The sequence below is a fragment of the Ambystoma mexicanum genome, chromosome 1p, assembly GCF_040938575.1.
Source record: "Ambystoma mexicanum isolate Mex_15411 chromosome 1p, UKY_AmexF1_1, whole genome shotgun sequence".
Lineage (NCBI taxonomy): Eukaryota > Metazoa > Chordata > Amphibia > Caudata > Ambystomatidae > Ambystoma > Ambystoma mexicanum.
In genome coordinates, this window is record NC_090921.1 from 1,316,263,321 (window position 1) to 1,316,407,499 (window position 144,179).

A 144,179-nucleotide genomic window follows, 5' to 3' on the forward strand; every position below is an offset into this window, starting at 1 on the left:
TTTCAGGTGTGCGCGGGAAGTATCACACGCAAAAGCAGCAGGGTACGTGTATCTCAGGGGTGCGCGGGAAGTATCACATGCAATTCCATCAGGGTACGTGTATTCCAGGGGTGCGCGGGAAGTATCACATGCAAAAACAGCAGGGTACGTGTATTCCAGGGGTGCACGGAAAGTATCACACGCAAAAGCAGAAGGGTACGTGTATTTCAGCGGTGCGCGGGAAGTATCACACGCAAAATCAGCAGGGTACGTGTATTTCAGGGGTGCGCGGGAAGTATCACACGCGATTCCATCAGGGTACGTGTATTCCAGGGGTGCGCGGGAAGTATCACACGCAAAAACAGCAGGGTACATGTATTCCAGGGGTGCACGGGAAGTATCACACGCAAAAGTAGCAGGGTACGTGTATTTCAGGGGTGCGCAGGAAGTATCACACGCAAAATCATCAGGGTACGTGTATTTCAGGAGTGCGCGGGAAGTATCACACGCGATTCCATCAGGGTACGTGTATTACAGGGGTGCGCGGGAAGTATCACATGCAAAAACAGCAGGGGACGTGTATTTCAGGGGTGTGCGATAAGTATCACACGCAAAATCATCAGGGTACGTGTATCTCAGGGGTGCGCGGGAAGTATCACACGCGATTCCATCAGGGTACGTGTATTCCAGGGGTGTGCGGGAAGTATCACACGCAAAAACAGCAGGGTACGTGTATTTCAGGTGTGCGCGGGAAGTATCACACGCAAAAGCAGCAGGGTACGTGTATCTCAGGGGTGCGCGGGAAGTATCACATGCAATTCCATCAGGGTACGTGTATTCCAGGGGTGCGCGGGAAGTATCACATGCAAAAACAGCAGGGTACGTGTATTCCAGGGGTGCACGGAAAGTATCACACGCAAAAGCAGCAGGGTACGTGTATTTCAGGGGTGCGCGGGAAGTATCACACGCAAAATAAGCAGGGTACGTGTATTTCAGGGGTGCGCGGGAAGTATCACACGCGATTCCATCAGGGTACGTGTATTACAGGGGTGCGCGGGGAGCACCACACGTGAATTGCACGTGTGGGTCCTCCCAGGTGTTCCCTCTACACCCTCCACGGCCCCTGCAGGTGGCCCACACCACAGGGGCCTACCCTGCACATGTCCAGCAGGCACCCCATCCACCATGGCCATGCCCCCCAGCCAACCCACATGTCACCTTGCACTACTGCCCACCAACGCATGTCCCCCTGCACCCCCAGCCACCAGAGGCAGCCTCCACCAGGCCCCCACCCATGTCTCCTTGCACCCCCACCCCCCAGCAGTGCAGGGGCAGCCTCCACCAGGCCCCCACTCATGTCTCCCACCACCCCCACCCCCCAGCAGTGCAGGGGCAGCCTCCACCAGGCCCCCACTCATGTCTCCCTGCACCCCCACCCCCCAGCCACCAGGGGCAGCCTCCACCAGGCCCCCACCCATGTCTCTCACCACCCCCACCCCCCAGCAGTGCAGGGGCAGCCTCCACCAGGCCCCCACCCATGTCTACCACCACCCCCACCCCCCAGCCACCAGGGGCAGCCTCCACCAGGCTCCCACCCATGTCTACCACCACCCCCACCCCCCAGCCACCAGGGGCAGCCTCCACCAGGCCCCCACCCATGTCTCCCACCACCCCCACCCCCAGCAGTGCAGGGGCAGCCTCCACCAGGCCCCCACTCATGTCTCCCACCACCCCCACCCCCCAGCAGTGCAGGGGCAGCCTCCACCAGGCCCCCACTCATGTCTCCCACCACCCCGACCCCCCAGCCACCAGGGGCAGCCTCCACCAGGCCCCCACTCATGTCCCCTATCACCCCCACCCCCCAGCAATGCAGGGGCAGCCTCCACCAGGCCCCCACTCATGTCCCCTATCACCCCCACCCCCCAGCAGTGCAGGGGCAGCCTCCACCAGGCCCCCACTCATGTCCCCCAGCCAACATGTCACCACAATGTAGATCCCTGGCCCTTATGGTCAGCCTCCAAATGCCAAACACCCACCCGAGTATTGCATCCACCCACTTAGAAATGGCAAAAACATGATAGAAGCCCAATTGCAAGTTTGGAAATGAACACATGTCCCTCACATACACCCAATGGGTGTCAGTGAATGTCAAAACCCATATCATGAAATGCATGAAACCAATGAGATGATACTACACATTGAACTTTGAATAAAGAATATGTATTAAAAGCAACACAAATTGAATCAAAAATAAACAAACAATAATAGAAATTTAAAAAAAACAAAAACCAGCAGGTCCATGAAATAATGCAAAACCACAAATCATAATGCAAAGGAAAGTTGTCCAAAGTCACAGACCACAAAAGTAAATCCAATGGAAAATTAAAATCGAAAACCATTGCTCCATGGCGAAATCGTAATAAAAATTGAAAATCCAAAAGTCAACTATGTACAGCTAAACAATCCAGGGTCCATGATCCCAACCGAAGAAATGACACCTATCTAATAACACTACCTAAAAAAAAATAACTATATACAAAAATGTGGCCCATTGTCCAAAAGGTCCAAAAAAAATGCTAAACCAAAGGAAACCTAACACTAACTATAGAACTATTTACAAGGGCAGCGGGCTAGTCCGACGGCTCACTTCGGGATGTTCCGGGCCAGGGCATCATCGAACTCCTGCTCAATGTCCCGGAGGCGCTCCTCCTCCATGGCCCCGAGGGTCCGCAGGGCCGTCCACATGTTCCCCCCAGACTCCCTGCTGATTGCCTTGAGGCACTCGGCACGCCTCAGGGCCCTCCGCATGGAGTTCTCCGCCCTGACCATCATGAGCCGTGCCTCTTCCGCCCGCTGCCGCTCCGCATCTATGGCGTGGCCCAACCGCTGCCAAGCGGAAGACACTTCCCTTCCTGGGTCCTCCTGCCCTCCGGCGATGCCTGCCCCTCCGATGTGGAAGGCCCCGAGCCATCATGGCTCCCACCACGTTGCTGCTGCTGCGCCTCTGCCCGTGCACTGCCTCCTGCTGCCTGCACATCCTCTGCTGGCTGGGGTGCATCGTTGATGTGGCCACCCCTGCTGGACATCCGACTCCCGACTGTGGCAGGGATGCCTCCTCCACCAGCCTGGCCGCACCGTCAGAGGCAGCTCCACAGGGCACCCAGGTGACTGATGGGTGGGAAGATGGCACGGAGGACGACTGGCGCATAGGGGGTTCAGTTGAGGAGGGGGTCGTAGCAAGCCCCATCAAACGGAGGAATCTGGCCTGGATGACCTGTCCCAGTAGGCCGACGCGGTCAACAAGCCATTCGAGATGACGTGCAGTCTCCTCATGAAAAGACTGCAGGTCACCTCGCATGGCCCGTTGACGCAACGCCACACCAGTCAGGACAGGCTCAACCCGGACCCGGATAGCCACGTCCACAGACAGAGGAAGGCCAGTTGTCGTGAGCTCATCCCCTGCCTGAAAACAGGTCTGGACGTAGGCATCCCTGCTGGTGCAAGATGATGCAGTGACAGGATCAGGGACAGGATTGCACACAGGCACCTCCGCGGCGACCTGTGCTGCCTCCTGTCCCTGGTCCTGCACTGCACCACTAGCACCAGTGGAATCCCCCCCTCCAGACCCCGTCTCTGTTGCTTGCACCGCCTCCTCCTCCACCAAACCCCCCACCAACCTGGATGACTCCGTGCCATCTTCCCCCGTTGGGCCCTGTGGGGTCCCAGCTGCCCCTTCTGCTGCCGAGGAGTCCAACTCCGACCTCCGCCTCTTGGACCTCCCCCCGGCAGCTGCGGCCTGGGACACGGCACTGGACTCCTCACTCCCCGACGAGATCACAACCTGGGAGGGGAGCCGGGCCTTGCGTCTCCGGCTGGCGGTGCGATCCCCGCCGCTGTGCTCCACAGCACCTTTTTCCGCCCTCTTCATCAGTTGACACTGCAGACAGGGAGAAATAAAACACAGGCATCAGGGCACTGTACAATGGACACATACACACATGACAGTTGCACATGAGTTGCATTGGCAAACCTCAGACATGGCATCACAATCGGCAACACACATGTCATTTCAACTTGCACACATGAGCCATACCACAGTCACATCGCAACTGCCAGCACCATCCATGCACATACAACAGCATGAGCAGGCAAAGGTGAGCCAGACATCACATGCAACACAGGGAGTGCACTACACATGCACGCACACCACCACACTTGCATGCATGTGTACACCTCAGCAGTGTTCCAATGGGCATCCATGTCACATCTGCCAATCAGGCTTCCACATGCCGCTGTCACATGCATCCATGTTGCATCACTGTTGCACCCTTGTCAAATACACACACATGCACATGTACACAGTGCTGATACATGCAGCTGAAAACAACATGCATGCGTGACATCACGAACATGCCCACTTACATACACATTCATCCAAACATGTGTGCCCACACAACTGCATTTGGCATGCAAGCCTACACACACAAGCACCATCCATGTCTCACACATGACATCCCTTGCATGTGTTAGCCTCATGGTTCTGTACACCCACAACCATACTCGGCCCCATACAAACAGATGTGCAACCGGCACACTACTGGCACATCACCACACGCACAGCTTACAATCATGATGCATGTACACTTACCGCTCGACTCCAGACGGGTCTGCCTCTCAAGGACCTGGACGTGGAGCGCTGGGGATATGCATTCCAGGACCCTCATCTGATCTTCCGACAAGTGGCCCCGGCGCCCCTTAGCATCCGCTGCCTTCAAGAGGCGCCGGGCCTTGTTCAGGGTCCTGGACCTGAAGTCCTCCCAGCGCTTCTTGACATGTTGGAAGTCGCGGACTGCCTCCCCCTCCACGTTGATGGCAGTCACGATGTCCGTCCAGATCCGAGTCCGTCCTTCCTTGTCGGCGCGCACACTTCCGTAGAGGGCATCATACGGCCCCAGGACTTGCTCCACCAGAACACCAACTTCCCTGGCACTGAAGCTGGTGCCCCTCTGCCTCTCTGGCCGGGGGTTGTCAGTGGTGCCAGATGTTGCAGTGCCCGACATGACAACCCCAGAGGCAGGAGTGGGTGGGCAACTGGGTCCTAGGGCTGGGCTGTGGAGCGATGGAATCCTAGTCGGGAGTCTTCGGTTCCAGCAGGGGTGGTCACAGCAACAGCACCCCTGGCTGATGTGCAGGCAGCAAATGGCAGGGCACGTGGGCAGCAGGCAGTCAGGCAGCAGCAGATGGCACGTGGGAGCGTGCTCGGGGCTCTGAGGGGCAGTAATTCGGCCTTGTGGGCAGGAGCGTGGTCTTCCGTGTGCTTACGCGTGGCCATCTTGATACGGAGTGATTTGGCACGTGAAAATCCTGCACGTCTGCGTGTAAATCGAGGAAAGGCCCTTAGCGCGTATGCACGTCAGCACGCATATGCGATTTAATTAGACTAAAGGCCCTTAGCGCGTAAGCGCGTCTGTGACGTGACGCGCGCGGGTGTTTCCCTCATTACACGTGATGACAGAGCACACGTGGATTTCCACGAATCGCGTGTGAAACTTCCTGCTCAGCCCATAAATACACGTACCCAGGCCAATCGCGTGTACGCTCACTTCCCTCCGATTACACGCGATGACACTCGGACGTGCAGTTTTACCAAGTGTAAAGGCCACCATGCGCAGCTGTGACGTCACGCGCCTGGCCGTAGAGAATGGCGCGTGTAAAAAAAAGAGATACACGTCCGAGTGTCAAAGCGCGTAATTGGTGGAATTGGCTTCATCGCGTATGCGCGTCTGTGACGTGTGTATAAAAGGTACGTGTAGAACGCCATTTCCTTGTACGTGATTTTCGTGGAGAGCGAGTGGGTGAAATCTGTACTTCTTGTCAGTTCACACGCGATTTACTTCACGGTGTTTCCAATTCGTACTCCCTGTTACCTCTGACAGCTTTTTCTCTTTTCCTCTTTTTCCTGGGCCTGTTTCCTCAAACAGCGTTCCCTTCTACTGTTGTCCTGTCTCCTCAGATAGCGTACAATTCTTCTTTTGGCGGGGGTGTTGCCAACGCGCACACGCGCATATTTTTCACGCTTTTGTTCCTGGCAGACGGTGAGTCCCGCACGTATTTAACATCTGTGCTTGCCCTGTGTGTCGCGTACCCCTTCAGAGGTCATTCTAGGCTGCGTGTGACACGCATACGTTCATTCTTGTATTTCTGGGTGCCACAGCGTAGTGCAGGTTTATTTTTCCACGCACGTGGTCTAGGAGGGGTTGCGTGCACCTTACTTCAGTTTTTTGGAGTGCCTGTGCGTTGCGTGACCTGTCATCTTTCCCCAGGGGTAACATACAGCCTTGCTAGAGCACTAGGGTATGATTACCATCTGGTACCCAACCCCTTTGACCCCCAATTGCCCACGACAATAGTTCACATCGACTCCCATACGCACAATAACATCAGTGCCATGGCTGGGAGGCGACCAAGCCGTAAGGGTGGCAAAGGTGGCCGAGTCCCAAGTGGTGGCCATGGTGGATCCGGTAGGGGACGTGGCCGTGACTTGCAGGGTGCCCCTAGCCCCCCATGTGTGGAGGAGCAGTCAGGGACACCCATGCTCCCCCCCCACTGGTTGAGGTTAACGTGGCTGACACCATCCATGCTCAGCCCTTGTTGGACCAGCCCACTGTGGAACCAGACCTGGCACAGGGTGATTCCATGGCTGACTTCCAGGTCAGCAGGTCTAGGCCACGTGCGCCGGTGAACGTTGGTGTCATCAGGCCACGTGGATCAGGGGCAGCTAGGTCATCTGCTGCCCTGCGTAGGCAGGCTGGGGAGGCTGCAGGGGCAGCTGCGGCTCCATCCACCCCACCTCTCACATACCCAGCCAGGACAGTGTCGGTCCAAGTCCATCATGCTGACATTCCCCCTGACACCATCACACTTGAGCTAATGCCTGCACCAACTCCCATGCTGAGTGTGCAATCCCACGCTCCTGCCCCTAGTGTCCAGAGCGGCGTAGGACACTCAGGATCCCCACCACCTTCCAGGCGGAAGAGGAAGAGTGCTCGTCCAGTAGAGGCTGATGCCCCAGACACGGCTACACAGTCCGGCCCGTCAAGGAAGCCCAGCTTCAATGAGGCCGAACTGAATGCACTTGTAGAGTATGTGTCCGCACATGACCGTGAAATGGTGATTTTTGCAGGATCCAAGACCACACCTGCACAACGTCAGGCACACTGGCAGACCATTGCGGACATCATAAGTGCCCTTGGAATCGTGAGGCGCACAGCTAATGAATGCTACAAGCGCTGGAATGACCTGAAGCGCAGGGCAAAGAATAAGCTGGTCTCAAGTCATGCCGCAACTCTAGTGACTGGAGGTGGGTCTCCAGCAGACGACATAGAACTCACTCCACATGAGCAGGTTGCTGGGACCTACGTCACGGAGGAACAGATCCAAGGCGTGGGAGAACTGGCAGATTACGAGGCATTGTCCGGTGAGTGCACATGCATGTGTGTGTCATCCCTGTGCACGGTGTGTGTGAGAGGGCTTCTGTTTGGGTGCCAGGTGAGGGTGTGTGTGCCTGAGTGGTTTGGGTCACCCATGTGCCTCTTCCTATACATTCTTGGCACCAGCATTTTGGTATAGCAGCATCCCTTCTGCCAACATTAGACATCCAGCCCAACACCACGCCAGTTGCCCTTGGAGTGTCATCTTGCCACAACATTGTTGCTTATTTACCTCTGTTAATTCAGGCAGATTGTTTGCATACCACCACTTTTACTCGGGATTTCTCAGTCCTATTGTCACATGTCTGACATGGCTATGGTACAGTGGACTGGCTTAGTTTCCTGGACATGATTAGTTTAGACATGTCCCTGTGCTATTGGACCATTTTGGACTGGCAGCTGCAGGTTACACATTTGAACCATTTCAATTGAAAAATCAATTACATGGGCAAACTGGACTGAATGAACAATTGGTGACCTCCTCTCCCTCTTCACTTCATAGCTAGGGTACATGCCAGCTGTGTGATGGCATGTGTATTTGACCTGCCAATCACTGGCAAATGTGTGATGCCACTGCTAGGCAGCATGCAGCAAATGTGTTCATCTTCCATCTTGGTGTCATCAATGTGTGCCATCTGCCTCCCCTTCACACGCAGTGACAGTGCATGCATGGGAGGGTTTTAGTCATGTGGGACATGTGTCAATCAAGTACTGTTTCTGTAGCCTCTCAGCCCTAATTGTGTGCCATAGTGCTAAGGCCTGTTTCCATTTGTTTTCTTTTATGTCTTTGCAGGGGATGACGCACTTGATACTGCTGGGGTTGTGGAGATGGTGCAGACCCAGGAGGGGTCTGAGGGCCGACCGACCACCAGTGAGGGACGTGGTGTGGTGGTGGGTGAGAACCCACAACTGCTGCAGGTCGTGCTTTCAAGGGGTGTGTCTGGCTGCACCTCCCCCGAGCTGTATTCAGGTGTCGATTCGGATGATGAGACCTATGTGCCGTCGCAGGTGAGTGTTCCTGGGAGGGATTCTGTTCTGTCCGACCCACCTGCACCAGGGTTAGAACCCTCAATGGGGATGTCAGTGTTGGCAGGTACGCCTTTGGTGGTTACGGATGCAGGGTCACACTCCGCGACATCTGATCCTGTTCCTGGGCCAGCAGATCAGAGGGGGAATGCAGTCCTGCAGCCTCAGGCAGTGCCGGCACAGCAAGGCGCAGTTCGCCTTGCCCCAGACAGGTGTGGTGCCCGCCGCCTGGCAATACCGCATGGGAGCAATCCATATACGGTATGGCAACCCAACAGGCAGCATCATCAGAGATGATGGCTCAGGCCATGGATAGGGTGGCCACTTCCATTGTCCCCCCCGAAAGGCTGATGGAGTGGCTACAGCAGGCAACCGACTCCATCTGCCAGTCGCACAGGGAGGACATGTTGGCGTCCGACAGGGACAGGCGGGCGGCACTGGCGACTCTGCAGGAAGCGATTTCCATAGAGTCCCAGGGCCACAGGGAAGCCCTGAGGGTGGAACTCCTTCACCTCAGGACGACTCTTGTTGAGCTTGAGGCTTCAACAAACAGAAGGACAGAACAGCAGCTGGAGCGTCTCACACGTACGCTCTCAGCTGAGATGCAGGCAACTAGGGCGGAGGTCCGGGCATCCCGTGAGTTGTTGCATGGGGACCTCCGCACACTTATCCTCCAGAACGAGACCTACCACACCGGCATGCTTGCAGCCATGGAGGAACAGACTAGGGCTTTGCGTGGGCTGCCTCCCATAGTGCCACCACCTCCTGATGCAGCTGCAGAGGGTGAGGAGAGCGACAGCAGTGATACTCCCACAATAGGGTAGCCGTGTAGGCCATGAGCCCATGGAGGTGATTTTTTTCGCAAGATCCACACAGGTGGGTTTTGGTGTGCACCCTGTCCTCGGACCTCCTGGGTGGCCTCCCCCACCCCCCCGGGCCCATTGATGGCCATTTTTTTTTTTTTTTTGGGACAGTGTGTTGCCTTGTGTGGCTCCCGTGGGCATACGCTGCATTGTGGCTGGGCACATGCAGGCTTGTCATGAATTTGGTTCAGATGCTTGGGTTTTTGTGTCACACACCCCTCCTGCTTCCCGTTTCCATGGGCTTGCAAAGGGTGTGCCCAAGTGACATTGACGTACATGGTGACATTGGACTCCCATGAGCTGTGTGGGCAGTCTGTAGTCAATACTGTGTATACATTCATAGTGCATATTGTTGTTGTATTGTACACTGCATGGTGTATTGATATGTGCCTCTGCATCCATCTCATCCTCCTAATTTGGAGGTCCATTCCTCATGTCTTCACAATGCGGTCCACCTTGGAACTGGAGTCCATGTTGTAAGCAGTGCACCTACACTCTTGCGTGGCGCTAACACTGTATACTTGGAAGTGTTCGGAGGGCTGGCCTCATCAGGTAGTGAGGCTACCAAATTTTTAAGTATGTAATGTCATGTTTAAGGTAGGTTGGAGGTTGTGTAGGTGATTGGTATTCTTGCTAAGTATTTGGTAATGTGTGTTGTAGGTCCTGCATTACTGTGAGCATTTCATGTGTGGACATGTTTCCATTATGGACACTGTAGCTGGTGACACTTGGGGCATGTTGTGGGGAATAATTTCTTTCCTCTCACATTGCATGACATGTCATGGTGTGTTGTGTGGCCGTGCCGGGGAGGGGTTGGGTGACATGGCACTGTTTTCATGTAGTATTTTGCGAGTGGGTATTCATTTCTGCAGCATGGAAGTGTCTTTTGATGACACTGCATTGGTAGTGTTTGTGTAGGTAGGGATGCACACATTGTGACACTTCCACATGAACAATCTCAGGCTCTGACAGTCCCTTTGTTCGTCTTAATGTGCCAGGGCTGTGTGTGTGTCCACTGGGGTGTGATTTCTATGTGAAGTAATTAGCCACCAGCTGCGTATGGGCTGCCTCACCCCATGCCCTCTCCCCTCCCATGCGCAGCGGGAGTGCATGTGGTTGGGGATGTGGGGGCACCACCATGTCCACAGCCAGGCCCCGGCGTGTTGCAACATTGTGCAGGACACATGCTGCCACTATGATCCTGCACACTACTGGGGGCGCATATAACAGCTGCCCGCCAGAACGGTCAAGGGAGCGAAAGCGTGACTTGAGCACTCCGAATGTGCGCTCCACTATATGGGCTGTGTTGTATCTTACCTCTGGAGGCGTGATGGGGTTCCGAATTGGCGTCATCATGTGGGTGCTCAGAGGGTAGGCAGTGTCCCCTGGTGAGGAGGTGATGGTTATAATTTGTGGGGTAGTGACATAACTCTGCATCTGACATGCATGCATGTGCAGTGGCATTCATACTCACCAAGCAGCCATGTATCGCCATGCCCCCCAGCTTCTAGGTCCCGGCTTAGGGTAGACATTCGGTAAATGAAGCTGTCTTGGGTGGACCCTGGATAGTTGGCATATACTGGGGTGATGATTCCCTTAGCATTACATACTACCTGCACGTTGATGGAATGCCAGTGCTTGCGGTTCCTATAGATGTGCTCTGATGCCCTGGGGGGACGTAGTGCAACATGGGTGCAGTCAATGGCACCTAGCACTTTTGGGAATTGTGCCACACCGTAGAAATCGAGAGTGGCAGCCTGCCTTTCTGCAGGTGTCCTGGGCAGGTATATGTGCCTACGGACTGATGGGCGTGCAGTGATGATGTTCAAGACCTGGTGTAGGCAGCGTGACTGCGTGGCCTGTGACACCCCCACCCACTATGGCACTTGTCCGCTGAAATGATCCTGTGGCCAAGAAGTGCAGTACATTGAGGACCTTCTCCAGGGGGCTGAGTGCTTGGGAGCACAGGGTGGGTGATGTGAGGTCATCCTCCCACTCACTGACCAGGTCTAGTATTATGTGTGGTGGAAACCTGTACCTCCCATACACCTGGTCATCAGGCATCCCAAAAAGGCTGGTTCTGGGAGTGAAAATTCTGGCCCTCACTATCCTCCTCCTCCTCCTTTGGTAACCCACGGCCACTGCTGCTAGGAACGGTATATTCATCCTGGCGTATGAGCTTGTTTGTTGTTTGCACGCATGTTAGGCGGAAACCTGTGCAGTTCCCTCTGGGACCACTGCAAAAGATTTAGGACTACAGGTGTTTGGCGGTGAACCCACTTGGTAGCAGTCTGTACCACACATATTTACTTGGTAGCTGTGGCTGAGCAGTCATACTTCCCTCAAGAAGAGTTGAGCAGTATGTGGAGTATACAAAATAGGGCAATTCTTCACAGCAAGACGAGCAAACACGCAACGAGGCTTAGTGTAAAGATATTAAGGTATTTATTTATAACGGAACATCTATGAAAAACACTATGGCACTTTCACGGCACACAAATCAAACACAATTACTCTACGAAATGATCAATCCCCCTAGCAATATTTCGACAAGTCTAGGTTCTACCAGCACCACTTATTTACAGACAGAGGTGTATACCTCAACCTAGATGACACTCTAATATTGGTTAGGATGGGAGAGAAAAAGATAGGCAGGTTATGAAATCAACACGGTTCAATCCTTCGTGGATAAAATGCAAGGCAGGAAGGCAAGAATCACAATAGATCGTACAGTTCAGAGGCCAGGCCCACTCGGAGAGAGGCAAGGCGCGATGTCCCAAAAAGTCTCTAGTGGAGATGCATTCAAGTCTTTGTAGCAAATTGTTATCGGCAGATTGAACCAGTTCAGAACAATAAATGAGAAAATCTTGGAGGCGACCCAACGGAACGGAGAGGATTAAGACACCTCGCTCGAACCGATCGAAAGGGAAGCCAGGCGGACACGGTACCTTGTTGTGGAGGGCAGCTCCGGCGGGGGCAGTTGTTCCTGGTGGTGGATGCACGTCGGGTCTTTGCCAAGAGTAGAGATGATCTCGTCGTCGAAGAAATGTGAAGTCCGGTGCACCACCAGGGAAGAGACCTGCCGCGGAGTGCTCCGTCACAAGGCACCACCTTTTGGTCGCGGTACAGGTGTAGTGGCTATCCGGTTGCCGAGGTGCTCTGCACGGGCAATTCGACCACTGCGTCCTGAGGCGAATAAAGAGCAAAGGGGACTGGTTGTTCCCACCAGTCAGGGGAAGAGACTCTCCGGCAGGGAGATCTCCTCTGTCATCGGGAAGTGGTGAGTCGGTTCCGCAGGACTCCACCGGAGGTGTCGTCGTGCAGGTCGGCTCAGCGGTACCCTCGTCGGATTCTTAGGTCCTGTGGCGACTTCTGAAGATCCAGTCCCAAAAGCCCTGCTTTTATGCAGAAAACCCCTATTCATTCAGGCTAGCTGTCAATCAACACTCGCTAAGTGGTGAGCGGGGAGGCTCACCACTTGGGCCAATCACTCCAGAGTGCGACCGGAGTTGGCAAGGCAACTCGGTTCAGGGTGCCTAAACCCCCTCCCACACCCCTGTGGTAACCCAGACAGAATGGCACCACTTTGGAGGGTCTCTGTACAGAAGCCCGCCAAAAGTGGAACAAAGGGCTCAACCTTTGGTTTTAGGAGTCACAGAGACGAACACAGACGCCATTTTACAAACCGAGTTCTGGCAGAAAATACCATCCGATAAACTTATTTAAGATAAGTAGACCGGTGGTACATTAGAGATTAACGAGAAAAAGTATCAATCTCCAACAATGGGACGAATCCCATAGGGTTATGTTCGGGGTCGGACATAACAAGTAGTTTCCACTGCCACCAGCCAAAACTCGACGAGGGGGGACGGGACAGTGCCCCCTCGAGTAACAGATCCAGGAGTAATCGAATTACCCCTACTAGTACGTCCACAATAAGATGGTTTGTATTAGTTCTGTTAGTAAATTTAGGTCTAGTAAAGCCAATGGTGACTTTACATGCCCGGGGAGACAGTAGTCAGTCCCCGGGTATGGAGTCTATGGTGGAGGTCCGCTAGGACGCCCCAGTGTTACGGCACGTAGGGTGCGGTGTAACACATAGAAAAACATATTAGACCCTATGGAGTAAAAGACCCCATAGCCCATAGAACACATTGGCATTCAAAGGAATTACACACATACATGTCCGAGAGTGGGAGGAAAAGAGTCTCACTCTTGGCAGGATGGAAAAAAAACAAACTCCAGAAATCCAGCAAAGCTGCTGGGGGACTCACTAGGTTAGGAAATTCAGCCTAAACAGAGAAATCTCCCTAACAGCGCACTTTTATGCTGCGCGGGTCGACGTACGCCTGCTTCATGCTGGCGTACGTGTTTCAGGATTGGACAATTTATTTTTTGGCACGTCGTAGGCGAACGTGTGAATCTTCCCGCCCACCCCAGGAATACACGTAGCACGCTCTCCCAGGCCCAGTCGCGTGTGGAAGTTCATGCATACCCCGTAGTACACGTACCCAGGCCAATCGCGTGTGGAACTTCCCGCGCACCCCGAAGTACACGTACCCAGGCCAATCGCGTGTGGAACTTCCCGTGCACCCCGTAGTACATGTACCCAGGCCAATCGCGTGTGGAACTTCCCGCGCACCCCGAAGTACACGTACCCAGGCAAATCGCACGGCTGGGGGGTGGGGGTGGTGGTAGACATGGGTGGGGGCCTGGTGGAGGCTGCCCCTGGTGGCTGGGGGGTGGGGGTGCAGGGGGATATGTGTGGGAGCCTGGTGGAGGCTGCCCCTGCACTGCTGGGGGGTGGGGGTGATGGGAGACATGAGTGGGGGCCTGGTGGAGGCTGCCCCTGGTGGCTGGGGGGTGGGGGTGGTGGTAGACATGGGTGGGGGCCTGGTGGAGGCTGCCCCTGGTGGCTGGGGGGTGGGGGTGGTGGTAGGCATGGGTGGGGGCCTGGTGGAGGCTGCCCCTGGTGGCTGGGGGGTGGGGGTGCAGGGGGACATGTGTGGGAGCCTGGTGGAGGCTGCCCCTGCACTGCTGGGGGGTGGGGGTGAAGGGAGACATGAGTGGGGGCCTGGTGGAGGCTGCCCCTGGTGGCTGGGTGGGGGTGATGGGAGACATGAGTGGGGGCCTGGTGGAGGCTGCCCCTGGAGGCTGGGGGGTGGGGGTGGTGGTAGACATGGGTGGGGGCCTGGTGGAGGCTGCCCCTGGTGGCTGGGGGGTGGGGGTGGTGGTAGACATGGGTGGGGGCCTGGTGGAGGCTGCCCCTGGTGGCTGGGGGGTGGTGGTAGACATGGGTGGGGGCCTGGTGGAGGCTGCCCCTGGTGGCTGGGGGATGGTGGTAGACATCGGTGGGGGCCTGGTGGAGGCTGCACCTGCACTGCTGGGGGGTGGGGTTGATGGGAGACATGAGTGGGGGCCTGGTGGAGGCTGCCCCTGGTGGCTGGGGGGTGGGGTGGTGGTAGACATGGGTGGGGGCCTGGTGGAGACTGCCCCTGGTGGCTGGGGGGTGGGGTGGTGGTAGACATGGGTGGGGGCCTGGTGGAGGCTGCCCCTGGTGGCTGGGGGGTGGGGGTGGTGGTATACATGGGTGGGGGCCTGGTGGAGGCTGCCCCTGGTGGCTGGGGGGTGGTGGTAGACATGGGTGGGGGCTTGGTGGAGGCTGCCCCTGGTGGCTGAGGGGTGGGGGTGCAGGGGGACATGTGTGGGAGCCTGGTGGAGGCTGCCCCTGCACTGCTGGGGGGTGGGGGTGATGGGAGACATGAGTGGGGGCCTGGTGGAGGCTGCCCCTGGTGGCTGGGGGGTAGGGGTGGTGGTAGACATGGGTGGGGGCCTGGTGGAGGCTGCCCCTGCTGGCTGGGGGGTGGGGGTGGTGGTAGGCATGGGTGGGGGCCTGGTGGAGGCTGCCCCTGGTGGCTGGGGGGTGGGGGTGCAGGGGGACATGTGTGGGAGCCTGGTGGAGGCTGCCCCTGCACTGCTGGGGTGGGGGTGATGGGAGACATGAGTAGGGGCCTGGTGGAGGCTGCCCCTGGTGGCTGGGGGGTGGGGGTGGTGGTAGACATGGGTGGGGGCCTGGTGGAGGCTGCCCCTGCACTGCTGGGGGGTGGGGGTGATGGGAGACATGAGTGGGGGCCTGGTGGAGGCTGCCCCTGGTGGCTGGGTGGTGGGGTGGTGGTAGACATGGGTGGGGGCCTGGTGGAGGCTGCCCCTGGTGGCTGGGGGGTGGGGGTGGTGGTAGACATGGGTGGGGGCCTGGTGGAGGCTTCCCCTGGTGGTTGGGGGTGGGGGTGGTGGTAGACATGGGTGGGGGCCTGGTGGAGGCTGCCCCTGGTGGCTGGGGGGTGGGGGTGGTGGTAGACATGGGTGGGGGCCTGGTGGAGGCTGCCCGTGGTGGCTGGGGGGTGGGGGTGCTGGAGGACATGTGTGGGAGCCTGGTGGAGGCTGCCCCTGCACTGCTGGAGGGTGGGGGTGATGGGTGACATGAGTGGGGGCCTGGTGGAGGCTGCCCCTGGTGGCTGGGGGGTGGGGGTGGTGGTAGACATGGGTGGGGGCCTGGTGGAGGCTGCCCCTGGTGGCTGGGGGGTGGGGGTGGTGGTAGGCATGGGTGGGGGCCTGGTGGAGGCTGCCCCTGGTGGCTGGGGGGTGGGGGTGCAGGGGGACATGTGTGGGAGCCTGGTGGAGGCTGCCCCTGCACTGCTGGGGGGTGGGGGTGAAGGGAGACATGAGTGGGGGCCTGGTGGAGGCTGCCCCTGGTGGCTGGGTGGGGGTGATGGGAGACATGAGTGGGGGCCTGGTGGAGGCTGCCCCTGGAGGCTGGGGGGTGGGGGTGGTGGTAGACATGGGTGGGGGCCTGGTGGAGGCTGCCCCTGGTGGCTGGGGGGTGGGGGTGGTGGTAGACATGGGTGGGGGCCTGGTGGAGGCTGCCCCTGGTGGCTGGGGGGTGGTGGTAGACATGGGTGGGGGCCTGGTGGAGGCTGCCCCTGGTGGCTGGGGGATGGTGGTAGACATCGGTGGGGGCCTGGTGGAGGCTGCACCTGCACTGCTGGGGGGTGGGGTTGATGGGAGACATGAGTGGGGGCCTGGTGGAGGCTGCCCCTGGTGGCTGGGGGGTGGGGTGGTGGTAGACATGGGTGGGGGCCTGGTGGAGACTGCCCCTGGTGGCTGGGGGGTGGGGGTGGTGGTAGACATGGGTGGGGGCCTGGTGGAGGCTGCCCCTGGTGGCTGGGGGGTGGGGGTGGTGGTATACATGGGTGGGGGCCTGGTGGAGGCTGCCCCTGGTGGCTGGGGGGTGGTGGTAGACATGGGTGGGGGCTTGGTGGAGGCTGCCCCTGGTGGCTGAGGGGTGGGGGTGCAGGGGGACATGTGTGGGAGCCTGGTGGAGGCTGCCCCTGCACTGCTGGGGGGTGGGGGTGATGGGAGACATGAGTGGGGGCCTGGTGGAGGCTGCCCCTGGTGGCTGGGGGGTAGGGGTGGTGGTAGACATGGGTGGGGGCCTGGTGGAGGCTGCCCCTGCTGGCTGGGGGGTGGGGGTGGTGGTAGGCATGGGTGGGGGCCTGGTGGAGGCTGCCCCTGGTGGCTGGGGGGTGGGGGTGCAGGGGGACATGTGTGGGAGCCTGGTGGAGGCTGCCCCTGCACTGCTGGGGTGGGGGTGATGGGAGACATGAGTAGGGGCCTGGTGGAGGCTGCCCCTGGTGGCTGGGGGGTGGGGGTGGTGGTAGACATGGGTGGGGGCCTGGTGGAGGCTGCCCCTGCACTGCTGGGGGGTGGGGGTGATGGGAGACATGAGTGGGGGCCTGGTGGAGGCTGCCCCTGGTGGCTGGGTGGTGGGGTGGTGGTAGACATGGGTGGGGGCCTGGTGGAGGCTGCCCCTGGTGGCTGGGGGGTGGGGGTGGTGGTAGACATGGGTGGGGGCCTGGTGGAGGCTTCCCCTGGTGGTTGGGGGTGGGGGTGGTGGTAGACATGGGTGGGGGCCTGGTGGAGGCTGCCCCTGGTGGCTGGGGGGTGGGGGTGGTGGTAGACATGGGTGGGGGCCTGGTGGAGGCTGCCCGTGGTGGCTGGGGGGTGGGGGTGCTGGAGGACATGTGTGGGAGCCTGGTGGAGGCTGCCCCTGCACTGCTGGGGGGTGGGGGTGATGGGTGACATGAGTGGGGGCCTGGTGGAGGCTGCCCCTGGTGGCTGGGGGGTGGGGGTGGTGGTAGACATGGGTGGGGGCCTGGTGGAGGCAGCCCCTGGTGGCTGGGGGGTGGGGGTGGTGGTAGACATGGGTGGGGGCCTGGTGGAGGCTGCCCCTGGTGGCTGGGGGGTGGGGGTGGTGGTAGGCATGGGTGGGGGCCTGGTGGAGGCTGCCCCTGGTGGCTGGGGGGTGGGGGTGCAGGGGGACATGTGTGGGAGCCTGGTGGAGGCTGCCCCTGCACTGCTGGGGGGTGGGGGTGATGGGAGACATGAGTGGGGGCCTGGTGGAGGCTGCCCCTGGTGGTTGGGGGGTGGGGGTGGTGGTAGACATGGGTGGGGGCCTGGTGGAGGCTGCCCCTGCACTGCTGAGGGGTGGGGGTGATAGGAGACATGAGTAGGGGCCTGGTGGAGGCTGCCCCTGGTGGCTGGGGGGTGGGGGTGGTGGTAGACATGGGTGGGGGCCTGGTGGAGGCTGCCCCTGGTGGCTGGGGGGTGGGGTGGTGGTAGACATTGGTGGGGGCCTGGTGGAGGCTGCCCCTGGTGGCTGGGGGGTGGGGGGGTGGTAGACATGGGTGGGGGCCTGGTGGAGGCTGCCCCTGGTGGCTGGGGGGTGGGGGTGGTGGTAGACATGGGTGGGGGCCTGGTGGAGGCTGCCCCTGGTAGTTGGGGCGTGGGGTGGTGGTAGATATGGGTGGGGGCCTGGTGGAGGCTTCCCCTGGTGGCTGGGGGTGGGGGTGGGGGTAGACATGGGTGGGGGCCTGGTGGAGGCTGCCCCTGGGGGGTGGGGGGGGTGGTAGGCATGGGTGGGGGCCTGGGGAGGCTGCCCCTGGTGGCTGGGGGGTGGGGGTGCAGGGGGACATGTGTGGGAGCCTGGTGGAGGCTGCCCCTGCACTGCTGGGGGGTGGGGGTGATGGGAGACATGAGTGGGGGCCTGGTGGAGGCTGCCCCTGGTGGCTGGGGGGTGGGGGTGGTGGTAGACATGGGTGGGGGCCTGGTGGAGGCTGCCCCTGGTGGCTGGGGGGTGGGGGTGGTGGTAGGCATGGGTGGGGGCCTGGTGGAGGCTGCCCCTGGTGGCTGGGGGGGTGGGGGTGGTGGTAGACATGGGTGGGGGCCTGGTGGAGGCTGCCCCTGCACTGCTGGGGGGTGGGGGTGATGGGAGACATGAGTGGGGGCCTGGTGAAGGCTGCCCCTGGTGGCTGGGGGGTGGGGGTGGTGGTAGACATGGGTGGGGGCCTGGTGGAGGCTGCCCCTGGTGGCTGGGGGGTGGGGGTGGTGGTAGACATGGGTGGGGGCCTGGTGGAGGCTGCCCCTGGTGGCTGGGCGGTGGGGGTGGGGGTAGACATGGGTGGGGGCCTGGTGGAGGCTGCCCCTGGTGGCTGGGGGGTGGGGGTGGTGGTAGGCATGGGTGGGTGCCTGGTGGAGGCTGCCCCTGGTGGCTGGGGGGTGGGGGTGCAGGGGAACATGTGTGGGAGCCTGGTGGAGGCTGCCCCTGCACTGCTGGGGGGTGGGGGTGATGGGAGACATGAGTGGGGGCCTGGTGGAGGCTGCCCCTGGTGGTTGGGGGGTGGGGGTGGTGGTAGACTTGGGTGGGGGCCTGGTGGAGGCTGCCCCTGCATGCTGGGGGGTGGGGGTGATGGGAGACATGAGTGGGGGCCTGGTGGAGGCTGCCCCTGGTGGCTGGGGGGTGGGGGTGGTGGTAGACATGGGTGGGGCCCTGGTGGAGGCTGCCCCTGGTGGCTGGGGGGTGGGGGTGGTGGTAGCCATGGGTGGGGGCCTGGTGGAGGCTGCCCCTGGTGGCTGGGGGGTGGGGGTGGTGGTAGACATGGGTGGGGGCCTGGTGGAGGCTGCCCCTCATGGCTGGGGCGTGGGTGTGGTGGTAGACATGGGTGGGGGCCTGGTGGAGGCTGCCCCTGGTGGCTGGGGGGTGGGGGTGGTGGTAGACATGGGTGGGTCCTGGTGGAGGCTGCCCCTGGGGGGTGGGGGTGGTGGTAGGCATGGGTGGGGGCCTGGGGAGGCTGCCCCTGGTGGCTGGGGGGTGGGGGTGCAGGGGGACATGTGTGGGAGCCTGGTGGAGGCTGCCCCTGCACTGCTGGGGGGTGGAGTGATGGGAGACATGAGTGGGGGCCTGGTGGAGGCTGCCCATGGTGGCTGGGGGTGGGGGTGGTGGTAGACATGGGTGGGGGCCTGGTGGAGGCTGCCCCTGGTGGCTGGGGGGTGGGGGTGGTGGTAGGCATGGGTGGGGGCCTGGTGGAGGCTGCCTCTGGTGGCTGGGGGTGGGGGTGCAGGGGGACATGTGTGGGAGCCTGGTGGAGGCTGCCCCTGCACTGCTGGGGGGTGAGGGTGATGGGAGACATGAGTGGGGGCCTGGTGGAGGCTGCCCCTGGTTGCTGGGGGGTGGGGGTGGTGGTTGACATGGGTGGGGGCCTGGTGGAGGCTGCCACTGCACTGCTGGGGTGTGGGGGTGATGGGAGACATGAGTGGGGGCCTGGTGGAGGCTGCCCCTGGTGGCTGGGGGGTGGGGGTGGTGGTAGACATGGGTGGGGGCCTGGTGGAGGCTGCCCCTGGTGGCTGGGGGTGGGGGTGGTGGTAGACATGGGTGGGGGCCTGGTGGAGGCTGCCCCTGGTGGCTGGGGGGTGGGGGTGCTGGTAGGCATGGGTGGGGTCATGGTGGAGGCTGCCCCTGGTGGCTGGGGGGTGGGGGTGCAGGGGGACATGTGTGGGAGCCTGGTGGAGGCTGCCCCTGCACTGCTGGGGGGTGGGGGTGATGGGAGACATGAGTGGGGGCCTGGTGGAGGCTGCCCCTGGTGGTTGGGGGGTGGGGGGGTTGGTAGACACGGGTGGGGGCCTGGTGGAGGCTGCCCCTGCACTGCTGGGGGGTGGGGGTGATGGGAGACATAAGTGGGGGCCTGGTGGAGGCTGCCCCTGGTGGCTGGGGGGTGGGGGTGGTGGTGAACATGGGTGGGGGCCTGGTGGAGGCTGCCCCTGGTGGCTGGGGGGTGGGGATGGTGGTAGACATTGGTGGGGGCCTGGTGGAGGCTGCCCCTGGTGGCTGGGGGGTGGGGGTTGTGGTAGACATGGGTGGGGGCCTGGTGGAGGCTGCCCCTGGTGGCTGGGGGGTGGGGGTGGTGGTAGACATGGGTGGGGGCCTGGTGGAGGCTGCCCCTGGTGGCTGGGGCGTGGGGGGGGGGGTGGTAGACATGGGTGGGGGCCTGGTGGAGGCTGCCCCTGGTGGCTGGGGGGTGGGGGTGGTGGTAGACATGGGTGGGGGCCTGGTGAGGCTGCCCCTGGGGGGTGGGGTGGTGGTAGGCATGGGTGGGGGCCTGGGGAGGCTGCCCCTGGTGGCTGGGGGGTGGGGGTGTAGGGGGACATGTGTGGGAGCCTGGTGGAGGCTGCCCCAGCACTGCTGGGGGGTGGGGTGATGGGAGACATGAGTGGGGGCCTGGTGGAGGCTGCCCCTTGTGGCTGGGGGGTGGGGGTGGTGGTAGACATGAATGGGGGCCTGGTGGAGGCTGCCCCTGGTGGCTGGGGGGTGGGGGTGGTGGTAGGCATGGGTGGGGGCCTGGTGGAGGCTGCCTCTGGTGGCTGGGGGGTGGGGGTGCAGGGGGACATGTGTGGGAGCCTGGTGGAGGCTGCCCCTGCACTGCTGGGGGGTACGGGTGATGGGAGACATGAGTGGGGGCCTGGTGGAGGCTGCCCCTGGTGGCTGGGGGGTGGGGGTGGTGGTAGACATGGGTGGGGGCCTGGTGGAGGCTGCCCCTGCACTGCTGGGGGGTGGGGGTGAAGGGAGATATGAGTGGGGGCCTGGTGGAGGCTGCCCCTGGTGGCTGGGGGTGGGGATGGTGGTAGGCATGGGTGGGGGCCTGGTGGAGGCTGCCTCTGGTGGCTGGGGGTGGGGGTGCAGGGGGACATGTGTGGGAGCCTGGTGGAGGCTGCCCCTGCACTAATGGGGGGTGGGGGTGATGGGAGACATGAGTGGGGGCCTGGTGGAGGCTGCCCCTGGTGGCTGGGGGGTGGGGATGGTGGTAGACATGGGTGGGGGCCTGGTGGAGGCTGCCCCTGCACTGCTGGGGTGTGGGGGTGATGGGAGACATGAGTGGGGGCCTGGTGGAGGCTGCCCCTGGTGGCTGGGGGGTGGGGGTGGTGGTAGACATGAGTGGGGGCCTGGTGGAGGCTGCCCCTGGTGGCTGGGGGGTGGGGGTGGTTGTAGACATGGGTGGGGGCCTGGTGGAGGCTGCCCCTGGTGGCTGGGGGGTGGGGGTGGTGGTAGACATGGGTGGGGGCCTGGTGGAGGCTGCCCCTGGTGGCTGGGGGGTGGGGGTGGTGGTAGGCATGGGTGGGGGCCTGGTGGAGGCTGCCCCTGGTGGCTGGGGGGTGGGGGTGCAGGGGGACATGTGTGGGAGCCTGGTGGAGGCTGCCCCTGCACTGCTGGGGGGTGGGGGTGATGGGAGACATGAGTGGGGGCCTGGTGGAGGCTGCCCCTGGTGGTTGGGGGGTGGGGAGGTTGGTACACATGGGTGGGGGCCTGGTGGAGGCTGCCCCTGCACTGCTGGGGGGTGCGGGTGATGGGAGACATAAGTGGGGGCCTGGTGGAGGCTGCCCCTGGTGGCTGGGGGGTGGGGGTGGTGGTAGACATTGGTGGGGGCCTGGTGGAGGCTGCCCCTGGTGGCTGGGGCGTGGGGTGGTGGTAGACATGGGTGGGGGCCTGGTGGAGGCTGCTCCTGGTGGCTGGGGGGTGGGGGTGGTGGTAGACATTGGTGGGGGCCTGGTGGAGGCTGCCCCTGGTGGCTGGGGCGTGGGGTGGTGGTAGACATGGGTGGGGGCCTGGTGGAGGCTGCCCCTGGTGGCTGGGGGGTGGGGGTGGTGGTAGACATGGGTGGGGGCCTGGTGGAGGCTGCCCCTGGTGGCTGGGGGGTGGGGGTGGTGGTAGACATTGGTGGGGGCCTGGTGGAGGCTGCCCCTGGTGGCTGGGGCGTGGGGTGGTGGTAGACATGGGTGGGGGCCTGGTGGAGGCTGCCCCTGGTGGCTGGGGGGTGGGGGTGGTGGTAGACACGGGTGGGGGCCTGGTGGAGGCTGCCCCTGGGGGGTGGGGGTGGTGGTAGGCATGGGTGGGGGCCTGGGGAGGCTGCCCCTGGTGGCTGGGGGTGGGGGTGCAGGGGGACATGTGTGGGAGCCTGGTGGAGGCTGCCCCTGCACTGCTGGGGGGTGGGGGTGATGGGAGACATGAGTGGGGGCCTGGTGGAGGCTGCCCCTGGTGTTTGGGGGTAGGGGGGGTTGGTAGACATGGGTGGGGCCTGGTGGAGGCTGCCCCTGCACTGCTGGGGTGTGGGGGTGATGGAAGACATAAGTGGGGGCCTGGTGGAGGCTGCCCCTGGTGGCTGGGGGGTGGGGATGGTGGTAGACATGGGTGGGGGCCTGGTGGAGGCTGCCCCTGGTGGCTGGGGGGTGGGGGTGGTGGTAGACATTGGTGGGGGCCTGGTGGAGGCTGCCCCTGGTGGCTGGGGGGTGGGGGTGGTGGTAGACATGGGTGGGGGCCTGGTGGAGGCTGCCCCTGGTGGCTGGGGAGTGGGGTGGTGGTAGACATGGGTGGGGGGCTGTTGGAGGCTGCCCCTGGTGGCTGGGGGGTGGGGGTGGTGGTAGACATGGGTGGGGGCCTGGTGGAGGCTGCCCCTGGGGGGTGGGGGTGGTGGTAGGCATGGGTGGGGGCCTGGGGAGGCTGCCCATGGTGGCTGGGGGGTGGGGGTGCAGGGGGACATATGTGGGAGCCTGGTGGAGGCTGCCCCTGCACTGCAGGGGGGTGGGGTGATGGGAGACATGAGTGGGGGCCTGGTGGAGGCTGCCCCTGGTGGCTGGGGGGTGGGGGTGGTGGTAGACATGGGTGGGGGCCTGGTGGAGGCTGCCCCTGGGGGGTGGGGGGTGGGGGTGGTGGTAGGCATGGGTGGGGGCCTGGTGGAGGCTGCCTCTGGTGGCTGGGGGGTGGGGGTGCAGGGGGACATGTGTGGGAGCCTGGTGGAGGCTGCCCCTGCTGGGGGGTGGGGGTGATGGGAGACATGAGTGGGGGCCTGGTGGAGGCTGCCCCTGGTGGCTGGGGGGTGGGGGTGGTGGTAGACATGGGTGGGGGCCTGGTGGAGGCTGCCCCTGCACTGCTGGGGGGTGGGGGTGATGGGAGACATGAATGGGGGCCTGGTGGAGGCTGCCCCTGGTGGCTTGGGGTGGGGGTGGTGGTAGACATGGGTGGGGGCCTGGTGGAGGCTGCCCCTGGTGGCTGGGGGGTGGGGGTGGTGGTAGACATGGGTGGGAGCCTGGTGGAGGCTGCCCCTGGTGGCTGGGGGGTGGGGGTGGTGGTAGACATGGGTGGGGGCCTGGTGGAGGCTGCCCCTGGTGGCTGGGGGGTGGGGGTGGTGGTAGACATGGGTGGGGGCCTGGTGGAGGCTGCCCCTGGTGGCTGGGGGGTGGGGGTGCAGGGGGACATGTGTGGGAGCCTGGTGGAGGCTGCCCCTGCACTGCTGGAGGGTGGGGGTGATGGGCGACATGAGTGGGGGCCTGGTGGAGGCTGCACCTGGTGGCTCGGGGGTGGGGGTGGTGGTAGACATGGGTGGGGCCTGGTGGAGGTTGCCCCTGCACTGCTGGGGGGTAGGGGTGATGGGAGACATGAGTGGGGGCCTGGTGGAGGCTGCCCCTGGTGGCTGGGGGGTGGGGGTGGTGGTAGACATGGGTGGGGGCCTGGTGGAGGCTGCCCCTGGTGGCTGGGGGGTGGGGGTGGTGGTAGACATGGGTGGGGGCCTGGTGGAGGCTGCCCCTGGTGGCTGGGGGGTGGGGGTGGTGGTAGACATGGGTGGGGGCCTGGTGGAGGCTTCCCCTGGTGGCTGGGGGGTGGGGGTGCAGGGGGATATGTGTGGGAGCCTGGTGGAGGCTGCCCCTGCACTGCTGGGGGGTGGGGGTGATGGGAGACATGAGTGGGGGCCTGGTGGAGGCTGCCCCTGGTGGCTGGGGGGTGGGGGTGGTTGTAGACATGGGTGGGGGCCTGGTGGAGGCTGCCCCTGGTGGCTGGGGGGTGGGGGTGGTGGTAGGCATGGGTGGGAGCCTGGTGGAGGCTGCCCCTGGTGGCTGGGGGGTGGGGGTGCAGGGGGACATGTGTGGGAGCCTGGTGGAGGCTGCCCCTGCACTGCTGGGGGCTGGGGGTGATCGGAGACATGAGTGGGGGCCTGGTGGAGGCTGCCCCTGGTGGCTGGGGGTGGGGGTGGTGGTAGACATGGGTGGGGGCCTGGTGGAGGCTGCCCCTGCACTGCTGGGGGGTGGGGGTGCTGGGAGACATGAGTGGGGGCCTGGTGGAGGCTGCCCCTGGTGGCTGGGGGGTGGGGGTGGTGGTAGACATGGGTGGGGGCCTGGTGAAGGCTGCCCCTGGTGGCTGGGGGGTGGGGGTGGTGGTAGACATGGGTGGGGGCCTGGTGGAGGCTGCCCCTGCACTGCTGGGGGGTGGAGGTGATGGGAGACATGAGTGGGGGCCTGGTGGAGGCTGCCCCTGGTGGCTGGGGGGTGGTGGTGCAGGGGGACATGTGTGGGAGCCTGGTGGAGGCTGCCCCTGCACTGCTGGGGGTGGGGGTGATGGGAGACATGAGTGGGGGCCTGGTGGAGGCTGCCTCTGCACTGCTGGGGGGTGGGGGTGATGGGAGACATGTGTTGGTGATCAGTAGTGCAAGGTGACATGTGGGTTGGCTGGTGGGCATGGCCATGGTGGATGGGTTGCCTCTGGGACATGAGCAGAGGTGCAGGGTAGTACCCTGTGGTGTGGGCTGCCTGCAGGGGCCGTGGAGGGTGTAGAGGGAACACCTGGGAGGACCCACATGGCCAAATCACGTGTAGCATTCCCCGGCACCACCGAAATATACGTACCCTGCTGAAATTGCGTGTGAATCTTCCCGCGCACCTTGGAATACACGTACCCAGGTGAATCGCATGTGGAACTTACCGCGCACCCCGAAGTACACGTACCCAGGCCAATCGCGTGTGGAACTTCCCGCGCACCCCGAAGTACACGTACCCAGGCCAATCGCGTGTGGAACTTCCCGCGCACCCCGTAGTACACGTACCCAGGCTAATCGCATGTGGAACTTCCCGCGCACCCCGAAGTACACCTACCCAGGCCAATCGCGTGTGGAACTTCCCGCGCACCCCGTAGTACACGTACCCAGGCTAATCGCGTGTGGAACTTCCCGCGCACCCCGAAGTACACGTACCCAGGCCAATCGCGTGTGGAACTTCCTGCGCACCCAGGAACACGTGCACACGCTATTTTTCACACAGCGGGTGTCCGTGTTTGTCGGTGCCCCTTTGCACCTCATTTGTCCTAGAGGGCCACTGTATGGCCCATTCATCATTGCTGTATATGGGTTCTTTTTGTTAGCGCACATTTTGGCGCACATTTTTTTCAGTCGCAGGGGCGCTACCGCCTGCTTTCTTGTGGCGTACTTGTTTGGCCCTGTGCGTGTCTTTGACCATGCACTGGTTTGCCCTATTCGATTCCATGAATACGGGTTGTAGGCGAGCGTGTGGGCGTTCCGCGCACTTGCCTCCTGTATTTCCCCCTTGACGCCCATATTTTCACGCGTTGTTCCCCATTCCGAGTGTTACGCCCCGTGTTCCGCCTACTTTTGTGATGTGCGCCGCGCTATGTGCGATTTCGCAGTGGCCGTGGCGCACGGTGTTGGATGACCTGTGCGCTGGCGTGCGCGGCGCACATTTTTAGCGCACATCCAAGGTTTTTCTCTCGCACGGACTTCCATGAATCGATGTGCGCTGGTTTCCCTGCAATTTTCGCACTTGCACTGCGATTTTCGCACTTTTACTGCGATTCGCACTTTTTGGCACCTCTGCGCTGGAATTTTCGGCGCACATTATTTCCATGAATCGACCCCTGAGTCTTTTCCTTGTAATCGCACTAAAGTATTACAAGTGGTTTAAATTAAATCAATACCACACAAAGGAAAGATCTGGTTGTTGGAACAAGGTCAAAGGAGAGAAGATTAATCTAAGATGCCGTTTTTATCCCTGTGATGAATCTGTTGAAATGCTGAAACACTTAATTTTATACTGTCCCCATTTTAAACATAAGAGAACCGATATGTGTATGAATTTTGTTAACATTGAATATGAAGATTGTTTGGAAGCACTTTGGGCAAGAATGATGTATGGAAATTCCCGCTCTTTGATTTATGCCCTAGTATGGTTACTGAAACATATAGAAACTGAACTACTACATTTCGCTATACAATGATGTCATGTTTTAATTTTTAAGTCCTTTTATTTTTCTGTCTTACTGTTTTATATACTCTTGATGTTTAATGTCAATATTGTTAAATTTTGGTTATATACAATTTGTAAAGGTTCATTTTTTGAATCATGGACAACAAAAAAAGAATTCACGCATTGGTGGTGGGAGATATAATCAACTCACGGCTTGATTACACCGGTGCTTTATATGCTGGGATTCCCAAATATCTGATCGGCTGCCTTCAGGTGGTACAGAATGCAGCCATTCAGCTAATTTCTCCATTGCCTAAAACTGCTTCAATTTGTATGGTTAGACAATCTTTAGATTGGTTGCCAATCCGCCAAAGAATACAGTTCAACATTCTGTGCTTAATTGTTCAGTGCACAGAGTGCTCTGCCCCACAGTATCTTACAGACACGTATCGATTTTATCAGCCAAACATGTCCCTGCAATCACAGAATCAGAGCTTGATTTCTATTTCTCATGCTTGCTATAAGGCCAGTGGGGGTAGACGGTTTGCAGTGTTTGGACCCCGACCATTGAATCTTCTCCTCCTTGAGCTTCACAGAGCCAAATCCTTTCTTACTTTTTGGAAAGGCTTGGAAGGCTATCTCTTTCACTAAACTGTTAATGTATTCCCTTCATAGCTTTTTGTACAGTAATCTGAGCCCAGATGCAATTTATTCTGCTTTTCATCTTGTTATCCACATTATAAATCCTCCCTCAAATCAAATTAATCTAGAACCTTAATAAAACCCTGTAAAGTTTGCGATGAACTCTGAAAGTTTGGGATGAACCTCCAGCAAATCTTTCAGGTTTGAGTTTTGCTCGAACTTCCCTGCCATGCTAATGTCTACTGCTAGATCAGTAGGTGCTTCATGGCAGTTTGTCATATCCATTAGGTAAAGAAACGTCCTTAAATGGGAGCCATTTCCTTGTTTGCCTGCCGAGTTCGTCCATGTCCCATAAAGTGTCCTTTTTCCATTCGGTACATGTCACTTACCATGGTTTTCATGGCTATGGCATTTTTCCAGTAATGGATAATTGTTTGCGGTTGAATTACAATAATTAAGTTTCACAGTCATATAGAGTCAATGCTCATGGAGTTGTGTGCAATAATGACCCTGCCTCACACTAACCTGGATGAAGAGATGTGAAAATGAGAAAGATATTGTAGAGTCAGCTGTACTCTCTTTAAAAACTTAAAAACGGACTGACAGTGAAACAACACATGCTTGAATGATGCATCAGATGCGTTGCATGGCCAACAGTTTGCATCATTATTAGGTGACATGTCAGCAAGTGTGATTAGTGCGAGTAGGGCCAGAAATAAAAAGGGATTCCATCAAACTGACAGAAAACCACTCATTGACATCTGGTGCCTTAAGCTTCAGAATCCCTTTATTTTGAATGGATGCATGTGTCTTCTCAATTGTTGTTCTTACTTGCATAAGGATGAAGAAGTGTTGAGCAGATAGCTCACATTGTGTTGCCTCAATGGAACATGGAACCCAACAAAAGCAGTGCTTCCAAATACTTCTTATCAATTTGAGGTGACAAAGGTTGTAGAGGACCTTTAGCAGTACCTTCTTCTGCCCTGCAGCATTACTTTGGAGAAATGGATAGTAGGGTAGCTTTTCATGATTTAACAGCCATTTCAACCCAGTGTATCAAGGATAGAGGTACTAAATGCATGTTTTTCCTCCAAACGGGCAATGGGTGGCTTAATAAATGTCTTATGCGCCATGAACCTACTCAGCCTCTGCTTAGTAACAAAAGAACTATGTTATACTACAAAATAAGGAAAGATGATCCCACCTTGAGTGGGTCCTTCCGGTTTGCCATGAATAGACCGAATCCGAAATGATGGAGGGAGAAAAAAACAAACGTTTATTTTTTCGAAAATTACTTTCGGTTTTGTGTCCCACTGACATTTCGGACCACCTGCTTACCCCACCCCCTTACGTACTTTCTGGCAGCACACAGTGAAGTGTGCCGCAGCCTCTGCAATGTCTCTGCGATGCCGGTTACCTTTACAAACATGGAAGGGAACTGGCGCTGCAAGGTCCTTTCCTTTTTTATTTTTTACTTTGCTTGGCCCCTGCTTACCTGTTTATAGAAACAGGGGACACCCCTGCAACCCCTGAAATCCCAGAATGTCGATCGAGTGGAGCAGGGGACACCCCCACAACCCACGCTCCCCTTGATCGACATTTTTGCAATTCGTTGATTTTTCAATGCCCTTCATGCCCCAGATAGAGGAATCTCCACAATTAGGCTTCATTTGTCTTAAGGAAGGAGTACTGGAAACATACTGCCAGCTTGCTTAAAGAATGTAAAGCAAAGGAAGTAGGCATAATTAATGTGTACAGTGTTCAGTCTGCCAAAGCAGGACAATGGTAGTATGGACCAAACCTAGAGATAGACCTCAAACGATTGCAGAACAGATTTTTGTTTAGTTTAATAGTATGGATCACATTCCAGGAGAAAAACATCCCAAAATACTTACTATAGCCTTATGGCCAAATGGAGAGATCATTATGCAAGGTAATAATGATGCCTCCTGAGGTATATAAGTTTATTACATATACTAGCAGTAGCAATATAGTTTTTGTAGTTGTGATGAAGTCAAACACGTTTGTTTAATAGTAAAATAAAAGTGGTTTTAATGTTTAAAAAACACAGTACTCTTCACAAGGTAAGCATTTTCATGCTAAACATTGTTGAACTGGAACAGTTTTGGTATGAACATGCATTGATTATAATACAAAGGAAAGTGGTTTCTCTATACAAATTGGAAGTTGCCTTTCATGTTGAAGATGCAGTGAAAAAACGAGTGTCTTGATTCAAGAAATCATGTTGGGAAAGTGTATTTCTCTTTCTTGAATTCTGATAATGCTACTTGATGGTTTCCATTCTCCTTCTGGAGAATGTTTCAAACACAGTCAGTACCCTTGGCAAATTAAGAAGTAAAATAAGATTGATTACTTTATATAAACATTTAATTCTATGCAGCCCACCAACAATTTGTGGTTTTATATAAAATATGTTCCCATACCTAATAGTAAATAAAGATTATTCAAGTGCATGAGATGGACTGTGTTCTTTTTTATTATTAAAGCAATACTGGTGTTCTACGAAAACACATAACATAAAAGCAATGCTTACAATTAAGCAGCGTGAAATAATTTGAGAATATTTAAATATACAACTATAACAGTTTAATTTGTACTGTAAAATAGAGAACACATTTTAACATTTGTGAGACGTTATTCCCCCTATACAATGCAATATTTGAAGATTTCCTTTCCTTGGACAATAGAACTTATTGTACAGTTTTCAAATTATCATTCCACATAACAACCCCTGCACTCCCAACATCATGTAAAATGCAAAAACTGAAACTTAACATAGTCAAAAAACCTGCTGATTTGGTGCATCACCTTATTTGTAAAAGAATACTAAACAGAATTATATAATTAATTTTATTTGCCATATTTTCTAAATTAAGGACCGCCTTCCAAAAAAGCCAGGACTCGAACCAGCAGGTTAAGGACACTGATTTGTCAGATTTTTAAGGCACAAACCTAATTTACAGAGAAGTACCGGAGCGCTATACAATATAATCCAAAAAAATACAAATATAGATGCACAACATATCTAAACTAAAACCATGTACAATTGATGACCATTTCTTGGTTATTTCAGCTAGTGCAAAAACAACATTCACATGTTCCTTCCCAACACCATATGATGGTGTAAAATATGTTATAATAAACATTGTATTAGCAATACAGTCCATAATCAATTAAGGCCATGAAGGGTACACATAGAATGTACAAAAGTTGAAGTTAACTTGTAATTGTTACGCTCACCTGGTTCCCACAGGGGCGTCGATCGGACCCGGACAGCTGCGGTCTCCACCAACGTGATGCGTAGTGAAGAGATGACAGTCTGGACTGGCCCGCCTAATCTTGTCTGCTGGACTCGTAGAAGTATTCTCCTTATGTTTTTAAATGATGAGCTCTCCATCCTGCATGGCATGTAGGGGCGCGTAGATACCAGTTACTTCACTGGTTTGAAGGTACTGGAGGAGTTCTGGAGGAATATTGACTCCAGTGTCTATAAAGTTCAAAGAGTTCAATATGTCCGATGTTCACTCTTGTTCCATTCCGTTAGGTTGCAGCTGGGTCCAAAAGAATATTGCCTGGAGGCAGCTGATGGCGTCCAGGTAAGAGTCTGTATTACCAAACACTGTCGGGTAAAAGTTGCATGAGTTTAACTTGCTGTTTTCTCTCCCTTTATTAAAGGATAATACCTCCGGTGGTAAAGCAGGTAAGCTTATGGTGGCAAAGAGATTGTCTTTGTCGGTTTTCTCGGCTCACCTTGTTATTCCTTTTGTTTTCCCCCCAGGTGCTGGGTTTCGACGAAGAAAATGATGGAGGCAGCGCCGAGTTGAAAGATGTGGTGGACTGGTGAGTATAACGCGGCGCTGCTGCTGGCGAAGCGACGCGTACTGAAATAATGTCCTTTCCAGGCTCGGAGATGTGCTGGGTCCGGAATCAGGTAAGGAATCAAATAATGTCTGTGATCTAACCTCTTCTCCTTTCTTTTCCTTTTGTCTAGGAGCTCCGGATTCAAGGCGGGCGTGGCAGAAGACTGGATGCTGACTTGCAGACACGGTGAGCGTTACGCTGCTGGATGCAGAATAACACGAACCATGAGCTGCTGTTCGGGCGTGGCTTAAATAGCCTGCAAAGTAGTCCCAGGTAAGAAGTTCCCCAGAACCACACCCGACTAAAAAATAGTCCCTGTAATAAAATAGTCCCATCCAGGCCTCACGTTGGCTTGGACTCATTTGCAGCATAGTCTGCATAAGGTAAGTAAAGTCTATGAGCCTGGCGCCTATGGCGCCAGGACTGATTTCTATGATGAGCCTGGCGCCTAAGGCTCCAGGACTGAATCCAAACAGCCCTCAGCCGAGGCTGTTGGGGTTTTAATGAGTACCTGGATGCCTGCTCCCGGGGCTGATGGACTCGATCCGGATGCCCGGGGGTAGGCATCATGACAGTAATTCAAAGGACAGATCTAAAAGACAAGATCCAATGAGCAATGTGAACCAAGACTTCATAGTCTAAGGTAAAAAGTATTGCAACGTCCATCTGAGAACCATTAACCTAACATACATTGCATTATTATTCTCAGAGCATTCTCTGACCTTCATAAGAGACATTTAAAATACATGCATATCTTCAATGCTGATGTGGAGGCTTTAATGGGATCTGACATAGTTGTAGAGTAGTGATTTGAGAGGTATATGAGGACTGCAATTGTATAGGGATGATCCAGATGTTTCTCCAATGAACACCAAGAGGGGACATCAGCTATATCGGGAGATGCATACTAACAGTGGGATTGTTTGAGGAGGAAAGCGGAATGATATAATTTGAAATCAGGAAACCTAACCCCGCCCTTGTCAACAGCGGTCTTCAGCTTAGCGACAGCGATTCTTTTACATTTACTATTGCCCCATAGAAAATTAAGTAAGACAGGGTAAATAGACTTAAAAAAGGAGATCGGTAGTGGGACCGTAAGGAGCTGTAAATAGGGGAGAGCATCATTTTGATCGTGTCGAGATGACCCCACCATGAGAGATAAAGGAGAGACCATCTGGATGTTAGATCTTTAAGTTTATCTATCAGTATCTGTGCATTACATTTAATAGTATGATAAATCGTGGAGGCAAAACCAATGCCTAGATATTTGATGGAGTCATTACACCATTTGAAACCAAAGACGTCAATTTCGTGTTTGAGACAAAGGAGTTAAGGGGTAAAATCTTGGATTTATCTTTATTTAGCTTATATCCTGAAACTTGGCCAAATTGATACAGTGTGTTGAGCAAATTAGGGATATGAAGTTTAGGATTTTTGACAAGGATGAGGATGTCATCTGCATATGCTGCAATTTTGAAATGTGATGCACCTTCCATAATTCCAGGTATGGTTTTGTTGGATCTAATATGCTATTTCTTTTTACCACACTAAATCTCCTAACAAGGACCTCTCCTCATTTCTTTGGAACAATAAAAACATTGTTATCAATAATAGAGCCCTATATCAGAGATCTGTCACAAGTCCCTCCCCGTCTCACCTGTTTTTGTTGAGTACTTGCGACCTTCTGGGATTTCTTCTTTTTTACGGTCTGGGATTTGTATAGACCCGAATGCTGATCTTTGGCATCCAGCGTGAGGATAGCGGTTCAGTTTCCAGGAGCGTTCAGAAAGTCCAGGGTAACACCAGGAAGCAAACAAGTTAGGCTCGGAGGCACGGAGGACCGTGACTTGAGCGCAGAAGGTTTTCCAGGAGTTTGGAGAGGGTAGGAATAGGACGGGGAATCAAGGAGCTGGGAACAAGGAATCAAGCGAGAGCCCCGATCGAACTCTGGCAAAGCACGTCCGACTACAAGTAGCGGTAGCGTTGAGACACGCAGAGCCGCGGGGGCGTGTCTCTCTTGTAGGATGAGCAGCGTGGAACGCATAGACTGATCCGGAGCGTTACGTTCAGAGCGGCCATGTTGGAAGAAATACTGCATGCAATCCTCTGCGAGTCAGGGACCAGGAGGACCGGAAAGGACGTAGACGATGGTTCATGACAGTATGCCTCCTCTGAAAACCAGCTCCTCCGGGTTTGCCCGGATGGATCAGATGAAATTGTCGAACCAATCTGGGGGCATTCATGTTTGACACTGATTCCCATGTACGCTCACTGGAAGGGTAACCTTTCCACACAACCAGATACTGTAGTTGACCTCGTCTATATCTTGAGTCACAAATCCTGGAAACCTCGTATTCCAGTTGATCATTTACAATAACAGGGGTAGATCTAGGAGCTGTTCGGGATGACTGAATGTATGTTTTTAGCAGAGAAGTGTGAAAGACTGGATGAATCCTTTTCCAAGATTCAGGTAACCGAAATCGAAAGGGCACTGGGCTATTGATGAATTATATGGAAAAGGGACCGTAGTATCTGGGAGCCAGTTTATCAGGGCGCAGGTGTCTAGGAAGGAGCTTCGAGGATAACCAAACCTTATCTCCTACTGAACAGGGAGGTCCAGGTCTTCTCTTAGAGTCAGCATAACGTTTGAAATCTTTTTGGGCCCTTTCTAGGTTTTCTTTAACCTCCTTATGGACTGTGATGAGGTTTTCGAACCAGGAGTCTACTGCAGGTACTGCGGTAGGATGTGGGAGTAAGGAAGGTAGGACAGTTGGATGGAATCCTTGACTACAGAAGAAGGGACTAGTCTTGATAGCTGAGTGATCTGAATTGTTGTAAGCGAACTCGGCCATAGGTGTTAGGAGTGACCAATCGTCCTGAACTTTGGTGGCGAAACAACGTAGGTATTGTTCGAGAGTCTGGTTGACACGCTCTGTGGCTCCATTGGTTTGTGGGTGGTAGCCAGAGGATAAGGCACATTGGATTCCTAGAATACGACACACTTGCTTCCAAAACTGAGATATGTACTGGAGTCCTCGGTCTGAAATGATTTTGGAAGGCAGCTGTAACGCTCACCTGATTCCCGTAGAGGCGCCGGTCTTGACTGGGCGTATACCGTATCTTCAAAGGTGATGTGTAACACACGGCTGGCTCTTTGGGCTGGACCTCTGTGCACTGTATGTCTGACTCGAAGGGTAAGATGTCTGCAGATAGAAAATATGGGATTAAGGAACTGGGTTATTGAATGTCTCTCTCTTCTTCCCTTTCTCTTCTCCTGTAGAACCCCAAAGGTTAACGCTCTCACCTTAGGTAAGTGAACGCCATGCTCTCCATCTGCCTCGGGGCAGGGTGCTGTAACCAGTTTCTTCACTGGATAAGGGGAGCAGGCTTCTTGACTTCAGAGGACTGCTGTTCGTCGTTTACTGCACGAACGGTAAGTTTCGAGTAATTCTAATGTCTTTAAAGTCTTTAGTAATGATGTTTCTTGTTTTGCAGGGTTCCGGCGATGGCGGATGACGGGCTGAAGTGAGTTGAAGATGGAGCCCGTGTGATGAATAGAAGCGCCTGGAAGCACGTAAGTAAGCGCTTGTTGCCTGCTTCACGATGCGCTCTAACTGTCTTTTTATTTTGCAGGTACAAGTTCGGAGCGGCTGCAGGGTGCCGGAATACCCACTGGGTTAGATGTGGAAAGGAGTAATGGCATGTGAGTATTAAAGTTCCCCAATGTCTTTAAACGCACCTTGTTTTGTCTTTCAGATGCGGGATGCAGCGCCGAAGGCCTCAGGAGCGTGCGAAGAGTTGGTAAGCTTTTGTCTTTCAGATGCCGGAATGCAGTGTGAAGACCTCCGGAGCGCACGAGGAGTAGGTAAGCCTTTGTCTTTCAGATGCCGGAATGCAGCGCGAGGCGTTGGTGACAGCCGATGGACCAGGTAAGTGAAGAGCTGTCACTGAAGACCGTAATGCTAACCTGTTCTTTCTTGTCTTTATAGGTGTTGCTGAAGACTGGATTCAGGATGGTAAGCCTTTTTCCTTAGGCCCAGGATCATATGCAGAAGACACGATGAGCGTTCTGCTGCAGAGGATGCAGAATAACGCAAAGCAAGATTCATCCATCGGGTGTGGTTTAAATTGCCTCCTGTAGTGCTTAGGTGTCTCCTTCCACAGCCACGCCTAGGTAAGAAAAGAGTTCCTGCTTTCCAGAAGAGTTCCAGTGTTCTGAATCTAGGGAGTGGCTCCTGCCCCACCCAACAGGAAAAGTAGTTCCAAACAGAAGAGGATCAGAGGCTCAACTGGCAGGCAAGTAAGCAGCATGGTCTGCTGCAGGTAAGTCCACCCAAGCATTATGAGCCCGGCGCTTCCAGCGCTGGGACTGGGCATATTTATGAGCCTGGTGCCACTGGCGCCAGGACTGGGTCCAAAAGTTGGCACTCGGAACCTGGGTTATGGATCTGCTTCCAAGGGAGTTGGGAAAACCCTGACCTTTTGGAAGCAGAGATCATGACAGTACCCCCCCTCAAAGCCCCTCCCAAACCGGGCTTCTCCGGGGGTTTTGGCTTGTCAGGAAATGTTCGGTGAAATCTTTTGATTAGGCGAGGAGCGTGGACATATTCAGCAGGTTCCCAGGACCTCTCTTGGGGGCCGTAGCCTTTACAGTCAATTAGGTAAAATAGTTTAGATTTGGAGATCTTGGAGTCCAGAATGCTTTTGACTTCAAACTCGAGTTCTCCATCAACTAGGATAGGTTTTGGAGATTTAGTTAGTCGGGTTTGAGGTTGCACGGGTTTTAATAGAGAGACGTGGAAGACCGGATGTATCTTCATGTGCGGGGGCAAGTCCAACTTGACCGCTACTGGGTTTACTATGGTAGTGATGGAATAGGGACCAAGGTATCTTGGGTTGAATGTGTGTGGCCCTTTTAGAGGTAGATATTTGGTGGATAACCAGACTTGATCCCCTACTTGATATTGAGGGGCTTCCTTCCGATGTTGATCTGCTCCTTTCTTGTATTGTTCTTTAGGCCTTTGAAGGTGAGAAACAGCTTCCTTAAAGGCTTGGGTGATTGTAGAATGCAGGTAGTCTACTGCTGGTGTTTCAAGATCTTGGAGGGGATCCAACTCCGAGGTTCGAGGGTGACTGCCGTACAAAAGAAAAAACGGGGTTTTCCCAGTTCCCGAATGGACAGAGTTATTGTAGGCATATTTGGCTATCCAAAGGATGTCTTTCCAAGTTTTTTCAGTTTGTTGAAGCATGCAGCGTAAATACTGTTCCAGAGTTTTATTGGTCCTCTCGGTTTGTCCGTCGGTCTGAGGGTGGTGACTGGTCGATAGTCTCACATCAATTTGAGCCGACCGACAGCAACTTCGCCAAAAATGAGAAATAAATTGACTACCTCGATCCGAAATTAGAACCGAAGGAAAACCGTGCAGTCGGACGATGTTTTCGAGAAATTCTCGGGCCAGAGTTGCTGCTGTTGGCAAGCCTTTGAGCGGAATGAAATGCGCCATCTTGGAGAATAAGTCCACGATTACTAGAATCGTATTGTATCCGGAGCATGGAGGTAGATCGGTGATGAAGTCCATAGAAAGCGTATGCCAAGGGCGAGGTGGGATGTCAATAGGGCGTAAGAGGCCTGCTGGTCTTTCCTTTTGACTCTTGTTTTGGGCACATACTCCACAGGACATTATAAAGTCTCTGATATCTTTTTTCCAAGACGGCCACCAGAAGTAGCGCTTGATCTTTTCTGAGGTCTTGGCCATACCGGGATGTCCTTCCATTAAAGAATCGTGATAACAAGAGATTACTTTTTTCTGTAAATCTGTGCTGGGTAGGTATAATCGTTCTTGGAAATACAATAAGTTGTCCTTTACTGCAAAGTCCTTTCCCTGCAGATACCAATTCTGTATGTCTGCTGGAGTTACAAGTTGCCTGGCTTTATCCTTAACTTCCTCTATGGATTCTGTGGCGATTACACCCAGAATTCTTTGTTCGGGAATGATTGGTACAGGTTTAGGGTTGATCAAGTGTTCTTCCACTCCCATCCGAGAAAGGGCATCAGCTTTACCGTTCTTTGTACCAGGTCGATAGGTAATTATGAAGTCAAACTCGGCAAAGAATAATGCCCAACGGAGTTGTCTAGAGGATTGGGCTTTTGCGGTCTTCAAATATTGCAGGTTTCGGTGATCCGTAATCACAGTAACGGTGTGTCGGGCCCCCAGCAGATAATGCCGCCAAGCCTTAAAGGCAGACTTGATAGCCAGAAGTTCCTTGTCAGTAATCGTGTAATTGATTTCAGGAGGCGAGAATTTGCGGGACCAAAATGCCACGGGATGCAACTGATTGGTTACCGGGTCCTTTTGTGATAGAACTGCCCCCATGGCAAGGCTTGAAGCATCAGTTTCCACGATGTAGGGGAGTTCGGGGCGAGGGTGTTTTAAGATTGGTGCAGAGATAAATTTAGTCTTCAAATCCTGGAAAGCTTGTTCCGCCTCGGTAGACCATTCAAAACGTTTGTTTTTCTTTAACAAGGCAGTGATGGGCTGGACTATTCGAGAGAATTCGGGGATAAACCTGCGGTAAAAGTTAGCGAAGCCTAACATGCTTTGCACACCTTTTACGGAGGATGGTGATGGCCATTTGAGAACTGCATCGACCTTCTTTGAATCCATACGCACTCCGCCAGGTGATAATATGAATCCCAAGAATTCAACTTCAGTCACGTTGAAAACACATTTTTCCAACTTAGCGAAAAGTTTGTGTTGACGCAATCTTTCGAGGACCATTTTCACGTGTTTCCGATGTTCAGATTCCGATGAAGAATAAACGAGGATGTCGTCAACGTAAACAACAACACACACATCTATGAGCTCTCTGAGGACATCGTTCATAAAATATTGAAAGGCGGCCGGGGCATTGCAAAGTCCGAAGGGCATGACCTGATATTCAAATAGCCCATACTTGGCGCGGAAGGCCGTCTTCCATTCATCGCCCTCTTTTACTCGTACCAAGTGGTAAGCTCCTCTAAGATCCAGCTTTGTATATATGCATGCTTTTCTGACTTGGTCCAGGAGTTCAGGGATCAAAGGTAACGGATATCTATTCTTAACGGTGATCTGGTTCAGGGAGCGATAATCTATACAAGTTCTAAGGTCTCCTTCCTTTTTTGGAACGAAGAACAAAGCTGAAGAAGCAGGGGACTTGGAAGGACGAATAAACCCATTTGCCAGGTATTGATCCAGGTATTGTCGAAGGTGAAGGTTCTCACGCTCGGTGAGGGCATAAATTCTACTACAAGGAGGAGTAGATCCAGGTATCAGGTCTATCTGGCAGTCATAAGACCTATGAGGAGGTAGAGAGTTAGCCTGATCCTTCCGGAAAACATCTTGGTATTCTAGGTATTCGGGAGGTAACTGGGGAGTCTCTGAAGAAATTGCTGCCAGTGCAACACCAGGTGGAGGGTGACAAGTAGAGACACATTCTGGAAACTGGACCGTTCTTGCTCGCCAATCGATCAGAGGATTGTGTTTCTCTAACCAAGGTATTCCTAGAATAATCTGAAACTGAGGGGCCTTGATCACATCGAACACGATCTTCTCATGGTGTCCATCTTGACTTACTAGCGTCACCTCTTGAGTGGTATGCGTTACTGGCCCGGAGGCTATCTCCGTACCATCCACCGTAGTAATGACGTCCTTTACAGCCTTGGGACAAAGAGTTAGATTCATCCTCAAAACCATTTCATGATCCACATAATTGCCGATGGCACCGCTGTCGACGTAAGCTTCAATTGCATGTAATCGATCCGGATTATCAGGGCTAATGAGGACCATAGGTATCACGAAATGCGAGGTCACGGAACTGGTTTTCACGCTCGGCAAGAGGACCTCTATTCTTGTCGGGCGAGGTCGTTTCCCTGCTCAGAGTTTGTAACTTTGGTAACTGCAGCTCCTACTGCCTTCTTGGCAGGTTTCACCGGACAGTCTCGAAGAAAGTGCCCTGAGTTTCCGCAATAGAGGCATAATTGCAACTGTTTTCTCCTTTCCCGCTCCTTTTGTGTTAGAGGACCTTTCAGACCCCCTATTTGCATGGGTTCCCCGGAGTCTACTCCTTTGGAAGGAGTTGGCGGTTTGGAAAATACTCGAGCATCAAACTTGGAACGATCGGCCTTCCTGTTCTGCAGTCTGTGATCTATTTGAACGACTAAGTCTATATAGTCCGAACAATCTTGTGGGGGATTCACTACTTGGGCTAACACATCTTTGAGCTCTCCACGTAGACCTCTATAAAACAGCGTAATCCTTTTGTCCTCAGGCCATTGAGTTTCCACTATCAGTCTGTTGAAAGACGCAATATAAGCCAAAAGGTCTTGATTACCTTGTCGCAACGAAAGAAGCTCATTAGATCATGACAGCAGCCCATGAAGTCGGAATATGTGTTCCAGGAAAATTCCGGCAAGATCTGATGAGGAAGGTAGTTTGGACAAGGGTGTAAAATGAGCCATATGAGTAAACAAGTCAATAGTGACCATGATTGTTGTGTAGCCTCTAGAGGGTGGTAATTCCACAATAATTTCAGTGGCAATGAATTTCCAGGGTCTTGTTGGTATTGCTGGTTGAAGTAGGAGTCCGGCCGGCTTCTTGTTATCATGTTTGTTCTGATTGCAAACGGCGCATGTTTGGACATGGATCCTAATGTCATCCTTCATCTTCGGCCACCAAAACTGTCTTTGTACTAAATGGAGAGTGTTGGTAATTCCACGATGTCCCGAATGTAAGGTATCATGACATAGCCTTGTGATTCTTTGTCTCAGTTCAGGAGTGGGAATAACTAGGCGATTGTCCTTGAATAAATATCCATCCTTTGCTGTGAGATTCCATATTTTATTTCTCTTGTGCTCCTTCCAGAGGTCCGAAAGTTCAGTTTGGCCTTGGATATTCTCCAGGAGGGTGAGTGCTTAGGCAACAAAGATTGTGTGGGGAAACGTTTTTGGAAAGGTCCGATCCTCAGGGTTTTCATAGTCAGGACGTCTGGAAAGGGCATCAGCAATTATATTCTGTGATCCAGGGACATGATGGATGTGGAACTGATACTGGGCAAAGAAGAAGGCCCAACGGGCCTGACGACTGTTCCTACACTCCAAGGATTGTAGAACTTGAAGATTTCCGATGGTATACGGACCTGGACTGGATGCCTAGTTCCCAGGAGTAGATGTCGCCACTCTGTAAAGGCTTGGCGGATGGCTAATAGCTCCTTTTCCAAGACGGAATAATGAGTCTCACTGGGAGTCAGAGTTCGTGAAAGGTAAGCAATGGGGTGCTCCAATTTCTCCTCAAATTTATGTTTTAGGACTGTTCCTATGGCGTAGTTAGAGGCATCCGTCTCCACTAGGAATGGCCGGTTAATGTCGGGTTGAGCTAGATTGGGGGCTTGAGTGAACTCTGTCTTTAATCGTTGGAATGCCTCGTCTTGGGCTGTGGACTAGAGAAATGGGGTATCGTTCTTCAAGAGAGAAATGATCGGTTGAACAATTTCAGAAAAGGACGGTATGAACCTTTGGTAAAAATTAGCAAGTCCCAGGAAGGATTGAATTTGTTTCACGGAAGTGGGAGCCGGCCAAGATAGTATGGCCTTTACCTTTGAAGGATCCATTCCAATTCCTTCTGGACTAAGGACAAATCCTAGGTACTGAACAGAAGTGACGTGAAATAGGCATTTCTCGGGTTTAGCCAGGAGTTTGTTTTCACGTAATCGTTATAGGACTTCCTTAACATGCTCTTCATGCTTTAGAAGGTCCGTGGAGTAGACCAAGATATCATCCAGGTAGACGATGACGAAGAGGAATAGCATATCCGAGAACACCCTATCCATGAAACGTTGAAAAACTACTGGGGCCGAAGGGGGTTCTAAAGGCTGTTTTCCATTCATCACCTTCTTTTATACGAATGAGATGGTAAGCACCCCTTAGGTCTAATTTAGTAAAGATTACTGCACCTCTGACTGCTTCTAGGATATCCGAGATGAGGGGTAAGGGATAACGGTCCTTGAGAGTACACTGATTTAGACCACGGTAGTCCAAACATGGTCTGAGTTCCTTGGTATCTTTCTTTGGAACGAAGAGCAATGAAGTGCCCGCTGGAGATTTGGACTGGCGTATGGTACCATTTTCCAGGTTAGTATCCAGGCATTCTCTGAGAGCCCTCTTTTCAGGTTCAGATAATATAAACATTCTGCCAAAAGGAATCACTGCCCTTTTAATCCAATTACTTCAAGGAGCTCATGCCAAAGATCCAAGTATGCAATAGGCCTGTAGGCCTTGAGGCTACCTCTAGTTCCCTTTTTAAATAGTGTAGAAATGATTGCCTTTTTCCATGAGTTTTGGGATTTACCAGTCTTTAATATGGCATTGTAAAATATGGTAAGGAGAGATGCCTGGACTTCAATGTGATCTTGAAAAAAGTCCACTGGAACTGCATCGCGGCATGAAGACAGATTATGGGCCTGTTCCTTTGTGGACCCAAATAGGGATAACTCCAAGTTTCTTAGCAGCAGTTCAGATTTTTCTATTCACATATGGTTCTATAGGCCAAGGATCGGCATGATTTTTGAATTTGTGCACCTTATGCACAAAATCCATGTTGTGATACTTATTTCAGACTAACTAAAAATAGAATTTTGAGATGGCACAATGCATGTGCTTTGCAAGTCCCATAGACATCTTCATTGGATGGCGTGGCAGAGGTAATAAATAGCTCAGAAATCCACATTGATCAACTATTTCTCATAGAAGAAAATACTTTTCACTTCAAACTATGTTGGGTGAAGCAAGCATATGCATAGAACGCAGGTCTAGGAGGTCCATGATAGTGCATGCATTTTTTAATTGGAGGGGACCTTCCACGGATGATTACTGGGTGGTGCCTTGGCATGTGTGTCTGTTAGCTGAAATGGCTTATTCTACTCCCACATTAAAGATAGATGACATTTGTTTGTTGCATTTTTAACATTGATGGTGTTTCCTTTATTTCTCTAGATATATATTATTTTCGCCACCCTATATTTAAGGTGACACCATTGGATGCTGTGTGCCCCCCTTTGGTCGCCTGTGATGCTGTGTGCCCCCCACCTGCCCCACTGGTCACCTGTAACGCTGTGTGTGTCCCCCCTTTGGTCGCCTGGGATGCTGTGTCCCCTCACACCCCCCTTTGGTCGCCTGTGATGCTGTGTGCCCCCCACCCCCTCCTTTGGTCACCTGTGATGCGGTGTGCCCCCCACCCCTCCCTTTGGTCGCCTATGATGCTGTGAGCCCCATACCTCCCCCACTTGGTTGCCTGTGATGCTGTGTGCCTCCTAATGCCCCCCTTTGGTCGCATGTGATGCTGTGTGCCCTCCATTCCCCCTTTGGTCGCCTGTGATGCTGTGTCCCCCCCCTTTTGGTCGCCTGTGATGCTGTGTGCCACCCACGCCCCCCGTTTGGTTGCCTGTGATGCTGTGTGTCCCTCACCCCCCTTTTGGTCTCCTTTGATGCTGTGTGCCCCCCTTTTTGGTTGCCTGTGATGGTGTATGCCCCCCAGGCCCTCTTTGGTCACCTGTGATGCTGTGTGCCCCCGTTTGGGCATCTGTGATGCTGTGTACCCCCCGCCCCCATTTGGTTGGTCAACTGTGAGGCTGTGTGCCCTCCACCCCCAACCCCCTTTGGTCGCCTGGAATGCTGTGTAACCCCCACCCCCATTTGGTTGCCCGTGATGCTGTGAGCCCCGCACCCCCCTTGGTCGCCTGTGATGATGTGTGCCCCCCACTGCCTCCCCTTTTGTCGCCTGTGATACTGTGTGGCCCCCCCTTTGGTCGCCTGTGATGCTGTGCGCCTCCTCCCCCCCTTTGGTCGCCTATGATGCTGTGTGCCCCCCAGACCACCTTTGGTCACCTGTGAGGCAGTGTGCCCCCCTTGGTCATATGATATGATATGATATTTTATTTGTATCATGCTCGTACACAAGTGTTTCAGAGAGCGACTAGGCAAGGGAGAACACAGCATAACATAAAAACAATCTTACTAGGCCCGGTGACATTGAGAACGCGCAAGTGCATGGGAAAGGGAAAAGGGAAAAAGTGCATGGAAGGGGGAGAGTGGAAAGTGCAGAAGCCGAGGAGCGCAGATAAATAAAATAAATAGAAAATTGAGGCAAACTGTGGTAGTGCAGCCAGCAAATGGCAAGTGCTGTGTTTAAGGCAGCAGACTGGGTAAGTCTGAATAAGTGCAGAAAAACAAGAAAAAATGGGGGGGGGGCTGTATGGGTACAGATACAGTCCCCAGTGCAAAGGGTGGCCAGGAGGCAGTGCAGGGAGATGGCAGAGTGAGCAGGTACCTGGGCCCAGGGGACAGAGGGTGGCCAGGTGCACAGTGCCAAGAGAGCAGATCAGCAGGAGAGAAGGGGAGCGAAGGCAGAAGCAAAGAGGAAGGTTTTGAGATGCTTCCGGAACCGGAGATGGTTCTCCTCAAGTTTTAGAGTGGCAGGGAGGCTGTTCCAGAGGGAGGCACCAGCCGAAGATAGAGATCTACCCCCTGCTTGCTTCTTTGAAAAACGACTGACCCAAAGGGAGTTAGAGGTAGAGGAGCGAAGAGCTCGAGAGGGGAGGTATTTGCGGAGGGATAGCTGAAGGTATTTTGGAGTCAGGCCCCAGAAAGCCATCTGGACAATGAAAAGGTTTTGAATTTAATCCTTGCATTCACTGGGAGCCAATGGAGAGATTTCAGAGCTGGAGAGATACGATCCCAGGGCTTGAGGCCAAGGACAAGTCTCGCAGTCCTGTTCTGGATAAGTTGTAGAGGGCGCAGAGTAGAGGCAGGTAGATTTAGAAAGAGGCTGGTACAATAGTCCAAGCTAGAGAGAACCAGAGCTTGGGATACCATGAGCTTCTGGGGGAAGGAGAGGAAAGGAAGAATACCTCTGAGGAGGTGCAGTCGGAAGTTTGACTTTTTAGAGACATCAGAGATATGGGCCGAGAAGGAAAGTTTGGAGTCAAAGATGACGCCAAGGTTCTTAGCCTCGCAGGTAGGGGTAGGAGGAGGGCCAAGGGAGGCCGGCCAGAGAGTGAGGGAAAAGGATGGAGATGGTGTGCCGATGAGGAGGATCTCCGTCTTGCTGGCATTCAATCAAATATCATTGGCGGCACTCCAATTATGAGTGGCAGTTAGGCAGTCAGAGATGAGAGAGGAAGAGGAGGTGGCCGAGGTGAGCCGGAAAATGAGTTGAGTGTCATCAGCGTAGCGCTGGAAATTTGAGCAGAAAATGGCAATGCAGTGAGCGAGAGTTGGCAGGTATTGGTTGAAAAGCCAGGGTGAGAGGTTAGACCCCTGGGGAACCCCACAGGTGGAGAGGAAGATATATGATAGGAAAGACCCCAGTTGGACCTGGGAGGGTCGATCAGAGAAGAAAGAGGTCAGCCAGGCCAGAGCCTTATCAGTGATACCCAGATTATCACGGAGGCGGTTGAGCAGGATGGTGTGGTTGACCGTGTCGAAGGCAGAAGAGAGATCAAGAAGGATGAGGACAGAGGGAATGTTAGAATCAAGGTTGGAGAGCAGATCTTCATGGATATTGAGGAGAGCAGTTTCCGTGCTTCTGGCCGCTCCGAAGCCAGACTGGTGGTCATGGAGATATATCAATTGGAAAGCACTAACCAAACATTTGGTAAAATAATTACACGATAGAATAAAACTATTACTTGACATGCATAAAACAAGTATGTAGCGGATTAGCCTAGTAAGATTACCTGATACGCGCTAGAAGTGGTTAATAACTGCGACCACGTCAAGGATGTAGAATGTTCTTGCTTCAGATTCAAGGGATAGTGAAGAAGTTGTAAAGGTAAATTAATGATTGATAATGAAATGCCAATATTAAAAATAGCCATGTAAGGCGACAGAATACTTGAAAAATGCTCAATACAGCACAGTTCCCTGTTCCCATATATATATACATTGCATTTGTGGGTTATGAAATCGAAAAAGAATATATGATAAATGTCATTATTCAAAAAACTATACACTCATATCAATATTGAAATTATTACAAGGGATAGAACACCTACAATATCAATTAATCCATTTGGCTACCTACACACTACCGCAAGGCCTAAAGCTAAATCCGGACACTTGACTCACCAGTGGCAGAATGTGGACGAATAGAGTGGGGATAGCGTTTTCGATCAATTTCCGTGTCGTTCGCCGTTTATTCTTCTTTGTTACCCAAGATGTTGTGTACATGTCCAAGGAAAAGTGCCGGCTGCAGATGCGGTATCGATCACCCCTCTTGTCCTGTAGACTTGTTGGACTCTACTTTCCAGCTCATCCAGTGGATATCCGCAATGTCTGACCCATTCTCTTATTCGATCAACAGTTTTCGGGAATACATGCATTGTAGTGCCTTCAGATTTCACATGAGTCTTCGAAGGGCAACCGCTAATCGAACAGGCAGGCATTGTTGATAAATCTGAAAAGTAAATATCGACATTATTATACAATCTTCATGAATAAAGATTTGATACAAAAGTAAATGAATCATACAATGATCAATGCAAGGTTTGTTTTGGTCGCAGGAACTATACCAGTTCATTATGTGCGGCTAAGTATTTGCATAAGTTGCAGAAATGTATAAATGATGTGACTAAAATCTGAACATGTTACTCGTCCCTTGGATGTTCTGTCTTGCACGAGAAGGAAACATGCTTACATTATAGACTGGACCCCCAAAGGATGCAATTCGATGACAATAGACAAAGATGAAAATAACTAGATCTATTGATAGCATAGCAATGGAAACTCAAGTCAATAGCAATGAGACCAATGAACATAGCACTATTGTGTACTCTACTCGCAAATAGATAGAAATTTAAAAATCTGCGAAATATGACTAGGATACATGGCCTTACCTTGACCAACAAACAGTTGGATTCAGCAAGCAGAGCAGTATGTTGCAGGAGAATAGGTGGGTGGCCACAGGTAGCACACTGATGGGTTTGCTCTAAGCGGTCACAGAAGTTCACGGATAGCACGATGACGAGTAGATTAGCGTAGATCTCAGTGGTTGCCAGGTTGCACGTTCAGGAGTTGACTTGCAAAGCACAAAGATGTTCTCATGAGACATATCAAGTGGTTTATAAAGTATTAGAAACAGGGGTGTGTTTGTGAATGAATGACGTATGTATGTCGTGGTATTAGGGGGGCAGCCTGCTTCAAGGGGAGGCCTGGCTGGAGACACGCGGTCTGAGGAGGCCATGTGACCGATGGCCCCTTGGCGTGGGATACCTTTTGAAGTGTACATGTAGTTTGGCACCTTGGCCTTTCGCGCCACTGACAGCGCGCATCCACTGGCGCGAACCGCCTTTGATAGAGGGGGGTGGGCTGGATGGGCCTGGGGCATGCAGATAAGGCACAGGAAGACTGCTGAATCGAGACACACTTATGTGGATTGCAGGGGGGCGGCCTACCTCGGGGGAGGCATGCATGGAGACACGGGGTCTGAGGAGACCATGTGAACGATGGCCCCTGGGCGTAAGATACCTTTTGAAGTGTACATGTTCTTTGGCACCTTGGCCTTTCGCGCCCCTGACAGCGCGCATCCACTGGCGCGAACCGCCTTTGATAGAGGGGGGTGGGCTGGATGGGCCTGGGGCGTGCAGATAAGGCACAGGAAGACTGCTGAATGGAGACACACTTATGTGGATTGCAGGGGGCGGCCTACCTCGGGCGAGGCATGCATGGAGACACGGGGTCTGAGGAGACCGTGTGAAGGATGGCCCTTGGGTGTAAGATACCTTTTGAAGTGTACATGTTGTTTGGCACCTTGGCCTTTCGCGCCCCTGACAGCGCGCATCCACTGGCGCAAACCGCCTTTGATAGAGGGGGGTGGGCTGGATGGGCCTGGGGTGTGCAGATAAGGCACAGGAAGACTGCTGAATGGAGACACACTTATGTGGATTGCAGGGGGGCGGCCTACCTCGGGGGAGGCACGCATGGAGACACGGGGTCTGAGGAGACCATGTGAACGATGGCCCCTGGGCGTTAGATACCTTTTGAAGTGTACATGTTGTTTGGCACCTTGGCCTTTCGCGCCCCTGACAGCGCGCATCCACTGGCGCAAACCGTCTTTGATAGAGGGGGGTGGGCTGGATGGGCCTGGGGCGTGCAGATAAGGCACAGGAAGACTGCTGAATGGAGACACACTTATGTGGATTGCAGGGGGGCGGCCTAACTCGGGGGAGGCATGCATGGAGACACGGGGTTTGAGGAGACCATGTGAACGATGGCCCCTGGGCGTAAAATACCTTTTGAAGTGTACATGTTGTTTGGCACCTTGGCCGTTCGCCCCCCAGACAGCCCCACATGCCAGCGCTCATCCACGGGTGCGAAATGCCTTTGATAGGGGGGGTGGATGGATGGGCCGGTGAGCGTGCAGATAAGTGTGTGGGAACGAGGGGCCATCAGGCCCCTCTCATGCTTTACTTCTCAGTAGAAACTCGGACCAAGTGCCTCCAGTAGTGGGTTCACCCCTTGCCCTTATGTGATAACTTTGGTTGACAATCGCGTAGATGGGACCACTGAGCATGACTCTTCCTCTGAGATCACTGTCCTGCATGTGAACCAGCCTGAACTAAGCACATCGCTCGTTCATCTCCATAAACGTGTCCTTGCCCACACACTCTTGCCAGTGGAAACTTACTGCCATTGTGACCCTCTGTACCTGCAAGGTATTCTCTTCAAGTGCCAGACCACTGACCACTACATGATGCCCACCTAGCAGATCCCCAAATAACATTAGACCCCTACTGCAGTATATTGTTGCTTATCAATAACTAATGCCACATACCAGAGATTCTTGTGAGCACAGACCCACAATTCACCCGGTGTATTACAGTGGTCAAGACCCTTAACCTAAGGCCTGTATAATCCAATGTTAATTGTTAGTATAGATATATGTGTGACTTTTATAGAGACATAACCTACTGAAAGACTTTGAACAAGTGTTATTTAGTGCATGCATTATCGAGAATATTTTATGTTAGCTTAGATAGTGACCACCCTGCTTCACAGCGACCAGACCTTCACCCATTCGGAGCACAGATGTCTGACGTCCATCCTTGAATGGAGACACACTTGATTCATTTAAAAAAATCGAAACAACCGTTGTTAAAATATATGTGGTGTTTTATTTTGTTTCTTATTTTCATGATACAAAAATACAAGACTTTAAAGATTATACAGGTCAGGTTGCAGCACAGCGAGAGAAAATCCCCTGTACTGACCGCTGTCACTCGGGAACGTTTCTCTTATGGCACGAAAGGCACAGGCGGGTATCACTCTTCGAACACGGTGTCCAAGCCTCCCGTGGAGCCACCATGTAAAGGAACGATAGGCCACCAGCCTGTACCACCTGTGAAAAGGAATGAAACAAACTGTTTTTAAATGACCAAGATAAGTTTAATAAACGTTTGTTGTCAATGACAATTCTTGTAACTAATGGCATTCTGCACGGACAAATGCTATCTAGACAATGCACACTATTGAACGACTTACATGCGTTACAATGATATGTAGATGTAATTTTGGATATAGTAGAAGAACATGAAATAGGAGTGGCATGACAAGCAGAGTATACTTACTCGTTACTCAGATTACGAGGACGAACAGTTGCGCGAAATTCGTGCATAAGCACCATCCTTATTCTCAACACGGCCCGTGTGAGGCAGGCTGCCCTGAAGTCTGGCAGCTCGGTGATGCATTGCGGTCATGGCTCGCCTTCTGAAATGTAGGCAAGGCATCCCAAGTTTTCTCGGCAGCAGCAGTTATCCTCCTCGGTTGGCATTAGCTTGCACCGGTTGCATGTGCACCAGGTGGAGACGCCGTCCATGCGACTAGGCCCAGGCTCTTCATCTGTTGATTCGTCCTGCCAACTGGCGTCCGAATCCCCATCGTTTTCGCGTGCTTCCCTTTCCAGTACTTCCTCCTCGGTATACTCGGGCTCGTACATGTAGGGCATTATTGTAGCCATTGTGTGGTAAACAAAGTAAAATAATTTACCGAGATGGTACAGGTGTTCACACGGGCTACAAGCGGCGAAGGTAGCTGACCAGAGCACAGAAACGAGTCACAAAATACTCTAAGTAACACAGAGAGAGGAATGGAATCGAAATTCTGCTGCTGTGTGTTGTGAAACGGTCTGTTTGTACTTATTGAGGAAAGAGGCGTCCTGCCATTTCCATGGCGACACGTCATTAGCTGAAGTGCAGCGAATGTTGACATAAGACGTGCTTTGGCATTGGGAAATGGGCGGTACGAGTCTGCTGATGACAGGCTTAGGGGCGGGGGAATTGATTTAGTGCCGCAGAAGAAGGTCAGCCAGGGCGATGCGGCAAGTGATAGGATTATCACAAAATGGCGGCTCCCTGGTGCCTGTTTTCGTGTGCGTTTAACGGACGAAAACTTGGGTAAGGTCCATAGGAAAGTTTTCTAAAATCGAGCCACTTAGGCTTAAAAAAACATGGCCGACCCGTAGGGACAATAACATTTTTTACTAGACCATGCCTTTAACCTTTCTGGGATCCATTGCGGCTCCTTCAGCAGATAGGCTATAACCCAGGTAAGGCATACTGGGCTGATGGAAAGAACACTTTTCAAGTTTGGCAAATAGGTGGTTCTTTTGCAGTCTTCTCAAGACCTCTGCCACGTTTTTAACATGTTCTTGTGGATCCTTAGGTTTCTTAGGATTCCCATCAAATTTCCCCATGGGTAAGGGCCCAGGAGGTATTTCGGTTTGTGAGGTAACCATTTGCCGTAACAGTTGGTTTTCATTTTTTAAAGTTTGCATCTCAGTATTCAAAGCCTGGACTGCGGAAATCAACTGCTGTACTTGCTGATCAATCTTTATTCCGGACGTCGGAAGGTTGGAAGGTTGGAAGGTATAGGAGGTAATTCAAGTAGCGTAGCGAAGTAGCACACAAGGGAGCAAAGTAGCGACACACCTACCCGAAGTTCTGGAAGCACTAAATAGATTTGGGTAGGTAGCGGTCGCCATCTTGGAAAAAACTAGACCGATGCAATGGAACTGGTAAAACGGAGCAAAAAAGCCGCCATCTTGGTTTATTTTGAGTGTAGCTAGGATGGTGTCTTTTCCATTGCATCCATAAAGATCTTTGGGTGGTTCTGACACAAGGACATACAGGGCAGCCTAGCGGAAATGGCAGGAAAAGACTGACATCAAGTGAGCAGAGGGTGGAGGAGATCGAGAAAACCCTATATGAGCAATCATATGAAACCAGCGAATGGGCCCAACTAATGGAAGCTCTGGAGGACAAAGTGACCTTCCGGGGGGACAAACAGCAAGATTCATAAAATCACTTTCGGCGAAATAACATTCTCATCAGAGGGGTCCCCTCTGACATCCCAGAGAACAATCTAGAAGCATACATTGCAGATCTCTTTCAACAGATCATCGGCACCCCGGCGGATTAGCCAATCGAATTAGACAGAACACGCTGAGTCCCCCTGGTAAGCACGGTGCGGCGTGATCTGGTCCCCGACGTTCCTCACAAGAGTGTACTTTTTTAAGGTGAAGGAGGAAATCCTGGCCTGTGCCAGACAAGCTGGAGAGATCTGCTTCAGGGGTCACACCTTGTCACTTTACCAAGAACTGGCAGGCATCACCTTTTTTTAAATGCAAAGCACTCCGGCCACTAACAGAACTGCTCCTGGTCGGTGGCATCAATGAAGCAGCCAGAGCAGCTGATCTCACTAGATACAGTGGCCACCTGGCAGATGGGGAACCAGACCCAATGTTCAGGAAAGGCACCAGAGTGGGACACCCGACCAGAGTGGGTAGAGGCTGAACAAAAGAGGAAGGACCCAAAGGCCCCCAGATGATATAATGGGCTCGCACACCACTCACTTGTTCCACCGCAGACCACCCTGGTGGCAAAGGCCTAACATAGGTATGCCGCATCGACTCTCCCCCATCAGAAAGGGCAACATAGGGTGATCATGGGAAAGTACCTGGTCAACACTTGATGCCTATAACGCAAGCTACTCATTGTTATTGCCCTCCCCCCGCCCCCAACCTGATTCTTAGGCCAGACACTGGTCGGAATCTGGCACTGGTAATGTTTGTTGGGTGAGTTCGGTAATGTTTAGAGGGGTGCAGGTGGGATGCAGGGTTGCAATGTAAAAAGGGGAGGTGGGCAGCCAGCATGAGACGGTTCTATCTGGGTCATGCGTGGAACGGCTAGGGGTACACGAGATCTGCGCAAAAAACTTGATGGCTAGCATGATTGCAGACCCACAGGACAGTACACTGACATTACGTATCTGGAATGTTCATTGCCTTAACTCGCCCATCAAACACAAATTATTGATGGCGAGACCAAGCAACCTCTCTCCCTTAGTGGTTTTCCTACAAGCAACACACCTACTAAAAAAAGATGAAGGGAGAAGAACACGCCGAGTTTACACCCAGACACTTCGCAACGAGTGAAGAAAAGCAGAGGGGAGTGGCTATCTTATTCAACAAAGCCATCCCCTTCACCCGATCTGGGACCCTGTGGGAACCCGAGGGAAGGTTCCTAGGAGGTAAAGGGACCCTATGGGGGAAGGTCTTCACGTTCGCCGCAGTATACGCCCCATAGGCAGGAGCTGGTTTTGGAAAGCCTGTTGGGCAGATTACAGCCGTTTGCCAAAGGCACCCTAATCATAAGTGGGGCCTTAATGAAGCTCCAAACCACAAAGGGAGTTGTGACTGGTGGACATCTGGAGACTGAGGAACCCGACAGCTAGAAATTATACTAATTACTCACATGTCCACCGGGGTTACACGTGCATCGACGTGCTTTTGGTATCAACCTCCTTGGTGCCCTGTATTCCAGACAACTCCATTCATGTGATCTCCACATCGGATCATGCTCCAGTCCCACTCGCCCTATCTAATTCTGACTTGCCCCACCAATCTAGAAATCCTGGAAGTACTATTGGACCACCAGGAGATAGGGTTGGTTATCACCTCTTATTTTACCCACAAACTTATTGAGGACCTGCCCCTAGCCACAGTATGGCACTCCATGAAAGCTACAGTTAGACGGGAGATTAAAGCCTTACCTCATCTTATATGCGGGCAAGAAAGTGGGCATGACAAATGCTTGAGGAGAAGGTGCGTCAACTAGAGGTTGCACATAAACACTTGGGCTCTCCTAGGGATGGGCCCTCCTGAATATCGCCAAATGCAAACTTAACGGCAACTTGGCGGAACACACCTCTGATGCCATCCTCAAGGTCAACCAATTCTATTAGACCAGGGGGAAAAATGCTAGTAAAATACTAGAAAAAGTTGGCTAAGCACAGGGCCCGTAACTGCATGCACGTGTTACTAAACGAGGAAGGCGAACTGCAGTGGGTACACACATACCACGCGAAGGCAGCAGCAGCCTCCCCTCCAAGCACGGACACCCTGACAGCTTGACAGCTTACCTAGAACCAGTCACTTTCCCCACCCTAGCCCCCACCATAAACACTCAAATGGAACAGCCCATAACGCTAGCAGAAGTTACAGTGGCCATAAAATCCTTAAGAAACACAGCCCAGGGGCTGGATGGCTTCATGGCAGACTTTTATTAGGTCTAATGTGAGATACTTTCCCCCTAGTTGACCCTACTCCTTTATCGAGACAGGCACACTCACACCAACGATGCTCGAGACATCCACCATCTTGCTTCTGAAACCCCACAAAGATCCACGCTTATTGCCCTATCTCCCTAATCCCTAATCCCTAATCAACTTGTATGCCAAAGTGTACTCTAAAGTCCTTCCCACAAGGTAAATGCCAGCCCTGTCCACCTTGGTCCACACAGACCAGATGTATCTCCTGTAGATCCGCACAGGACAACATCAGGAAGGCACTCAACTTAGTTGAGATTTCAGCCAAAGCCCACACCAGGGTCACCCTCCTGGCACTCGATGCCCACAAGGCACCCACAAGGCGTTCAACCACCTGGACCACCTGGACTGGGCCTACCTTAAAGAGGTCTTCCAGAGAGCGGGCCTTGGCCCGAAAATTCACCAAATAATAGGTAGATACACTCCCCCCACAATCCGTATTCTGGAGAATGGTGGAGCCACCCCATTAATCAAAATTGGCAGGGGAACGAGACAGGGGTGCTCCCTGGCCCCCGTCTTATTCGCCATCTCGATGGAGCGGCCAAGATGCGCAATTGTACGGACATTAGGGGCATCTGCTACAAGAACAGCTAACACAAGATCACTCTGTATGCAGACGACGTGCTGCTTTCCCTAACGGAGGTACAGAGGTCGATTCCATCATTAAAGGGCGAACTACTGGACTTTGGACAGGCCTACAGGTTCACAATAAATTACACAAAATCCTCTATCCTGACGATCGGGCTGTCACAGAGGGACACGGACGGTCAGGTAAACGTATGTCCAATTCAATGGAGACAAGACTACATCAAGTATCTGGGGGTTAATATTCCTAGGTCCACCAAAGCGATATACTCTTCCAACTACCCCTCTTTATTTGCCACTGTAGACCCGGACCTGAAATATGGCATAAACAAACGACATAATGGCTCGGGCGCGTCACGGCTATGTCTATTGTCCCCAGGCTTCTCTATAAATTCGTGGCCCTTCCCACCACGGTTCTGATTACAAAATTACATGAGTTGCAGGGGAAAATATTAGCCTACATCTGGCAACATCAGCGACCGAGAGTGGCCAAGAAGGTCTTGATGCGCAAGAAATGCCTGGGGAAGTTAGGGGTCCCGGACCTCTACCGCTATTACCTCTCCTCACACCTCTCACACACTTTCACATGGGACCAGTCCAGGGAGCTACCGAGATGGGCATAATTGGAACAGTTAGCAACGCCGATCCCATTAAAACAACTACCATTTGTCAGGGTGTATGGCAGTCAGATCAAACCAAAGCTCCTGCCATTGACCCTTTACACACTTAAATGCTGGAACCTGGTGATGAAACGATGCAGCCTCCCTGTAGGACTGGGACCACTGTCACCCGTGTTCCATAATCCAGAATTCTCGCCAGGCACATAGTCAATGGCATTTGCAGATTGGACAGCGGGTGACCTGTGGGAACTTCGACAACTATACACAAGGGGTCCTTACTGTCATTTGAAGAGTGAAAACAGGAGTTTGGGCTGCAGGAGCGGGAGAGATTCAGGTACCTACAACTGAGACACTGGGGGTCCCACCCATCGGTGCGACAGAAGGCTAAGAGAATCCCGAACATGCTAGAGCTCACATATTTGATGGGCAGAACCAAGGGTGGGGTCCTCTGGGCTCTACACATTGCTAGTCCGCTTTGACTCACAAGCATGCATGCCCTACATGGTTGAATGGAAAAGGGACATAAGCAGGGAAATTCTGGAAGGCTCATGGTGACATATATGGGAACTAAACCACACAGCCTCCAGGTGTACCATGGACAAAGAGTGTCAATTAAAACTCTGTTATCGCTGGTACTACTCCCCTGACAGACTCCACCGAATGGCCCCTTTGCACCCTGAAACCTGCTGTAGGGGCGGCCAGCAGAGCAGCACTTACTACCATATGTGGTGGCAATGCCCCAAAGCGCAATCCTTATGGAAGGAGGTGCTTTCTCCTATCAGGACCATGTTAACTATCAACCTAACCTGGAACCTGCTGATCATCCTACTGGGGGACTGTGGCAATAGACTTTACCCCTTAACAGGCTGCAGGGCAAAATTACTCACACATCTGCTGCTCGCAGCTAAAATGTGCCCTTGCTCAGAACTGGAAAACTGCTACCGGCACAGTCTTGAATATGTGGTGGGGGAAATTATGGGAAATGCTCGCAAAAGAAAAGATCACAGCCCTAGCGGCAGGGAGGTGACCCTCCTATGTAGCGACTTGGCTCCCTTTTACAGAATATATGCAAGCAATTTATCATGGAGCCCACATTATATAAATGACTAGCGTTTCTTTAGTTGGAGGTGGGGACTTGGGCACCTTATTCTTGTAAACTAGATCTGTGTATGGTATTTCTGTGCAAATTGGTTCATTGAGTGGAAACTGTATGTGACTTGTGAAACCAGGGTAAAGATGTTTGGTGGTCCTTTTAAGAACTGAATTACTTTAAGGACTTTGAAATCGGAACCCTGATCTGGTGATTGCAGAAAAATGGATAGTGCTGCTAGATATGCCTTTACTGTGGACACCTGAAACCCCTGATGGGCCAGATATAGCAAGACAGATAGTGCAGAAGGAGTTTTGCATGTGAAAGGATCAATCCTCTAATCCCTGCACCAGATGCAGAATGCATTCCAATGGCAGCGGCACAGAGATTGTGTTGCTGGCTGCAAGCAGCACCTCCATCACATCTTCCAGAAGGTCCCAATCTTTGTATTTTATTCTCACAAAATCCAGGCATGAAGGTTCAGAGTACTGATTTATGGAGGAAGAAGGAGACCCCCCTCTTGTGAGAGCAAGTCCTCTCTTTGGGGAAGATGAATTGGAGGGCAAATGGCCATTTCTAGAGGTTCTGAGTACATGTTCTCCTGGCCCAATCTGGAGCAGTCAGGATCAAGGATATCCCACATGTTTTCAACCTCCTGATGACATGAGGAATGACAGGAACTGGTGGGAACACATACAGGAGTGGAAATTCCCCCTCCAATATGAAAGCTCCTCTCTGAGGAAATTCCGTGGACCAGAATAGTTCACATTTCCTGTTGACACTGTATGTGAACAGGTCCACCTGAGGGTCTAAGGGCGAGGATTTCCAGAAGGACCTACTGAGCTAACTCCCACTCGTGGGAGACAGTGCTCTGCCTGTACAGAGTCTCCACCCCTTTATTTTCTTATCTGACTAGGTGAACTGTCAGCATAGAGAATCCTTCTCATAGTGCCCAAAGCCAGAGCTGCATTGCTTCTCTGCACAGGGGTAGTGACCCTACACCCCCTCTTTTCTTCAAGTAACACATGGCCAACGTATTGTCCGTCATTCTCAGGTCAGTCTTCCCCCACACAGAAGGCAGAAAAGCCATCAGAGCTATTCTGATTGCTTTCAGCTGCAAAAGGTTGATGTGAAGATTGGACTCTGGTGACCAACGACTGCTGATTGAAAGGATGTTCATATGAGATAGCTACCCTGTGAGGGAGGCATCTGTAACAACTGTCATCTCCGGCCATGGCTGCCAAAAAGGTTCTCCTTACATCACGTTCTCCCAACAGGCCCACCACAGGATATCCTGTGCAACCTTGTTTGGGACCTGAAGAAGAAGGTCCATCATTCTGCTGGAGAACTGTGGCCACTGTGATCTGCGGGCCCACTGAAGGGACCTCATTCTCAAACAGGCTTCTGGAACCAGGAAAATACAGGAAGCCATGAGGCTGAGAAAACTTAGAAAATTAAAGGCCAGAAAAAACTGGGGTAGATGTGAATCTCTTCCCTCCTTAAACTTGCTTCCAATACCGCCATGAGCTTGGTGGAAACCCTCAGGGCTGAGGTGAGCCTGAATGGCAGAGCCCAAAACTGATAGTGAGAACTGCAAACTGTGAACCTCGGGTACTTTCTGTGTTTGGGTGAATTGTCGCATGAAAGTAAGCATCTTGAAGATCGAATGACACCAACCAATCCTGAATTTAGTCCTGAAAAAGAGCAAAAACACGAAAAACATGTGTTGGCGCTAAACAGTACTAGTTGTTTGTGACAATGCCAGTACAAGAATAAAACATAGTAAAACTCGAATATACAGAATTCTAAATGACTATTTCTTCGCAAATAGGCAAAAGAAACCCCCATGTCTAAGCATTGTAAATTGTGGCAGGTGCAACATTAGTTCTAGGGATATTTTGATATTTTGAATTTAATTTGTTGAGGGCGTACAGAGAAGCATTCCCCATCCTTGAAGATTGGTAAGACCATATTACATACAAGTTGACGAGCGCAGGGCATAGTTAGTGTATCATCTGAAAAACAGACTGGACAGAAGAACACACTGCATACTGCAACTTGAAGAAAAATCATCCTCTACCCTTTAAAAAAATTACACTTTGCTGAAAGACTGAGGAAGGCTGCTTGATTAAACTTGCAAGAAAAATGCCTGGAATTAACTGAGGGACTGACACTAAGGAGAAAAACTGCATATTGGAACTTGAAATAAAAAATCCCAAAGATACATGATAAAGAGTCTGAAGAAAACTTTGTGGTCATCCAAAAGACACATATTTTGGACCCCTAAAATGTCAGACTTCTAAGAAATCCACACAAAATATACATGGAGAATGTAAATGACAATAGTAGGGACCGCAAAACTAAGGAGGCCCACTCTGGCAAACACAAATTCACAAGCAGTGCACAGCATTTTATTGACCACCTCAAGGTCTCTTTAAAAGTTAGGTGGTAGTGGTGAAGCAGGTGCCATTTAGAAATACCGTCTGTTTTACGACTGCTTGGTGCCTTAACTTAGAAAAACTGCCTCTATAGAAGTGAAGGGAATTGTGTCCATATGATTGTGGTAAAGGTGGCGGTATGATCCACGCTGTATAACCAAATGCTGTCATACTGCATCTGTCCAATGGCATCCAGTGAGTATGCAGTATGCAGGACTACAAATCATACATACCATTACTATTACTGCAATGTTGCCGCATGTGGTAACCATACTTGATACTGCTGAATTACATAAGGTAATACCGCCAACCTCAGAATTAAGCCCTTTTTTTAATGTGAGTTAGTCTTATTATGTATTACTGGCCAGGAGTGCATACTGATAGAATGTTGATCTATGTGTGATAGACAGCTCAGGAGAATGTTGAGTGAGTGTTGTGTGTGAGTGTTCCATGAATGTACATTGGGGGCCTGAGCTGGTTGTGAGAGGATGGCCGGTGGGTCTGTCATGATCTGTCCCTTAAATGTCTACTGATGTTTACCCGATCCTGTTATGTACATACCTGCAAGTAATTGGAGTTGTAAATATGTGACTATGTACTGCATTGTGGGGCTATGTGTGTTGTGTATGCTTGTGGGTTATGAGTGCATGCTTGTGAGCGTGATACTGGGCAATGCTGCATGGGCATCCCACAAGCGAGGCAGGGTAACTGCTGTTACCATCGGCAGCTGGGAGAGGGGCAGCCCCAACCTCCCCGTGCCTGCTCCTCTCCTCCCCCCAGCTACGGAGACACGCAGTCTCGGCAGCACAAAGTCACGGAAGGGTAAGGTGCGAACAGTCATCTCACCCTTCCTCCAAACAGCAAGGTGCTAAGCGCCATAAGGAAAACAACGGTCAGGCAGGGCCCAGGTTCGAAAGATCTGCCCCCACCAGGGAGCCAGACAGTCAGCTATCCGGCCGGGGGCTGCGACAACAGCAGCCCCCACCACATACACAACAAAGACCCAGGGCCTCCCTGGGTCCTATAAATATGAGCAGCATGCTCAGAGTAAACACAATCTGTTTGTGGACCCTGAACGGGGACCCAAGCAAACAGGAGGTTCACTGTTTACTCAGTGTCTTCCAAATCTTCTTGCTTCTTTAGCAATTCTTGAAGTTCGCTGTACATCGCAGCGTCTTTTTTCTTTCCTGAACATTGTACTGTTCAAAGCAATTGCATTGCAGCCTTAACGAAGGAAGAAGAGGCAACTGAACTGCCAGCGCGGACGGCGTCAATCTCAACATCTCGGCATAGAGGAAAAAGCGAGCGGAGATCGTGTCCAAAACAAAACAAACAAAGACGCGTGCTGTGGAACCATCCCAAGCCAGTGCGAACGAAGGAGTGAGAGGCACCCGAGCAGCCCAGCGCGGACAGCGGCCGATTCAACAATTTACAGGTGAGCCACCGCGCTGGGGCTACGAGGGAGGAAAAATAGACATTTGTGTCCGGAAGAGATACAATTTGTTACAGTGGACCGGAGCCCCCGTGTTATAAGGCAAGCGGGGCAAGATAACACAAGCCAGTTATTAAACTCGGGCAGAGGCACAGCCAGCTTGGTAGCACGGCGAGCCGGGAGCTCGTTTTTTCTTGACATCCACGCAGAGATTGTGAACACAATTTCAAGCTCTGCGGGCCCAAATACTGCAGATTTAAAATAATTTCTAAAATATGGCACGGGCGCCCTCACAGCGAAACCAATTAGTTAAATACCATGAAACAAGCCTGGGGGCTGCCCATTTTTAAAATAAACACTGCACAAAGTGAACACTAGGAGACAATTTTTCTTTGAACCCTGTCAAGAAGGCACCAGCCAACAGTTACCCAGCACGGGCAACAAATAGAACAGGATCAAAGAGCTCGCCGATGGCAACATCTTAACTCCTTGATAAAACTTTTTCCTTTTCCTATAACAGGCATAGAAGACCAGGGGGCCCAAACAGAAAACACGGGCACCCTCAACACCGGTGCAGAAGCCCAAATTACCACAATTGTTAGCAGCCATTGAAGCGGCAGAGCACTACGGATGGGCATGGGTTATAGAAAACATGTACGGTCTACCCAGGGAAGGAATTACCAGCCCACCCAGCCAAGAGGAGGTTTCTGCACCATTAAAAAGGAGAAAAGTATCCGAAGGCACCAAAAAAGGTACCAAAAAATTGTCAAAACTATGTGAGAATGTGGCGGAATTGCAGCAACTAATGGTAGAAATAAGGGGGAAACAGACACCGACCACAAGGGAACCTGTGGCCTCAAACCCTACCATCGCAGTAGAACCTACAATAATGGTTGCCAACCCACCCGTAACACTACCTACAGCGATCCCGCCACAACAAGTACAGCAGTTGCCAGTAGCACCCACAACTATAAATACAACAGCCTCCACAACTCCAGCAACAGATTCAGCAGGTGCTCTAAAAGCATGGGCAACCCCCAGCACAGACAACACGGGCGTGACAGGGAAACCCGGCAAAAATACAACTGACATTGTAACAATCTGTAATGCACAGTTAGACCAAAAAATGAAGTCTTTCCAAACAGAGATATTAAATAGATACAAAAGATGCCTGGCATGGAACATTGATACCACAATCAAAGAAGCCATATGGGCCAAGGAATTTATAGAAATCTTTTCCCTAATAGAAGCCCAACGCAAAGGGAAAGACGCTTTCAGAGACCCCAAAAAGATAGAAGAGAAAGCTATTGCCAGAAACACCCAGGTCGAACAAAACTGGGACAACTGGTTACATGCTTTTGCCATTTTAGCAACAATATATGAAGAAAAATTCCCCATGGAGGGTAGGAAGATCTGGGCATATGTTGATAAAATAAGGGAAGTAAAAGTAACACAGAGGGGGAAGACATGGCTAGCATACGACATCGGATTTAGGAGGAGCATGTCAGAAAGGCCGGCCATTGAGTGGGATGAAGTCCAGAACGATTTATACACCCTCAACGCCGAACCTCCCCAGGAAGAAGATACCATGCATTATTCTTCCAAAAATAGCAAAAATTCGCAAGGAAGCAAATCCCATGACAATGATAAATCCAAAAAAGGGGAGCAGCCCTTTCGGGGGAACCAGCCTTGGGCGGCTAAAAATAATGCCCACAGACAGAACAAACAGCAGGCTGCCAAATCCAACATCCCATGCAGAAATTTTGGGAAAAACCAGTGTACATGGGGCAAAGAATGCTGGTACAAACACGCCTGCACAAACTGCAACGGCGACCATGCAGCAAGCAACTGCACCAGACTACCAGCCAAGAAAGAATGATATCCCAATTTTAGAACCAGGACGAACACCCATCAACCCGGGCAGCTTTAGGGACGCCCTAAACAACTACCCAGACAAGGAAACCAGCATGATACTATGGCGGGGTTTCACCAAAGGTTTTTCCATCCCATTTAAGGGCACTGGGTCACATACCATCCCGATGAACCTAAAGTCAGCTAGGGACAAACCCCAGATAGTAGAAACCAAAATCAAGAAATAACTGCAACTAGGCAGGGTAGCAGGTCCCTGGGACACCATGCCTTTAAAGAACTATTTAATATCTCCACTAGGCCTGGTCCCCAAAAAAGAGCCCGGGAAAATGAGGCTAATCCATCACCTCTCCTACCCTAAAGGCCAGTCTTTAAACCACGGCATCCCACACACAGAATCCGCCGTATCTTACACGCATTTCCAAGAAACGGTAAGGCTCATAGAGTGCAGCAAAAACGCCTTGATGGCCAAGCTGGACATCGAATCTGCTTTCAGACTTTTGCCAGTCCACCCAGAGTCACAGCAGTGGCTAGGTTTCACTTTTAACAACAGATTCTATGTAGATAGATACCTCCCCATGGGGTGCGCAGTATCCTGTGCACTATTTGACCAATTCAGTTCCTTTTTCCAATGGTCTTTCCTAAAGCAGAGACCAGGGACAAAAATAGTGCATTACCTAGACAATTTCATGGTCATAGGGCCACCAAACTCCAGGGAATGCGGCAGGGCTTTAGCAAAACTTGAGCACATGGCCGCACAGTGGGGAATTCCCCTAGCGAGGGAAAAAAACCACCAAACCAGACACAAACATAATTTTCCTCGGCATCGAAATAGACACAGCAAAGGGGCTCTGCAGAATCCCAAAATATAAATATCAGAACTCCTGTCTAAAATACAAAACCTGATAACGAAAGAAAAGGGGACAGTAAAGGAAATACAATCCTTAGCAGGCAGCCTCAATTTCGCTTCCAGAATAATACCTCAAGGGAGGATATTTTCCAGAAGCCTAGAGTTCAAAATCAAATCACTCACCAAACCACACTTGCATATCCGGCTAGGCAGAGAGGTGAAACAAGACCTGGAAATATGGGGAAAATTCCTCAGAGATTTCAACGGGTCTTTACTTTGGCGAACGCATTTATCCCGGTCAAACAGGGTCCTATACACCGACGCAGATGGGAGCAAGGGGTTTGGAGCGATACTAGACTCCGAATGGGTGGCAGAACACTGGCCCAATTCATGGCAAGCAGCCGGGTGGACAAGAAATATCACCCTACTAGAAATATTTCCCATCTGGCTAACATTACACATCTGGGGCAGGCGACTAGCGAATACGGAACTTTTGATCTGGTGCGATAACATGGCTGTAGTGAGCTCCATAAACAGAAGGTCTACGAAATGCCCTTTAGTACTGAAAGTATTACGAGCCATTACAACAGTCACATTAAGTAAAGGTTGTACTCAGAGCGAAGCACATTTCAGGGCAGATAATAACATTGCTGATGCCTTATCTCGCTTCCGGTGGACAAGATTCCGAGAGCTAGCGCCGAACGCCCAAGAACAGATGACGCCAATACCAGCAGAATGCTGGGCAATAATGGGAAGACAAGAATAACGGCATCAACGCCAACGCCAGAGAGCAAAGGCCGGGATGCCCAACCAAAACCAGGCACCTCTAAAACAGGTGCCAACAACACATTGGCCTCAACGCCAGCACCAGAGAGTGCAGGCCAGGATGACCAATACAAAGCAGGCACCTCTAAAACGGGTGCCAACAACACATTGGCATCAACGCCAGCTCCAGAGAGCCCAGGCCGGGATGCCCAACAAGAATCAGGCACATCAACAACGGGTGCCAACAACCTCACAGGTTTCCTAACGGAGATGGCAGAGAGGGCAGTGGCAAGCACTACTGCAACACAGTACAGTAAGTGTTTGCAAACAGTATTTAAGGCCACAGGTGTAAACCACGTAGAATTAATAACGATTAAAGATATAGAAGTATTTTTAAAATGGGCTCGGGAACAAGGTTTCAAAAGGGATTGGGCTAAAAGACACCTGGTGGCAATTTCATATTTTACAAAAATACGCGGCGATTCAGACCCCACCCAGAACGCCCTCATCTCTTATGCAATGAAGGGATGGGGCAGAATAGAGGGTGCCCAAGTAGACACCCGTCGACCCCTTGATTTCAGCAAACTGGTGCAGATAGCAAGCCAGTTGGAAGCCATATGTTGGCACCCATACGAGATAATGTTGTTTAAAATAGCCTTTTTCCTAGCCTACTTTGGGGCTTTCCGGGTAGGAGAACTCATCGCTTCCAGCACCAAGGCCACAAATGGCCTGGGTGTCGTGGAAATCAGGGTGAGACAGGGGAGTGTTAACATAGAAATGCAACAGTCGCAAACGGGTGCAAAAAGAACCATCAACATTTGTTGCATTGATGAAGCAACAAACTGTCCGGTTTGCATCACCAACCTCTATTACGCACAACGACCCAAAGTGGGGGGGGGGGGGTTTAATCCACAAGGATGCATCGAATCTAAGCCACTACCAATTTAAAGGAGTGCGGATAAAAGCAATCACCAAAGCAGGGTGGGATCCCAAACAGTTCGGCACTCATTCCTTCAGGATAGGTGCCGCCACTGCAGCATGGCAGGGAGGCTTAGCACTGCAACAGCTAAAAAACATAGGGGGATGGAAGTCAGACTGTTATAAAAGATATATCAGACCACAACTGATATAGTCATCCTCCCTAAAAAAAAATCTTTCTTTTCCCTCCCTCCCACCACCACAGAAACAACAGGCGAATCGAGGACCACACTCCGATCAGCATGGATAGTTGGCGACTCATTTGTTTTCAGGACAGGCAGATGGGCAGAAGAGACTAAAGAAGGGCCACCTTTCAGAAACACCATTACTTCATGGTGGGGATACAGAGGCCTACGTTGGGCCGACGTCCACGAAACACTAGCAGAATTGGTGGCATACAGGGACCCCCCAGAATTCCTGATCATTCATCTAGGGGGCAACAACCTAGTCAACACGGCTAAACGCATCCTATGCGAAGAAATCTGCTCCTCCCTAGCAGGCATTTCGCACAACTGGAGGGGTACTGAAATATACTTCTCAGCCATTTTACCAAGAAAGAAATGACTAGGGGCCAACTGCTACAAATCTATAGACATATCCAGAAGAAAATTTAACAGGACGATAGAGAGATTCTGTATGACAAGAGGAGTGGGTTTCATAAAACACCCAGCCATTACACTAGGCATCCCAGATCTCTTTCTCCACAACGGCACCCATTTGTCTAACCAGGGCATGGAGCATTTCTTTCGGGAAATCAATGCAACACTTGCTCACAGGGGCTGTCTCCAGGGCATACTCTTGGGGGAACACGGTCAGCCGGCAACCTGCCCGTGTGTGGCGGCACAAGTCAGAGGGGGTAATCTCAGGACCCGGTGCCCAAAAGTATGATACCATCATGATATGTGATATTGTTATTGCCATAACTCATATCTGTACAATAAAATCCTACGGCCTTTTATTGCCAACACTTGACACAAGTTGTGAGCCTATCATTACGGGAGAGGGTTTGGGGTTCGGCCAATACTAATGCATGCATATGGTTTCAGCAGTTATGGGCAATGCTGCATGGGTATCACACAAGCGAGGCAGGGTAACTGCTGTTACCATCGGCAGCTGGGAGAGGGGCAGCCCCAACCTCCCCGTGCCTGCTCCTCTCCTCCCCCCAGCTATGGAGACACGCAGTCTCGGCAGCACAAAGCCACGGAAGGGTAAGGTGCGAACAGTCATCTCACCCTTCCTCCAAACAGCAAGGTGCTAAGCGCCATAAGGAAAACAACCGTCAGGCAGGGCCCAGACAGTCGGGTATCCGGCCCTGGGCGACGACAACAGCAGCCCCCATACATACACAACAAAGACCCAGGGCCCCCTGGGTCCTATAAAGTTGAGCAGCATGCTCAGAGTAAACACAATCTGTTTGTGGACCCTGAACGGGGACCCAAGCAAACAGGAGGTTCACTGTTTACTCAGTGTCTTCCAAATCTTCTTGCTTCTTTATCACAGAACCCGCCCACCCTACAAAAAGGGGAGAAGAACAAAAAGAAGTACAAGGCACTGTACGGTGCCCACAACAAGTCGTGGGACACAAGAATGCAGCACGGGTCAGAGGGGGTAACCTCAGGACCCTGTGCCCAAAAGTATGATACCATCATGATATGTGATATTGTTATTGCCATAACTCATATCTGTACAATAAAATCCTACGGCCTTTTGACACAAAACACTTGACACAAGTTGTGAGCCTGTCATTACGGAAGAGGGTTTGGGGTTCGGCCAATACTAATGCATGCATATGGGTTCAGCAGTTAACTGGGTGTATGTGGCATGGGTGGAGGATGTGTTATAGACTTGATGGTCGTGCAGAGTAAGGATACCTCCGTCCCCAAGTACCACACAGGCAACAACAGTAATACTGCCTGTGCGGTCTTTGAGGCCACAGGTGGAGTAGTTCGTAGGCCTGGACTCGGGAACAGCCGGAAAAGGACCCCCCGATCGCTGCAAGGCAATGGGTTATAGGTAAGCACAGAACAAAAGGCAAGAATATAACAGCCGGGTAAGGATCCTAATTGGCTTACCTATGTGTCAAAGATGTATAACCACAGCGGGCGTTGGGAATCCCCAAATGGCGGAGGGCAGATGGTTGGTAAGCAGACAGGCAAACGCCCAGCGTGAGGCCAGAGGCCAAGAGTCCAGGAACAGTGACGAAATCCGTAGGGCACAACCAGGGACAGTCAAAAAGGTCAGGCAGCATTAATATCAACAGTTCCAAGGCGTGGTAACAAGAGGCAAAGGGCACGAGGAATCCAAAATGTAGAAAAGGTAGTCCGGCAACTGGTTATCCAAATTCAAACACTAGGGCAAGGCAGAGGCAGTCCGTGGTACAGGAAACGTGGTCGAGTGAATTCGTAGAGTAAAGCAGAATGAGCGTCGCAGAATCCCGTTGGAAACAGTTGTGAAGCGACGCTCATTGATTTCCGGACGCTTTTATCCAGTAAAGACGTATCACGTGATGAGGGACTGAAATCACGTGATACGGAAGCATTTCTGTAGTGGAGAGTCACGTGACACGTGACGAGCGAATCCTCCTAGGTCCCTTCAGGGCACCTCGGTAACCTGGGAGCCTCCAACGCAACTGCCAGGAGCGGGAAGGAAGGTAAGTGCCAGGTGTATGAGCGAACTCCTGGGTATGACGCCCGAATGGGCGCCTGATCGTGCGTGCATTTGTGTGTATGTGTGAGTGAGTGGGACGGCAGGAGGCCGAGGGTGGGGGCGTGGCCACCTCAGAGATGTTGGTGGGTGCAGGGGTCGTAACAGAGTCCCCCCTCAAAGGCCCACGACCTCGTGGGCAAGCAGGGCAGTCCCTATGAAACTGAGCAACCAGGAGAGGGGCATGGACATCAGAGGAGGGAACCCAGGAGCGATCTTCAGGGCCATAACCCACCCAGTCAACGAGATACTGAAGGCGCCCCCTGTGAAAACGAGAACCCATGATGGCACTGACCTCGAACTCATCAGGGGCGGACAGCGACACGGGAGCAGGAGGCGCAGTGATACGGGTAGGAGCGAGATAAGGCTTGAGGAGGGAAGTATGAAAAACAGGGTGGAGACGCCAGGCAGAAGGGACCCCAAGACGAAAAGCAACAGGGTTCAGGACGCGAGTGATCCTGTAGGGACCAACAAAGCGTGGTAAAAGTTTGCGACAGCCATGGATGCGTAGATGCCGGGTCGACAGCCATACCCGATCACCCACGCGATATACAGGGGCCGCGGCCCGCTTCCTGTCAGCCTTTGCTTTCATGACTTCTTGTGCCTCATGAAGATGGACTAGGGTCCGAGCATGGACATCGGCCAGATCGCGAACACAGGCATTAGCAGCAGGAGTGGCAGAAGTGAGGTCAGGTAACGGGAGAGTGCGGGGATGCTGACCGTACATAGAATAAAAGGGAGAGAAACCTGTGGCAGAATGCCGGGCATTATTATATGCGAACTCAGCGAGATGAAGCAGGTTAAACCAGGAATCTTGATACTGGAGGGTCAAACAACGCAGGTATTGTTCCAGTGCCTGGTTCACTCTCTCCGTCTGCCCGTCGCTTTCTGGGTGATAGGCAGAAGAAAAGTGAGCAGCAATGCCCAGGAGCTTGGTAAGGGCACGCCAGAAGCAGGAAGTGAACTGTGACCCACGGTCTGAAACCATAACCTGCGGAAGACCGAAGAGACAGAAAACGGTCTTAAAGAATAGGCGGGCAAGGGTCGGGGCTGAGGGAATGCCGGTACAGGGGATGAAGCGGGCCATTTTGGTGTAGGAATCAACTATAACCCATATTGTATCATAGCCCTGCCTGCGTGGTAAGTCAGTGATAAGATCCATGGAGATGGTATGCCAAGGCCTGGGTGGGACAGGTAGAGGTTGGAGTAACCCCAAAGGACGTCCTCTACGAGCCTTACATTGAGCACATACTGCGCAGGTGTTGACATAGTTAACTATGTCTCGTCTCATGGAAGGCCACCAACACCAACGGTGTAGCAACTCGAGAGTGCGTTGTTGCCCGGGATGGCCATTGATAGCCGCGTCGTGGGACCAAGCAAGCGCCTGATTGCGGGCGTCGATCGTGGGAAGGTACAGTCTACCCTGAACGAATGGTAACCCCTCTTGAAGTATGATATCCCATTCATTAAGTGCATGTGGATGTTGGGAAACCCATTGCCTGATAGTCGTAAGCATAGATGGGGATAGCGTGCATAGACAAACGACATGGCCCTTTCCTAGAACCGTGTCTGGGAACAGAGGCAATGCCTCCCCACCAGGGGAGCGAGAGAGGGCGTCAGCTTTGCCATGGATTGAACCCGGCCTATGCTTAACCACAAAGTCAAATGCAGCAAAGAATAGGTGCCAGCGCACCTGTCGGCTATTTGCACATTTGAGCGAGGCCAGGTCCTGAAGGTTCTTATGGTCTGTGTACACGACCGTCTGGTGCCTTGCTCCCATGAGGTGGTGCCGCCATACCTGAAGGGCATCCTTTATGGCTAGGAGTTCCTTCTCAGTCACCGTGTAGTGGGATTCGGCTGCGGAGAATTTCCGCGAATGAAAAGCAACCGGATGTAAACAGCCCGTGGCAGGGCATGGTTGCGACAGCACGGCGCCTAGGGCAAAAGACGAAGCATCTGCTTCTAGTACATACGGTAATTCCGGGTCAGGATGCTGCAACACGGGAGCTGAGGTAAACCTAGATTTGAGTGTGTCAAACGCCTTCTGGTGTATGGAGGTCAAGGTAAAAGGGACAAGGGGGCTTGTTAATGCAGTCAAGGGAGACACAATGGAAGAAAAGCCTACTATGAATCGTCTGTAGAAATTAGCAAAGCCGATAAATGACTGCAACTGTTTGGTGTTGCTAGGGATCTGCCATTCCGTGACAGCGCGGACCTTGGATTGGTTCATCGATAGCCCCCCAGGAGAAATATGGAAACCCAGGAAGTCCACCTCTCTGACATGGAACGAGCACTTCTCGGGTTTTGCAAACAATGCGTACTTCTTCAGCCGTGATAGGACTTCCCTGACATGAGCAACATGGTCCTCCGAAGAGGAAGAGAAAATCAGGATGTCGTCCAAGTACGCCACCACATACGTGTCCAAGATATCGGAAAAAATGTCATCGATGAAACGTTGGAACGTAGCGGGTGCATTACAAAGCCCAAAGGGCATAACGGTGTATTCGAACAACCCCTGTCGGGAACAAAACGCGGTTTTCCATTCGTCACCGCGCCGTATCCGGATCAGGTTATAAGCCCCTCTTAGGTCTAGTTTAGTATAGATTGTTGCCCTAGTCAGTCTATCCAGGAGCGTGGAGATAAGAGGGATAGGATACCGGTTCTTTATTGTGATGGAGTTCAACCGCCTGTAATCCACGCAAGGGCGCAAATCACCCTCTTTCTTTGGTACAAAGAATATCGGACTGGCAGCCGGAGAGCAGGACGGCCGGATATGACCCAAACGCAAGGCCTGTTGGATATAGTCCTTTAGGGTTTGTTCCTCGGATGGTGATAATGAGTAAACCCTTCCCTTGGGTATGGGGGCTTCTGGGAAAAGATCGATAGGGCAATCATAGGGCCTATGCGGAGGCAGGCCTTCCGCTATGATTTTATCAAAGACCATGTGGTAATCTTGGTATTCCCTAGGAATGCTTGCCATAACGGCTCCCACGGTGTGTGCTGACGTGTCGTCGAGTGCCATATCATTGATATGGGAAGACGCCATGGCGCCGAGAATGGAAGCAGGAGATGAGTGTGACTCCGGTTCCACGAGACAGAAATGTTGGCATTCTTCTGACTCAAATAGCACTTGCCCCGTACCCCAGTTGATTAACGGATTATGGTGTCTTAACCAGGGTATGCCTAGTATGACCCCGAACTGGGGCGTGGAAATGAGGTCGAACGACAAGTTTTCCTTGTGTGCACCATGAATGACCACTTCCAAGGGCGCAGTTTGGTGTTTAATCGGGCCGGATGCTAGAGAAGTGCCGTCAACAGCCTGTACCTGTTCAGGACGAGTCTTTTGAATCAGGGGTAGATTCAGTCGATGTGCTAGTGCAATGTCCATAAAACAACCCGTGGCTCCGGAGTCTATTACTATCTGGACAGCGTGTATGATGTTTCTGGTGGGCTTCAATAATGCTTGCACTGTAACTGGTCTGATAGGGCCAAATGTAGGGTCAGCGGGGGTCGTGAATGGGCTTGCCGGTGCCCCCGATATCATGGGCGAGCCTTCTGAAAACCCGGCGCCTTGTTTCTTGGTCGACGGGGGCATTCTTTCACATAATGTCCGTTTAGACCACAATAGAAACAAGCGTTGTTGGTTCTTCGACGTTCACGTTCTGACTGTGTTATAGGACTGCGGATTCCGCCTATTTGCATGGGCTCAGAACCAACGGAAGAGGGCGCTGGATGGGGCTGCCCAAACGCGGATTCTACCCTTCGTTCGGATCTGCGGGCATCCACCTGTAGGGCAAGGTCTACGAGATCTGTGAAAACAGAAGGGAGGGCAGGAACCACTGAAAGGGCGTCCTTCATAGCACCACTGAGTCCTCGGTAAAACACGATCGCCTTCTTTTCCTCAGGCCAAGAGGTTTCAGCGGCAAGTTGGTTATACCGGGTGATGTACTCAATCAACGATTGTTTGCCCTGCGTGAGGTCCAATAGTTCCAGATCTCTTGCCTGGGCCTTGTAGCGGGTATCGAAAACTTTAGCCATCTCTGTGATCAGAAGCTCGAAATCATACAATATGGGATGGTTGCCCTCTAAGTATGGATTTGCCCAAGTGGCCGCTATGCCTGATAAGTGAGATAAGAGAAAGGCGGCTTTCGTAACCGAATCAGGGAAGGCTTGAGGTCTGCACAAGAAGTGGAGTCTGCATTGGTTTATGAAGGTGCGGTAGGACCGTGGGTCTCCCTGGAAGCGTTCTGGGGCGGCAAGAGGAGAGGTGGTTGGGATCAAAACAGGGGCAGGAGCGGAAACAGGTGCGGCCTGGACTGGGGGGGTGGAATCCCTATGCTCGATGTCTGCAAACGGGGGCTGCTGTGCGTTCTGTAGAAGGTCTAAACGGTGGTGAATGGTGGCTGTGGCTGTGGCCATGTCAGTCCTGAGGGCCGCTACGGCCTGCATTAGAGCGATCACGGGGTCCCCGGCGGTGGGATCCATACTCTGACGGCCAGAGGCTTCACAGTCTGTTATAGACTTGATGGTCGTGCAGAGTAAGGATACCTCCGTCCCCAAGTACCACACAGGCAACAACAGTAATACTGCCTGTGCGGTCTTTGAGGCCACAGGTGGAGTAGTTCTTAGGCCTGGACTCGGGAATAGCCGGAAAAGGACCCCCCGATCGCTGCAAGGCAATGGGTTATAGGTAGAACGTCAAAGATGTATAACCACAGCGGGCGTTGGGAATCCCCAAATGGCGGAGGGCAGATGGTTGGTAAGCAGACAGGCAAACGCCCAGCGTGAGGCCAGAGGCCAAGAGTCCAGGAACAGTGACGAAATCCGTAGGGCACAACCAGGGACAGTCAAAAAGGTCAGGCAGCATTAATATCAACAGTTCCAAGGCGTGGTAACAAGAGGCAAAGGGCACGAGGAATCCAAAATGTAGAAAAGGTAGTCCGGCAACTGGTTATCCAAATTCAAACACTAGGGCAAGGCAGAGGCAGTCCGTGGTACAGGAAACGTGGTCGAGTGAATTCGTAGAGTAAAGCAGAATGAGCGTCGCAGAATCCCGTTGGAAACAGTTGTGAAGCGACGCTCATTGATTTCCGGACGCTTTTATCCAGTAAAGACGTATCACGTGATGAGGGACTGAAATCACGTGATACGGAAGCATTTCTGTAGTGGAGAGTCACGTGACACGTGACGAGCGAATCCTCCTAGGTCCCTTCAGGGCACCTCGGTAACCTGGGAGCCTCCAACGCAACTGCCAGGAGCGGGAAGGAAGGTAAGTGCCAGGTGTATGAGCGAACCCCTGGGTATGACGCCCGAATGGGCGCCTGATCGTGCGTGCATTTGTGTGTATGTGTGAGTGAGTGGGACGGCAGGAGGCCGAGGGTGGGGGCGTGGCCACCTCAGAGATGTTGGTGGGTGCAGGGGTCGTAACAGGATGGATGATGAACATGGTAGAGATGAACATGGTTTGCTTCTCAGTTGTCATGTTAGGTGTGACATGACACCACCTCTGTGAGAGGTATGCATGCACGTGTTGCTTTGCTACCTCGTTCTGTTCATCCCTATTGTATATGTTGAGTGTTACTAGTGCATGCATAGATAGGGTTGTATCAGTGTACAGTGTACGGTGATGTTTGGTGACGGTTGCTTGCACAGATGTTATGAAGTCATGATTGAGTGTTTGCTGAGTACCTTGGTGGTGATATTTCTGTGGAACTGTCTGACTTGGGTGAAGTCTGGGAGCTGATTGCAAATGCATGTGTCAGGAATGTGAGGTTGGAAGTTGGATTGCGTAACCCTTCTGTGTTTGTTGTTCCTGTCATGGGCAACACCACCGTACCAGAGTGTTAGTTTGTGGATTCCTGCAGCAGTGTTCCGCTTTGGCTCTGCATTGATGTTCTGCATTGCATCCGGCTCTGGTGTCAGGCAATCTGTTATCCCCTTGCCCTGCTTTGCATCCTTTTGTGTGTAGTTGGTTTCTTGTGTGTTACCCTATGGGTATTTGTGCCAGAGGTTGGCAGACTATGGGCCTCATTACGAGTTTGGAGGCAGCCATGCCCTTATTAAGGGCATGCCTGCCTCCAAACTCGGGTCCGGGTTCCTTGAATGAGGAATTACCGGGCCATTCCAACCTTGGAGGACCCGGTAATTCCTCATTCAATGTACCCAACCCCATTCCCATTTGAGCCCCAATAGCGGGCCTGTTGTTAGCTCCCTGGTCCCCTTACGGGACCCGCAAAGGACGTCTGGTCTGACCAGACGTCCAGAGCGGGTCCCGCAAGGGGACCTCGTGATAGGACGGAATGGGCTTAACGGCGCCGGCACCTTTACCGGCGCCATTAAACCCATTCCGCCAGGGTCGTAATGAGGCCCTATGTATTCCCGGGAGTGGCGGATCCAGAAGAAAGGCTGTTGTTTGTGGCCGAGGAATTCTGTGTGTGTGGGTTTCGAGACTGTTGTGGTGTATGACTGTTTTTAGGAAGGGATATGTTGTAATATGAGTTAGTCTTGTTATGTATCACTGGCCAGGAGTGCATGCTGATAGAATGATGATCTATGTGTGATAGACAGCTCAGGAGAATGTTGAGTCACTGTTGTTTGTGAATGTTCCATGAATGTCAGTTGGGGGCCTCAGCTGGTTGTGAGAGGCTGGCCGGTGGATGTGTTGTGATCTATCCCTTAAATGTGTACTGATGTTTACCTGATCCTGTTATGTGCATACCTGCAAGTAACTGGATGTGTACATATGTGACTATGTATAATAAAGTATCCTGGTTCAACCTACGTGGCTACACAGCTGGTCTGTGTTCTTATGGTCAGAGCCCCACACCACATTTAACAGCCTTTAGCCTTTATTTTTAGAAAAAAAGTTAACATGGCTTGAATCAGCAAATGTTCAAGTAAGGACTCACATAGAACAGAAAGAACAACACAACAAAACATAATATATATATATATATATATATATATATATATATATATATATATATATATATATATATATATATTTAATGTAATCTTTGAGTTGTATGAATATAATGTATAAATATAGAACTTAATAGATTCGTAAATATTATCAATATGAAGCGTATCATAAAGGCTAAAAGCAGCGAGGAGGTCATTGGGTGTGTCACAATGGGCCTATTGTCATGGCAACCTAGTGGCCAGCAGTCACTCTGCTAGGATACAGGAGGCATTTGCTGTCTCAGCACACAGCGAGGAAGGTGGTTTGGTGGATAATTGCTTAGACCTAGAGGTACAGGATGATGGTGAGTACTTGTCATCTCTGCAGACCACTTTCTGGATTCTCTGTGTATTCTCAGTCTTGGGACCATGTTTACATCCATTTATTCGCCTTCAGTTTCATCATAGCTATATGTATGGTTTTTGGTAGCAGTTTGAAAAACCAATTGTAACAATGCCTTCAAATTACATGGCCCTTTTTTAATTGTTTTTGCAAGAGCCGAACTGTGGGTCACGTCCACTTTCTAGCCACGGGGTTACCTTAAACTTGCTTCAGCTCACCATTAATGCCTGCTTCTATTTGCTGGTTTTCTTTCTAAACGGTTTTGTCTAAACCATGTTGTGTCATGCTAAGCATTTTCACTGGCAGGGTAAAATGAAGGGACTCTGAGGTCTACTGCAGCGAAGATTCTCGCCCCTGCAAGGTGGATCACCCTGTTCTGAAAGGGTTAGTGTGCAGAGTACTTCTCTAAGCAGGTAATCCCCTCAGGGGAAAAAAAGTAAAACCCTCTGATAGGAGGTGCCATGCATCTCTCCCTATGGTTTAGGGTTTCACACGATCTCCCAGGGTTTGTGTTGCTTCACAACGGCAGAGTTATCATTGAAATATTTATCACAACTCTCATCCACTCACAGACCACTCTCTACACTCTTCAATCTCCACACTCTCTACACTCTTCAATCTCCACACGCTCTACTCTCTTCAATCTCTCAATGATTGGGCGGGACCCATCCACTTAAAGGAGAGGAAAACAATTAAAGAATATATGCAATATAGTGATGACCCTGAAGCAAGGGCAGGAACCAGTTGCTGAGGCTATGGGCGATCTGTATTGGGTGATGTGTAATTATAGAAAGCCTGGTCCCTGGCCCTTTTTAATGTGCAGATTTGGTTTGAGGGCTAGAGATGTCTGCCTGCAGCAGGCATCATACAATTTCATCCAAGATATCCTTGTGGCTAGTACTTTGAGATGATTTTCTATAAAACTATAGTCGATTTCTGTGAGGCTGATTATAATAGCCTCATGGCATATAGCTTGACACCACTGGAAAGACTGCATTCATCAGGCGACAAGCAGTTTATTCCTACATCCTTCTATGTGTTAAGATCATTGAAAGGGTCATGAGATGGCTCACAATGGGCCCGTTCCCATGGAAACGCAGTGCCCAGCAGTCACTTTGCAGTGACGCCCGAGGCATTTGCAGTGTCAGTGCACAGCAAAGAAAGATCTAATCAAGGTCTACATTAAGGCAGTGTGGTGGGTGGCCTGACCTGCCCACACCCTCTCTGAGTGTGTTTTGTGTGGGTGACGTCACCAGAGGTACACTTGTTGACTGTTAGAATGCCGTGTGCTCAAGGTTTCTGGCAATGAGAGTTGAAGAACTGACCTGGGTGGTGGTCACATGTGGTTCTGCCTCATATGTACTTAACTACAACTTCAATACAGGAGTTAGCTTGAAACCACTGTGTCAGTCCACAAATACAAGTAGCCAGTTAAGGATGAGGGAGGGTTCTCTGTGGCCCATGTTTATGACGTCTCACCCCACCCCCACATGGCTTCCCGTATTTGTGTCTGACTCTTACGCCAGGATTTATAGACATGTATAGTGCTGCCTTGAACTTGCTTTGCCCATTCTCTCATATTTATTGATGTGGCACTAGTTGTTGATGACAATCTCATGTTTTAGCCGTGGAGGCATGTCAGAAGCTTTTAAGCTCACCTTCAAAATGTGCTATCATTCGCCTATTGCCTTTCAATGATAATTTTATTTTTTTCTAAGGTCTAGGTCTCTCGTACAGAGTACGATGTTTTACATGTATTGTAATTCATCATACATGATTGCTTCCTTTAATGTTTCTTTATGCCATTGCATTTAGGCAAGATTGTCTTGTGGGTCACTGTATGTACTCAACTAACTTACCCCATAGCGTACAGTTATTGCTCATAAGATGCCATGTTGTTTTATGTTATGCTACTGCCATCTATAAGAGTGTACATTCACAACAAGGTGGTTATTTTCTCTGGTCCAAAACGGAGTCGACACAGTCATACACAGTAACTGCTGCTGGCAAAGAAGCCAACGATTGACATATTTAGAGAACACCCACGTCTTCACTTTGCAGTGGAAAACAACAATAGTACGAGTATATCTGGGAGGAAGAGGAAGCAAGTTCCAAAGAGTGGGGGAGAAAAGAAAATGTGCAATCACATTTCGCAGCTCTACAGAACCTAAGAAGTGTCAGAAAGGCCGAGAACAGCCTAGCGGAGGTAGTGGGCAGGATGTAGTGCTTGAGTCTAGATGATAGAAAGCGAGGGCCAGAGTAAGTGAGACAAAGTGAAAGGCAATCCAAAGGGTGTGAACCAAGACTGATTCTCTAAACAGTGCGACGAAGGCGATCTAAGAAATGAGCAACATGGGCGCAGTGAAGCAAACCTAAGACAGGGCAGGAAGCAAAGTTCTGGATGACTTGTAGACGTCTGAGGCTATAAAAAGAAAGATCTAGAAACCGAGTTGTAATATCCCAGTCTTGACTGAATAAGAGGCAAAGCTGTAGAAATGTGAGCAGAGACAAGAGTTGAAGGATTTTGACCACCAAATATAGTAACCACTTTTGTCTAAATTCAAATGAAGTGAGTTAATGTTCACAGGTGGAAATAAAAGACATATAAGGTTCGTGAGCCGCCTCTTTGGGATCATGACCTGCATCCAGATGGATTAGGAACTAAGTACTTAAAAACAGGTAGAAATAAGAGAAGCAAGACACTACTGTGAGGAATTGCCATCAGGGGGATTTGTATTAACTAGTAGAATGATGAGGGTAATTCTGCCTCAGAAAAGGATAATCTGCAAACCAGATTCCCCTTTTCCATTGACTCCTTGCCAAAAGCACAGTGCACCTGTGCCCTGCTGCATAAGTAGCCTAACCCACAGCACCCGCTCTACTCGTGGCACAGAGCAGATCCAAGGTCATGAGAGGCCCACTTGACAGCCTCAGACACATCCAAGTCCCTGGGGCACAGCGGTGGCATTTAAGATATGCTCCTCTGTCCCCATAACTATGATGATCATAGATTGCACATGCTGGTGTCAGGGTAATCTCTAAATAAAAGCTATGCCTATGATTAGGCATAGTACATGGTGCTACTTAATATCACCACTGCCACATTCCAATTGATGTCGCACATGTGTCAGCTGCTGTGAGTCAGCTCTGCTATGGAACGGTGATGTGTATTTTGGTCAGCCAGATGGAACGCGCCAAATGGCAAGAGCAGAACCTGGAGGGCGGAGCCTCCTCTTGGATTGCTTTGTAAAGGCGGGTAACAGCCTCCACCCAAGACAGCCACACAGCAGGCTGTTGTCCCAGTCCCGGGCATCAAGGGAGCACACCTATTCAAAAGGAGTGGCCTTACACCAGGGTGCTGCTGTCAGGCTGAGATCCTGGTGTCTGCAGAAGCTGCTGCGCCCCCGACAATCCACCCAAAATGTGGCACTCTGAGCTGATACTATAAACTGCTCAGTTTACCTCACTTCCAGGGGAAAGGGGGAAGGGACAAATTAACAAACACCAGGCTGGAAGCTAAGACTAGCTGGTTCTTCACCTGTGGTAAAACATAAACATATAATACACCTTGTTATTCATGAGGCACTATACTAACCTTAAGTATCAATATCCTTTACCAAATAAAGTAAAAACCATACCTGGAACTTCTCTACAAAATGCCCAGAGAAGTGATAAGCTGACTAGACTTCCTTACTAGTTGACTTGAATCTCAACGATCATTCAGCCTTCTTAGTAGGTCCATGAATGTGAAATTAACTTTGCAGGTAATCTTCTTTAAACTCAAGAAGCTTGAACAAAGTCTTAAGTTCATTAAAAGTAAATGGAAGTTCTAGTTTTTCTGGAAAGTATTTATATTTCTTCTTATTAATTTCTTTTTAGAGTGTTTTTACTTAAATAAACAGTTCTTGAAACTTGCGTCAAAAATCTCACGTGGAAATCTCTTGAACTCGCATAGGGATCCAAACTGAGTGAAGATCGTTGAAGCGCTGCAGGTTAAACCGCAGGAAAAAACCACACGCGCTTATCCAAGGAGCGAGTAAACTCACACGCGCTGAAATCGAACCGCGAGAGAAAAAACCACACGCGCTTTGTCCAAAATGCGAAAACACTCACACGCGCTAAGTCGAAACCGCAGGAAAAATCCACACGCAATTTAACGAAAACACGCACACGCGCTGAAGTTCAACCGCGGGAAATATCCACACGCGCTTAGTCCAAGATGCGAGCACACGCACACGCGCTGACGACAAACCGCGGGTAAAAATCCACACGCGCTTAGTCCAAGATGCGAGCACACGCACACGCGCTGACGACAAACCGCGGGTAAAAATCCACACGCGCTTAGTCCAAGATGCGATCACACGCACACGCGCTAAAGTCGGAACAGCGGGAAAAATCCACACGCGCTTAGTCCAAGATGCACACGCGCGGAAATCTAACCGCGGGTAGAAAAACACACGCACAAGAGTATCACGCGACACCATAGAGCTCGCGCAAGATACTCAAGCGAAGACTCTCACGCGCAGGTTTCTGATAACGGAAAAACCACGCGCTTGATAGAAAACGTAGCGTAGCAAAGCCAAACATGCGACAGCAATATAGTTCTTAGTAAATATTTTTCATATGAACTTGAAAATCAGATTAAATCTTCTACAATGACTTTATAGAAAGAGTCTTGAGTTTTAAAAGGACTTATCTTGTGAAGAGTCTTTGAAACCTTTTTTTTCTTTTCGGATAACTCGAAATCTTCTTACTCCTGTTCAGTGCCAAAATGAATCTCCGCAAGATTCCTGTTTGCTTTTCCAAATAAGCCGCTCGACCGCTTGAAACTTGAAACCCCTGAACAAGTTAAGCAGGAGCAGCTTAATACACGACCTCTCAGCTGGGCAAAGACGATGAAAGGCAGTTTAGAATGTTCACTGTCTTCCCTATAAACAATCACCAGCCAATCAGAACTTAGACTGAGGACCTCCATCTTGGCTTGGGGCATTCTCCATAGACTGCAATGAATGTTAAGGGCAAAATTGGCTGTTTTAAAATTAAACTCATAATAACTTCCAAAAACCTTTCTATACTAATTTTCCCCAGACCTAATGTCTCAGAATATGTCACTGTATCCTAACAGTACCTGACAGTACCCCCCTTCTAACGCCCAGTCCCTGGGCCTTTCTTCAATGGAAATTTCTTATGGAATTTTTCAACCAAATGAGGAGCATGTACATCACTTGCTTTCTCCCAAGTGCGTTCTTCAGGACCAAAACCCTCCCAATCAATGAGATACTGTAGCTTTCCTCTCACTATTCTAGAGTCCAGAATTTTCTTAACTACAAATTCTTCTGAATCATCTTCCTCAAATACAACTGGTGAAGGAGTAGGTGTCAATCTAGTTCCTTTAACCACAGGTTTCAACAAGCTAACATGAAAAGTTGGGTGAGTTTTCATATGTCTTGGTAATCTAAGGCGAACAGCCACTGGATTTATCACCCTTTCAACAACAAACTGCCCTACAAAACGAGGGCAAAACTTATTTCTTCCCTTAATTCTCAAAAATTTGGTTGATAACCATACCAAATCTCCCTCCCTATACTGGGGACTAGTCTTTCTTTTAAGGTCCGCAAATCTTTTATATTTTTGTTTACTCTCCACCAACACCCCTTTTGCCTTCTCCAAATTTCTTTTCATGATCTCTAGTCTCTTTTCCACTTCCGGGTTTTCAGCATCATAATCGATCTCTATACTAAGAAAACGAGGATGAAAACCTCGTCCCAAATAAAATGGAGACATTGAGGTGGCATCCTTACTACAGTTGTTATATGCAAATTCTGCCATCCACAACATATCTACCCACTCTTCCCCTGTCTGTAGATAACATCTCAAATATTTCTCCAACTCCTGATTTATCCTTTCCACTTGCCCATTGGTTTCGGGATGGTAACCGGATGATAGACATACCTCAACTCCCAATCTCTTACAGAAAGCTCTCCAAAATTTAGAAATAAATTGAGACCCTCTGTCTGAGATAACCTGACTGGGAATTCCATGCAGTTTAACTACTTCTTGCAAGAAACTGTGAGCTAAACTATCAGCGGTAACCTCTCCCTTCATTGGAATGAAATGTGCTTCTTTAGTGAGTAAATCCACTACAACCAATACTGATGTACACCCCTTATCTAGTGGTAGATCCGTGATGAAATCTAAAGACACTGAATACCAAGGCCGCGGTGGAACTGGCAACGGTTCCAATAACCCAGAAGGCTTTCCGATGAGGTTCTTAGATCTAGCACAAACTTCACAGGTCTTAACAAAATTAAGAGTATCTTGTCGAATTTTCTCCCACCAAAAATGTCTTCTGACCAACTCAAGTGTTTTTCGATATCCTGGATGTCCTGCCAGAACTGAATCGTGACATTCCTTCAAAATCTTTTCTCTAAGTTCAATAGATGGTAAATAAAGCCTGTCGTCTAGATACGGTAAACCATCTTTAATCTTGCGAGCTGGATCCAAACGAACCCAATGTTCAAGTTGTCTCTCAGATATGGATTCTCGTACTTGTTTAAAGATTTCGTTTTCTTTCTCAATTCCAGCAAGAACAAAACGTTCTGGAGCGATCAGAGGAAGTGACTCACAAACCGACTTAACTTCACTTTCTGGAAATTGCCGTGACAGAGCATCTGCTTTTTTATTTTGATTTCCTGGCTTAAAAGTAACTATAAAATCATAATCTGCAAAAAATAAAGACCACCTTAGTTGTCGAGGTGTCAGAGTTCTTGCTGTCTTCAAAAAAAGTAAGTTTCGGTGATCAGTTAATACTGTCACAGTGTAACGTGCTCCTTTTAAAAAATGTCGCCATTCTTCAAATGCTGTTTTGATAGCAAGAAGCTCGCGATCTGAAATGGAATAATTTTCTTCCGCTGGTGAGAACCTCTTAGAAAAGTAGGCCACTGGATGCAATTGTCCAGTAACATTATGCCTCTGCGACAACACTGCTCCCATTGCCACATTGGAAGCATCAGCCTCTACAAAGAATGGCTAGGAAGTATCAGGATGAATCAAGATAGGAGTAGTTATGAATTTCTCCTTCAATACTTTAAAAGCCTCATTAGCTTTAACGTCCTAAACAAAAGGAACTCCTTTCTTCAAAAGTCGAGTAATTGGAGTCACCAAACTGGAGAAGCCTTCAATGAATCTTCGGTAAAAGTTGGCAAATCCCAAAAAACTCTGGATCTCCTTCACCTTCGTTGGAATAGGCCAATCACGAACCGCTTCCACCTTTTTCGGATTCATTTCCAGACCACTAGGAGTGATCACAAAACCTAAAAATTCCACTGAATTCGTATGGAACTGACTCTTCTCCAATTTAGCGTAAAGATTATTCTCTCTCAATTTTCTCAAGACCTGCCGAACGTGAATTTTGTGTTTCTCCAAACTTTGGGAAAAAATCAAAATATCGTCAATATAAACAATAACAAAAATATCAAGAAATTCCCGAAGAACCTCATCGATAAAAAATTGAAAAGCCGCTGGGGCATTGCAAAGACCGAATGGCATCACTTGGTACTCGTACAGGCCAAATCTGGTCTTAAATGCCGTCTTCCACTCATCCCCCTCTTGAACTCGTACAAGATGATAAGCCCCCCTTAAATCCAATTTAGAAAAAATGGTGGCACCTTGAATTTGATTTAACATCTCAGAGATGAGAGGGAGCGGATACCTATTTTTTACTGTCATTCTATTTACCGCCCTATAATCTATACAAGTTCTGAGGGAACCGTCAGATTTTGGCACAAAGAACAATGGTGAGGCAGCCGGCGATTGAGAGTGCCGAATAAAACCCTTAGCCAAATTTTCCTTTAAGTATTCTTTCAAATAGTCATTCTCTTTTTCTGCCAGGGCATAAACCCTACTGCTAGGTAAAATAGCTCCAGGCTCCAAATCTATCCTGCAGTCAAACAGTCTATGAGGAGGCAACTCTCCAGCTTCCTTTTCATCAAATACATCCCAAAAATCTTGATAACAAGTAGGAAGTTCACCCACTACTGCTCCGACATCAAAACCAATTGCCCCTCTTTCTGCAAGTGAAAACGAAACAGAATTCACAAGTCTTTCTTCCTCTCCATGACTTTTCCCTAAGAAACAATGTTCCTTACAAAAAGTTGATTCTAGGGATACAAGTCTTGCACTCCAATCAATTCTAGGATTATGCAGAGTAAGCCAGGGCATACCCAAGATTATTTTCAAGATTGGAGCATCAATTAATTCAAAAGAGATAGTTTCCTTATGACCTCCAGTTAACTCCATCTCAAGTACCTCTGTATTATGAGTGATTGGACCTGAAGAAAGAGATGTACCATCAACTGCCCTTACCTGCTCAACTTCTTTCTTAGCCACTAAAGGAACACCTAAACTCTTTGCCAATCCTCTGTCCATAAAATTTCCTGTAGCCCCTGAATCAATAATAATTGGCCCAGAACCTAAAATTTTCTTTTCAAACATTAAGGATACGTTCACAGTTATATGAGGAACAGCTGTCTGTATCGTGTTAGCAACTTGTTGTACTCTGCCTGAAGAATTGAAGATCTTCTTGGAGGTAAAAGGACAGTTTTCAAGGAAATGACCACTCCTACCGCAGTATAGGCACAAATTATTCTCCCTTCTTCTTGTCTTCTCTTCCTTTGACAACGGACCTCTCACCCGACTCTGCATCTCATTTCCCTTTGACTTAACTTCCCTGTTCACCACCTCAACCTTAGATCTCTCTACTCTTCCTGGAAACCTAACTTCCCCCTGAGAACGTCTACGCTCTAAACGTCTTTCGGTCAAACGAAAATCTAACCAAACTACCAAGTCAATTAGAGCATCTAAAGTAGTTGGTCGTTCCAAAACACCAGCCAAAGCATCTTTCAATTCATCTTTTAAGCCCCGATAAAATAAGGAAGCCCTCTTCTCCTCTGGCCATCTACTCTCTAAAATTAAAGTTCTAAATTGAGTGATATAAGAAATCAACTCCTTTCCTCCCTGACGCAGCTCCAGTAGTTCTCCATCTACCTCTAGAGATACCTGTCTCTTATCAAACATCTTTTTAAATTCGGCCTGGAACAGGGAATAATTATTCAAAGCCAAACTCTTTTGACTCACCAAAAGACTTCCCCACGCAGATGCTTCTCCTGATAAATAAGACCTTGGAAGCATCCGTTGAAAATAACTCGGGACAACTTAAGAAATGTAATTCACACTGAGTCTGAAAAATTTGAAACTTTCTCGGATCTCCCAAAAAACGCTCAGGAGCAGCCAAAGGAACTGGCAAAACTAAAGTTCCTAAACCACCCACCACTTCTCTTGAAAGTCTATGTTCTTGTTCTTCCCCTACTCTCACCAACTCAGGTGGGTTTCCTGCACCTTTCGAAACTTCCACTTCCTTTTCTTGTATTTGTGTTACCTTTAAATTTAACTCATCTATTCTTTTATTAAGATTTGAGTATTCTCGATGAGCCACCCGTAACTCTTCTCTAATTTCCCTAACCATTTCTCCCAACGCCTCCATGGCTGTCTCGTCGGGGTTCATACAGCTTGGGCAGACTTTTTCTTTTTTATTGGCCTTTCATTCTGTCAGGCTGAGATCCTGGTGTCTGCAGAAGCTGCTGAGCCCCCGACAATCCACCCAAAATGTGGCACTCTGAGCTGATACTATAAACTGCTCAGTTTACCTCACTTCCAGGGGAAAGGGGGAAGGGACAAATTAACAAACACCAGGCTGGAAGCTAAGACTAGCTGGTTCTTCACCTGTGGTAAAACATAAACATATAATACACCTTGTTATTCATGAGGCACTATACTAACCTTAAGTATCAATATCCTTTACCAAATAAAGTAAAAACCATACCTGGAACTTCTCTACAAAATGCCCAGAGAAGTGATAAGCTGACTAGACTTCCTTACTAGTTGACTTGAATCTCAACGATCATTCAGCCTTCTTAGTAGGTCCATGAATGTGAAATTAACTTTGCAGGTAATCTTCTTTAAACTCAAGAAGCTTGAACAAAGTCTTAAGTTCATTAAAAGTAAATGGAAGTTCTAGTTTTTCTGGAAAGTATTTATATTTCTTCTTATTAATTTCTTTTTAGAGTGTTTTTACTTAAATAAACAGTTCTTGAAACTTGCGTCAAAAATCTCACGTGGAAATCTCTTGAACTCGCATAGGGATCCAAACTGAGTGAAGATCGTTGAAGCGCTGCAGGTTAAACCGCAGGAAAAAACCACACGCGCTTATCCAAGGAGCGAGTAAACTCACACGCGCTGAAATCGAACCGCGAGAGAAAAAACCACACGCGCTTTGTACAAAATGCGAAAACACTCACACGCGCTAAGTCGAAACCGCGGGAAAAATCCACACGCGATTTAACGAAAACACGCACACGCACTGAAGTTCAACCGCGGGAAATATCCACACGCGCTTAGTCCAAGATGCGAGCACACGCACACGCGCTGACGACAAACCGCGGGTAAAAATCCACACGCGCTTAGTCCAAGATGCGATCACACGCACACGCGCTAAAGTCGGAACAGCGGGAAAAATCCACACGCGCTTAGTCCAAGATGCACACGCGCGGAAATCTAACCGCGGGTAGAAAAACACACGCACAAGAGTATCACGCGACACCATAGAGCTCGCGCAAGATACTCAAGCGAAGACTCTCACGCGCAGGTTTCTGATAACGGAAAAACCACGCGCTTGATAGAAAACGTAGCGTAGCAAAGCCAAACATGCGACAGCAATATAGTTCTTAGTAAATATTTTTCATATGAACTTGAAAATCAGATTAAATCTTCTACAATGACTTTATAGAAAGAGTCTTGAGTTTTAAAAGGACTTATCTTGTGAAGAGTCTTTGAAACCTTTTTTTTCTTTTCGGATAACTCGAAATCTTCTTACTCCTGTTCAGTGCCAAAATGAATCTCCGCAAGATTCCTGTTTGCTTTTCCAAATAAGCCGCTCGACCGCTTGAAACTTGAAACCCCTGAACAAGTTAAGCAGGAGCAGCTTAATACACGACCTCTCAGCTGGGCAAAGACGATGAAAGGCAGTTTAGAATGTTCACTGTCTTCCCTATAAACAATCACCAGCCAATCAGAACTTAGACTGAGGACCTCCATCTTGGCTTGGGGCATTCTCCATAGACTGCAATGAATGTTAAGGGCAAAATTGGCTGTTTTAAAATTAAACTCATAATAACTTCCAAAAACCTTTCTATACTAATTTTCCCCAGACCTAATGTCTCAGAATATGTCACTGTATCCTAACAGTACCTGACAGTACCCCCTTCTAACGCCCAGTCCCTGGGCCTTTCTTCAATGGAAATTTCTTATGGAATTTTTCAACCAAATGAGGAGCATGTACATCACTTGCTTTCTCCCAAGTGCGTTCTTCAGGACCAAAACCCTCCCAATCAATGAGATACTGTAGCTTTCCTCTCACTATTCTAGAGTCCAGAATTTTCTTAACTACAAATTCTTCTGAATCATCTTCCTCAAATACAACTGGTGAAGGAGTAGGTGTCAATCTAGTTCCTTTAACCACAGGTTTCAACAAGCTAACATGAAAAGTTGGGTGAGTTTTCATATGTCTTGGTAATCTAAGGCGAACAGCCACTGGATTTATCACCCTTTCAACAACAAACTGCCCTACAAAACGAGGGCAAAACTTATTTCTTCCCTTAATTCTCAAAAATTTGGTTGATAACCATACCAAATCTCCCTCCCTATACTGGGGACTAGTCTTTCTTTTAAGGTCCGCAAATCTTTTATATTTTTGTTTACTCTCCACCAACACCCCTTTTGCCTTCTCCAAATTTCTTTTCATGATCTCTAGTCTCTTTTCCACTTCCGGGTTTTCAGCATCATAATCGATCTCTATACTAAGAAAACGAGGATGAAAACCTCGTCCCAAATAAAATGGAGACATTGAGGTGGCATCCTTACTACAGTTGTTATATGCAAATTCTGCCATCCACAACATATCTACCCACTCTTCCCCTGTCTGTAGATAACATCTCAAATATTTCTCCAACTCCTGATTTATCCTTTCCACTTGCCCATTGGTTTCGGGATGGTAACCGGATGATAGACATACCTCAACTCCCAATCTCTTACAGAAAGCTCTCCAAAATTTAGAAATAAATTGAGACCCTCTGTCTGAGATAACCTGACTGGGAATTCCATGCAGTTTAACTACTTCTTGCAAGAAACTGTGAGCTAAACTATCAGCGGTAACCTCTCCCTTCATTGGAATGAAATGTGCTTCTTTAGTGAGTAAATCCACTACAACCAATACTGATGTACACCCCTTATCTAGTGGTAGATCCGTGATGAAATCTAAAGACACTGAATACCAAGGCCGCGGTGGAACTGGCAACGGTTCCAATAACCCAGAAGGCTTTCCGATGAGGTTCTTAGATCTAGCACAAACTTCACAGGTCTTAACAAAATTAAGAGTATCTTGTCGAATTTTCTCCCACCAAAAATGTCTTCTGACCAACTCAAGTGTTTTTCGATATCCTGGATGTCCTGCCAGAACTGAATCGTGACATTCCTTCAAAATCTTTTCTCTAAGTTCAATAGATGGTAAATAAAGCCTGTCGTCTAGATACGGTAAACCATCTTTAATCTTGCGAGCTGGATCCAAACGAACCCAATGTTCAAGTTGTCTCTCAGATATGGATTCTCGTACTTGTTTAAAGATTTCGTTTTCTTTCTCAATTCCAGCAAGAACAAAACGTTCTGGAGCGATCAGAGGAAGTGACTCACAAACCGACTTAACTTCACTTTCTGGAAATTGCCGTGACAGAGCATCTGCTTTTTTATTTTGATTTCCTGGCTTAAAAGTAACTATAAAATCATAATCTGCAAAAAATAAAGACCACCTTAGTTGTCGAGGTGTCAGAGTTCTTGCTGTCTTCAAAAAAAGTAAGTTTCGGTGATCAGTTAATACTGTCACAGTGTAACGTGCTCCTTTTAAAAAATGTCGCCATTCTTCAAATGCTGTTTTGATAGCAAGAAGCTCGCGATCTGAAATGGAATAATTTTCTTCCGCTGGTGAGAACCTCTTAGAAAAGTAGGCCACTGGATGCAATTGTCCAGTAACATTATGCCTCTGCGACAACACTGCTCCCATTGCCACATTGGAAGCATCAGCCTCTACAAAGAATGGCTTGGAAGTATCCGGATGAATCAAGATAGGAGTAGTTATGAATTTCTCCTTCAATACTTTAAAAGCCTCATTAGCTTTAACGTCCTAAACAAAAGGAACTCCTTTCTTCAAAAGTCGAGTAATTGGAGTCACCAAACTGGAGAAGCCTTCAATGAATCTTCGGTAAAAGTTGGCAAATCCCAAAAAACTCTGGATCTCCTTCACCTTCGTTGGAATAGGCCAATCACGAACCGCTTCCACCTTTTTCGGATTCATTTCCAGACCACTAGGAGTGATCACAAAACCTAAAAATTCCACTGAATTCGTATGGAACTGACTCTTCTCCAATTTAGCGTAAAGATTATTCTCTCTCAATTTTCTCAAGACCTGCCGAACGTGAATTTTGTGTTTCTCCAAACTTTGGGAAAAAATCAAAATATCGTCAATATAAACAATAACAAAAATATCAAGAAATTCCCGAAGAACCTCATCGATAAAAAATTGAAAAGCCGCTGGGGCATTGCAAAGACCGAATGGCATCACTTGGTACTCGTACAGGCCAAATCTGGTCTTAAATGCCGTCTTCCACTCATCCCCCTCTTGAACTCGTACAAGATGATAAGCCCCCCTTAAATCCAATTTAGAAAAAATGGTGGCACCTTGAATTTGATTTAACATCTCAGAGATGAGAGGGAGCGGATACCTATTTTTTACTGTCATTCTATTTACCGCCCTATAATCTATACAAGTTCTGAGGGAACCGTCAGATTTTGGCACAAAGAACAATGGTGAGGCAGCCGGCGATTGAGAGTGCCGAATAAAACCCTTAGCCAAATTTTCCTTTAAGTATTCTTTCAAATAGTCATTCTCTTTTTCTGTCAGGGCATAAACCCTACTGCTAGGTAAAATAGCTCCAGGCTCCAAATCTATCCTGCAGTCAAACAGTCTATGAGGAGGCAACTCTCCAGCTTCCTTTTCATCAAATACATCCCAAAAATCTTGATAACAAGTAGGAAGTTCACCCACTACTGCTCCGACATCAAAACCAATTGCCCCTCTTTCTGCAAGTGAAAACGAAACAGAATTCACAAGTCTTTCTTCCTCTCCATGACTTTTCCCTAAGAAACAATGTTCCTTACAAAAAGTTGATTCTAGGGATACAAGTCTTGCACTCCAATCAATTCTAGGATTATGCAGAGTAAGCCAGGGCATACCCAAGATTATTTTCAAGATTGGAGCATCAATTAATTCAAAAGAGATAGTTTCCTTATGACCCCCAGTTAACTCCATCTCAAGTACCTCTGTATTATGAGTGATTGGACCTGAAGAAAGAGATGTACCATCAACTGCCCTTACCTGCTCAACTTCTTTCTTAGCCACTAAAGGAACACCTAAACTCTTTGCCAATCCTCTGTCCATAAAATTTCCTGTAGCCCCTGAATCAATAATAATTGGCCCAGAACCTAAAATTTTCTTTTCAAACATTAAGGATACGTTCACAGTTATATGAGGAACAGCTGTCTGTATCGTGTTAGCAACTTGTTGTACTCTGCCTGAAGAATTGAAGATCTTCTTGGAGGTAAAAGGACAGTTTTCAAGGAAATGACCACTCCTACCGCAGTATAGGCACAAATTATTCTCCCTTCTTCTTGTCTTCTCTTCCTTTGACAACGGACCTCTCACCCGACTCTGCATCTCATTTCCCTTTGACTTAACTTCCCTGTTCACCACCTCAACCTTAGATCTCTCTACTCTTCCTGGAAACCTAACTTCCCCCTGAGAACGTCTACGCTCTAAACGTCTTTCGGTCAAACGAAAATCTAACCAAACTACCAAATCAATTAGAGCATCTAAAGTAGTTGGTTGTTCCAAAACACCAGCCAAAGCATCTTTCAATTCATCTTTTAAGCCCCGATAAAATAAGGAAGCCCTCTTCTCCTCTGGCCATCTACTCTCTAAAATTAAAGTTCTAAATTGAGTGATATAAGAAATCAACTCCTTTCCTCCCTGACGCAGCTCCAGTAGTTCTCCATCTACCTCTAGAGATACCTGTCTCTTATCAAACATCTTTTTAAATTCGGCCTGGAACAGGGAGTAATTATTCAAAGCCAAACTCTTTTGACTCACCAAAAGACTTCCCCACGCAGATGCTTCTCCTGATAAATAAGACCTTGGAAGCATCCGTTGAAAATAACTCGGGACAACTTAAGAAATGTAATTCACACTGAGTCTGAAAAATTTGAAACTTTCTCGGATCTCCCAAAAAACGCTCAGGAGCAGCCAAAGGAACTGGCATAACTAAAGTTCCTAAACCACCCACCACTTCTCTTGAAAGTCTATGTTCTTGTTCTTCCCCTACTCTCACCAACTCAGGTGGGTTTCCTGCACCTTTCGAAACTTCCACTTCCTTTTCTTGTATTTGTGTTACCTTTAAATTTAACTCATCTATTCTTTTATTAAGATTTGAGTATTCTCGATGAGCCACCCGTAACTCTTCTCTAATTTCCCTAACCATTTCTCCCAACGCCTCCATGGCTGTCTCGTCGGGATTCATACAGCTTGGGCAGACTTTTTCTTTTTTATTGGCCTTTCATTCTGTCAGGCTGAGATCCTGGTGTCTGCAGAAGCTGCTGAGCCCCCGACAATCCACCCAAAATGTGGCACTCTGAGCTGATACTATAAACTGCTCAGTTTACCTCACTTCCAGGGGAAAGGGGGAAGGGACAAATTAACAAACACCAGGCTGGAAGCTAAGACTAGCTGGTTCTTCACCTGTGGTAAAACATAAACATATAATACACCTTGTTATTCATGAGGCACTATACTAACCTTAAGTATCAATATCCTTTACCAAATAAAGTAAAAACCATACCTGGAACTTCTCTACAAAATGCCCAGAGAAGTGATAAGCTGACTAGACTTCCTTACTAGTTGACTTGAATCTCAACGATCATTCAGCCTTCTTAGTAGGTCCATGAATGTGAAATTAACTTTGCAGGTAATCTTCTTTAAACTCAAGAAGCTTGAACAAAGTCTTAAGTTCATTAAAAGTAAATGGAAGTTCTAGTTTTTCTGGAAAGTATTTATATTTCTTCTTATTAATTTCTTTTTAGAGTGTTTTTACTTAAATAAACAGTTCTTGAAACTTGCGTCAAAAATCTCACGTGGAAATCTCTTGAACTCGCATAGGGATCCAAACTGAGTGAAGATCGTTGAAGCGCTGCAGGTTAAACCGCAGGAAAAAACCACACGCGCTTATCCAAGGAGCGAGTAAACTCACACGCGCTGAAATCGAACCGCGAGAGAAAAAACCACACGCGCTTTGTACAAAATGCGAAAACACTCACACGCGCTAAGTCGAAACCGCGGGAAAAATCCACACGCGATTTAACGAAAACACGCACACGCGCTGAAGTTCAACCGCGGGAAATATCCACACGCGCTTAGTCCAAGATGCGAGCACACGCACACGCGCTGACGACAAACCGCGGGTAAAAATCCACACGCGCTTAGTCCAAGATGCGAGCACACGCACACGCGCTGACGACAAACCGCGGGTAAAAATCCACACGCGCTTAGTCCAAGATGCGATCACACGCACACGCGCTAAAGTCGGAACAGCGGGAAAAATCCACACGCGCTTAGTCCAAGATGCACACGCGTGGAAATCTAACCGCGGGTAGAAAAACACACGCACAAGAGTATCACGCGACACCATAGAGCTCGCGCAAGATACTCAAGCGAAGACTCTCACGCGCAGGTTTCTGATAACGGAAAAACCACGCGCTTGATAGAAAACGTAGCGTAGCAAAGCCAAACATGCGACAGCAATATAGTTCTTAGTAAATATTTTTCATATGAACTTGAAAATCAGATTAAATCTTCTACAATGACTTTATAGAAAGAGTCTTGAGTTTTAAAAGGACTTATCTTGTGAAGAGTCTTTGAAACCTTTTTTTTCTTTTCGGATAACTCGAAATCTTCTTACTCCTGTTCAGTGCCAAAATGAATCTCCGCAAGATTCCTGTTTGCTTTTCCAAATAAGCCGCTCGACCGCTTGAAACTTGAAACCCCTGAACAAGTTAAGCAGGAGCAGCTTAATACACGACCTCTCAGCTGGGCAAAGACGATGAAAGGCAGTTTAGAATGTTCACTGTCTTCCCTATAAACAATCACCAGCCAATCAGAACTTAGACTGAGGACCTCCATCTTGGCTTGGGGCATTCTCCATAGACTGCAATGAATGTTAAGGGCAAAATTGGCTGTTTTAAAATTAAACTCATAATAACTTCCAAAAACCTTTCTATACTAATTTTCCCCAGACCTAATGTCTCAGAATATGTCACTGTATCCTAACAGTACCTGACAGTTTCATATCTAAAGGCCTTTGTTCCCAATGAGAAGGGACAGGGAAATATCATGATAGCCACAATGGCTTTTGGTCAAGGGAATGAGGCTTCCCCCACCTTGATTTTCTGTCTCTTTTTCTTGTGCCCGCCACTTCCGCTGGAGCACAGGACATCAACCAGGGATTGGAACACTAAGGCAGGTAGCCTTTAGTCTAATCACCTGAGGAAGTTTGCCCTTAAAAGAAGAGGTCTTCCACCCCTCCGGCAGATTCGCTCAGTTCCATTGAAATCCTTTAAGGCTGCAGATTCTTTCTCACTTCCTTTGGGAGAGTTGTACTCTCCAAATCCTACATCTTGAGGTGAAGAAGGAATCATCCAAAATAAAAGGAAGATCTGTCCTCTACCACTCCCAGGGCACCTTGAGAGTAATCTCTGCTTCGGTTCTGGACCTACAACTCTGCACCAGAATCTCCTAAACTGGTAAAACAGACGTGGAATGGAATAATCCTATCCTTAAGTCCCCATGAAAGGGCCTCACAGCAACCAGCAGACCAGATAAGCCGAAGCTCTAGTTTCACTGCAATGATCCAGTCGCTTCGTGTTCACCTCACCTGGATCAAGTGTGAAGTCGCTGGCACTGGTTGCAGTGGTCCTCCACCAATTGAACATTTGCTTTAACCTTTGACAAGCTCGGCACAGCATCATGTCCCAGCCAAAGCACATCACTTGTTAGGCCCAAAGCGACTGGTCAGCGCCAGGGCCTAAAATGAATTACTGGAGAGTCACTCGCCAATTCTAACTGGGGGTTAGAACCATGACTCTGAACATCTAGCCCTTGAACGGCTGCCTGATCAATCGCACTTTGACTCACCCAAGATCAACACTTCGACGACCGTCGCCAGCTGACTCGAACCGCTGGAGCATTAATCATCAATCGCTCCGAGTGGCTAACGCCAGGCGGCCTGGCCAAATGCAATGTGTTCCTGGGACTGCCCCGAACTGCATCTTTGAAGAGCCGCTGTTCTACTGCAAAAGCACTTGCATTTGCCCCTACTCAACGTCTGCTTGCTGTCAGGACCTCCACTATCCTAGGTGCCCTAACTGAGCCTGTTCAGCTTGCATGGACGATCCACCCCGGGTCTGACTGCGTCAGCCCACGAAGAACTGAATCCACATACTGTTGACTCTAAACTGCCCTATCAGTCAACATACACCTTAGAGACTGGTTAGGTCACAATCACTCCTGTTTTCTACCAAGATATCCTTTTTTGGTAGTACCTTAACATCCAACCATGGAACTATCCTCAGAGTGCTGCCTTCTCCAGTCTATGCATTTTCTGTGGTCTTCCTTTGGGGTGGATTTTTGTACAGTGTTCATATTCGTTCTACGCACAGATGGTGTGCTTTAATTAAAGAGTTTATATTTTAATAGAACCCTGCTTGGACATTCCCTTTATCTTGAACTGTGATATTTTGTTGTTTGGGTCACTACTGGTTCACAATCACACCCCTTTTGGGATCATAGCCTTCTCTCAGCCCACGTTACCACAAAAGGCAAAGGAGGTATATCTCTTAACTGTCCCTGTTTTACCTTTATGATTGCATATTTTTCGTTTATAGAGGTGCAAGGGCTGAGTGGGCCATTTTACCCCAACTCAGCCTTGTACTCCAGTTTGTCCACCTTGTCACAACTGTACATAAACTGTACATAAAAAATAAATAATAAAGAAAAGATGGGGAAGAGAGGAACTGTGAGGCACACCTCAAGTGAGCGAATGGGGAACCAAAATAAAGGGAGAAAAAGAAACAGATTGATCGAAAGGGCTGCAGCTGAGATGCCCCCGCCAGAGAGGGGATCAAAAAGAACAGCATTGAGGATGGTGTCAAAGGGATCTGAAAGGGATCTGAAAGGTCAAGCAGGAATAGACAAATTGCATCACTGACATCCATCTGAATTCTGATCTCATTGAGGAACTGTCAGGTTTCCTTTATTTTCCTTTATTTCTTCCCCTTTATTTGAGGATTGTAGATTATATCTGTGTGGGTTGGAAGTTTTCTACTTTGGTTGGTTTGGCCTTAACTTCTCAATACAGAATCCTGGTTCTGGCCCAAGGCAAGATGGAGTTTCCCAATAGAAGCTTTGATTGGCTAGAGAGGACAGCAGGACAACAATGAACATTCTAAACTGTCACTCTCTGCCTTTCTTCGTCATAACCACAGCTGAGAGGACGTGTTAGTAGCTGCTCCTGCCGAAGTCTTGGGCCTAGTGGATTTGAACTTATAAATCCTTGCAGTCGAGCGGCTACACTTTTGGGGGTTTTCAGGAGATGTATCCAGGTTGATCAGAGAGTTTCAGAGGTTCTATGAAAACCATTCTAAAGTTAAGTGACTTTCATTTGGATATGCTCAGATTTTCTTCGTGACATTTTAAGAAAGAAAAAGTAATTTCAAGTGTAGAACTGTAATGTCGTACTTTTTTAAAAGGGTGTGTGACTTTTAACTTTCATTTGGAAGTAAGCGTGAGCTTGGTGACGTGTTAACTATCTCGTGTATGATTGGATTCCTGCGAGTGTCAGAACTCTTAACTGCGTGTGTGGAGTTACTGTCGTGTGTGCTCTTCAGCGCGTGAACCTGTAAGCACGCGTGCACAACGAAAGACTGCTACGTGAATTCTTCAGTGCCTGTGTTCTTAGCGCGTGTGTGCGACGAAAGACTGCTATGTGAATTCTTCAGAGCGTGTGTTCTTAGCGCATGTGCACGACGAAAGACTGCTACGTGAATTATTCAGCGCGTGTGGTTTTCAGCGCATGTATTCTTCAGCGCGTGTGTTCTTCAGCGCGTGTGTTTTTTGCGCAGAAAAGTTTCTACGGGTTTTTGGTCAAGTGTGCGCGTTCTTCAAGAGACAATGTACTTTATTATCGTGTGTGCTGGTTTTAAATTCATTTGAAAAGAATGAAGAACAGACTTCATTTAAGCCTATCATAACTGGAACAATATACAGTTTTAAAGGCAAAGGTCAAGGCTCATAAGGTTGCTTAAGGAGTTGCTGTCTATTTCAAGAAACTCAAGAAAAGAGGTAGAAAGATATTTTCAGCAATTTCTTCAATCTTCTCTAAGATACTTAAGGAGAAGAACCAGGTAAGATTCTTTACATTTTAGCTAAGGATATAGAGTTTTCAAAACATAAAGGTTAATTAAGTAACATGAGGATTTTTGTTTGTTTATGTATTCACTGCAGGTACAGCATCAGCTAGTCTAGACGTCGCCAACCTGGTGTTTCTTATGTTATCCACTTCCCCCTTTCCCTTTGGGATATAGTTAACAGAGCCGAGTATAATCTGGTTCTGAGGATTACATTTCAGGGGGATTGTTGGGGGTTCAGCAGCTTCCGCAGACACAGGATTTCTCTCAGCCTGACAGAATGAAAGGCCAATAACTTTAGTCCGCCTGAGCTGTCATGAACCCCGACGAGACCTCCATGGAGGCTTTAGGATCTTTGATCAGGGAGTTAGGGAGGAGTTGAAAATATCCCATAGTGAGAATGCTTCATTTAGAAGGTGGATGACTTGAGTGTAAAACTGACACAAATTCAACAGATGGGAGTAAGGAGAGAGGATGAAATGTCTGGGGGTGCAGGTTCTCCGCCCGAGTTAGTAAGGGAGGGAGGTGACCGGTTATCCCATTTATTACGGCCCTCTCATGCTAGCGAAGGAGTTAGAAGTTTAGTTATGCCGGTTCCCTTGGCGTCACCTGAACGTTATCAAGGAGACTCTAAGAGGTTTAGGGTGTTTTTAACTCAATGTGAGTTACATTTCATGAGTAGACCTGAGATATTCCCTACAGATGCCTCCAAGGTAACTTTCATGTTGTCTTATCTCACTGGGGAGGCCTCTGCTTGGGTGGGGTTTTTGGTGACTCAAAGGAGTGCAGTTTTGAGAAATTATTCTAGTTTTTTGGAGACGTTCAGAAAAATGTTCGACAGAAGGCAGATATCTTTGGAAGTTGATGGGGAACTTTTAGAGCTGAAACAAGTTAATAGAGAATTAGTTGCTTACATTACACAATTTAAGTCCCTTGTGTTAGAAAGCAGGTGGCCCGAGGATAAACAGGCCTTGTTGTTTTATCGAGGCCTTAGAGATGAGTTAAAGGATGCATTGTCAGGAATTGTAGAACGCCCCTCTACTTGTGATGCTCTGATAGATTTGGTTATTTAATTAGACTTTCGCTTGAGTGAAAGGAAAGCGGAGCGGCGTCATAGTCAGAGTGACTTTAAGTCTCTAGTTAAAGTGGATAAACCTAAAGTGGATATGAAGACTAAAGGGAATGACTCACCTTCCAGGCTCCGGGGTCCTTTAACCAAGGAAGAAAGGGCTAGGTGGAAAGATAATCATCTGTGCTTATATTGTGGAAGAAGTGGCCATTTCTTAGAGAATTGTCCTTTCACTCCGAGAAAAAATTCCACTTCAACGGGCAAGGTGCAGCAGATCGCCAACACCATGCTGACTGCTGTTCCTCATATCACAGTGGATGTATCCTTGTTTTTGGAGATAATTTAAGGGAAAAGGTCCAGTTATGGTAGACTCAGAAGCCACTGGGAACTTTATGGATTGGGGTCTTGCAAAATCTTTGGGAATGCCTATTATTCAGGCTGTTGAACAAGTTAGAGCTGTTGATGGGACTTCTCTTTCTTCTGGTCCTATTACCTACAGAACTAGTTCATTGATTTTGGAATTAACAGGGGGTCACAGTGAGAGGATACCTTTTGAGTTAATTGATGCCCCTTTGTTAAAGATAATTTTTGGAATGCCATGGCTTACTCTGAATAATCCTTTGATTGATTGGAGTGCCAGGACAATTGACATGCAGTCTGATTTCTGCCAAGAGGACTGTTTCTCTGGAAGGTCTTTTGAGGAAGAAGTTAAACAGATTAATTCAGTGTCTAGTTTTTTGGCTGAGTTTGGAGTTGGAGGTCATGATGTGGGAGCAGTTGTTGGACAACTTCCACAATGTTACCAAGACTTTTGGGATGTGTTTGATGAGAAAGTGGCGGGAGAATTACCACCTCATAGGCCCTTCCATTGCAAAAATGGAGTTAGAGCCAGGAGCAATTTTGCCAAGTAGCAGAGTATATGCTCTTACAGAGAAAGAAAATGACTATTTAAAAGAATTTCTAACTGAGAACTTGGCAAAAGGTTTTATTCGTCATTCTAAGTCTCCTGCAGCCTCACCTTTATTTTTTGTACCAAAATCAGATGGAACCCTCCATCGTGCATAGATTATCGAGCAGTTAATAGGGTCACAGTTAAGAACCAGTATCCTCTCCCTCTCATCTCAGAAATGCTCAACCAAATTCAGGGAGCCACTATTTTTTCTAAATTAGATTTGAGGGGAGCTTACCATCTAGTGTGTGTGCAAGAAGGAGATTAATTGAAAACAGCGTTTAAGACCAGGTTTGGACTATATGAATATCAGGTGATGCTATTCGGTTTATGCAATGCTCCAGCGGCTTTCCAATACTTTATTGACCACGTTTTTAGAGAATTCTTGGACATTTTTGTAGTCGTCTATATAGACGACATTTTGATTTTTTTTTCAGATTTAGATCAACATCAGAGACATGTTCGTCTGGTTTTGCAAAAATTGTGCGAAAACCATTTGTTTGCCAAGTTGGAAATAAGGCAATTTCTTGCAGATTCTGTGGAATTCTTGGATTTTATAGTTTTGCCTAAGGGTTTGGAAATTAATCCAAAGAAGATACAAGCAGTTCAGGAGTGGCCTACCCCAACAAGGGTTAAAGATATACAGAATTTCTTAGGGTTTGCAAATTTCCATAGGAGATTTATAGAAGGATTTTCACGGCTAGTTGCTCATATAACAAGACTGCTAAAAAAAGGAGTACAATTCGAATGGGACCTTGAAGCAGAAAAAGCTTTTCAAGAATTAAAGAAAAAGTTTACAACCAGTCCAATTTTGATACATCCTGATCTTTCTAAACCTTTCTTTGTGGAGGCGGACGCTTCAAATCTAGCAATGGGGGCGGTGCTTTCACAGAGACATCAAACAACAGGTCAGTTACTTCCAGTAGCTTTTTTTTCTAGAACATTTTCTGCGGCGGAAGTTAATTATACGATTTCAGATCATGAGCTGCTTGTTATCAAGTCTGCTTTTGAAGAATGGAGACATTTTCTTAAAGGGGCAAGGCACACGGTAACTGTACTTACTGATCATCGAAATGTATTGTTTTAGAAATCTGCTAAAACTTTGTCTCCGCGACAACTTCGTTGGTCCTTATTTTTTGCAGACTATGATTTTGTTGTGACCTTTAAACCCGGGAGTTTAAACAGAAAAGCGGATGCCCTATCCTGTCAATTTCCTGGAAGTGAGGCGAAAGAGGTTCAAGAGCCAGAACCTCTTATTGCTCCTGAACGTTTTCTGTTAGCTGGAGTTTTTAAAAGCATGGATGTGTTGAACGAAGTTCGCCAGTCTATGTTCTTACAGAAGATGGAGGAGTGGGTGAAATTGGATCCAGCAAGGAGCTTAAAGGAGGGTCTACCTTTTTTTGATAACAAGCTTTATTTGCCCACAGTTGAGTTAAGAGAAAAGGTTTTGAAGAATTGCCATGAATCGATCTTGTCTGGACATCCAGGTTTCAGGAAGACGCTGGAGTTAGTTCGAAGGAATTTTTGGTGGGAGAAGGTTCGTCAAGATACATTGAACTTCATCAAGACGTGTGCAGTTTGTGCACAGGCAGAAAGTCAGTTGGGAAGCTGCATGGTTTATTGGAGCTGTTACCTGTTCCTCCTCGACCTTGGCACCCTATTTCCATGGATATCATCTGTGATCTTCCCCTTGATAAAGGTTGTACAACTATTTTAGTTGTGGTGTATCTTCTTACTAAGGAAGCGAATTTCTTACCGATGGAGGGAGAGGTTACTGCGGAAAAACTGGCTCATAATTTCTTGCAAGGAGTGGTTAGGTTGCATGGTCTTCCTTGTAAAGTTATCTCAGACAGGGGATCTCAATTTATCTCAAAATTTTGGAGGGCCTTCTGTAAAAAACCTGGGGTAGAGGTTAGTTTGACTTCAGGGTAACATCCAGAGACTAATGGACAAGTAGAGAGAGTCAATCAGGAATTGGAGACATTCCTAAGGTGTTATCTACAAGCTGGGGAGGAATGGGTTGATTTGGTGTGGTTGGCTGAGTTTTCTTACAACAATTGTGATAAGGATGCTACTTCTATGTCACCTTTCTATTTGGGCCGTGGGTTTCAGCCTCGTTTTTTGAGTTTTGAGGTTTTGGAAGATTCAGGGAATCCTGGAGTGGAGGAACGTTTGTTGGTGATGAAGAATAATTTGGATAAAGCAAAAAAGGTACTGGGAGAAGGCAAGTTGAAATATAAAAGGTGTGCAGATTTGAGAAGGAAAACTGGTCCTAAGTACGAAGTAGGAAACTTAGTGTGGATTTCTATCCAACATTTAAGAATTAAGGGGAAGAATACATTTAGTCCTTGATTTGTAGGTCCTTTTGAGGTTGAGAAAATCATAAATCCAGTGGCAGTACGGCTGAAGTTACCCAAGCAGTTGAAAGTACACCCCATTTTCCATGTTAGTCTTTTGAAACCAGTTAGTCCAGGCACCAGGTTTAGAACTCCTCCTCCTCCTGTGGTTATGGAGGACTCATCTGAGGAGTTTGTAGTTAATAAGATCTTGAATTCCAAGTTGCAATATTTGATTGACTGGGAGGGATATGGACCTGAGGAACGTACCTGGGAAGATTCATCTGATGTTCATGCTCCTAGGATAGTTGCTAAGTTTCATGCTAAAAAGCCACATAAAATTGGCCCAGGGACTGGCCATTAGAAGGGGGGTACTGTCAGGTTTCCTTTATTTTCCTTTATTTATTCCCCTTTATTTGAAGATTGTAGATTATTTCTGTGTGGGTTGGAAGTTTTCTACTTTGGTTGGTTTGGCCTTAACTTCTCAATACAGAATCCTGGTTCTGGCCCAAGGCAAGATGGAGTTTCCCAATAGAAGCTTTGATTGGCTAGAGAGGACAGAAGGACAACAATGAACATTCTAAACTGTCACTCTCTGCCTTTCATCGTCGTAACCCCAGTTGAGAGGACGTGTTAGTAGCTGCTCCTGCCGAAAGTCTTGGGCCTAGTAGATTTGAACTTACAAATCCTTGCAGTCGAGCGGCTACTCTTTTGGGGGTTTTCTGGAGATGTATCCAGGTTGACAGGAGAGTTTCAGAAGTTCTATGAAAACCATTCTAAAGTTAAGTGACTTTCATTTGGATATGTAAATCTGTTGCTCAGATTTTCTTTGTGACATTTAAAGAAAGAAAACGTAATTTCAAGTGTAGAACGGTAATGTCGTACTGTTTTAAAAGGGTGCATGACTTTGAACTTTCATTTGGAAGTAAGCATGAGCTTGGTGATGTGTTAACCATCTTGTGTACGGTTGGATTCCTGCGAGTGTCAGAACTCTTAACTGGCGCGTGTGGAGTTACTGTCGCGTGTGCCCTTCAGTGCGTGAACCTGTAAGCGCATGTGCACGACGAAAGAGTGCTACGTGAATTCTTCAGCGCGTGTGTTCTTCAGCACGTGTGTTCTTAGCGTGTGTGCGCGATGAAAGATTGCTACGTGAATTCTTCAGCGCGTGTGTTCTTAGCGCGTGTGCACGACGAAAGACTGCTACGTGAATTCTTCAGTGCCTGTGTTCTTAGCATGTGTGCACGACGAAAGACTGCTATGTGAATTCTTCAGCGCGTGTGGTTTTCAGCGCGTGTGTTCTTCAGCGCGTGTGTTCTTCAGCGCATGTGTTTTTTCAGCACGTGTGTTCTTCAGCACGTGTGTATTGTGCGCAGAAAAGTTTCTACAGGTTTTTGGTCAAGTGTGCACGTTCTTCAAGAGACAATGTACTTTATTATCACGTGTGCTGGTTTTAAATTCAATTGAAAAGAATGAAGAACAGACTTCATTTAAGCCTATCATAACTGGAACAATATACAGTTTTAAAGGCAAAGGTCAACGCTCATAAGGTTGCTTAATACAAAGGAGTTGCTGTCTATTTCAAGAAACTCAAGAAAAGAGGTAGAAAGATATTTTCAGCAATTTCTTCAATCTTCTCTAAGATACTTAAGGAGAAGAACCAGGTATGATTCTTTACATTTTAGCTAAGGATATAGAGTTTTCAAAACATAAAGGTTAAGTAAGTAATATGAGGATTTGTGTTTGTTTATGTATTCACTGCAGGTTCAGCATCAGCTAGTCTAGACGTCGCCAACCTGGTGTTTCTTATGTTATCCACTTCCCCCTTTCCCTTTGGGGTGTAGTTAACAGAGCCGAGCATAATCTGGTTCTGAGGATTACATTTCAGGGGGATTGTCGGGGGTTCAGCAGCTTCCGCGGACACAGGATTTCTCTCAGCCTGACAGGATTGCAGAAAGGACAGACTCAGAACAACAACATAGCTTCACCCTAGTCACCCGAGAATTACAGCCCTCATCAGGCAACACACATTTTATTCTTTGCTCTCCTTGGGAGGAAACATGATCATTGACTGTGTTGTCAAATTGCTTACAATGGGCCTGTTGCCATGGTAACTATGAGGAATTCGACCAGCCACACGGGGAGTGTGCGCTTGCCTGGGCTTTTTGATTTAAAAAAAAAAAAGAAAATGAATGATGGTGGATCAAACTTTGAAAATGTGTGGGGCTAATCCGCACACATTTTCTAATGCTCGCCACACAACAAACACATAGTCCAGTGTACTCAGGGGGGACAAAGCCTATAGCCGCAGTTCCTGCATGTCACATTTATTTCACAGGTGAAACGAGGGGTGCACAAAAACATCCAGGGGAGAAGGGCAACACCTTCCCCCTCCCATGTCCAGCCTAATTAAATATCAACGGCTCCATGGATCTGCCCTGTGCTATTGTCTAAGTCCTGTGTGGTGGCGGTGCATACTGATGAGAGTTAATTGAAGCAGTTCTGCAAAAAGGCCTGGTCACAGAATTTAACAATGCGCAGGAAAACTAACACCTCTTTGATATGCAATATGTCACCTTGAAGCTAGCTCCCACCCCTCTGTATGAAGGACAGTGAATGGCATGTCTGGATCCACTTTTTACCAAAGGCAACCTGCAGAGTGGACCCCTTTCAGAGGGACGAAGTATGTGATTTGAGGGAGACCGAAGTCTGTTCTCACCACAAACTTCAAGGGAGACGTGCTCTGATAAAGAGCCACAGAGGGCTCAGTTAACAAGTGTTATGTTATATCTCCTCTCAGTATTCCGAGGGTACTTTTAGGATGGAAATCACTCCAATGTGCAACAAATAGGTAATAAGGGTACGTGTCACTGACCTTGTCTTCGGAATCTGCTCGAAGAAATAGAGAAGTTCACCTGATCCACTCTCTCTATGCCAACTAAAGTAGCAACAAGAGAATGCACCAGGGAAACCCTCCTGGGGTAAAAAACCCTGCGACGCTGGGGAGCGTAGATAATGTAGGCTGGAATAGTAGCTAGCGAGCGTGGTCTGATCCCTGATGGAGCTTGGAGTATCGAGCTATGTAGTCATCAAACCCACGGTGATGGTTCTAAAATGATATATAGGAGAGGGGTTAGTATAAGAAAATATGGAAAGATCCCTTTTTCTTGCGGGTCAGAAACGTACCTCTCCTTCTGATGACTGTGGTCAGGTTAAGGAGATAGGAGGCACTCCTTTGATGAAGTGGTGATAGGTAAGAGCTTAGAGTAATGGAAATAGAAATAGAGATTAAAGAGGATGGCATACGCTAAGGGAAAGTTTGTGGAAAATTCAGAATATTCACATACCAGGTAAGATAGTCTTCAAAGACCTATCGAGTGCGGGAGTTTCCGCAAAGGAATCAAAAGGACTGCTGGTTAATGAAGTCTGAAGTGCGTTCTCTAATGCTTACTTCCTGAAAAGGATATTTAGTCTTGTTATCTCTAATGGCTAAACAGTTGACGTTAGGTAAACAAAGAGGAAAAGACGTACGTGAGTAGAATCCTGATCTGCTAATGCTCCGAAAGTAGAGTCCATTACGGAGCGTGCGAACGTGTCGCACTGAAAGAGGAATTCTCTGAATGGAATAGAGAGACAGGCAAGCCTATTAGAAGGGGATTTGAGTTGGAGTCAAGAAAGTGAAATAATTCTTAGACAAAGTGGTAACTTACGAAGAGCGGCCACTAAGCACAGTAGCAACGCACCGCTGCATCGGTCCTGTGCAGGGAAGTACTGCTTCCGGGTGTAGGGGAGGAGCTTCACACTTCTCAATCTGCCGAACTAGACTGACACCAGTAACGGGGGACGCCATCTTGAGAGAAGGTAAATGAACCGATGACAAATGCCGCCACCGGTGCCACAGGGACCATCTACGTAGACGCCTCGTAACAGTATGCCCCCTCCCAAGGGAGGTGCAGCCGAGTTTCCCCGGGTGACGCCTGTAAAAGTCACGAACCAGGCGTGGGGCGTGAACTGCAGAAGCCGGTTCCCAAAACAGTTCCACCGGGGAATACCCCTTCCAATCATTCAAAAACTGGAGAACCCCCGGCAGATAACGGGCGTCACATATCCCAGATACCTTGTATTCCGGGCCAGTATCTGTTAGAACCAGAGGGGGTGATCCATTGGGCACACAATGAAATCTGTTTCTGACATCCTGTTTCAATTGAGACACATGAAAGGTGGGATGGATGCGTTTCCAAGAGTGCGGGAGGCTAAGTTTGAAAGCAGCAGGACCCTTCCTTTCCAAAACCGTGAAAGGGCTGTAATATTTAGGAGAGAGTTTAGAAGGAAGGAGTCTTTTGGGAAGAAATTTGCTAGCCAGCCACACTTGATCCCCTACTTGAATAGAAGGAGCTGGGATCTGCCGTTTATCTGCTTGTTTCTTGCTCCTAATTTGTGCTTCCAATAAAGCTTTGCGGGCATTGTGATGTCCTTGTTGGATGGCTACCATTAACCGTTCCAGACTCGGAAAAGGAGTAGCCTGTGGAGTTGAAGAAAGGAATACCGAGGGATGAAATCCGTACGTAACATAAAAAGGACTGGCTCGAGTGGCGGAGTGGGCTGCGTTATTATAAGCAAACTCAGCTAATGGAAGCAATTCTTTCCAGTTGTCTTGGGCAGCTGAGATGTAACATCGTAAATAGCCTCCCAAAGTCAGATTCTGGTGTTCAGTTTTCCCGTTTGTTTGTGGATGGTAGCCGGAACTTAAAGCACGTGAGATACCTAGCGTATTACAGAGATGACGCCAGTATCGTGAGGTGAATTGTGAGCCACGATCAGAAATGATTGACTCTAGAAGGCCGTGTAGAGAAAATATACGTTCTAAGAAGATTCGTGCCATTTGTGCTGCCATAGGTACCGAAGGTAGAGGGATGAAGTGAGCCATTTTGGTGAGTGAATCGACTATTACCATTATAGCAGTACAACCTTCCGAACTGGGGAGATCCACGATAAAATCGGTAGAGATGTTTTGCCAGGGCTTAGTAGGGAGTTGCATTTGCACTAGTTCTCCTGTGGGTGGAGTTCGGGGGGACTTGGTCTGAAGACATGTCGTGCAGGAAGTGATGTAGTCTTGAACATCCTTTCATACTGTAGGCCACCAGAAATGTCGTAAAACAAGTTCTAAGGTATTTGAAAATCCTCTGTGCCCTGCTGCTCGAGAATCGTGACAAAGTCGTAATACTTCCTTCTGGAGTTCCTCATTCGGAACAAACATCCTTTCTCCCTTGAAAAGTAATCCCCTACAGTGGGTTAGGTTATCTTATGTGATCAATTCCTGTAGACATGTGGCTGTCAGTATACTAATTCTAGCCTCTACTTTCTGTAGAAAATTGTGAACAACTGATACAAAGACTGCATTGGGAAACATAGGTTCTCAATCGAATACTGTCTTTTCCAAAGAATCCCTTCGGGACAACACGTCTGCCTTCAGATTTGTTCTGCCAGGTATGAAAGTGAAAACGATGCAGAAAGGTGAAAAGAAGTGAGCCCATCTGGCTTGACGACTATTGCACGTTTGTGCATATTGTAGTGTTCTGCGATTATGATAATCGGTTCTAACTTCAATCGGGTGTTGAGCCCCCAAAAAGAGGTGACACCATTCCTCGAATGCACATTTTATAGCAAGGAGTTCCTTCTCTAATACCATGTAGTTAATCTCAGCTGGAGTTAAGGTTTTTGATAAATAGGCCATCGGTCTTTCTCTCTTCTTGGTATCGGGTTGAAGACGAACTGCTCCTATGGCATACTGTGATGCATCTGATTCCACAATGAATCTCACTTGTTGATCCAGAACAGTTAAGATAGGAGCTTTAGTAAACCGGTTCTTTAGGGCGTCAAAGGACTTCTGTGTCTGTAAGGTCCAAAGGTAAGGAATCCCATTCTTGAGAAGGTTTTTCAAAGGCAAGTTGAGAGACGAAAGATTGGGTATAAAATGCCTATAAAAATTGGCGAAACCCAAGAATCTATGGATCTCCTCGACTGATCAAGGGGATGGCCATTCGGTAATCGCAGAGACTTTTGCTGGGTCCATCGAAATGCCTTGTTGAGAAAGAATATAGCCTAGGTAGATGACAGAAGATTTATGAAATTCGCATTTTTCGATCTTGCAAAATAGACGATTCTGTTGCAGACAGTGAAGGACTTCCTGTACATGCAGTACATGGTCTGTTAAATCAGGAGAAAAAACGAGAATGTCATCGAGGTATACGATCACATAGAGGAGAGAGATATCTGCAAATATGTGGTCCATAAATCTCTGAAAGACCGCAGGGGCATTTGACAGGCCGAAGGGCATGACCCGGTATTGGTAGTGTCCGACGGGTGTTCTGAACGCCGTCTTCCACTCGTCGCCAGCTTTAATACGGATCAGGTGATAGGCCCCTCGTAAATCGAGTTTGGTGTACACTTGAGCACCCCGAACTGCCTCCAGTATGTCAGGGATAAGGGGCATTGGGTACCTGTTAGGGACTGTGATCTTGTTCAGACCTCTGAAATCGATGCACGGGTGTAGTTCTGTTGTGTTTTTCTTTGGGATGAAGAACAACGAAGCGGCTGCCAGAGAGGTGGACTCGGTGATAAGCCCGTTCCGCAAGTGTTTGTGTAAATAGTCTTTTAGAACTTCTTTTTCTTTAGTAGAAAGAATATACATGCGTCCAAAAGGTAGTGGACTATCCGGGATCAAATCAATCGCACAGTCGTCTCTTCTATGCGGAGGGGGTTGAGAATATTCAGTCTGAGAAAATACCTCCTGGTATTGGACGTATTCCGGTGGAAGAGACGTTATTTGGTTAAGCACTTTACTGATTATTCCATTGTCTCTACTCCTGGAAACACCTTGAATGGATTCCTCTTTGTTCCAAGCAATGTTGAACACACTGTACAGATCCCAGGAAGAGAGTCCCAGCAGACCAATTGATGGACGGGTTATGAGTCCTTAACCAAGGAAGTCCCAAAATGACTGGATAATGTGCTGTTCTAATGAGATCCAGTATCAGCGTTTCTTGATGCGAGGATATGGTCATTGTTTAAGAACATGTGGGGTCTTTGATGGGTCCCGAAGTTAGAGGACTACCGTCCACGCTTTCAGTCGGAATGATCATAGATTCGGCGGATCTGGGAAGACCATGAGATTGGGCCCATGAATCGTCCATGAAATTACCAGCAGCGCCACTATCTATTAGTGCTGGCACCTTCTCTAGACGAATATTATTCCAAGACAATGATACTTCGAGTATTATCATGGTAGTGTCTAATGGAGTTGGAGGGCTAGAACAAGCATTCTGTAGGGAACGTAAAAGTGTACATGGGCCCGAAAACGTTGTTCCCTTTATGTTCGGGCACTGGCGTTTCCCGCCTTCCTAGGTGGAATAATGGGTCATTCTTTGATCGTGTGGGTGTTAGCCCCACAATACAAACATAACCCCAAGGACTTTCGTCTAGCGCGTTCTTCGGGTGACAAGGGACCGTGGGTGAGACCTAATTGCATAGGTTCTTCTGAAGAATGGGGTTTGTTAAGAGGGAATGCCCCTTCATGAAGTGGTTTAGAAGAACGTTCCTTTCTTTTCTCTTGATGCCTTTCTTGAAGACGGTAATCTAATTGCATCACTAATGTTTTGAATTCAGACATGTTATGAGGGCGTGGAACTCATGACACCTCATCTTTCAGTTCTTCTGAAAGCCCTTGTGTGAAGATTGTGATGAGGGCGTCATCCGCCCAAGCAGTGTCAGCCGCCATTTGCTTGAACCTAGTGATGTAGGTCAATATGTCTTGCTTCCATGCTTGAAATCTAACAGTCGCTCCTGAGAGGAAAAGGTAATTTCCTGTCTTCCGAACATACTCTTCACGCTATTACAAAAGGCAGAGTAGGAGTCGAGAATAGGATTGTTACTAGTGACTAATGGGGTTGCCCAATCTAAAGCTGCCCCGGTCATTTGTGAGATCATACTCACGACCTTATCGCGTTCCGTGGTAAAAAAAAGGCAGCTTTAAAGGCAAATTGGACTGTACAAGCCTCCAAAAACTCTTTCACCAAATGAGGATTCCCATCAAAGCGTCCAAGAGGTAGGGGTCCCGGAGGAACCTCTGAACTCTGAGCCGAGCGGCCCACTTGATGGCGTAATGCCGCATTCTCCGGTTTTAACTGTTGCACCTCAGCAGAGAGTGCCTGCATGGCGGTAACCAACTGCTGTATTTGTTGGTCCATGATTCCTGCGTATCTGACACCTAAGTCTATCACCCAAGGGTTGACGCTGGAGTGACCCAAAAAAAAATATTTTTAGGCGTTGCTATCTGTTATGTTATATCTCCTCTCGGTATTCCGAGGGTACTTTTAGGATGGAAATCACTCCAATGTGCAACAAATAGATAATAAGGGATCATGTCACTGACCTTGTCTTCGGAATCTGCTTGAAGAAATAGAGAAGTTCACCTGATGCACTCTCTCTATGCCAACTAGAGTAGCAACAAGAGAATGCGCCAGGGAAACCCTCCTTGGGTAAAAAACCCTGCGACGCTGGCGAGCGTAGATAATGTAGGCTGGAATAGTAGCTAGCAAGCGTGGTCTGATCCCTGATGGAGCTTGGAGTATCGAGCTATGTAGTCATCAAACCCACAGTGATGGTTCTAAAATGATATATAGGAGAGGGATTAGTATAAGAAAATATGGAAAGATCCCTTTTTCTCGCGGTTCAGAAACGTACCTCTCCTTCTGATGACTGTGGCCTGGTTAAGGAGATAGGAGGCTGGCCTTTGATGAAGTGGTGATAGGTAAGAGCTTAGAGTAATGGAAATAGAAACAGAGATTAAAGAGGATGGCATAAGTTAAGGGAAAATTTGTGGAAAATTCAGAATATTCACATACCAGGTAAAATAGTCTTCAAAGACCTATCGAGTGTGGGAGTTTCCGCGAAGGAATCGAAAGGAGTGCTGGTTAATGAAGTCTGAAGTGCGTTCATAACGCTTACTTCCTGAAAAGGATATTTAGTCTTGTTATCTCTAATGGCTAAACAGTTGACGTTAGGTAAACAAAGAGGAAAAGACGTACGTGAGTAGAATCCTGATGTGTTAATGCTCCGAAAGTAGAGTCCGTTACGGAGCGTGCGAACGTGTCGCGCTGAAAGAGGAATTCTATGAATGGAGTAGAGAGACAGGCAAGCCTATTAGAAGGGGGTTTGAGTTGGAGTCAAGAAAGTGAAATAATTCTAAGACAAAGCGGTAACTTACGAAGCGCGGCCACTAAGCACAGTAGCAATGCACCGCTGCATCGGTCCTGTGCAGGGAAGTACTGCTTCCGGGTGTAGGGGAGGAGCTTCAGCTTCTCAATCTGCCGAACTAGATCGACACCAGTAACGGGGGACGCCATCTTGAGAGAAGGTAAATGAACCGATGACAAATGCTGCCACCGGTGACACAGGGACCATCTATGTTGACGCCTCGTAACAACAAGAGAGACACTTTGATCTACAACAGACAGGAAGATGGGTGGGATTTAGGAGTACATGTTGTCACCTCTTACCTTCTCTGTTGCAAAGCACTCTGGTCCTGGCCTCATGCATAACACCGGATTGGTTCCTTAAGGTAAGCTTAGCCTGCACCAATCACTGGGGCCCATCTAGCTTTAAGAGAGGACTAAGCCCCTCACTTAGGAGATCATCTGAAGGCTTCACCAGAAGCAGAAAAGAAGAACTCATTTGGACCCTGCCTGGAGGTAAAGTATGCCTTACATCTTCCGCCAGTGAAGGAAAGCCAAGATTTCCAAGAGGGATGCAAGATCCCTTCCCCAAACATCTCCCAGGGAACAGAGGGTGATACCGGACTCAGGGGACCCATCCAGCAGTTCCAGACCAGTGCCCAGCCAGCACACAGCGTGTCCTGCTAGGTTCTGCTAGCAAACTTCCTAGGTGGGAAGTGCCAGAGAGTTTCTGAACAAAGGACAAGGCCGTGGCCTGCAAACAATCTCCTCAACTTTCAGCCGTCCGCCTTGAAAGGACGTCACAGGCCCTGAGAAGAAGCTAGGGGGAGTTACCCACAAGCATCAACCATCATCCATCATTAAGGACATTTTTGAGGCATGCTCCACTAACCGTTGTCACGCTGCAGTCACTCCAGTCATCCGAGATGCCTTGACCAGCGTTCCAGATCCGCCAACCAGCAGAGACACTAATTCTTGACCCTGAGCCATCATGTAGGCCAGCCTGCAGCTGCCCATCCCACCTCACTTGCCGAACTGTCTGCCGCCTGATACCCTCAGCTGTGTCCCGTCTTGAACTCTGTCGCAGGAGTTACAAAGCGTCCTGGAACTGAATCGATGCTGTCGAGCATCAAGACCATCTCAAGCACCAGGTACATTGTTGTACTGTCCCCCTGATCCTTCTCTGAAGGCCCCTAGTGATATTTACGACCCCTTGCTCCCTTGGTGCTGAAACTAAATAACCTTGAACGGGTTAAGACTGATTGCTTTACCGATTACCCTCCTGTCAGTATCCAGAGTGCATCCCTTTCCTTCATGAAACTGTCCTCTGTGTTCCTTTACAGGGTGGGTTGTATTTTGGAGTGTGCTAGAAGTGTCTTTTGTAATAATAATAAAGTAGATATTTTTATACAACCTTGACTGGACAGTCACTTATATCATTGGGTAATGTATTTTCTCTGTGTTGCAACAAACCAACGATCCACGACCTTGCGGAGATAAGCCTGCCGTTCCATCCACGTTACCAAAATTGGATAAGGAGGTTTATCATTTATTTGTGTTCGAATTTGTTCGGATCCCTTCTGGTGTACTAGAGGTGTGGGGCTGATTGATGGTTTAGAAACCGATATTCATTTCTGGACCATGGGTGCCCCGGAAGTTGATTTGTCACAGTCACCTTTTTGCCCAACATTAATTTCAAGTATGCATGAGACAGTTGCTGTTGCAGCACACAGTGATGATAGTGGAATGGTGGATCTTTACATTGAACTAGCAGTTCGAGGATGAGACGTGTACTTATGTGACTCACTTTTTGGGTTCCCAATTTGATCCCAATCTTAAATTGATGTTTATGTCCCTTCCATCCCCCGTAGTGTATGTTCAGTCTTTCTTATGCCATGGTGAAAATCCCATCCATAGGGTTGCTTTGAAATTGCTCGGTCCCTCATGCTTCTGAGGGGTGCATAAAGCTCAGGTTGTAGTTGTCGGGGATGATCTGAATATTGCTTGACTCACCTTCGAGGTCTGCTCTTCTGGGCTTGTTTCCTTACAACTGTGTTGATACCATGCTGCGTATTTGCTGTGACAGTACATGACTTTGTATGCACTGGAAAGTCTTCTAAATTGTGATTGTCTATCCTTTGTGGTATTGCATGTGAAGGCAGGATTGTCACAAACGTTATCTGTGTTGTGCAAAGTTGATTGTAATAGCAAGATGATATCCACCTTACTTCAAGAAATGCTTTCCTTATCAGGCTATACGAGTTTAATTGCTGCATGCTTATGCATCCTGCGCTTTCTAAACATACAGCACATATGCATTTTAACAGGACACAGCCCTCTAGAAGCACGAGTATATTTGCTCGTCAGTCTCCTCCCTATTCCAACCAAATAGGAATACATGTTTGATCATAATAATATGTAAGGTCTCTCATGTGCCTTTAGGTCTCGACAAAATTAAGATAAAGGAAAGGCTAACGCATTTATAAATTGTCGTCATTAATAATAAGCGCAACACTAATGTGAGTTATTTCGCTGGTATTTATTGAATGTATGCACCGTGTATTGGCTAGGCAGAAGCTCTGTTTGTTATTTATCGTTTCTCATCTCTCATTCCTTGTTATTTTTTAGCTTAGACTGCAATAGAACCTTTGGATATTTTACATAACGTTGGTGAATGGTCTTTGCAGCTGTTGTTTTTTTAGGCCTGGTCTGGCCAGTTCGTTTAAATGAGCTCATAGGAAGGGCAACGGAAGCACGTGATCATGAGGAGTAGCACAGTGTGACTTCTCAGGGAAACACGTGCAACACACGAACAGGATATTATAGTGCCGTGGTAATGCAATCTCATGTTGGACACAGCACATGTTTATAAAATTAACAGTTTGCAGCACAGTAATTACACACTTTAACTGAGACAGTTTTAACACTTTCTTTTCGTTAGAAGTCTGTTACAAACTAAGCTGGCCCTCACACACAGACCAAGCAGGGCCCAGGATTTTCAAATGTTACACTACAACTACCCTTTAGATAAGATCTTGACATGGAGACAACCACCAGCCACATTAAATGTCAGACACAACTTTGAGAACATGCATGCACTCAGCCTTACACTCGCCTGTATGCACACAAGGTTCTACTGAGATGCACTTACACCAAGTGAGACAGGACACAACACACACCACTTGCTTATACCTAGCTAGACCAGGCACAAAACACTTAAGAAACAGGAATTATTAACCAAACTCATTAGCAAGAGGCGGCCAGGATCATCACACTATTGGTACACAGAGCAAAACTACTGACTCGCAGGAGGCCCACACAATTCTGTGTGAGACTGACATTAATTGAGAATGGCTTCCCAGGCACTTGAAAGCAGTGTGCACAAACACTAGGTAACCACCAGTTGGAGTGCATATAGAGGAGTCCCCGAGAGTGAGCAGAGATAACCGCATGTCCGGCTAACAATAACAGAGATGTCATCAGACCTTAAAATGGTGGACCAAGGATTTAAAGCCTCCATTTAAGTTCAGACAGGAACTTACTAACTTAAGGTTAAGGAGGATTAAGGGGGTGATTGGATTGGCCCACATGGGGACAATCTCAGGGGAGACAGGCATGCTAGGTGAAAAGAAAAGGAAAGCTTACATTCAATCACTTAGCACAACATTAATAGATATAATAGATAGGCTGGCTAACAAATCCCCCACAAAGTGAAATGATTTAGGCAGAGAATAAAAGAATATCTATATGAAGGGGTTTACCTGCAACACAATCCCTGGTCCTTCAGATAAGATGCAAGATACAACACAAAGGGTGGACCAGTGGATCAGGGTGACACAATTCACTATCTCAATTAATACAAATTGTATTCAGTAATTCATAAGTAAACATATATCTGTATGTATCCATCAAAACAATGCTATCATTTTTACAGAAAGAAATAACAATTCTTTTACATCTCAAACACTAGTACTCTCAATCCCTTATTCTTACATGCATACATAAAACCATTACGGCCTACTATACATAGTGTAGTCATAGTCAATTACTACATCAATGTTTACAATAGTCTTTTGGCATCTATTTTTTCAGACCCTGCCCTTGTTTTAAGATGCCATATAACGTTTGGCTATAATTTCCAAACAGTTTGTGTGGTCATCGGCACGTGTTTCGGTCAATTTTGAACAGAAATTGTTGTCCTTATTCTTTAAAAGACCTTCCTCAGGACGTGAGGCAAAATCAAGATGTCCTGCCCCTCATGGACTGGAGTAAGCCATTTTCAAATCTAAAAAACATACAGAAAGTTAAACCTATCAAGGTCTTGTGACATCCCCATTTCTTCAATCCATGACTATTATTGTCAAATATGCAATTCTAAACAGTAAATGCAATACATCCTACTCACCCCGTGTAACCACTCCGGAAATGTAGATAGATGTGTTGGACTAAATCCTTCACTGGCACTGGAGAATAAAAGAAGACAGGAAGAAATAGATTAAGAGGGTGTTGGAATGATGGTCCAGTGAGGTGTTGCAGCAGAGAAAGGAACACGAGCAGTTCCATGGGGTCATCGCTTAATGAGAAATTCAACTCAAGCACTTCAGAAAGCCTGCTGGCAGCTATAACCCAGACCCTTGCCAAGGCCAGAGACCACAAAGATTAATTGCTATTAGCCAGCTGTAGGCTATAACCCAGACCCTACAAGGAGCAAGTGATGAAAAGAGAAGAGAGGACAATTTCACCTATTGTGGACTCAAGACTAAGTGGGATACCGATGGCTGGAAAGTAAGAATAACACAGACTGGGGAAGGGGAAATCCTGCTGGCAATAGTCTTGAGTATCCCCTAAGACATAGTGGAATAATACATCAATACCCGTAGGCATTTGGTGTAACAACTTTCAGGACCTGAGGGCAGTGAGCCAAAGTCAGAAGGCAACAATATTTGAGTCAAGATGAGCAGAATGCTCACATCCAGGAACTTTGGGACTTGGACAGTAGGTCAGGTTTGAGTGTAGGAACTTTACACTCTGATATTAGGTCCTGTGTGGTGTAAATAAAGAAACTAAACTAAATTAAACAAGCATGTCACAGTCAACATGTACTTAGTTCATCTAGACGAGTGTATCACTAGCCCAATGAAATCTACTTGCATATCTGACCAAGACAGTACCAATCCCCTTTTTTGTAAGGCAGCTCTGAGTGTGTGTGAACTAGGTTGAAAGTGAGCACACATAAGACACTCCTTTGGGTAAGTGTCGAGGTTCTGGCCCATGTGTGGCCAGTCGACAACCTTGCGCAAGATTTCTAATGTTGTATAAAACCCCCTATGACCGGCAGGGGATGTGTCATGGGCTTGATTAAACGTTAGGCTTTGTAATGAGGCAGATACCACCCACTGGGCACAGCAAGATAGGGCTCTCCTTACCAGCAAACTGTCTTGGATCCGGAACATCTTGGAGAACTTCATCAACACCCAGAGATCCTCTTTACTGGTACAATCCGACTCTGTTAGGGGAAAACCCATGGGGTCTTCAATGTGTCAAAATAGTTTTCCAATTACCAGGTCCTCTTTCTGTGCTGCATCTGGGGTATCTTTAATCCACTGCGCATTCAAGAGTTCACTATTTGTACAAGCTTGTGACCTGGTGACAGCAGCAACTTTGATTTCCCCCAGCAGGAATTCTGTTTCATTGAAATCCCTTTGCAGAGCTCTGGGTTTAGCCGGTCTGCCAGGTCATTCCCAGTCGTATCTGGCCCCTCTTTTTGGAATTACCTCTTATCTTCTTCCAATAGATGGTCCTCCCGCTGGAGGTCACCAGATCATCAATTGGATGGATCAGTTTGGCATGCTTTAATGGCTTGTTGCTGGAACAAAACATGCCTCAATTCGTCTAGTTAATCAGGTGCTCCACAAACCCATTCCAGACGTAATCAGAGTCAGTGATTACGACCAGTTATTTGAGTTGGTGATACACTGCAGTGAGGATGGTTTGATGAATGACCATCAACTCTGTAACCTGACTACTTTGGGGTCCTATTTTGTAACCAGCAGAGGGTTCTAGGGTAAAATTCACCCAGGCATTCCCAATGACAGCCACTAGTTATTTGTCCCTGTTGTTATCAACATAGTAGGAACACCCATCCACATACACTGTGGGAATCCCCTGACATGTGTTTCCTTTGTAGATCTTGTGTGGGGAAGTTAAGTATGCCTCCATGTTGTTGTTGGTCATTAGACTTTCATCCTTGAGACAGTTATCTTGAGCAAAATCATGAGATTCCCACAACCCTTGTGCTGGGGCACTCTTCTTGTTTTGGTCATATCTGACCTCCACAGGAAAGCCTTGCATGGACAGAATCCAGGAAATAAATCTGGAATTACTAATGTTCCCCACTCGGATTCTGTTACTTTGTAGATATTACAAGGGTTGGTGAGGAGTCTCGACAATGATGTGCTCCCTCCGGATGAATGGGTGGTCATTTTCCAATGCCCACACGGTTGCAGGAGTATCTTCTGGCAGTCATTGAATTTTTCCTCCACAGAGGACAAAGTCTTGCTCGAGTATGAGATGACTTTGTTGAACTTGTCATGTTTTTGGTACAACACTGCAGTTAGGCAAGAATCTGGTGAGAACACATTGTTCTTTATGGGGTAAACCAAACAAGGAGCATGGGAAATGCTTGTTTTCAGTTGTTTAGCTGTCTCAGCTTGTTCTAGACCCCACTCACACTTGACTCTGGACAACAAGGGTTGAGTGGCCTCTGCGTTGTCTTCAATGAGCTTCCAACTATAATTAGTGAGTCCAAGAAGCATTCTTAATTCTTGCAGGGTCTTTTAATTTCATTAAGGTTCCACTTTCTTTGCCTGGGGATTAACACCCTTAGGGGTTACCTTGGGCCCTCAGAAGTCCATTCGGGTCTTACACCATTGTGCCTTCTGAAAGGACAGATTTTCTCTTGCTTTCTGCAACGTTGTTAGAACATAGCAGATTTATGCTATATGTTCATCTACAGTTGAGCTCCTGATCAGACATCATCCAAATTGGCCAGGGTTTCCCCTTACGCTCAAGTTGGGTATGGACTTATGTAGAAAAATGTTGAACTCATTGCCGGAGTTTGTTTCCAAAGGAGGTTCGGGTGCACGTACACTGCTGCCCTCCGAAAGTAAAGGCAAGCTTGTACTGGTCTTTCCTACTCACTGGCAATGTCCAGTAGCCATTGGTCAGGACAGTGGTGGTTTACAACTTTTACCCTTGCTTCTGTGTCAGCCCCTGATCGATGTAGGGAAGTGGCCATCTTAAAATGTGGACCCATTTGTTCAACTCCCTCAAGTCTGCACAACGTCTGCATTGAGCGATTGGTTTGAGTATACCCAGTACCGGGCTGTTGGAGGTACTGTAGATTAGGGATTCTAAGTTCCTGATATTCTCTGTGAGTGATTCCAATGATGCCAGAAGTAACTAGTATTGTTTCATAAATATACTAGCCATTTCGGGGTCCATGGTTATGATGGTTGAATGAATGTATGTGCGCCCACACTCATATCAGTCCACTGAAGAGATATCTTCAAATTATAAGGAAGACCTTTTTCAGCCTCTTGTCTTTGCTCCTCGTTCTCAAAGGCATCAGCAAGATTGATCCTTTCCTAGACCATCTGCTTGAAAACTGGAAAGACCTCAATCTTGGACATTTCTGCTGTATCCTCCAGTTGGGTGGAGAGATAACTTTGAATGGTGTTGACCTGGATAGTAGGGGCCAGGGATTTGAGGTAGTGGCCCTTGACTCTGAACACTACCTCTTACCTCCTGCTGTCACAGGTCAACTCTTTCACCTCATAGGGGCAGGAAGAGTACACAATGAAATTCACCTGTTGACTAGTAAAACTCTTTTCTGGAGAAATACTGTCACTGATGTCAAACTAGTCGTTTGGGATTGGTCCCATGATTTAATTACATCTATAAATATAATAATGTTGGTCTTCAACCGCTATTCCAATAATGGTGTCTGTGCCCAAAGTGATACTTTCAGGGTTTGCTGTTATCCATAAATATTTAATCGGTGTCGTGTTCTAGGTCTACTCGAGGTGTCAGATCTAAGTAAAAACCTTGTTGTTTGAGGTGGGAATGTAAATGTATATAGGAGTCCTGATGTTTGAGGTTCTGCCCTTGCTTGGAATTTGCGGTTTGCAGACCTACTTTCCATTTGTCAATCAATTTAAATTTGGGAATGGTCTGATCTTTTAGGAGTTTCCTTCGCTGATGAACCTCCTGCCATTATTCGGGCATACTCTGCTGAGCACCGGCTCCTCCCGCTCATTTAACTGGATGGGTAAAAACAACTGTTGGCCTTTTTTTGAATGCCCGTTAGACATTGAACGGGTTCTTCCTTGTCTGGTTTCATAGAACTCAGGGTTTATTCTGATTTTGGACTGGTGTAAAGTTTTAGGGTGTTCCCCTCACCAGTTTGTTCTCCTACAGAGATGACAATGATGTCTGGGACTTGGTTATTCTTGAAATGGAATTCTACTTTCTCTGAAAGTCGATCAACTAAATGTCAGGTACCATTCATGCTTACATAATTGGCACTCATTTAAAATGTATAGGCCGCTTAGTCTGAGTCCAGAGGACATTGTTTAGACAGGCAGTCAGAGGTGATAACATCCTCAGGAGAACGATTGTTCCCCAGTAAACAAGGTGTGCCCTCTGGAGTCACGACTATCACCGGATGTTTCAGTCGATGTTGCCCAATTTTTATTTCCAGATCTGCAGTCCATTAGATGGAAATGTCATTCCCATCAACATTTTTGAGTTGTCCCGGGAGTGATGTGAGGGCAATTTGGTGGCCCTCCCCTGCCATGAGTTTAGTTGGTCAAAGTCCTTTTTGGAAAGTAGGGTGGCTTGAGATTAAGCATCACCAGAGCTGATAATTCTCACTGACCCTGCACCGTTACAAGTGTGTAGAATCTGCCTTCTTTCTCCAGGGTGCATCCTCTGCCTTTAATTCTTCTTGGTGACAGAGGGAGTATTTTTAGGTTCTCCCATCTCCAGATCCAATCCATCTTCACAGCAGCAGTGTTGTTAGATGGTTTGCGGGTTTTGTGGGTGCTTTTAATCTCAGTGGGCTTCTGTGCCTCATAGATCCCTGGTCGCCCGTTCAATCACCCAATCCAGGGTTGTGTGCTTGTGAAAATCACGCACCAACTGAGCCATTATGTATTTGGGGAGTGCATGGAAATATGTAGTTATGAACTGCATACTAATTGTGTTCTCCCGCTGGAAAGTCTGAGCAAATGCTGCTTTAACTCCTGCACAAACTCCCTAGGCACCTGATCCTCCTCACATTCCAAATTATATGCAGCCTTACGGACCACTTGTGGTTTCCTATGTGTGGAACATTTTTTCAAAATGGCTGCCTTATAGGTGGACCATTTATAATGATTTTGGTGCTCCAGTCCCGAAAAGAAACTGGAGTACTCAGGAGGGAACGTCCATTTCACAAACTCCATACAATTTATGTAATTTTTAATTCCGAATGAAGGTATAATTCTTTCATACAGTTCTAGATGATCCCACACTGAATACCTAGACTTTTTATGGTATGGGGGCATGAAGCTCTTTATGGCCTTGATCTGTCTAATTGGGTCTTTGACCAAACCCTTTTTTTTCTCTGTCTTCCTTTTTCGCTGCACCTGATTCCATTCGCCTTTTGACTGTCAGGGTTGGGTCTGTAATTAGTTGGTTTCATCTTTGTTTTGATCTGATCTATGGATTATTCTGGGAAGAATAAAGTATTAATTATATGTTTAAAGGAAAAGGTAGGCACAAGACATGTTGGCCCTTAACTACTCATGTTTCAGAGTGGGAGTTTACCAATCCATCATGGAGAAGATGAGGCTGAACACTGATTGGTTCCTGTGGTCTCTTGATGACATAGTAGGCATTCTAAACTGCATTTCATTCTCCAGTTTTGATCAGGAAGGTCTTATTTTTTGAGTGTCCCCAGATTTTTAGACCCAGTTACCTGTTTTCAACCCTCAAGTCTCAAAGGAGGAAGAATTGACTGAAATTCCTGCGGGGGACAAGACAGCTGGTTTTATTTGGTGGGAGCGCAGCGATTCTGGTGTGAAATAAGCAAGAGTTGATTTCATCTTAAGAGACTCATATTTTTCAGTGACTGGTTAAAGGTTAAAAATAGTTTTAGGTATTTAGTGTAAGGAAATTTCAAGTTCTGCGCTTTGGAGTGCTAGGCTGCATGTAAAGGAAGCTAACGAGTGAATGTAGGTGGGAACGATCCAAGTAAAGACTGCAGTGCTAGCACTTATTCAGTTTGTTTGTTTTCCGCTTCTAACCAGTCATGGAATAGTTAGTATAACCCAACTAGTAAATTGGGTCTGTGAGGAACTTTCCATCTGTTCTGACGAGCGGAGATTGAAATATTAATACTGCATAGTACTGGGTTTGTGCGCATGGTCAAAGAATGAGTCATTGTACCGACTCGCATCTAGCCTGTCCCTGCAGTAAAGACGTAACGTCAAATGCATATGTGTGGAGAAAGAGTCAAAGTTTAAACTCAAATCTTACCTTGCTCTTTCAAAGGCGGTTGAGTGCACATGTACGATGAATGCGATGTAGCGTTTCTCGTTGAATCGCTTTAGTGTTTCAAGTTACCAACACGCATGCGCTAAAATACAAAAAAGGTTTGTCTCAATACAGTTTCTTTTTCTCTGCAAGACAAGGGAATCCCAGAGACCTAGAAACCTGTCAGTTTGATTAGAGACTCTTCTATTGGTCTCTGAACTTTATATTAAAGAGAGATTAAAGACTTTTAGGCAGAAGGACTAAATCCAACAATTTAAGTAAGGATCTTCAGTAAGTGCATCCGCTTAAAATCTCCAGTTCAAGTTTTAAAATGCCAGAAAGACTTTTCTAAAGTTTACTTCAGTGTCAATCTTCCACAACAACAAACAAACAAAAAGGATCATTTCTGGAAACAACTAAGGAGACAAGAAAACATACATTTCTGTGAAGCTTTTATTAAAGGCAAGTAAATAATCAATTCTTTAGTTCTCTCTGCATGTAGCAGAGTAAAACAGGTACAATTGCTAGTCTTGGGAGAAGACATGTGGGTTGTAGGGAAATATATATAAATTATTGTAGCTAACAGTTTTACTTATTTTCCCACTTCCTGCAGATTGGTTATTTGTCAAAGACCAGAATCTGTGTTCTTTTTCATTTTATCCACCAACCCCTTTCCCTTGCAGTAGGGATTACAGTTGTTTCCTGACTCAACTGTGCACCACACCTTTCTGAAGGACTGTGGGGTTCAGCAGCTTCCATGGATTGGAGACTACAGGACTGCACACTGACTCAGAACTGTTATTGGTACTCTATTCCCTATCTTCTAGGTGCTTCCTGTCTCTTTGAGACTGGGAATACCTCCCAGAACCACCGGGTCTGGACTCCTCTGCTCCTTAGTTTAGTTTAGTTTAGTTTATTTTCTTGTGTAGCGCACCTAACCCAAGGGTATCTGGGTGCTTAAACTTGGGTACAGAAGGTGGGTTACAAATCACCAAATAATCAGTCACATAATATATTACAAGTCAGAGATGAAAAATATACAAAGCACATATTTACATTGATACAAGGTTAAGGTATATTCACAAAATCACAGGGGATATAGGATATTTACAGTTGATTCAAGAGCAGTGTGTGCAAGTTAGTGATACAGTGTAATTAGAGTGTTGTGTAGGAAGGAGAGAGCTTAGTTATCTCACGGTTTGGGAGAAGAGCCATGATTTGGTCTTGGCTCTGAAGGACCAGAAAGAGGATTCTGTTCTTATGTCAGGGGGCAGAGAGTTCCAGCATTTGGCTGCTAATACTGGGAAACTGGATCCTCCTGCTGTTTTTAAGTTGTATTTAGGGATTGTGAGTTGGTTGAGGTAATTAGATCTGGTCGGTCTGTTCGAATGGTATCTGCAGAATTTGTCCGTCAGGTATTTCAGGGCCATGTTGGAGAGGCATTTGTGAGTGATGACGAGCGACTGTAGGGTGATTCTGTCGTGCATAGGTAGCCAGAGTGCTTCCTTTCTAAGGACTGAGATATGGCTGTAGCGAGGGCTGTTTAGGGCTGATCTTAAAGCATTATTCTGGGGAACTTAAAGTTTATTTAACTAACGAGAGGAAAGGCCAAGGAATAAGGTGTTACAGTAATCCAACTTTGAGAGGATTAGAGCTTTGGCAAGTGTGATACAACTGTTAGTGGATAAGAACGGTTTACAGGCATTTATGAGTTTGTTAGTGTATGCAGTGGAAGAGGCTGTGGAATTGACTTGTTTTTTTTAGTGATACAGTAGTTTCTAAGTAGGCCCCAAGCGTTTTGACTTCACTAGATACTTTTATGGTTTCCCATCAATGATGAAAGCTGAGTAGTGGTTGTCTAATTTGTTGAGGCGGGCTTGGGAGCCAATGATCAAGAGTTCAGTCTTGTCATCGTTTAGACATAGACTGTGAGTTGCCATCCAGGCTTGGATCTGAAGATAGATGTCGTTGATCAGCTTGGTGTCTTTGGTGTAGTAGCCAGTCAGATTGATGAGGATATGGGTAGCATAATTAGTGTAGGTGCCACCAAGATTGTCAAGACGGTCAAAGAGAAGCTTTGTAAATATATTATAAAGCGTGTGGGAAACGCAGGAACCCTGCGGCACTCCACAATGGATGGGGATAGGTGGCGCAGACGCCGATGGTGCAAAGACCCTAGTGGTCTGTTGGCAAGAAAGGATTGGATCCAGCTGGCAGCATCTGGAGAGAAGGCTGCAGCTGTGGTGAGATGTTTAGTCAGGATTTTATGGTCAACCAAGTCGAAGGCTGCTGAGAGATCTTATAGAAGAAGGATGGGCAGTTTACCTTTGTCTTTCGCTTCGTCCATCTGTATTTTTAAGTCTTAGAGAGCCGTCTCAGTACCGTGTCTGGGTCTGAAGCCGGACTGTCGGAGGCCTAATAGCTCGTTGTCCTCCATGTGTTTTTGAATTTGGATATAGGTGCCACAGTCTAGAATTTGTAAGAGAAAGGGAACCGTTGTTTTTAGAAGCAGCATGACCCACGCTTCTTTGAGGTTATCTGGAACTGAACTATTTTTGAAGGAGGAGTTTATCAAGGTAGTTATGAATGGGGCTAATTCCTTTGCTCCCTCCTTGATGACGGATGCTGGGCATAGGTCTCCCTGGCAATTGGATGGTTTCATTTCACGGATTATATTTTCCACGTCATCAGTGGTGACCTGAGAGAAGTGGAAGGTTAAGCGAGTTGGATGCTGGAGGACGTTGGTTTCCGTGTTATTGGAACTAGTAGGTAGGTTCTTTCTTTTTGTTTCAATTTTATTTTGCAGAAGTGTTATTTTATCTGACAGGGCCTTCTGTATATTTGCACATCAGGCGGCATCTTTCAGGCATGATTCAGTGGGGGGAGCTGGAGATTCTAATTCCCTTAGTAGTGAAGAGTTCCTTTGTACTCAATTTAGCATTCTCTATTCTCTCGTTGTAAATTTCTCTTTTAGTTCTGAGAATGGATGCTTTATAGGATGTTGCTGCAGAGATAAAATTCTCTTTGTTTAAGCAGGAAGGAGTCTTTCTCCAGGTGGATTCCGCTGATCTTTTGTCATTGCGGAGCAATTTTAGGTCAGCGGTGACCCACTTGTTTAGATGGGACGTGGGTTTGGCATTACGAAGTTTTAGCATAGCAATCTTGTTAATGGCTTTCTCCATGGTGGTGTTATACATTTCGACTAGATAGGAGGGGTCCTTATCATGAGGTATGTTGGCGATGGGTTGTAATAGGGTCCATAGGTGATCTAGTGTTAAGTTATGGTTGTTCCTGGACCAGGTAGGAGGGGCAGCAGCAGGTCCTGGGCTAGAGATGGATTTCTCCAGTATGGAGAAGGTGATACAATGGTGGTCGGACCATGCACAAGGTTCATTGTTAAGGATAGAGGTAGGGCAATTGCAGTCTGCCAACCAATCCAAAGTTCTGCCTTTAACAGTGGGTAGGTTCAGTGATACGGAGGTTGAACCCAAGTTGTGAGAGGGTGCTCTCAAGGGTGGTGGCGTTCGTGTCTTTGGGGTCGTGGAGGCCTAGGTTCAAGTCCCCTAGAAGGATGATTTGAGAACTGGGCTTGGTGTTTTGGATGAGGAGGGATGATAAGTCTTCCTCAAAGAAAGCAAGGGGGCTGGGTGGCTGATAGATGAGATGTAGGAGCTGGATCCGTGTGGGGGCGAGTGGCATTTTGACTGAGAGTAGCTCGGTTGAGGGTAGTGGGATGTTAGAGAACTCTCTGAGGTGGATTTGGGTTTTTTCCTATAAATGCAACACTGCCCCCTTTGCCAGCAGTTCTATTGGCTCTAATGATGGTATAGTCTTCTGGGAGTGCTAGTGCTAGAGAGGGTCAGGTGGCCGCGTTCAGCCAGGTTTCTGTTATGGCCACAAAGTCAAGTCGATTGGCGATGATGAAGTCAGCAATATCAAGAGTGTGTGCTACTAGGGAGCGAGCATTGATGAGGGCTCCCTTTATGTTGGGAGATGTGCGTGGATGGAGGTGTGGCTCAGGAGAAGGCTTAGCTTTTCTGTTTTCAAGTAGTGGCAAGTAAGTGGTGATAGGTGACTGAGGAGCGGCTGGTCTGGTAGAAACCCAGGGCGTAGTGGTCATAAGTCTGGATGCCCTGTGACAGATGAAAGACCCTAGCCTTGCATTCCTCAGGGTGAGGGTTAATCCATTCATTGGGAGTGAGTGGACAGGGGGCAACCAGACTGATACAAGTGGCTAGTAGGGTGTTGCACAGGTAGGGAGGTGGTGAGTGAGTGTGAGAAGAACTGGGGCTACATGATAGAAGAGTGGACATTATAAAAATTAGGCTGCAGACATAGGCCATACGAGAGAGTGCTGAGTACAGTGTTATTGTGTATGTCAGGCATTATTTCCCCTCTAGTCACCTTTTGGCACAGGATAATAAGGTATCACCCCATTACTCCACACATCATCACTTCACATCCCAAAATGTCGAATTTTAAAAGCCCCATTTACGGCATCTATACATATGGGGGGAGTGGTTTAAATTAGTAATAAAAATGGGGTGGCATGGGGGATTTCATGAAGTGAAATGGGGTAAAACGAAACTAAAAATTGAACATTTTGGGAGTCGCAGTAAAAATGTGCATTAATCACATAGATCCGATAATACTCTTCCTCAGACTGACTCAAGTGTGTAGTCTCCTCCCTTCCAGATAGTCTGGGGAAATTCACCCCTTCCCCTAAATGTAAGGAGGTTTTTAATATTCCCCTCCTGGGACAAAGCTTTGAATGATCTTTTCTCCAGTGAAGTGAGCTCATTTTTTTTTAAATGCAACTCCCTCATTTTCTCATCAAGAGAGTTTTCATGGTCTGAACAACTCACTGGATTATTCTTAACTTCTGTAAGGGAGGAAGGGTCTTTTTGCCCCCCCTGTACATTCCGTGTGGGGAGACTTCCCCCTTGTCTCCCTGCTGATGACAGAGGACAGAAGCCATTGGATGATATATACAGACTCCATTTTATGCCACCCCAGGACTCCATCTTTTTACTAGGCTACACAATAATTTCTAAAAAGCCATCCCTCCCATTGTCCAGCGCCGTGCACAGCCAGCTCAGACACCCCCTCCACATCTTCCCCTGCATGGGGCGGACAAGCTCTTTTCTCACGGAAGCCCAGGCGCAAATTGTTGCAAACTGAAACAATATTATTTCTCTTCCTGTGAGCTCATTGTCCTGTGTGTGACTGGGGCGAGTCTTGACTTGCATACTCATCCGTCTCCACATAGCTGTTCCTGCTCCTCCGACCCCCACCTTCAGAAATTACTGCCTGCACAACCTTTTGCTCCTCTGCTCTTTTTTCATGTAACTGTTTGAAAGACCTTTCCCCGCGGACCACCCTAAATTGCTCCCCATATACTTAATCCTGTGTATTCATATATTTTCCTTAGACCAATACCCCTTAATCTGTTCGTATCAACCATGAGGCACCAGAGAGAATGAATCACAGATCAAGACCCCCCAGATAAGGCACCTGGGAAAAAAGGCCACAGCACCCCTGCCTCCATGAAAGCCATGTGTATATGTTTGCCCACGATTTATAGATGACCCCTCATTCTGGTACAAATTTGATGGCCATCATTACTCTTTGCATGCCAATAGTTATTGTGTAGTTTACATTAGCTAGAAAAAAGTTGCATCTTGTGCGCCTGACCTTCACCCCGTGGAGACAAACCCAGCTGACCCATGTGCTGTACACCAAACCTCCAAACTACCAGCCAATCCTGTAGGACCAGCCTATAAACTCCTGTAATGTATCTATGTATTACACCAATGCTGATGGACTATCATGCATCAATATGGGGGGTGTCATTAGTGACTTATAATGTACTGTTCTTGTAATGTTTGGCAGAGCGCTCTCAGAGCATCAGAGTCCTCTGTGTGCATCTTTAACCTGATATAAACTTTGTTCAACTTGCAATCTATCTCCCGGTCTCATTCCGTACTGGGGAGTGTCCATTTATTCTAAGTTTGGGTTCTGTATTGGGGAATGAAACCTTCACTTCCCAGGACACAATGGTCTGGCCACAGATTTGAACAACAATGAATCTATAGACTGGACACAGTTACACATGATCTTAATGTTTCAGTTGAATTGAACAATCTCATTTTTGACACATGAATGTTTGCATCCCGGTTTAGCCTGTCCGCAGCCTTTTCCTTTGCAGGTGGCTTTGCCCATTTGTCCATCAGGCCCTGCAGGCTGGTTTGCCTGTCTGAGCCATCTGCCAAGATGTTGGTGACAATTGTTTTGGTATTTCTGCCATACTGACATTCCAAACTGGTTTGTTGCTCTGTGGGCTTAGTCACCTGTTCACCACTGTTGAATTTATTCCCCTATTCCTGTTGACTTTGACTGCCGCTGCCGATGTTGCAGCTTGCTGGTCAGTGATTTCTGACTCATACACATCTGGAAGGTTAGAAAGGGGAAGTGTATTTCTTCAAAGTCCCAATTGTTGGACGGAAGAGGTGGTGAATAGGCAGAGTTATTCTGGTCTGGGGCTTTTAAAGGGGAAGTGAGTTCAAAAATGTTAATGTCCCAATTGTTCGGGCATGTATTTTTAAGCATACTCTAATCGATCTTAAACATTTTCCCTCTGCATCTTACCTTAGTTTTCCTCACTTTTACACATGCGAAAACAACAGGTCGGGCGCAAGCATTTTGTGCTAATCTTATCCTTTGAGGCATGGCATTAACTTCAAGGGTGCTGGCGGCAAGAATACAGATTGCCCTCTCCTGAAGCTAACATCACTATTCCAAATGATTTGCTCCACCTATTATCATAGCGTTAGTGGCCAGAGTAGCCAAATGCGCCCACACATCACCCATGCCATAACGTCAGTTAACACAGAACCAGGAAGATGAACACACACAACCTCTCATTGCGCATCCCAAAACAGATAGGAAAACAATATTTTTAAAGAAAACACCATTAGTCTGCAATGTAGCAAGTGCTTTTATCTATCCAAGAACGCTCCCAAAACCACATTGAGTCCACGAAATGAACTATATGTTTTTTCCATACAAGTTATAGCTAGTGAACATCTCACGCTTCTAATGTTGTTTGTAACGTCCTCATGATCCGCTGAATGCCATCAATGACCAATTGTTGTGTGTCCTTATGTTACACCAGAAAAAAACTCTAATGACGCACATGGTGTTCCCTTCGTGAGAAGATATGGATTTGATTCACTTTAAATGGCAACGCTTTCGCAGCAGCATCTTGCTACACCAGAAGCGATGACAGGTTGCTCCTTGTCACTGGTACCGCCAAAGGGCAGATCGGTCCATGTCTGTCGTCCCACATGATGGTAATGCAAAAAGCTGTGTTTAGGCATATCTGCCATTGTTGATTGAAGAATCCATCCAACGGTATCTGGAAACTATGATATTCGCAGAACGGTACAATATATCTGTGTAGATAACAGAATAAAAATATATTTTAGTAGCTGTTCTTTGTTCACATTCATCCATTTACCCTGTAATTCTGCACCGAATGAAACCTTATAATGAACACAAACCACACATAATGAACACACACATGACAGCATGGGGGAGTATTTGAGACCATGGGCCTCATTCCGAGTATGGCGGTAAGGGATAGCGGCCACCGGTAACGAGACCAGTGGCGGTATTCCCTTACCGCCATACTCCGAGTTCCCTCTGCGCCCTCGCCCTTAACGCCTGCTTTGAGCAGGTGTTAAAGTCGAGGGCGCAAAGGGGCCTCCAAGCATATAACGGTGACCGTAATGAACGGTCACCGTTATTTGCATCTTCCCCATTCCCATTGAGCCCTATCGGGGCTCATTTGGGAATGGGGAAGAGCCTTGGTGAATGGGGAATTACCGCCCCGCCAACCTTGGAATGGGGCGGTGATTCCGCCATCCACCAAGGCGCTGCCGGTCCGGGTACGGCGTCAACCAAGGCGTTAATAGCGCCATTGGTTAGCGCCGCACTCGGAATGAGGCCCCATGATGTGCATGAAAGGTTGACGTTGTGAAGTAGGTATACCTCCCAGTGGGATGGAGAAACTGACGGATATTGGGAACCACAGATAGATGGCAGTATAACGGAACTGGGAACATTATTGATCGAAAAGCAAACCAAGTTCCCCCAGAAAATGTTCAGCCCTTGGCACTTCCACCCCACACCTACTTTATGGTGCACAATAATGCAACGTTCATAGCACACCAAGATATTTTACGGGACAAAGCAGTTTAGGTATCACTAGTCTGCATACAGATTGTGGTTGCTGGTCATCAATGGATAATCATCACAATATGCTCCAGCTAACAACCCATAACAATATCAGTAATCAATACCACCCAAAATATCAAACCTCTATTCACTCCTCTCTAAACTATACACAAATAACAATTATTACTATACTTATAAACAAACCGTGAGTTAAGCACTTGGTTTTTTAAATATGGTGCAGTATAAATATAATTCAACATAACAACGTATTGTGTCCATTATTTTCGGCAAATCGCACATTTGCACGTTGCTGAATTATTCAATATGCATACAGCACAAATGCCATTTTTTATCATAAAAAATATTATGAATAGTTGAACTTACCTAATGTTTGGGAGTTCCATTCTCTCGGTGTAAGGCAGTGTCCACTCCGAACAACAGATTGCGGAAATTGAAACTAAATGTTCCAATGTCCACTTTCAATATAGTAAATGTTACAATTTTTGCGGGTAGTCGACACCTTGTGTCCTTCTAGCCTAGCGGTTGCTGACTTTTGCTCAAGGCCAAATAATGATTTAAGCTTGTTTTCAGTGATTGAAGCCAGAGACGGGTAGGTTTCGATTTTGTTAAAGAATGCCACAATAATAAAACAGACTGGACAAGAAGTGTCAATGTGACTTGATTAATTTCTTCCATTCCCACAAGCATCAGCTCACAACATGACCTTCAGTCCATGGAGAGATGAGCCCAGCTGTCCCAAGTGGAATTCAAAATACACCTGAAAAATAAACAAATTCTAGGGTGGCATCCGTCAATGGATCATGAATACTGAATGCTGTTTTAACGATCACTAGTGCAGGTTATGACCCTATATATGATGTCATTACTGAAGCTGCGGCCTCTAAAAAGGCAAAAACATTCATTCTGGAATCTCAACGTTCTCGAACAGCAGACACTTTTGCTGACATTTTTTTAATTTGGTACAATTAAACCTTGTTAAACCCTGCAAGCTATCTCATGGCTTCTTTCCTGAGAGGGCTGTATTAATTTGGTTGTGAGCATAACGGAATAGCCTTCAATTGCAAGCTGCCTACTATAATTCATGCATGTCCGTTCAGACTATCTGGCGCACCTGAGGCAGCCCTGTCTATGTTCATGCTAGACAGCTGACATTGCGTGTCCATACCAAGTAAGTTGCATTCATGCTCTGACAAGGCCTCGTGCCAATCGGCCGTGCGAGTGCATAGGCTAAGCAAGGATGATCATTAGACCATTCTTCAGAGTCGTTCCCTACCACTGTTTTTATTTATTTATTTATTTTTGCATTTGTATAGCGCACCTACAGCCCAAAGGCATTGCGGCACTGTTATTTGTGGCAGTCTTAGTTACAGAGGAGATACATACATGTGATGATAGGTGTAGAGGCATATGAGTAACACAATTCAGGTATACAAAAGTACTGTTATATATTATTTTGTCTTACAGGTAGAGGTGTACGTTGGATAACATTGGATAACACTGAACGTAACACGTGGTCCACACTAGAGCCCACTAGTCGCCTGATTACTACTACCAGGTAGGAAGTTCAGCTTTACATTAAATTACATGAGAATTGGAGCAGCTAATGATGCATTTATATGTCCCATTGAAAGCACATATCACAATCTTACTCCATGCCTACATAATTCATGCATACATGTTTCCTTTATTTCTAGAGACATGAACACATTTGGTTGTTGAAAAAGCTAGTCATGTCCTGAGGAAGACAGCGAGTGGCAGGAGCATCATCTATTAATGCCCATTAGATGGCCAGAGACACACTGGGGGTCATTACGAGGTTGGAGGTAAGGGAAAAATGATGCCGGTACAGGATTACCGGCATCGCTAACCGCTCCGGGCTATTCCGACCTGCCAACCCGCTATTAGTGGCACCGTAAATAACGGTTCCTCTAATAGCAGCATGGGCGCAGACATGCGACCCTTTATGGCGGCAATACCAGCATGCTGTAAACAGGAGGACATCACAAGTCAGGCGGACATGCAAATACTGGCATGAAGAAGGCGCTAAATGTGGATACTGGCATGCCGGCAATACCGGCATCACGAACCACCCGTAAACTGCCATGTACAGTGTTCTCAACTGCCACAGATGCACACAATCATCACAGGTGGAGGCAATGTAGATTGGGCCAGCACAAAAGGAGCACACCACACCCCTTCCCACACCAAAATGATTCTAATACCAGTAGCAATACTCGGGCTGGAGGACATGCTTGCATTGCTACACCAGTAACAACAACAACAGGCAGCACAGAGGAGACGCAGGAGGAGTAGGAGGGTGAGACAGACACAGCATGCCCCACCAGTGCAGGCAGTTGTACCACGCAGGCAGCCCCAATCCCTCGCATCAGAGCCAGTCCATTCAACCTAACCCCTGAGCAGATCCACACCCTGTAACGTCTGGACCAGGACACCATCACCACCATTGTGGACATGATACACAACAACATCACCAGCCTCACTGACATCCAAACTACCATCCCCCCACTACTGAAGGTGGTGTCTGTGCTCCACTTCCTGGCCACAGACACATACCAGCACACGGTAGGGCAGATGCATGGCCTATCACAACCATTATTCTCACGCACGCTGAACCCAGTGCTCGATGCCCTCCTGAAGCACACAAGCGACCACATATCCCTACCACGGACTGCCCAGGAGATCTCCAATACCAACATTGGCTTCCATGCAGTGTCAGGCATCCCAAATTGCATCGGTGCCCTCGACTGCACACATGTGGAATTGGTGGTCCCACATCCCATGGAGGTAGTGTACCGCAACCGTAAGCTATACCACTCCATCAATGTGCAAATGGTATGTGACTCAAACAACATCATCACACATTGTTGTGCCCGATTTCCCAGATCAACCCATGATTCAATGGTCCTGCGGAACTCCACGATTCCACGCTACATGGAGCGACATGCCGGACAAAGTTCCTGGCTACTTGGTGAGTTGCATGGCAAGCACATGGCAGTGTGGTGGGGGAGATGCATAGTTCACCTGGGTGAGATTGGGGGGGAGATGCATACTTCACCTGGGTGAGATTGTGGGGAGAGAGATGCATACTTCACCTGGGAGAGATTGGGGGGGATAGAGGGGGAGAGAGATGCATACTTCACCTGGGTGAGATTGGGGGGGAGCGATGCATACTTCACCTGGGTGAGATTGGGGGGAGAGATATGCATACTTCACCTGGGTGGTATTAGTTGAGAGACTGAACAATGCCCATACTGTAATACACTGTGCCCAAAAGCAGCCCAGACTGAACCTGACACCTGAAACCAATATGCAAGACGTAAGCTGCACAACAATGACAACATGCCAGTACTGCAACCATACCATATTATCCATCAACATGTACACTGCACATCATCAGACCGTACCATCTGCAACACAATGCAGCAACATGCTGTCAGTATGCCCAATACAAATGAACGCTGAACAGCATCACACCGGACATGCGTCCATGAGTGCATACAAAGGAATCACACAAAGCCAATATACAGAATGTCATTGGCACACCACCATAGAAGTGCAGCATGCCAGCATGAGGACATCAAGCGTGGAATGGAAGATCATTAAGAGTCTGGTTCCAACGGTGACAGGATCAAAGCATACGATTTACTAAACATCACCTAGATCATGGCAACAACTGCCGTAGGCAACCACAGTGCATGAACACTAGCAAGGAATAGGACACCCTGCATCAACTAGACGATGCTACGCACACCGGTAGACCATGTGTCTTCACACATTGCGGTTACTTTGAATATCTCCATTCATGCAGGGATATGTGGATGTGAGCAACAAATTATTGCAGGCTTGTGTGTGATAGGTACAGGTTCCATTCGATGAAATCACTTAGACATAACCAATGTTGCACCCATGCAGTTGATGCTTGCTATCCCTTGAAGAGGTGGCTCCTTACGCCTGTCCAGAACCCGCAGAACAGGCACGAAGAGGAAAACAATCATGCACATACCCGTACCCGTGTGGTGATCAAGCAGACCTTTGGCCTTTTGAAGGCACGGTTTCGCTGCCTCAGTAGGTCGGGTGGGGCACTCCTGTACGGGCATGAGAAGGTGGCCAAGATCATCATGGCATGTATCATGCTGCACAACATGTGCACCAGATGGAACGTGCCTCTGCCCCCTGACATTGAACTGCAACCGCCTGGTGAGGCTGAGGAGGAGGAAGAAAATGGGGTTGCACGTCAGGCAGGTGGCGATGCACAGGAGGGACGTGCTGTGCGCCAGAATCTGATAGACCAATATTTCTAATACACATGGATGCGGAGGGTGCAATGGATATGGGACTCAGGGCACTGGGTGTTGGGGGGACATGGACACTGTGCACTGTTCACCAATAAAGCAAACATACACAATAACCAATGTCCAGTCATGTGATTGTTCTTGACACAACGGGTGTGTTAACCATAAAGTGAATAGAAAGTGCATAAACCCTCCACCCCAAACACCCTCTCCGCCTTCTCCCTCCCCCCACAACTCCCCAACACATATTGTGCACTTCAGTGCAGCAATAGTCCGCAAGAGTCACCAATAACAGGCTGCCCCTACTTCCCATGTCCTCTACCAGCATTGGGTGGCTGCATGTCTGGCCGACGCAAGGTCTGCGCGGACCTGCGCAGGGGGCTGGTCTGCCTGGAGCTGGCAGAGGAGGAGGAGGTGCCTGGTTGCTCCAGTCCCTGTGTGGGACGCTGGCTATCCCTGGCATCTGCGATGCGGATGAGGACCTGCCTCACAGCTACCAACTCATCACAGATGTGTGTGGTACTTGCTTCTATTGCGAGTTTAATGGCTGTAGCCTATTCACGGCACTCCTCCCTCGCCAGGGCACCTTCGCTCACGTGCTGGCCAACCAGTGCAGTGAGCTCCTCCTGGCGCTGTTGGATGAGGCTGATTCCCTGGTCTCTGTACCTGACACTGGTGGATGTTGACGCAGCATGCAGCATGGGTCCGCCATCAGGTGAGCTCTCCCTGGGGCTCCATCTCCCTGGCAATGACTCACCAACAGACAGCTCATGGCTGCTGGCATTGCATGTGGGGTGTGGGGTGAGGTGGGGTGACAGCTGCGGGCTGGGTGTGCCCTGTCCTACGGGTGTTTGGCATTGTCCCTCTTAATCCGACAGGGGTGCCGTGGCAGCTGCTTCTCCAACCAAACTTTTGGCAGTGGACAGTGAGCCTTCTGCCACTGGCTTCTGTGTGGTGGTAATGGTTGGTGTGGGTGCTATCGGGGTGTCAGTGCCCCTTTCACGCCTTGGTGATGTAGCATCTGGAGTGGCTTTGGGATTCTGCGGCAGTCCTGGTTTGCCAGAGCCCCTTGATGTGGTGGGCCTGTTGCCTCCTTCCATGCCCCTGAACTTCTTCATTGGTGTTGTGGCCTGCGCCGCGGAGTCCTGGTCCTCACTGTCAGATTGTGAGCCTGTGGGGACCAAGAGAGGGACAGCATTGGTGATGGTTCTACGTGCATCATGCATATATTGGTATTGTTGCAGTTCTCTAAATTTGAGGCTATTTGGACTTTGAGTTGTGACATACAGGTTGCTTGCCATATAGGTGTCAGGTTTCGTGGGATTTGGATGAATGAGGATATGATTAACATAGTATGGTTTGGGCCTTAACTTTCTGTGCAGAGTGTGGAGAGCTTCCCAAGTCAAAATGGAGAATTCCAAAAGGATCAGTGATTGGCCAGAAGTAAAAGAAAGGCATTGTTGGAACATTCTAAACCGCCTTTCATTGTCAGAAGCCCAGCTGGAAGGTCTTATGTTTGAAGCTCTTAAGTTTTAGAAAACTTTAGTTAGGCCCTTGTGCCTAATATTAGTTATTTGGACCAGGAAAGTGTTGGAGATTTTAAAAAGAAACTTAGAAAACGTTCCGGTGAAAGAAAAAAGCAAGCTAAGTGATTTCATTATCTTTTATGGAATTTTATGATTATCAAGCAGGAGTTAAATATCAAAACTATTAATTAACTTGTTCCTGTTTTTTCTTAGTTTTTGTTTATATAGTAGTTCTTTTTGTTCTTTCAAGTATTTATTTTTTGAACTTCTAGAACTGTATTTAAATTAATTGAACTGCGTCACATTTTTTGCACCTGGCAAATTGGAGTGTGGAGGTCTGTTATTCATTTTAGCGTTGTGTGTTTTTTCGGCCGTATAGAAGTTTATTGAGTACTGTACCTTTTATTCGGTAGCAGTGCTTTTTCTTAGCGTCGGACTAGCGTTAGAAATCTTACACTGTCTGCGCAAGTGACAGTGTGGTAGCCACGCGACTCCGAGACTTTATGTTTAATTTACTAACATTCTAACCTGGCGCGTGATCTTCACTGGGCTGCCTCTTCAAGGATTAGTCTCTGGAACTGAGGAATTACTCCTTTCCTGTTGGAGCAATTCATATTAAGAAGAGTGGAAGACTGTTCCTTTACGCATGCGCCCAAGCCAGTTTCATTTTTGAACTCAATTCCTTGTTCATGTGCGCTTCCATTTTAGAAGGAGTAAACAATATTTTCACGCATGCGCATATTCTGGTAAAAGGAACGCTTCTTTAATGAGCGATTTTCTTTGCAAGCAAAAGATCCAATTAATGAACACTTTTACACATTCAGAAAACAAACAATTTTAAATTGAATAGTTAGAGTGTCATTCTTGGAATTTGTGTTGAAGCTAGACACCAATACAAACTACATGTATAATATTTCCAGCGGGTTGTTTAGGCAAAAGACAGTTGAACTGCTTGAAGACAAACTCCTTAAACTGAGAGAGATAGCAGTTTTTTGCAAAACCGAATTGAAGAAATCAGTAAGAGCATCTAAGACTCTATTTTTATGTTTTCTTCAGTAGAATTCATACACGTCCTCTACGTTATTCACAGAGGATAATCAGGTATGGTGGCGTGTTTATTTACTTAAAATTATAAAGAGAAGTCAGAGCCAAGGAATTCAAAGGTTAGTGACTAAAGTGAATTGTTGTTATTTTCACCAACAGGTTGGCAGATAAAGAAGCTGAGCAAAACCTGAAGTTTATTATTTCGTCCCATTTTCCCCCTTTCCCTTGGGGGTGCTCTCAACTGAACTGTTTGATACCAGTTAAGAGGTTAGCATCCAAAGGGGACTGCGGGGGTTCAGCAGCTTCCGGGGACAACATCAGATTTGAGAAAGCCTGACAGTATGAAAGGCCAGAAAAAATAGTCCTCCTAAGCTGTCATGAACCCTGAGTTCTCAATGGAAGCGTTAAGTGTTTTAGTGAGGGAATTACAGGAGGAATTAAAGGTGGCATATCAAGAGAATAAAAAATTAGGACAACGAGTAGATGAGTTAAGTGAAAAGGTGGCACAGACGCAGGGAATTGTGAGAGAAGAATTTCCCCCTGAATTGGTAAGGGCTGGTGAGGAGAGAGGTGTGGGTAGAGGTGATGGGGCAGAGGGAGGTTTTAGGGCATTAGTTATGCCAGTACCTTTGGCAGCTCCAGAGCGTTACTATGGAGATTCAAGTAAATATCAGACATTCGTAACCCAATGTGAGTTGCACTTTCTTAGTAGGCCCGAACTATTTCCTTCTGATGCTTCCAGAGTTACTTTTATGATGTCTTATTTATCTGGAGAGGCTTCTACTTGGGCAGGTTTATTGGTCAGGCAAAAGAGTTCATCTTTAAAAAATGTTTCTCTTTTTATGGAAGAATTTAAGAAAATGTTTGATAAAAGACAAATGTCCTTAGAAGTTGATGGGGAATTATTAGATTTGCGTCAAGGAAACAGAGACTTGGTCACATATATCACACAGTTTAGGTCTCTGGTTTTAGAATCCCAGTGGCCGGCAGAGAAGAGGTCTTCTCTTTTTTATAGAGGTCTCAAGGAGGAATTGAAGGATGCCTTGTCCAGTGTAGCCCAACGCCCTTCTTCTTGTGAGGAATTGATTGATTTAGTAGTTCAGTTGGACTATCGTATAAGTGAAAGAAAAGCAGAAAGGCGTCGTTGTACTCAGGGGGAGGTGAGGTCAGTCACTAGAGGAGATCGTTCAAGGCTTGAGGTGGGTAGTAAAGAAGTGAAACCAAGGTTAAATGATCAACAAAGTAGAATAAAAGGTCCTTTATCAAAGGAGGAAAAGACTAGGAGGCGTGAGAATAATTTGTGTTTATATTGTGGTAGGGGCGGTCATTTTTTAGGAAATTGTCCCTTTACACCCAAAAAATTTTCATCAGCCGGAGGAAAAGGACAGCAAGTTGCAAATACAGTTCAGTCAGCGGTTCCACACATAACTGTAAATGTATCCTTGTATTTGAAGGAGGAAAGGAAAGGGTATGGACCGGTAGTGATTGATTCAGGAGCCACCGGGAACTTTATGGATTGGGGAGTAGCTAAGGCATTGGGAATACCACTTGTGAGGAAGGAAGTTGTGGAACAGGTTCGGGCTGTAGATGGAACTTCTCTATCATCAGGTCCTATAACTCATGAAACTGGTGTTTTGGTTATGGAATTACTTGGAGGTCATAGAGAAGAAATTTCATTTGATTTAATTGATACACCAATTTTGAAAATAATTTTAGGCATGCCATGGCTCACCTTGCATAATCCTCAAATAGATTGGAGTAGGCGAGTGGTAGAATTACAGTCTAGTTTCTGTTTAGAAAATTGCCTTTTGAAAGGTAATCCTGGGAGGGAAGAAACACAAGGTTTGGTTTCCTTTTTTCTAACTGATGCAGGTATTACAGGACATAATATAGGAGCGGTGTTAGGACATCTTCCGGAGTGTTATCAAGGGTACAAGGAGGTTTTTGATGAAAAGGAGGCAGGAGAATTACCTCCACATGGGAGTTTTGACTGTAAAATTGATTTGGAGCCCGGGGCGGTTTTACCAAGTAGTCGAGTGTATGCATTAACTGAAAAGGAGAATGATTATCTTAAAGAGTACCTTGCAGAAAATTTGGCTAAGGGTTTTATTCGTCATTCTCAATCTCCAGTCGCATCTCCATTATTTTTTGTACCAAAACCAGATGGGTCTCTCAGAACATGCATTGTTTATAGAGCTGTGAATAGGATTACGATCAAAAACAAGTATCCTCTCCCTCTAATTTCGGAAATCTTGAATCAGGTCCAGGGAGCCACAATTTTTTCCAAACTAGATTTACGTGGTGCCTATCATCTGGTGAGAGTCCAGGAGGGTGACGAGTGGAAAACGGCATTCAAAACCCGATTTGGGCTTTATGAGTACTTGGTAATGCCTTTCGGTTTATGTAATGCACCAGCTGCCTTTCAATTCTTTATGGATGAAATTTTAAGAGATTTTTTAGACATATTCGTAGTAGTATATATTGATGATATTTTGATTTATTCTCAGGATTTAGAGTCTCATAAAATTCATGTGGGAAAGGTTCTACAAAGACTCAGAGAGAATCATTTGTTTGCTAAATTAGAAAAATCCCAGTTTCATACTAATTCTGTGGAATTTTTAGGATACATTGTTTCTCCCAAGGGATTGGAGATGAATCCGAACAAAGTTCAAGCCATCACGGATTGGCCAGCACCAACGAAAGTAAAAGAAATTCAAAGCTTTTTAGGTTTTGCAAATTTTTACAGAAGATTTATTGAAGGATTTTCTCGGTTGATTACTCCCATAACAAAACTCTTAAAGAAAGGTGCCAAATTTGTGTGGTCGACAGAGGCAGAGGAGGCATTTCAAGAATTAAAGAAAAGGTTCAGTTCGGCCCCTATTTTAATTCATCCAGATCCATCTCAGCCTTTTTATGTAGAAGCGGATGCATCGAATCTTGCCATGGGAGCTGTTCTTTCTCAGAGACATCGAGAGACAGGACAACTTCATCCAGTGGCTTACTATTCTAAAAAATGTTCTATGGCAGAACAAAATTATACCATCTCAGATCGAGAATTATTGGCAATCAAGTTCGCTTTTGAAGAGTGGAGACATTTTTTAAAGGGAGCAAGACATACTGTGACTGTGTTAACAGACCATAGAAATCTGCTTTTTTTGAAATCAGCTAAGACTCTCACACCAAGGCAGTTAAGATGGTCATTGTTCTTTGCTGATTATGATTTTGTAGTGACATTTAAGCCAGGTAGGCTTAATGGAAAGGCTGATGCTTTATCACGTCAATTTCCTGGAAGTGAGATGGAATCAGAAAAGGAGATGATATCCATTATCGATCCATGCTGTTTTATTTCTGCCGGAATACAGAAAATTGAGGATGTTAAGGAAGAAGTTCGAAAGTCCATGTCAATTGTACAAATGGAGGAATGGGTTCGAAAGGATCCGGTTCGAAAAATTGAAAAAGGATTGCCGTTTTTTGAAAATAAACTTTACTTACCTATTTTGGAATTGCGAGAGAGAGTAATAAGAGACTGTCATGAATCTATGCTGTCCGGACACCCAGGTTTTAGAAAGACGCTGGAATTGGTCAGGAGAAGCTTCTGGTGGGAAAAAATGCGTCAGGACATCTTAAATTTTGTAAAAACCTGTGCTATTTGCGCTCAAATGAAGAATCAAACCGGAAAACCAGTCGGGTTGTTGGAGCCGTTGCCTATTCCACCTCGTCCTTGGCATACAATCTCCCTGGACTTCATTACAGATCTTCCTTGTGACAAGGGTTGTACATCTATTCTAGTTGTGGTGGACCTCTTGTCAAAAGAGGCTCACTTTGTTCCAATGGAGGGAGAGGTTACTGCAGACGTTTTGGCCAAAGTCTTTTTGCGAGAAATAGTTAGACTGCATGGTCTTCCTAATCAAATTATCTCAGATAGAGGTCCTCAATTCATTTCTAGATTTTGGAGGGTTTTTTGTAAGGATTTGGGTGTGGAAGTCAGTTTATCATCAGGTTATCATCCCGAGACCAATGGACAAGTAGAAAGGGTAAATCAAGAACTGGAGAAATATCTGAGGTGTTATCTACAGGCAGGGGAAGAATGGGTGGATTTGATTTGGCTTGCCGAATTTGCTTATAATAATTGTGCTAAAGATTCAACTAACATGTCTCCGTTTTACCTTGGAAGAGGTTTTCACCCACGGTTTTTAAGTTTTGAAATTACTGAAGAGTCAGAGAATCCTGGAGTTGAGGTTCGATTAAAAACTATGAGAAAGAATTTGGAAAGAGCAAAAAGGGTACTTTTCGATAGTAAACAGAAGTACAAAAGATTTGCAGATCAAAAAAGGAGGTTGGGTCCTAAATATGAGGTTGGTGACTTGGTTTGGCTTTCGACTAGACATTTGAGAATTAAGGGCAAAAACAAATTTACTCCACGTTTTGTAGGTCCATTTAAAGTAGAAAAGGTGATCAATCCAGTGTCAGTACGGTTAAAATTACCTACTTCATTGAAAATTCATCCCACCTTTCACATTAGTCTATTAAAACCTGTTATTCAGGGGACTAGAGTTGTACATCCACCTTCACCAGTTCAGTTAGAGGATTCATCTGAAGAGTTTGTAGTGAAAAGAATTGTAGATTCCAGGAGGTTAAGAGGGAAATTACAATATTTAATAGACTGGGAAGGTTTCGGACCTGAGGAACGTACATGGGAGGATGAGGTGAATGTGCATGCATCACAATTAGTTGCAAAATTTCATAGAAAGTATCCTTCTAAAGTTGGCCCTGGGACAGGGCATTAAGGGGGGGATACTGTCAGGTTTCGTGGGATTTGGATGAATGAGGATATGATTAACATAGTATGGTTTGGGCCTTAACTTTCTGTGCAGAGTGTGGAGAGCTTCCCAAGTCAAAATGGAGAATTCCAAAAGGATCAGTGATTGGCCAGAAGTAAAAGAAAGGCATTGTTGGAACATTCTAAACCGCCTTTCATTGTCAGAAGCCCAGCTGGAAGGTCTTATGTTTGAAGCTCTTAAGTTTTAGAAAACTTTAGTTAGGCCCTTGTGCCTAATATTAGTTATTTGGACCAGGAAAGTGTTGGAGATTTTAAAAAGAAACTTAGAAAACGTTCCGGTGAAAGAAAGAAGCAAGCTAAGTGATTTCATTATCTTTTATGGATTTTTATGATTATCAAGCAGGAGTTAAATATCAAAACTATTAATTAACTTGTTCCTGTTTTTTCTTAGTTTTTGTTTATATAGTAGTTCTTTTTGTTCTTTCAAGTATTTATTTTTGAACTTCTAGAACTGTATTTAAATTAATTGAACTGCGTCACATTTTTTGCACCTGGCAAATTGGAGTGTGGAGGTCTGTTATTCATTTTAGCGTCGTGTGTTTTTTCGGCCGTATAGAAGTTTATTGAGTACTGTACCTTTTGTTCGGTAGCAGTGCTTTTTCTTAGCGTCGGACTAGCGTTAGAAATCTTACACTGTCTGCGCAAGTGACAGTGTGGTAGCCACGCGACTCCGAGACTTTATGTTTAATTTACTAACATTCTAACCTGGCGCGTGATCTTCACTGGGCTGCCTCTTCAAGGATTAGTCTCTGGAACTGAGGAATTACTCCTTTCCTGTTGGAGCAATTCATATTAAGAAGAGTGGAAGACTGTTCCTTTACGCATGCGCCCAAGCCAGTTTCATTTTTGAACTCAATTCCTTGTTCATGTGCGCTTCCATTTTAGAAGGAGTAAACAATATTTTCACGCATGCGCATATTCTGGTAAAAGGAACGCTTCTTTAACGAGCGATTTTCTTTGCAAGCAAAAGATCCAATTAATGAACACTTTTACACATTCAGAAAACAAACAATTTTAAATTGAATAGTTAGAGTGTCATTCTTGGAATTTGTGTTGAAGCTAGACACCAATACAAACTACATGTATAATATTTCCAGCGGGTTGTTTAGGCAAAAGACAGTTGAACTGCTTGAAGACAAACTCCTTAAACTGAGAGAGATAGCAGTTTTTTGCAAAACCGAATTGAAGAAATCAGTAAGAGCATCTAAGACTCTATTTTTATGTTTTCTTCAGTAGAATTCATACACGTCCTCTACGTTATTCACAGAGGATAATCAGGTATGGTGGCGTGTTTATTTACTTAAAATTATAAAGAGAAGTCAGAGCCAAGGAATTCAAAGGTTAGTGACTAAAGTGAATTGTTGTTATTTTCACCAACAGGTTGGCAGATAAAGAAGCTGAGCAAAACCTGAAGTTTATTATTTTGTCCCATTTTCCCCCTTTCCCTTGGGGGTGCTCTCAACTGAACTGTTTGATACCAATTAAGAGGTTAGCATCCAAAGGGGACTGCGGGGGTTCAGCAGCTTCCGGGGACAACATCAGATTTGAGAAAGCCTGACAATAGGTGGGTCATGCAGGCATATGTTTGGGTGACACATGCATGAGGTGCTGCATGCATGGGGATGTGATGGTGCTGTGGACAGCCTATAGGCAGGGTTGTGTACATGTGTGTGTGATGCCCCATGCATTGGCCCATTTCACTGTAACATTTGGGGGACATTGTCAAGCTTTGAATTACAGTGGTTTGTGTAGACACTCACCTCCATCAGCCGATGACGGTGCTCCATGCTCCATTTGCCCCACTCCCTTAATTGTCTCTATGCCAATTGTGCTGGCACATGTCTCCTCCAAGTGTGTCATCTTGATTGGGCAGCCTCCTCTGCCACCTGTTCCCATGCCCTGGCTCCGATTGGCTGCAAGAATGCTCCTGACACGGAGGCGCAGGTCATCCCAGCGCTTGCGCACGTCCATGTCTTGCACAAACACAACCTCTGCATTTTCAGCAAGTGTGTCGGCGAGCATATTTACCTCCTCTACTGAGAAACGGACCTTGCGCTGGTGCGCAGCACCTTTCTTCAGGGCCTTGGGCATTCTGATGGAGTGTTAGGTGAAGTTGAGGCTGCCTTTGTGCTGATGCAGGTCCTGGGTGCTGAGCATGGCAATGGATTGTGTTTTTAAAGATGGCCGCCGTGCTCTTTCCCGTTCCTGTGCGATGACGCTACTTCCAGTTCCGTTTATTTACAGTCACCGCTATTAGCGGTCACCGCTAATGCCGGATCCATCGATGGCGGTAGTGCTATCAGCGCATTCCTTGATGCCGCTAAGGGCCATTTTCGGGACTTTAGCGGCATGGCGCTAATGTCCTTACCAGCATGGTGCAAAGCTTGTCCCCGCAAACTCGTAATGGCCCGCTATTGGTGGGCTCTTTACTACATGGACACAGTAATTGCTCCATGCCGGTAAGGACAGTTACTTACCTCCAACCTTGTAATGAGTCCCACTGTGTCAACTCTTAAAGGAGAAACTAAGACACTGCAAATGTGGGGCAGGCCATAGGCAAAAAGGAATAGCTAAAACTGAAGTGTCCCCTGATGAGTCGGGGGGAGGGGGGGCGTCTTTGCACTTTATACATATATGTGGACCTGTCTTAGATTGGGTCTTCATGTTGACTATTGTTGGATGTTGTGCCTGCTTGAATTAAGTATTCTTGTAACTATGCAATAAGTGTAATTGTCCATGTATCTTCGGTTGGAATAAGTACATCATGTCAAATAATGTGTAACATGTATATGAATAAAATGTATGTATTTTTCATAAAAACATTTACTGATTAAGTAGAATTTTGGTGAACATTGTGTGACATGGAGGCCTTGATACATTCTTTTGTATGTGTTTTTATCTCTATGGCCAAGGCCTGGCCTTGAGCATTGTACTCTGGGCCACTAATCGATCCTTCAGTTCCCTGATTTCATTCCGCCTTGACTCATTTTCGTTTTTGTGCGGCCTGCATTGTGCTCGCATATTCAAAGCAGTTTGTTTTTTAAATCCCAATCTCTTTCTCTCGCGCACTTCTACACTGTGCTGCCTGTAACAGGTCTGCTTCTGCTTGTAACTGGTCATCTAACAGCCCTCTATTATAACTAGTCTGATAATCTACCATATGCTGCAGTATGCTCAAATTTTCCACACTCTTTATGTGCCTCGCTGTGTTTCACGTTCTGCACTCTCTTGCTCTGGCGTTTTAACTCATCTTTGAGTTGTTTCATGAGGCCTTGTTGTTTTACCTCAAAAATATGGCTCTGCTGTACTTGATCTGTCTGTTTATGTTCTTTCTGTGTCTTATATAGAATCTCAGTCTGAATCCATGCACAAGCTTCACTTTTCCGCACTTACTCTTCCACTAACGGCAAGTGGAAGTATAGATAAGCTGTGAGCTGAGCCATTTGTCTCAGTTCTTCTTGAATATTTTGGGTCATATAAAATGCCTCTAATGCTTTGTGCCATATCCCATGTTGATGCCAATGTTGATTCCGTCTGATGTAACATCTTGCATCATTTTAGCTTGCCAGCTCCTTTCATCCACCTCTGTCCACTCACCACAAATGAACAGCTCAGTAAGGAAATGTCTCCTGGCATCATTTAATTTAATTACAATTTTTGTAGAATTTATTTCCTTTGTGCAGAAAAATAACCCTGTTCCCACTTAATTTCCTAACACAATGCCAAATCTAAATCAATTCTTACTCCATCTTAATTATTCACCTATACACCACCCTGGAACTCAGGGGTCAAGTCCTTGTGGCACTTTAACAAAGCAAAGATGACTTTCCTTCCACCTTAATGCAATTATATCAAAATTAATAGTCTGTCACAATGCACTTGGCATGAGTAAAAAATTGTCAGCCAAATCCCGTCCACGAGCCCCCAATTTGCAATGGTGTGAGGGAAGGGAGTTCCTTCCCTCCCCAATCAAGGTGCCACACAACAAACTGTTTAATGTCAGTTCTTTATTCTGCTCTATTTCCGATTCATCTCATACCCCTTGGATCCCTCCCCTTGAGCTACCAATGAGCCAAGAACAAGGCCGGTGTACAGGAAATATATTTGTATTTATTTGAATGATAGATAAGGGAGATCACACTAAAACGACACACCCCACCTTCTTTGTTGCTCACAATTAAACTTCTTGTTACACAAATAAATCGCACAAGTTGGTTGGGATAAAAACAAATCCCAATTCTTTACTTTCTACAGATTTCCCTTCCAGAAATAATCAGTGGTCAATGAAAAAACCCATTTACATATGCAGTGCTGTGAAATTTCAATTTTCCTACGTGCCTAAAAGACCAGCATTTTGGTTTACATATTGGTACAAATGCATATGGCAATTATGATTTCACCCACACAGGGGGATTTTGATGTAGCCGTTTGTTTTTCAGCCCCCCCCCCCACTTTGGTCTGTGTTTGGGAAGTTGGACAAAATAATTGGGATGATTTGTGAATTTTTGACTTCAGACCCCCCCTTCTCTCAAAGGCCTGTGTTGGGGAAGCTGGACAGAAAGATCAGATGATTTTTAGGAATTTTGGATTCCAGACCCCCCCTCTGCCACACACTTAAAGACCTGTGCGGGGAAGCTGGACAGAGAAGTTGTGATGATTTAAGAATTCTGGATTTTATACCCCCCCCCCTCCACTTAAAGGTCTGTGTTGGGGAAGCTGCATAGAAGAATTGGGATGATTTCTAGACATTTTGGATTTCTGAGCCCCCTCCACTTAAAGGCCTGTGTTAGGGAAGCTGGGCAGTAAGATTGGGATGATTTCTAGGCATTTGGATTGCAGGCCCTTCCGACCCCCAGACTTAAAGGCCTGTGTTGGGAAAGCTGGTAGGTCCTTTTTCCAGTGGACCCTTCAGTTCTGTTGGTTTGGGGCCCCACAATCCCACAGCATGGGCCCCACATCCAACATTATACAAATGTATGTTGGCCACTGTTAGGGAGAATTCTCAACATGTGCTAATTTCCTTTACCTTTTGTGACCCCCAACAACTTTGCTGAATTTCTAGGATTTGATTTTTTACATTTTGTGTATGTTTTACTTTTGTGTGCTTTGGTTATCGAGTTTTAAAACAACTGCATGGGCATCATCTTTTTCTGTATGTAACACAGCACCTTCAGTGCAGTGACACAGGGATGTCTTTCAGACTTACCCAGGTTTAAATACCTTCTCTGGGACTGACTACCGTCTCCCAGAGCATGTAAAGTTAAATTAGCTTTACTAGTCTTTTTAAATGTATTGAACCAGCACACACTATCTTCCTAGAGAGTGCTGGAGGGGTTGCTTAGTTTCCCCTGAGTCAAAACACTCATGTAAGAGTAAAATGTTACCTTTTCCTACTTTAAATAGCTGGTTGCAGTGGTTTAGACCAACTACCGTGATTTTTCCCGACCGCTAACAACAGTAGCTAATAATCAGGTCAGCCATGTTTTTCAATATGGTGCCCAAGACTTATCTGTGAAAACAGAATCTGGTAATCTTTTCCGGCATTTCTTTTAGGAAAAGTCCTTCTTGTGTTCGTCTCTGCGAGTCAAACCAGGTTTGGTCCCTTTGTTCATTGGCCTTTGGCAGGCTTCAATGCTGAAGCCCTCCTCTGGCGCCTGAGTGTCTCTTGTGGACAGGATGTGAGGGAGGTGCCCGAAACTCCCTGTGCTTGTTCTCCTAGGAGACCTGAATGCACTCTAGTGTGA